General features: G+C 45.4%; 4 protein-coding genes and 1 long non-coding RNA gene across 7 annotated transcripts in view; 2 read left to right on the top strand and 3 right to left on the bottom strand.

The window, feature by feature from the left end:
• The window catches only part of TCFL5 (transcription factor like 5), a 5,098-nt gene extending 204 nt beyond the window's left edge, over positions 1–4,894 (top strand). The window contains exons 1-6 of the mRNA XM_074605011.1: positions 1–1,010; positions 1,712–1,898; positions 2,545–2,704; positions 3,342–3,588; positions 3,968–4,109; positions 4,775–4,894. The exon at positions 1–1,010 is cut by the window's left edge and continues 204 nt beyond it. Coding sequence (XP_074461112.1) covers positions 277–1,010; positions 1,712–1,898; positions 2,545–2,704; positions 3,342–3,588; positions 3,968–4,109; positions 4,775–4,894 — 1,590 coding nt within the window. The 5' untranslated portion in view covers positions 1–276. The remainder of the gene's footprint in view (positions 1,011–1,711; positions 1,899–2,544; positions 2,705–3,341; positions 3,589–3,967; positions 4,110–4,774) is intronic.
• Positions 4,895–5,921: 1,027 nt separating this feature from the next.
• On the bottom strand, positions 5,922–44,445 carry COL9A3 (collagen type IX alpha 3 chain). Of its 2 annotated transcripts, XM_074605190.1 has the most exons (32): positions 44,269–44,445; positions 42,940–43,008; positions 38,442–38,477; positions 37,753–37,824; positions 36,849–36,902; positions 32,370–32,405; positions 31,733–31,756; positions 31,164–31,217; positions 30,437–30,490; positions 29,640–29,681; positions 28,204–28,260; positions 26,466–26,519; positions 25,929–25,982; positions 25,342–25,395; positions 24,519–24,572; positions 23,326–23,379; positions 22,866–22,919; positions 22,503–22,556; positions 21,824–21,877; positions 20,836–20,880; positions 20,310–20,363; positions 19,921–19,974; positions 16,957–17,010; positions 16,197–16,268; positions 12,674–12,709; positions 11,237–11,281; positions 10,633–10,665; positions 10,121–10,267; positions 9,443–9,497; positions 8,462–8,644; positions 8,125–8,202; positions 5,922–6,950 (listed from the first exon to the last, which is right to left on the bottom strand). In XM_074605190.1, exons 1-32 carry the CDS (start codon positions 44,332–44,334, stop codon positions 6,775–6,777), a joined length of 2,028 nt encoding a protein of 675 aa, XP_074461291.1. In that variant the 5' UTR covers positions 44,335–44,445; the 3' UTR covers positions 5,922–6,774. The 2 variants fall into 2 exon arrangements, with proteins under 2 accessions (XP_074461291.1, XP_074461292.1); XM_074605191.1 differs by lacking the exons at positions 37,753–37,824; positions 38,442–38,477; positions 42,940–43,008; positions 44,269–44,445 and having other exon boundaries at positions 36,851–37,012.
• A 1,837-nt stretch (positions 44,446–46,282) lies between these two features.
• Positions 46,283–58,433, bottom strand: OGFR (opioid growth factor receptor). Its single transcript, XM_074605160.1, is given in 10 exon segments — positions 46,283–48,747; positions 48,749–49,952; positions 50,526–50,674; positions 50,988–51,054; positions 51,536–51,614; positions 52,025–52,109; positions 52,927–52,989; positions 53,698–53,742; positions 56,048–56,101; positions 58,158–58,433. Coding segments are annotated over 10 exon segments (2,250 nt in total). The 5' UTR covers positions 58,386–58,433; the 3' UTR covers positions 46,283–48,471.
• Positions 58,434–59,991: 1,558 nt separating this feature from the next.
• Positions 59,992–65,264, bottom strand: MRGBP (MRG domain binding protein). Its single transcript, XM_074604879.1, has 5 exons — positions 65,003–65,264; positions 64,316–64,437; positions 63,697–63,778; positions 62,498–62,572; positions 59,992–61,429 (listed from the first exon to the last, which is right to left on the bottom strand). The coding sequence occupies exons 1-5, from the start codon at positions 65,223–65,225 to the stop codon at positions 61,239–61,241; spliced, it is 693 nt and encodes a 230-aa protein (XP_074460980.1). The 5' UTR covers positions 65,226–65,264; the 3' UTR covers positions 59,992–61,238.
• LOC141750188 (uncharacterized) lies at positions 65,236–99,626 on the top strand. Of its 2 annotated transcripts, none has more exons than XR_012589600.1 (5): positions 65,236–65,372; positions 67,819–67,980; positions 79,913–80,022; positions 93,774–93,879; positions 98,489–99,626. It is a non-coding gene; the product is annotated as an uncharacterized LOC141750188 (long non-coding RNA). The 2 variants fall into 2 exon arrangements; XR_012589601.1 differs by lacking the exon at positions 98,489–99,626 and adding an exon at positions 94,661–94,791.
• The last annotated feature ends 18,925 nt before the right edge of the window (positions 99,627–118,551 follow it).

The following is a 118,551-nucleotide window of genomic DNA, read 5'->3' as shown; positions in this document are numbered from 1 at the left end:
CCGCCCTCCCCCGGCTGGGTGTGGGCCGGTGGAGCGCGTTTGTCGTGAGCAGCCGTGTCGGTGGGAGGCAGGGCGGGCTTCCCGGGGGGACATGGTCAGACTGTCTGGTACAGCAGCTCCTTCCTTCCTTTGCTACCTCCCGGCGGTACAGAATCGGTATTAAGTACTTTTTTTTTGCCCCCTTTTTTTTTTTTATGGATAATACTGATAGTTCTCGTAGGTTTTATGGTTCACTGTTGAGAGAGACGTTGGTAACTGATTAGGTTTACTGCAGTCATGTCAGGATCAGCCCCAGAGGAGCCTCAGACCTCCATCCGTCAAAGCACAGCTAGTGTTTCCGATCCCACTCCGGCTGCTGGTGGACCTGGAAGCTCAAGTGACAATTCCTTCGGTGAGCAAAATCTTAGCTTCACCACCACAGACGTCAGCCTGGTGGAGATGATGGAAATTGAGTATACCCAGCTGCAGCACATACTTTACTCGCACGCGGAGGCACAAGCTAGTGAAGGTGAAGTGGAAGCTAGGCTCAATTCTTTCTCCTCGCCTGGTCGTTCTGCAGACACCCCTCTGCACCAGACGTCACTGAACAGCAGTCAGGACGGGTGTTCATCACACAGCTCTGGGCACCAGTCGGTTTACCCAGTTCCCTGTCAGTCGGGGTTCCCTTCTGACAGCAGTTTGCTAACTTCAAACCCACGTTTGGGCTACGCTGACTTTCAGGAGCTCAGAATGATGTTACTTAGTGAGTCTAACCTCCCTTTGAGCCGAACAGATAAAACGTGTAACAGTAGCTCTGTAGAAGTCCCAGGATACAGTTTAGTAAAAGTTAAACATGATGAAAATTCTGATGGGTCGAATAAAGAAAACATACTTGTTGAAAATTCGGCACTGGCACCAGAGCCTAGATCTAAATCTGCAGTCAGAGTTCGGTTGGAAGACAGATTCAACAGCATCCAGACAGAAAACCCCAGATGTCAAGAACCCCAAGAATCTGGAGTAACTCTTAACAAGTGTGTTGCAATTAATTTTAGTTCATGTTGTTAGACTATGTATCATCATATAGTTCGAAACTAATTTTCTACCTGAAACCTAAGAACGGTACTTTTTATAATGCGTGGGAATGATCGATTGGGCTTTTTAACATTGTGCCAGTCAAACGTGGCTGCAACGCCACGGACTCAGATTAGGCCCCTCTGTATAGTGCATAAATGGTACAGAATGTAGTTTCAAAATTAATTACTTTTTACAACTTCATTCTTGATAACAACATGTAATGTAAATTAAGGTGAGAGAACAACGTTGCCTAGTTTTACTTGTTAAAAGCACGGTAAATTTTTGATCATCATAAAATATTAAGAGCGATTGATTAGTGTTACAATGTGGAGACCTGACTATGGGGGGGGAAACTGAGCAAAAATTTTGTTTTACAGTCTGGCCTTGTAACTGTATTAGTGTGCTGATACAACATTTTAGTGAGGCATAGAGCTGAATTGTTACGGCACAGAATAAAATACCTTCTCATCTCATTTTTTTTTTTTTTGGTCCCTGAAGTAGGCAATAGTAATGATTTCTGTTTACAGTAAATTAAAGTGGTTTCTTGCTGATAGTTACTAGAAGTATGTGTAGCTGTAAATTTTTCTGCACTCACTTTCAAGTTGTCTGGTATGTTTTCTGTGTTTTTTTTTTGTTGTGTTTTTTTTTTTTTTTGAAGTTTAGTAACATTGATTCGACAGCCATCAGAACTGATAGGTGTTCCTCTTCATCAGCAAGACAACAAGTGTGTTGCATTAGGGAAAAATAAGACAGCACCTGCCACGCCTTCTTTACAGTTCACGTACCCGTTATTTACTATGAACGCGTGTTCTGCTGCTGGAAGTGCTAATCCTGCACAGGCACAGGTAGGTGACGTGTTCAGCACTACTTGCACTCTGCTGATTTCAAATGCTCATAGCGTTAACCTCTTAGGTGCAATGTAATTCTAAAGGTTTGGGTTCAAGTGTGACTTGGTTTGAACAGGAATGATCAGAATGATCTGTAATGCAATTTATTTATTCTTATCTTTAAAACCATCAAAAGTAATTTGCTACGCAAACCAATTGTGTGGCAGTTATGTTATTTGTAATAACGTCCAGCCAGGTAATGATCAATAGGCCATTAGATTTCTTACTGGAAGGACTTTTTTTCTTGAGTTTATCAGTGCAGCTGCTTCACCTATGCGAGACGAGAAAGAGACACTTAGTACCATTTTCCATGGGTCCCTTTTTTCCTAATTGATTTTGATGAAAGAGATATTTTTTTTCCCCGAACTCCCAGTAACTTCTGAAGCGAGAATGATAGCATGGCACTCAGAAATGTCAGAGGTATCCCAAAAAAACGCAGCAGTCTGTTAAAATCCTATGGTTGTGTGCAGAAGTAATTGGGATTTATTCTGATACAACACATTGAATCATGGGGCTAAAACTTGAAGAAGTTAACATGAAGATATCAAAATAATCTCTTTTTATGCATATAGTCTTCTAAGTATGTCTGTTTTGGTTTTCACAGACCTCTGGGACATCTTGCGCTATTTTGGAAGCTGCCAAACATCAAGACCTTGGGATACCCAAGACGTTCTCGTTCTGCTATCAGGAAATTGAATCCACAAAACAGACAGTAGGTGCTATGACTAAAGCGTTGCCTGAGGAAGTTTGGATTAAAGTTGGAGGTAAACCGTTTATCTTCTTTTCACTTAGATTTCTCTTGACCTTCAAATCTACTTTTTTTTCTGAATTTTTGTGTTTTTTAGAATGGATATGATTTTAGTGAATCATAAAAGGTGTGGGTTTTATGTCTGAGATGTGCTTAGGGACTATGGGACTAGATTTCTCCAAAGAAGTTCAGCACCTATGATTTTAGCTGTACTTTCAAAATTCTTTAGCACTTCTTCTAGCTTGAAATAAGAAAACCCACGGCTGCAAAGTACCTTGGAAAAATCTGGGGCTCCAGTAAGCAACTGGTTTCTTTCTGCACTTTTGACTCCAAAGTTGGTACAGCAGATCTAGTCAGGATCAAACTGAAGAATGTTTAAAGGACTGCCTCAAATGCTTATCAAAGGCAGGCAGGATCTCATCGGGTTCTCAGAGAAAATAGAAGCTAGGAGGATTTTGAAACAGCAGGCAGTGCCTTAGGGCTTCCGAAGGACGTGCACTACTGTAAGAGTCAATCTAGGCTGGCAATAAAGCTTCAAAGATTATTCCACATAAATAAAGTGATTAAAAAAAAAATAATTCCATGATCTTAACTTTCAGTGATTCGTGGGAGGGTTATAAATACATTGTCCTTTTCCTCTTTGTTTTTCCAAGAAGACACCATATGCAAGCAAACAATAAACAGAAGAAGCTGCAGCCGAATAAGCCCATCGGATACAAACATAGATCGCAAACCCCTGAGTGAAATTCAAAATACGCGCGATGATAGCCAGAGTACTGCGTCTGCCCAGGGCCCTTGGCAGTCCGCACAGGCAAATGCCAGTGTGCAGCTGCAAAGTGGTACACAGGACGGAGTCACTCAGCGAAGAGAAAGACATAACCGCATGGAGAGAGACAGAAGGTAATTTCTGTGAGTAGTGGCAAGACAGAAGTTTTTGAAGCCTAAATACTGATACTGTAACACTGCTGTCATTATCCAGAGTAAAATGTAAATTTGACATACTTTGTTTTACCTACAAGAAAAAGCAGTGCAGGTGGCAAGGGTTTAGTGTTCCTTAGAGGAAAAAATATGTATGTTTCATTGTGGTCGTCTTTGTTTTGTTACTCTATAAAGATAAGGTAACTTGCATCTAACATGACTAGTATACAAATACAAAGCTTGTAGCAAACAAAAAGTCCCCAAAGTTCATGGCTTGTAGCGCAGGTGAGTCGTCTTCCTTTTTTTATTTTTTAACTTCCTTCTAGCCCGTGGGTTGGTGACCTTTTGTATTTGCCTGTAGGCGCAGGATCCGGATTTGCTGTGATGAGCTGAATCTCCTGGTTCCATTTTGCACTGTTGATACTGATAAGGCGACAACTTTACAATGGACGACTTCATTTCTGAAGTACATTCAGGAAAGGCATGGTGATTCTCTGAAAAAGGTTTTAAATCTAATTTCATTCTTCTTGATAAAAATGTGAAATGTTTTAAAGCTATCATAACACAGCTAAAAGTATAGGGAATGCTTCTGCTTGATGCTGTTTGTGAAGGACCTCTATATAATTGAAAAATTTTTTTTTTAATAGCTGTCCTCACAGCAGTTTCAGTTCCGTAGTGTGAAATCATAGGCTGTCCTCAGGGTTTTCTAATCAGATTTTAAAATTTATATGGTTTTTTTTTTAGTTAGCCCAGTTCCTGAGTGTGATAGCATCAGGATGGCAATGTAGAATTTAGGTCCTCTTCAAGCATTCCTCCCCGCCTTCCCCTCCTTAATTTTCTCGAGCTGGTAGTGAAGTGATGGGAATCACAGCTGAATGCCCATGCTGTCTCAGTGCGGGTGAGAGCAGTAAAGGCTTATGTGCCTTTCTAAGCAGCTCCCAAAACGACACGGGTAGTTGCAGCCCCAGAGTAAGTCTGGCTTAAGAGCGTAGATGGAGTGCGTAGAGGAAAACCTCCTTCTCCAGATGACGCTACGGCTCCTCAGCACTTCTGTTAAAGGCATATTATATCTTTTTACAAGACACTAGTGAAACAAAAAAATGTATCTCTCAAGTAAATATCTACATTAAACATAATTGTTGTTTATTTTTTGTATTTTGATTTTTAGGAATTTGAGACTCTGTTCTGTGGTAAAACAGGCAGGAGGCTAAAAATAGCAAGATCAGACTCATTTGTAACGTGTCCAGTGCAGGAAAACACGCATGGCTATGGAGACCAAGTAGCCTGAACTGACCGCCTTGGATTGTACAAGTGTGGCTAGCTAACAATGGCCCAAACTGTATTTTATTTTCTCTGTTTACATGCTGAACATGAATTGCAAACTATAACTTGTGAAAATACATAAATAGAGCTTTAAAGAAAATATTCTTTATTCAAAATGGAAATGAAAGTTAACTACCAGCAATAGCAATCAGTGCTCTGTTAAAGGGGCTTTGGGACCAGAAGCTACAAGAAAAATGTCATGACAGCTAAGTATTTTTCCCCTTTGGTTACCAAAAAATACGTTCTTTTTCTGTTTCTGGTTCTGCTTTGGGGTTTATTTTTGTTGTGTTGTGGTTTTGGGCTTTTTTTAAAGATGATCCAGTACAGTTAGGTAGAGTTGTACAACATCAGTCTGTCCTATTATTTTAATGACTAGATGCAAATGTACTCTTCAAGTGTAAAAAGAAATTAATTACCATATTATAATGCCAATTTTTTCCATTAAAAATTTAAAGGCTATATTGATTAACTAAGTGCATGGCTTCTAAACGGTGCTGGTATTATGGAGTTCATATTTGCCATACACACTTTAATATACTTGGTCCCAAAAACAATGGTGTTAGCCTTTTTTTTTTTAAATACAGTACTATTTTTGATGTCTATCACACAACTGTACAACAGCTTCTTAAATTGTTACTTTAGTCCAAGAGTGGCACATTGTAAGCAGTAGATTATTTAAATGCAGAAACTATTTTCATATTTAAAGATTAATATGACTCCTTTCTTCATAAGCTTTAGCATATAGGGCAGAAATAGCATAGTGTGTAAGCTGAGCGTGGTCTTATTAATTTTTTAAAATAGATGATGCTAGCAGGTTTTAAAGTACCAAAAGTTCTCCCAAAATAATACTGTTTTAAATCACGGATACGGACAATTTTGCAGCAATTTATTTCCAAACAATCCTAGTAAAACCAGTTCTGGCAAAACCAAATGGCATTTAGCTGAGTTAATTTGATGTGCATAATGACACTTACAACATCACAAAGAAAAAGTTAAAAAAAAATCTCCTTTTATTTTTACAACAGTTCATACAGGTGTTTTTGGCTGGACTTCAGAAGAGCATCCTTTCTTATTTGGGGTTTCATTCACAATTACTGTGCAAATAGCTTAAGTAGAGGTCGTGAAAATGCTGTTACTTAATGTCCTTTAGTATCATATGGAAATATACAAAAATCTCCCCTGTAAATTAAACTATATACATTACACCTTTCGCAGAAGTGGATTGCAAGAGGTTTACTATTTACTAGTCTTGGCAAATACTGGAGGTGCCATCTAAAAATTGGTAACTGACAGCACATACATAAGCTATGGTCTTTACTTAGGCCAGAATCTTAAGATATTAAAATAGGGGATATTTAAATGCCTGATTTCCCCTGCTGTAAGCAGCGGTGAGGTGCCTGAATACCTTAACCCCCTGTATCTTAGTGCCCAGACCTGCCTAACTGAAGGCAGTGGGAGCAGCGCAAGGAATTCAACGGACAAGGCTCAAACATTTATACAGAAAATTCAGGATCTTAAGTACAGTTAGGGGGATGAGATGGTAAAAAGGAACAACGCTTCCTCTTTGCAGGTCTCTTGAACAAAGGGAGAAAGGGAAGGTGAGGTGGTTTAGCAGTAAAAATTCTGGGAAATAAGTGGGGGGAGGAGAAAATACCCATAAAGCATCTTGTAATTAAAAGTTTTCAAATCTGATGCTTTCTTTTTCATAGAACTGTCTCAGAGTCTCCACTTAATACAATAGAAGGAACATCTGTCCATTTATCACTATGAGGATTCGGTCTGTTTTCTTACAATGCACTGTTTATTTAAATATTCAGTCACTTCTCCACTTCTTGTACTCTTGTTTTATGACTTTTTGGAAGTTGATACTCCAACAGCTCCCATGCAAGCCGACGTGTCACATATTCCTGGAGTTCCCTGAGCCCCAATAGCACCAGGAGTACCAGGATCCCCTGGAAGACCGGGTTCACCCTGAGCACCGTCCCGACCGTTTTTAGTAATTCCAGGTACACCGGGTGGTCCTAAACAAGAAAGGGAGAAAGATTACATGAATTATTTCCTTCTTTCCTTCCTTTTTTTTTTTTTTTTAAAATGTATATATGTATTACTTTTGGATTTCTTTGTGTGTCTGCACATCAGAATTGTTATGGCCTGTTGAGTCCGAGGTGTTGAATAAATTTAGGCTGAATCTGGAGTATGTGCATTGGATTTTTTTTACTGGAATTACCTCAGCGTAGTCGAAGGGAGATGTTTAGTATTGCGCTTTCCTTACTGCATGTGTCCACTCTGACTTCTGCTCACCAGTGCAGAACTGGTTTTATGAAATTATATGGATGCAACTGAATCATTGTGCAGATGTAATTGCAATTAGAAAAGCTGCTTTAATAGGTGAGCAAAATAAAGAATATTTTTCCTACTTTCTACTAGATACACATCCATTTGCATAAATTAATCTTTGAATCCTCTGATAAAGGATTCACGACTTCAGGAACCGGGACTGTAGCCAGGTACAGAGCAATAACACCACCACACTCAAAATCATTACACGAGGCAGTTCATAGTTGTTTCTGGTAAAATGAAATATTGTCCCCTTTTTCTCTTGTTTGACCTGTAAAGATGAGCTGAGGTTTGGAGGCCGCAGCTGGTGGTCCAGGCTGCAGCTTTGCACTGCGGCATTCTGCAAACAGAGCACCGAAACCACGTCCGTCAGGACACGGGCAGCAGGAGCCGGAGCTGCATGGGCGTCGCACACCTTTGCATGAGCTGATACATGCAGTAATTAACGCGATCATTAACAAGCTGTATGAAGCGCCACTGCACAGAGTAACCTGACGCTGGCAGCCACGTGGGAGCGGGTAAGAGGGTTCTGGCTTCCCGATCTATAAAAGCTCCCGACCTTTCACAGCCATTAGCGGGAGAAACCAAGAACGAGGGAGGAGCCTGGCTGTCCCGCAGCCGCTGCTCAGAAACATTCTCCAAAACCTTTAGGAGGAGACAGGAGTGGTGTGAAGAGGGGATGTGCTAACTGAGTCCTGCTGTTCAAATTGTCTGCACCTGCCGTACCCACAGGAAAACAGCCCTGCTGTAACCATCACGGGCACAAAGCGATGACAATATACTGCCAACAACATGCAGAGCTCTCCCTCTTAAGCCTTTAATTTATCATGGTTTGTTAAATTATGTGCACAGCCTTACCTTGAAGTCCTTGATCACCGTCAGGCCCATCAATACCTTGACCAACAGGTCCTTTATCTCCCTTTTCGCCAGCGTCACCTTTAATCACAAACAGACAATTTCAGCAGCGAGTTGTGTACTGCAGCCCCATCCAAGGAGGGGAAGGGGAAAGACCAAGAGGAACTCCAAGTCCTCAGCCGGGGTCTTTGCTCACACTGCACCCTAAAGACTCAAACCCGCCCTCTAGAACCGCGTCAGCTGCCCAGGGCCTGATCGGTTTTCCTCCACTTCTGGAATTAGTACAAGTTTGCCATTTATTTCATGGGTGTAAAGGAGAAGAAGGTTGGTTTGGTCTTACCTCTGGGACCAGGGTCACCAAGTTCTCCTGTTGGCCCTCTGTACCCGGGGGGACCACGAGGACCTGGATGCCCAACGCTTCCCACGGCGCCAGGAGGACCTGGGGGACCAGCCGGGCCAGGACGACCCGTCATTCCAGGAGACAAGGGCTTCCGCAGATTAGCAGCTAACTGGGCAATTTGATCTGAAAGGAACAATTAAAAACAGCACGTCTGACACTTTCACTCTTTGCTTGGCCGTTTGTCATCTGCCACCAAGTGTCCTTAATTGAGGGAGCAGCTGAAAACCCAGTGTCTGATGGCGAAGCAGGGCTGCACGCCGGGGCAGGGCACGCACTGCCACTCCTGCACCCTTACTGCTTCTGGCAGAAGGAAACTGACCATTGACTCTGTCCTCTCATCTTTTTTTTTTTTTGTTTTGTTTTTAAGTAATTTTATTATTTATTTCTTTTTACATCTCCAGAGAAGGAGATTTTGGTCAGAAACCTGCAGGTTTTTAAGGCATTGATATTTCCCGTTTCCTAAACCACTTTGAAAGATGTCTAGTATTCTAGCAAATGATACTTAAAAATAATTAAAACAGGTTTTCTGAAACAATATTTCAGAGTTTCAACTTCATCCCCAACAGTGACCATAAATGCAGAACAGTAAGTTCAAAGAAAGAGGAGGACTCTCTGGGCGGGAGCGGGAGTTCAGGACGAGCCGGGTGAGGGCAGACGCTGCCCAGCGCGTGCCACGCTTGTGTCAAAGCCGCTTTCGGCACACTTTGTAGGGCAGCAGGATGAATCATGTAAAAATACTCATTTGAGAAAAATGAAGGACATCCCAGACAACAAGGTGACCTCTGGAATAATTTCCTTACATTAAATGTCAACGTATCTTTTCTTACTGAGACAGAAAAATAACAAATCTCAGGAGCCATCTTATGTTCAGGGTCAGCTAAATACGGCAACTAAAGTCAGTTTTCTCTCAGCAATACTCACCATTTATCATTTCCCCACAGAGTTCTCTAATACGTTGTTCACTGGCCTCTTTGCCCTGCAATTAACAGAAGAATCTGTCCTTACACAAACCACGTTATCAATAACCGTCCCCCACAGAAGCTTCGGGACATGTCGCTCATTCCCAGCAGCTGGGGAGGAAGCACAGGATCCTGCAGGAAGAGCAGGGGGGTTCTCCCCATTTCAAAAGCTTCAGTTTAGCAGCTCTGTCCTACTAACGGCAGAGATTCATTTTAGTGTTAGGCCAGGTATTTAATCTGGGGCTTCCGTGGCCTTTCCTGAACGCTGGAACGCGAGCTCCGGACCAAGTCTAACATTCGAAGCAGTGAGCAGGAGTTGGATTTTTAAATGAGCAACTTCTAACTCACTCTTGTAATGAGAAGGGTGACTTACAGCCGGTTCCAGTGGACGCAGATCATCTGTCCATGTACCATTGCGAGGGAAGATTAATTCTCCCAGGCGCGCATTCTGGGGGATTTTAATTCTGAACCTCGCAAGGCGTTCATCTTTTTTGCACTGGTGAACTCCCGCACCTGCAGTCACCTCCTTCCGCCTGCCCAAAAGCAGGACCTTATTTTTTGAATACGCATCCAAAATCCACGATCCATTTATTGGCTTCAGAGACCCCCCTGACTGCGCCCAGAAGCAGGCAATACTCACAGGAGGCCCCGGTTTGCCCGTGATGCCGGGAACACCTTGCTCCCCTTGATGTCCCATGGGCCCTGGGTGTCCCGGGATCCCTGGTGCTCCAGCTGTCCCATTAGGTCCTTGCACACCTTTCGGACCAAGTTCTCCTCTTTTTCCTGGCTGTGACGAGGAAGGAAAAAAACCCAACTGCTTAAAAACAGAAAACATGGTCCATTCTTTTCTCACGGGGATTAGTTAAACCTTTCTCTGGGTTTCCTCAACTGATCTGGCTGATCATCAACGTCTCTTACATCGTATGGGTGATTTTACGTATGTATGTCATGACAACAGGAGTCCCTGCTGCAGCAAAACGATCAAACACATTCGAATGCTTTGAATGACAGAAGAAACATTGTCATAAATTTTATAGTATGACCATGAAGAAAACCTGCTTCTAGGAAATGACGCTAGAACATAGTTTACGGAGATACATCACCAAAAGATGCGATAAGCACGTTTACTCCCAAACCTTTTGGGGCACATACCTCTCCTTTTTGGCCGGGGGGACCAAAGGGACCCTGTTAGAATGAAAAGGGAAATAAGAAAGAAAGATCCATTCAGAAAATGCACATCTAAAGTCAAACCTCCCAAGCTCCGGGAAGCCGTGAGGACAAGTACATGGCATCTGACGGGCTTTTCTAGCAAAGGGGCCAGGAATGGCAACAGGCTGCTGGAGACCGGACTCAGCCCTGGCACAACAGGGAGCGGACTCTGACGCCAGGACTCGCCCCGGGTCCCGATGCTGAACGCGGGTCCAGGCAACCTGGCTACTTCTTGAGGCGGACCAAACCCCCCACCGACAGAGCAATGTCGACCCCTCTGAGGGGCAAAATGACAAATGAGCACCGATACGCCACCGTTCTGCAAAGGCCACAGGGGCTCTCCGGTGCTTCCTGACGACAAGAGGAGCTGATGCACACCCTGAACATGGTGGTGGGAAACCTCGGGTTGCCTTCTCCTTCTCGCAGCCAGCAGGGCTGGAGCTCTTGGACCGTTAATTCTCACTGACCGTATTAGTTCCTGATTTATGCTCCTCTAGACCCATCTGTTATCTGAGGAGTCAACGCTAGCGAATTCAAGGACACCTACCAGTTCTCCTTTGTCACCCGGGAGGCCATCTGCTCCAGCAATGCCCTGAAAGGGAGATACCAGAATTAACACCGCCCCTGCTGGTGCACAAAGATTGTTGGCAATAAGGCTCGGTCTGAGACATGAACAACCTCAGCTCCTAAGGGAGATGGAGGCACTTAGCAGCTTTACAGCTGTTTCAGCAAGAGGAAGTTCTCTCTTTCCAAAGCTGAGCTCTACAGTAGCTGTTCCCCAGCTGATGACGACACTCATGGTGGAAGGCAGCTGGCACGAGCACGAGGTGCCCTTTGCGACAAGCTGGTACTGGGACGAAAGGCTGAATTCATACAGATGGGGTGGCCGTGGAAGACATCCACGGGCTGGCGCTGGCACTCCTCTTACAGGGAATCCAAATGTCGGGTTCCCCAGCTCTGGGTCTCACGGAGAACGTGAGTTTGCAACGACAGCTAAAGGTTCAGTGTCCAGCGTAACGGTGTCCTCTAGGTTTCCTCAGAAGAGTTGCCTGCAGAATGGCTTCATCCTGCCCTTAAACAGAAGCGATCCACCGCTTGGTGAGGACCGTCACCCTCCCTCTCTGGGGACGCTAACGTAAAGGTGGCTAAAGCTCCGGTGACATTAATTTTACTGGCCGTGACAAAGAGCATCAATTAATCCAACAGCAGCGTGGGCCGTCCCAGCGTTGCCGGGGGCACCCTGCCGGCACCGGCCGCACGGGCAGCGCTTCCCACGCCGAACGCTCTGCTGCGGAGCTGACTTATTGCACGGCAATTAGAGCAGATAATGAACACTGTTACGATAACTTCTGCTCGACAGCCATAGATCACTGCAAGAGAAACGCGGGTTACGCTGCTCTTCCCCTTAGCGACAACACGGGGACCGCACAGACGCTGACGCTGTAAATAAAACAAGAAACGCTTGCTGGAAAAGCATGGGGCTTCTGCAAAAACCCAGTCACGCATTAAGGTATGTCACGTATTTGATGAAAAGTGGCTCAAAAGCTCATCAACTGAGACTAATCCAACCACGGAAGTTAAGCAGCAAAAAGGAAAAGATTCCATTTGTCTGTTAGGCTGCCTTTGAGGCGAGGACAAATCCTCTGCGTCGGGCAGAGAAAAGCTGCGCTTCGGAACTTAATTTGGGAGGAACATGATGCGAGGAGCTCGCGTACGGCACGGCACACCTCGCGGGTACAAAATAAACAGCCAGTCTCCAGCATTTTTATCCGTATTTTCCTGCGTCCCCATGAGAACAGACCACGTCTCTGTCACCAACGCAGGGAAAACGGGAGCAAAGAGGGTTTTGTTGGTGCCGGCTCCAGCGTGTTTGAGGGGAGGAAAGCAGGCTGGGCTGCCAGAGGCTGCACCTCGGGCAGGGTTTAAACGGCTCTGCTGACCACGACGTGGAAGTTATCCCAGGAGAAAGATCAGCTTCACTTACCTGGTTACCTTTGGGACCAGGGACACCAGTAGGACCCTGAGAATAAGTAAAAGAAAGAAGGCAAATGAGCTCAAACTGGCATTTTCCTGTGAATTCCTGGTGCGGTCAGACATTCATTCACCCAGCAAGGGGTTGGGAATTCATCTCCCAGCTGCCAAGTAGGAGGGACCAAATCTTATTCATACTTCTTCCAAACAAAAAGAGATTTTTAAGCATCCTTTTAAGCTAGTTTTGTGTTGTGGGACAGTTTCTCTTGCCTACAGCGCCGAGCAGCTGCCGGGACCTCCCAGCTCAGGCCTGGTGGTCTTCTGCCCACCGCGTCCTCATCCAACCACACCAGAGAGACCTTCCGGAGATGGTCAATGCACCGCTCCCCACCTGCCTGGCACAGGTTAGCTACACCGGCCTTTTCATACCATCCTCCTCATCTCCTAAATAAAACTAAAATTAATTCTGTGCTTTAAATCCTAGTCTTCAAAACCTGTTTTGCAAAAGTCGTCTTTCTCCTCCATCCCAGAGACAGGAACTCTCCTTTACTTCTGCCCCTCTGCTTTTCATTATTGTCATCTCGCGATCACGACCGGAACAGCAATTTAACAAAATCACAAATGAAAGGCCAAGGTCCAGGATGAGACGGGCGGGCAATTGATCTCTGCCTTTCACACCCGAAGACGTGAGGAGGAGACTGAATTTACTTACGGTATAAAATGGACGAGAACATTTATTACTGCAACGGCAAAAAGTCAGGATGGTTTTTCACGGCTTTATTAGACTGTCAGTTTTCCTGGGATTTAGAGTTAGGTGCTCCTGACTCTGAGATTCACAGAACAACACGGCCACAGGAATAAAATACATTTAGACGATGACCTGATTATCACCCAAGGGATAATTTAGGCAGCTTGAAAAATCCTTCCGAATTTAACTCTGTCTACCTGGCATCCACAGAGAGGACACGAGATGTTTTCAGCCCCATTCTGTGACTGTGGGTCCATTTAGCAGAGCCAACGAGGAGCTCAGGAGAACCCCAGGATTTTTTCTCTACTGCAAAATCTACATGGGAAATTCAAAGATTTTACCCTTCGGACAGGATTTCTACAGCACATTCATCAGTCTGGCATCTGCAAACTGATCTTTTTTTAATAAGTAGATCTGGAGATGGCTCAGCAGAACAGAATCTCCGAGGAGGCCAAACACATCCAACGAGGGCATGTCATTTTGCTCAAGTCATAAGTTAAAAAAAGGAGGGATTTCTATTAAAGAAAAAAATAACTCTGAGCAAACCAGACAATGGAATGTGGAAATGCAAGAATTGCTGTGGCTATTTATAACCCCCATTTTGTGTTTGCCGATGGCAGAGACGATATATTCTTTTCTGAACATTATCATCCAGATTTATACCTCCAACTTCACAGAGTCCCAAGGCCCCATGAAAGTTTATGGCAATAAAACACGGCTTAGTCTCCAAAGACTGTGTCCTGCAAGGAACGGTCCCTTAAAGAAAAGCTTAGCCCAGAAGATTTTGATTCAAACCCGTGTAATTCACAGCAGTAACAATTCCTAGCAGCAGGAACAAGCGACAGGACTTTAGGACCACCAGCTCCACGGCCACCAGCCATCCTCACAACTAACACATCTGCCAAGCATCTACCGGTGCCACCACGGAGCCGAGAGAGACGTTGCCCCGGACGGCTGCCAGCATCCAGAATCCCCAGGAATTTGATCTTAAAAAAAAAAATCCTTAGGAAAAATATTTACCTATTGCTACCACAGCAATAACAGCCAGATCCTTCCCTTCCCCAATATCCTGCTCCCACAAGATGGTTTATGTATCGTCTCAATCCTATTTTATATCTTACGGTCAAACGTGTTAAACCTCTTGTATTTCTCATGCAAGAAAGCACATGTACTGATATGCTGGTTTATATTCCTGGCCGCAGTCAGTCCAAGGGCTGTGCAAAAGCGTATCAGTACTTGTTAACTCAGGCTTGCAGGGATATATATAAAATTTTTTTTTTTTCTTTGCAAAGGAAAAACAAAACAAAAAAAAAGCCGGAATTGATTTCAGGAGAGCACGATGGGTGAGCCGCAGCTGGCGCGCTGTAGTTGTATCGATCCCGTGTATTTGCAGCTCTCCGCTCTGTAGGTCGGGGACGAGCGGGCTGGGCTGGCAGCGGGGCAAAGCCACGGTGGGACCTGCCGCCCTCTTTGTCCCCCCCCGGCAGACGCCGGAGGCTGTTTGTTTAGGCTACAAAGACACGATCGGAGGTTTTAGGGTCTTCCCAGCCCAAATGCCCAGTAAGGAGCGTGTAACTCGGCAGCGCTGTGCCCGCGGGGAGGAGGACTCCGGGCACACGTGGCTGTCACCGACACTGGTGGGACTGGGGGGGCAGCGGGACGTTCCCCTCAGCACCCCCTGCACACGCAGGGGCGCAAAGTCTCCAGCGTTACCCAAACCTGCTGCAGCGTGTTTTCCCGGGGAAAGCTGTTAACGAGCTAGGGCGTTAAGAAACAATCAACAATTACATCTTAGAGTAACTACACTTAACTTCAGAGCCAGAAATAAACCCTAGATTATATTTTATTTTGCTTTAAGCATAACATTTTCCTTCCCTCTGCCCGCAGCAGCTCTCTGGACGCCGGGCTGCTCCGAGCAGGGGCCTCTTCCCCTCAGAACATACATTTTTTCACCGCAACGAAGCCCCGAACGCAGTCAGGACCCTGCAGCTCCACAATGACCCTCCTGTTCTATGCTTCCAGGCCGACGGTCCCTCCAAGAGGCTCTTTTAAACCTGCCTGGAGCCGGCACAGAAGGGCCATTGTGAAACCCCCGTGGTGCCGCTGTGATTGCTTATACAGGAATTTCACCTTAAAGCTGGAGTCGAGGGAGCCGGCGAACACACGGCTCCTGTTCTCCTGCAAGCCCTGAACAAGTGTCATTCACTTTACCCCGCTGGCTTCTTTTAAATGAGAATGAATTCATTTAAATAAAAAAGCTGCATTTATTCTGAGGCGTGGGGCCCAGGTGTGTTGCTGTTCAGAAAGAAAATCACCGAGTAAACTGTAATTTTTAAAAAAAAAATAATATATATATCCAGAAATCCTAATCAAGCAGCTGAAGAACAAAGATGCGTGGATCAGCTCTCCTGTGCTCACGGGGAGCAAGGCTTTGGTGAAATCAGCACACAGAGCAGGGAAAAAGCCCCCAGTCGTCTATTCTGGCTAGAAATGGTGCCCAAAGTCTCTTTTAAACAACCCCTGCTGTCTAAAAATAGCGTGAATTCCTGAACTGAAACGGAAACAAGGACAGGAACAGCAGAGACATGATGCTCGAGTCCTGCTACCTGCTGTAGGGTCCCTCTTGGGCAGCCGCAGCGGGTGGGCTGGGACACCCAACGTACCCACCTTCTACCCAACCTGCTTGTGCTCGCGGGGGCGACACCAGCTACGGCGTGTCTGGGGGCCCCGTTACGCTCTAATTTCACTCCTCCCAAACAGGAATTGGTTATGGATGTTTTCTCCTTACCCTGTCACCTAACTCTCCACGAATTCCCGTTGGACCAGGAAGGCCAGGTTCACCACTGGCACCTTTGGGACCCTGTTAAGAAAACACAAAAGAAAGAGCGACAGCTTAAAGTTGACATCCCCAAAGTTCACCAGGCTCCACAACATGTTCACAAAGGTCATTTGTCCTTGATGTCCTCTCTCCTTTCCCCCCCAGGACCCAGGGACCGCTTGCTTTGGTCGGTAGAGCGCTCTGATTTCTGCCCCACCACGTTTCAGCCACCTGCCGAAGCGCTCCAGCCTTTGGCTGGCCCAGGCCTTTTGCTGCGACCCCTGACCAAGTGATGCTCCCAGAAGGTCGCACCCTACACTGGTTTTCAGCCGGTTTCACTGGGGAAACAGTGACACTGGTTGTGAACGCTCCCATGGAGAGGGGGGGACAAGATGTGAGAGCCCCGGTGCGGCAGAAGGGAGGAGCTGACTGAAGACACACCAGCTGGGAGCGTCCAGGTCGAGGAGGAATTCAGGCGTCTTCACATAGGTCAAACTCAAACCCTCCCTTAACAAACACTAAATATAAATTGTTCCGGCAGGCAGCTTATCCAGCCTTGTGCTTTTTCTACCGTACTGTGTTAATAAAAGTGTCAGTCTGGGTCTGGCAAGTGGAAAGACATTTCTTCCCATCGCTTGTTGCCATCACGCGCTTCTCTGGCCAGAGCTTTGCAGAGAACAGTGGCCTGACAGAACGTGACGCACCTTAAACTCCCCCTGTCGGCACCCACCTGGAAACCTCTGACACCGGGGGCTCCCATGGGGCCCTGAAGACCAAGCGGGCCCTGAAAAAGAGAAAGAAAAGCTTTGGCAAGGAGAAAATTCGGGACCAGGGAAGTTATTTGTGTGATTCAACTCATGTCTAACAGGGAGAGCAGGCGGTTCTGCACCGCAGCACGCGGTGGCATCGCTGATGGACCTGATGAGCCACCGCGAAACGGTGCTCAGTGTTTACTGAGCTTCCTTAATATTATTATTAACAGAAATGCTTATTTATAAATATTAATGCTTAATGACAGATCATACTCATAAGCAGTAAAGATCAGTGACAGCAAAAGGTGGAGGCATGACAGAGCACAGACCATATACATTAAAGGGGATCTGATAACCCAATATTACGCTTTTAATTGATCCAGTTCTGCAAGAAGCTACTGTAAAACATGTGCTGCATGCTCTTGTCCACGAAAAAAGGCAACTGTGTCCACTTTCTTGGACAAACTTTGAACTTGCAATACAGAAAAAGCATCTTATGCGGTTAGTGCAGGTGCTGTTAAGAGCCCGGCTCACTGGGCAGAACACGAACATTAGAGCATTACCATTAGGAGTCTCTATTGCTTTCTACTGAGAAAAATCACATATGCGATAAAGATCTTGGGCGAAAAAAGCCTTAAGTAATTTAGGCATCTAAATCCCATTTCGTAAAGTGTCCTCTTGAAATCGATGCCTTAGGCAAACTCCTGTTACAAGGTGGGACTTCGGCTTCGTCTCCTTTCACAGCCGCCTCTGCTGGGTGTAGAATTAGGGGACGTAAATTAACTCCCAACCGGCCGCTGCAGGCAGAGGATGGCTCCGCACGGACCGTCCGAGGAACCCGCCGCCTTCTGGATTGCAGCGCGGGGGCGCCTGTGTTAAACGGCATCTCTCTTCTTTCCTTGAGCTTTTTTCCCCTCATCGTTAGCCCTACAAGTTCTCCCTGGGATCTGAACACACCCACTGTCTCCCAACATTTTTTTTCTGGTCGTCATGAAGAGGAAATCCTCGTGCGATGCGTGACCCAACGGACGATGCCAACCGGTCGCCCTTATCCCTGCCTGGCTCGAGGCGGGCACCGCCGCCACCCTGCGCTGAACCAGGCTCTGCCCAGGGCCAGGAGCCGAACTGCTGAGATCATGCTGGAGAACCGCCGTTCTGTTTCCGCTTCTGACTTCTGCTGGTAATTCGGTGAGGAACTTTGAGAACTATAAATACAGAGCTCTAGGAAAGTTATGTTAAATTGCACCCAAAATGACCCTGCTGTGCCGGCGCCTTTAAAAGTGGTGGGACCTGATAGAACCTGACAGCCTGCGTGCGGGGAGAAACCCTTGGTTTGCTATAATAAAGAAAGCCAAATTGTTTTGAGCCAAACAGCCTTAACGCTAGACAAGCCTGCAGCTCGCAGATTAGTTTAACGCTATTTCGTATAAATTAGGACTCTAATAACACAAATCAGAAATTAGAAATCCAGGTTAGAAATAAACACGGGTTCATCCGCTGTTGCGCCCAGGCCAGAGGTCAGCACCAACGCGATTAACTCAACTGCATTTGATTTCTCTATAGTAACGTGACACCTTTTGCGGGGCCAGCTATTTTGATGAAAAATTGCCGACGTAAAAACAAATATTAATAGTCTAGCCTATTTCTAAGGCTGATTTCCCTCTCCGTGGAAGTTTAAAGAGCAGCTGCTCACGGACAATAAATCATCGTACTGTTCCATTTCTTGCAAGCGGCACAACACCAGAAATCCTGTTAGACTCGCTGCTGGATTTCAAAATGAGATTGAGAGATGGGGGGGCGGGGGGGGGGACCAAAAAAACAGAAAAGAAAAAAAGCCCAACAAAACCACTGGAAGGTCAGGTCCAACCACAACGGCAACGCTAGTTGGGGAGTGACAAAATAAACGGTATCCTAGCTTTTTTCGTAGTGTGAACAAAACCAAGTTGGTATCATCCTGATACCATTTATTATTATCACTGCTGTCGAGGAGGGACACGACAGGTAGCCATGCAGTGATTTTCAGGTTTGCACTGCCACTCCTGGTGCTTTTTATTTCTCAGGCTCCGAGATGACGCAGGGAACGCAATGAAAGTGGGAACAAGATGCCCCGCTGGGGACCTCAGCAGTTTCTAACCCCAAAGTTTCAAAAAGTCGTCAGTTCACAGAGTAAAAGTGAAAACCGCCAGAGCTGTGTGTGGGGTTTGTCTCCCAGGGGCTCACACCGACAGGGTCCCTGGTGTGAGCCCTGCCGCGGTACTGGCTGGGAGAAGGAAACGTCTGAAGAGATTCCCCACCCGGAGACTCTTCTGGCGTTGCACCCGCCGTACGGACATTTTCCAGCAGTTGGGAAAAGCACGCAACTACGTGCGAGAGAGGCAAGAGACTCCCAACGGGTCTAAAACTTTTTAACACTTTTCAAGCCCCTGTCGTTTCACCCTGACGACGTCCAGGCTTTCCCGCTTTGCTGCTTGTACGGCTTCAGGTTTTGCGGTGAACTTCTACTGCTCCAAGGAAAGCGACAGGGGAACGGGAAGGATTTCACGTTCCATAAACTGGTGGGAATGTATGTTGCAATAACTTAATGGGAGTTTTGCTTCATTAATGACTCGCGTTCAGCACAAGGTGAACCTGATTATCAGTGCCCAGTCAGGGAACTGCGGAGTGTCCGGTCTCTCCTGCCTGACTGTAGCAGCTCCACAAACCTCTCGGACAACGGCAGCTTTCTTTGCCAAACGAAACGGGAGGAACCACTTTGCATTTGCACCCAGCTGTCAGGGAGAGCGGGATCTGACCCATTTCTGGGGGAGTAATTCCTCCGCTGCCAAAACTCCCCAGGGGCAATGCCAGGAGAAAACATGGCCTTTTATTTTATCCAGAGAGTAATCCCAGGTACTGAACTCGACTTTTGTAGCTATTTGATTTCCCAGCAGTGTTGTACTTACAGTTGCTCCTCTGGGTCCCGGCAGGCCTCTCTCACCAGGAATACCAACGTCGCCCTGGCAATAACACCAAAGTCAGTCACCAAAGTCATTTAGGAGCTATGAATCCACCCTTCCCAACCCACTGCAGAGCCAGAACGTATGCCTGGATAGCCTGGATCTCAGGCTATTTTAATCCCAAACTCCCTGCCCTGCTGCCCCATCCACAAGCCCCGCTTGCGTGGGGCCGCCCGGGAGCGCCCATCGCGGCGTGTTACAGGCAGCACGGCACCTATCGCCTTCCTGAAAGCTTTATTTGTGCAGGGAAGCAGCATGCGAGCTCCAGCTTCGCAGCTCGGTTTAAAACACGCTCAGCAAATCTCACGATAAGCGTAAACGATGGGGATACGTACAGGGATGCCTGGCTCTCCAGAGGGACCCGCCGCTCCCATCTCTCCAGGACTGCCCTGCAGGGGGGAGAGCAAACACTCGGTTAGGGCACGACTGCAGAGAATGAACAGAGGAGAGAGTTAAAACCTGGATCAGGAAATAAAAGCAGCTTTAAACCTTTGCATTTTTAAGACCAAGAAGAGAAAATTCTAAAGAACGGACATTTAAAAAATGTTTCACGGACATTTAAAGACATTTCACGGACATTTAAAGAACAGATGAGCTGTACAGACGTCCTGTCCCGGGAGCAGTGAGGGCTGCCAGCCCCAGGGCAGTGCCACCGTATCCCATCTCAGACTGAGCGAGACAGGGATGCTCTTTGGGAGGGATGCTCAGGACACACCAATTTAATTCATTTTTGCATCACCTCGATGCAGGAAGAAGCGCCTTCCTGCAGCGCTCTCTCATGCATGAGGATTAACAAGAGCAATGATGCGGGTGACAAGTTTAGTAACTTCCCCACCAGAACCCACCATTAGGTTCACTTACTGGTTCACCCTTTGAGCCTTTAAGACCTGCTCTTCCAGGCAGCCCCTGAAAAAAATAAAACCCAAGCCTGAAATTAAAGCAATATCAGAAGCAGCGGAGTTATTAGATTTGTTATTCTGGTCTGATTTGACACACAAGGAGCAACACTTGCTTGAAGCAATGGAGGATTTACATTTCTGCAGCTTTCACCGTGAAAATTACGGCTTCAGTTTCCCTCTTGCTGACTGCACTAGCAGCTCTACGTACACTAATCCTTGACAATTAGAGCAAAGAGGAGGAATATACAAATAGAGCAACGGCAGCAACATTTTGCACAGCAGAAACCTCTCTCCAGGGGTGTTCAAAATGTTCTGCAAGACGGGAAGAAAGCAATACTTTACCCCTATTTAAATGGCTGGAAGGCTGGAGAGATCACAGAATCACAGGGTTGGCAGGGCCCTCTGGAGATCACCCCGGCCAACCCCCTGCCAGAGCAGGGTCACCCGGAGCAGGTGGCACAGGAACGCGTCCAGGCGGGGCTGGGATGTCTCCAGAGACGGAGACTCCCCCACCTCTCTGGGCAGCCTGTGTGCATTGCAAAATGAAACGTTTTGCCAATGAACACTGGTGAGGCGAGGACAGAGCTCAGGGTATTGTTCAATTACGGTCACTTGTATTGCAGATCTTACCTCCCCGCATAAGGGACGCAAGTCACTGGGATGTGAAAGAGAAAACCCCCCTCAAATTTAAATTTTAAACAGAGTCAGAGCGGCCAAAAGCCAGGGTATTACTGTATTAGTATCTGGTGCTACTCGGGATGTTTTCCGTTCTATCTTGTACACAGCTCCCCTGTTTGAATGGTGGGAAAAAGGCATTCCCTCTTGGTTTAAATGGGTCCCCTTGTGAGACAATAGGCAAAGCGACCCCCCCTCTCCCCAGGAAGGGTCTCTGTAGGCAGCCCGAGCTGCTGCACCGCCCCGAAGGCGACGGGTCCTGCTGCCATACTCACAGGCAGTCCGTTCGGTCCCTTCTCTCCAGGAGCACCCATGCGAGCCGCATCACCCTGTGGATATCGAGAGGTTAGGAGGGACCCTCTGGTACTGGAAAATGGTCTGACACAGGTAGGGGACACATCCCCAGACAGGCATTTGTCATCTTCTCCCTCCCCACATGTGCAAGACCAAGAACCTGTTGTGTCTACAGAAGGCGGACACCCACTGGGTGCCCAGAGCCCCCAGGTCCTTCCCTAGTCCCCTTGCAGCTCCCAGCCCTCCTTGGCACCACGTGGTCCATGTTCCAGCGGGATCCCCATTCAAAAACCAGGCAACTAGTACCTGACAGCACTTTGTCTGCAGGCAATTAAAATTAACAGATGCCTCTGTCAACAGCTGTCAAAAGGTGTCTCTGAAGGCCTAGAGTCAGCCAACAGGAACCGCTAAGCGTAGGGACACAGCTGAGTTTAGATCATATGTGCACGGCCCATACATACGTCTTTTTTCTTTAGGGAATTTCCTTGGGATTCATTAACAGAAGCAACTTCTTTCCTTCACTAGTTACGCTAATGGAAAACTCTTTAGAAGCAAAAGCTTTCCAGCCATGCTCTTTCTTGACAGGCACCAGAGCTTTGCAACACACACAGGACACCAACGGAAATCTTTCCTGCAGTGTTTAAGTAGGACTTTACAAACCTTCTCACCATCGAGTCCAGGAGCTCCATCTCGTCCATCCTTGCCAGGCATGCCCTGCAACCATGCACAACACAGGTTAAGGTCGTGAAGCAGATACTGCGGTTTGCAAAATAGGTTTTTCACACCAAAGAACCTTCTGGCAATGGGTCCAACTCCAGTTGTACTGGGGGACGGGGAGATTTTTCACCAACAGCAGTACAACTGGGTCTGGTCCAACCAGGATTATGCTGAAGGTTACACAGACCCACAGAGCAGAAGTTTGGCAGCAAAGACTGTAAAACGCAAGATTTCTCCTATCATGTTTTATCTCACCATCCACAAGCAAGACAACAGTGAGACCTGCATCCTATTTAATTGACTTACAGGTTCTCCTATGAGTCCACGAGCCCCCGGGTTTCCTTTTGGTCCAGGTCTACCCTAGAAATCATCAATAAATTCTGTGTTATTCAGGACACAACCCTTAGGAACAATTAGTCAACAAAGATAATACTCAAAGTCTGTGGGGACGTTTCATTCAGTTTGTGCTGGCTCCTGTCCTGTTCTTGTAGGTATGGCGGTTCTTTTAGGACACACCAGAAAACTGGCCCAATGCTGGGAAAATTCTTGGTCGTTTCAAGGGATGGAGATGTAAGATCTCATCCCCGTGCTCTGGAGCGTAAGAAGCACTTGGGCATCTTTAATAAGACTTAAACATCTCATTTTTGAGAGGAATACTTTCATCCCTTTCAAATAAAGGGGGGACAAGCCATAATAAACCTGTGAAACAGAATCCTTTGAATGTCACGTACAAAATTTGAGCAGATGGATGTTTTACTGCACTTACAGTATCGCCTTTGGGCCCCCGGAATCCTTGAGGTCCTTTGGTTCCTTGCTCTCCCTGTGACAGAGGAGGAAAAGTCATTAAGCATCTTCACACAGCGACAAAGACCAACGTTTCAAGGGTGTAAATGATGAAGGTTTTTTGTGCTGTTTGGTGGCATCAGCAGAGGCGTGAGCGTACACATTCCCGTAGGAGCTCGGCTGTACTTTCTCAGTTACACTCTGTAATTCCTGACACGCAGATGAATCGCAGCAGGGACTTTGCCAACAACCCCTCGGGGCAGAGACAGACCATCTTCCCCTTCGCTTAATGAAGCATTTTCTTTAACCAGACACGGGATAGGAGAAAAACTTTAATATTTACTGCCTAGATCCTGCTTGGCGTAATTAAATGTTTGGCGGACCTCATTTTATTTTGGTTCAGGTGAATTTCTTCTAGAACTGCAGAGACTGGGGAGGGGACCCCAGAGGTGGTGCTGCCCCGGGGTCAATGCACATCGTGGTGTGTTGGCTGGTGTAGGCAGGCGAAGGTGTCTGCTGTAAAGCGGACGTCATATTATCCACACTAAGGAGAGAGTGGGTGGCAGGCCAGTGGAAAATGCTCTTAGAGAGGCCATAATGCCGCAGGTGCAGCTCTGGTCTCATATTTGGGCATGGTGAGGAGGGTACAAGGCATTGCCCACGGGTAACGTGCGGTTCAGAGTTCTCCTACACTTCACCCCCGAGCTCTGCAGAAGGATGAGGGCTTTAATACACACAACCATTTCTGCTTGTAGCAGACGTCCTTGTGAGCTGCGGGCACTGAGACCAGACTCAAAGGACATCAGCTCAGGATAGCGCTTACTGATTCTTCTTCAAAACCCTCCTTCCCAAGAAGAACACAGATGCCCCTCTCAAGTGCTTGCCTACAGCTGCTGACGCTCAGGGAAGAGCAGCGAAGAACAGAGAGCGATGGAAATGTGGTGGACTTAATCTGGCACGGGGCACAACGGAGGGAAAGACATCATGAGATCTGGGTCAGGTGAAATAACATTTCTCTAACTGGAGGGAAAAAGGCAAAGGGAATAATCTGATGGAGACGGTCAGCACAGCCCTCCTGTCCCCTGGCAGCAAAGAGCGTAGTGCAGGAGGAACAAAAGCTTTAGGCTTTGGTCGTGGAAGGCAGGGCCATAGAGACGGTGAGAAGTAGATACATACGGCTTTCCCTGGAGGTCCTGGCATTCCAGGTGGCCCTCTGAAACCGATGTCACCCTGCAAAGAATAATAATACATCGTTGTAATGCTGTGGTTGGCAGAGGGTGAAGTAACAGCATCCCCACCTTATACCGCAGTCGAAGAAAAAACACAGCCCTGGCGAGACACCCCGTAGTTCTTGCTAGCCTGCAATACAGCCTTGCAAAAGATCCCCCTCTGAACAAGCAGGTTTTCACTCTGGATCTCCCCACCGTTATCTCTGTGACACACGCTATTCTGGCCTCGCTATCTTGATAGCACACTTGTTCCTAAATAAACGCATGCCTTTATCAAATTCAAAGCCGTTCACAGCCTCTAGGGCAATGGTCAAGGGACTTTGGCAAAAGTCCAAAGCCACGATGAGCTGGAGATTAACCCTGTTCTCACCGAGGAGACTCTTCACGTCCTGAAAATCTTTGTCCACCAGCGGTTCTTTGGCTTTTTCTTGTAAAGAGACCGAACAGAAAGTGAAATGTTCATGAAACATTTCTCAGTTTTTTTGCAAGATTCTTCAGCATTGCCAGTCCTGCAGGGACAGCACTTTGTCCTTCCTGAGTCCTTAAATCAACACCGAGCCTGATCCCGTCAATCCCTCATCTATGTAGACTCCTCCCGCCTTTGGAAGGTTGTTCTGCTTGGGGAGGTGCAGGAAAGAGCCTGCACTTCGCATCTTTACAAGTTCCCCAGTGGTCTCCGGTAAGGACAAATGCCACCTGGACCTTGCACGAGAAAAATAGGTGGTGGAGAGAGAAAAAAAAAAAAAATATAATCAGAAGGTTTTTCTTACTCTGTCACCAGCTGGACCCATTGGACCAGGGAGGCCTCTTAGTCCTCTTGGGCCCTAATTAAGAAAACAAATCAATTAAAACCCAATCACTGTTAAACATAAAATGGCAGAACAGCATGATGTAGCCACTCATCAACACAGAAAGCATTAAGAAACAGTGAAGAGCGGCAGGAAGCTCAGCCTTCTGATGCAGAAACAAGACATTTTCCCAGTGATGACCTCTGAGCAAGTGCCACTGGAGACACCCCATGCAGAGAGGCACTGCTGTCCCCAGCCCCCCTGCCAGGCTGCCCAGCCAGCCCAGAGCTCGGCCTCAGATCCACCCAAAACCTGCCCAGGGCTCTCCTGGAGTACCAGCAAGACCGTGGCTATCGCTGGGATGTCTCAGCCCAGGCGAGGTGCCAAAAAAGCAGGACCTGAATTAAAGCTCAGTGAAACCGGCGTGATTTGTTTTTTCACCAGCATCAACTTTGACACCTGTGATTATGCCGAGGCAAGAGCTGTTTGTGTCACACGAGATGACTGATGGCACCATTGAGTTTCACGGTAAAAAGGTCATGGCAACTGGTCTGAAGAGAAGGTGTTACCTGCAGGCCAACGCTGCCGGGGATGCCTGGAGGACCGGGAGGGCCAGGGTTGCCCTGGGAGAGGAAAAAAAAAAATTAAACAAAGGGTGAGATAGCATGAGCCTGCCAACCCAAAGCCAGGGACCTTCCCATCTTATTTCTCCTTGAACTCCATCCCACTCAGATTTCTGCTTCAGAATTGGCTTCTACTTCATAGGCAACTTCTTCTATGTGCAAGAACACTTCACCAGTCAGGAATTTACCTGCATGATTAATGCAGGACTTTTTTTCCTGAGCTGACATCCCTGATGTGAAACAACAGGTGCTAACTTATTGCACTGATCTTAACACGATGATTACTGGGAAGACGGATTTTCTTGAAGCATTAGCACACAGTCATACATGCAGAGCAATGGAAGCCAGTGCACTTCAGTCATAGTAACTTCTTGTTATTCAGTTAATTGCCTCATTTCTCCGTGTCTTATTGAAAAAAAACTATCTGTTATGCTGCTTTTAAAGAGAAAAATCCTCCCCCACCCCCTTTAAATTGAAGTTTACCTTTTCTCCTTCTTTTCCTATTTCACCAGGTTCTCCTTTGTGACCAGTGTGTCCCTAGAAGCAAGAGCTCCAATTATTCACATTCCAGTACAGTCTTGTTTCAAAATTTGAGTTTTGTGAGACAGCTGTAAGACCTAAACTCCCACAACACAAATGACTTACTGGGAAAATAATCTATAGACGTGCTGGAAACGCGTGAATGGAGGTCACTTCTGGGGTTAATTAGCTATGCATCATTCCTGCGTTAGGTACCATTGCGTCAGAATTGATCTAGTTTCAGGAAATGCCCAGATTCAGTTTTCAGGAGTGTCACGCAGTAAGACGACGCTGTGGGTCTCCACACGCAATTCTCAATTACAGGTCGGGGACCAGAACTCAGCCCCCATTACTTTTGAAAATGGGGCCGAGACACTTCTGAAAACCCCATTCCGCATCTTTAACCTCCCTTTTTGTTTAAGTCATCTTTAATGTCTGCATCATCCAGCTTGCAATGAACTCCATGTCCCATGGAAATCTTTTATATAAACTCAGATACAATTTGCTTCTTGGCTCCCTTCCTACTGTTGTGGGAGAGACCCAGAACTAATTTCAGCCGTGGCAGATGCTATTCCTCACCACGCAAGAGGTCCTGTGCATCATTTGCATCATAATTGGAGACCTTCACAGGTTTTTCCATTTCATAAGCTATGAATTTTGAATAGCTTTACCCTAAACATTGTGTATTTCTAACGATATTTATGACTCAGCTCAGAGACCAAACAGACCTGCAAAAGGTCAGATCATGAGGAACTGAGAGCGTTTCCCAGGAGATGGTCCATCCATTGCCAACTCTTGCTAAATCCTGCTAAAATAACTTGAGTAACTTATTATTTCAGTTCACTGCTGGAGTGTGACCTACTGCACAGAGTTCCTGTGAATCATAGAGGGGACAGAGAAGGAGCTGTTTGATTACTGAGCGAGGTCTCCTGAGGGTTGCAACCTAGAATTTATGTACCAGAATCAAACGACATAAACAGAGAGCTGCCTGGTGCTACACTGGGTATAAAGTGACAACTAAATTGTACTTAGTCATGGAAGTTATGTCTTGCTCCAGTAAAACGTGTATCTCTCTGTGTACCGGGTCCGTGAGCGCAATTTAAGACCCGGTGAGATTTTTACAGCTCTCTGAAGCCTGGAGAGGCAGCCCATCGCTCCCGAGGCAGCCCTGAGCCGCTGCGCTCCGCCTGCTCCTGGTCACCAGCTGCGCCTGGCAAGGCTTGCGTGCTGTTTTAATCTTTATGCTTGTCCTAGGCAAAGGGTTAAATTTCATTTGTAGGAATAAAAGGCGGCAGTTAAATCTTCCAAGACAGACTGCAGCCCTGCAAGGGATGGAGGCACAAAGCAACGGGCCCGTAAGTGCAGGCAGGGACCTGAGGATGTGAAGCTCCTTGCTGAAGGAGAAGGGAGAGCGCTCGCACGCTTTGCGGGATTGAGCTCCGTGGCAGAGCAGCTCTTGCTATGGATGTGGGAACAGCATGCAAAGAGGGCAGGATCGCGCCCTCCATCCTCCTCTCGTCTCATATTTGGCTGCGTCGGGGTTTCCCATTTTGACAGCATAAACCCAGGCAAGCGCATGGCTGGTTCGGGGGGGTGTGGAGCCAACAGATGTGCACTGTATATAAAACACCCTAATCCCAGGGGTTCATCGCGGTATTTATTTTAGGAGACAGACCCTTGTATCTGGTGGTATTTTTCTTACCTTGAACCCTGGCATCCCCGGGGGACCTGGAGGACCCGGCGGGCACAGAGCTGGGCACTGCAAGGAACAGAAACACGCTTTGGTTCATGGAGTACAGACGGCGCAGCCAGGGAGGCTGGTCTCGGGACTAGGGAGAGGTGAAAAGGTCCTGTGGGTTTTGGCTAAATTCACTAAATCTAATTCATTCATAGCATCATATATTCACTGGCATTTCCCTACGGCCGAGGGCCCTAAACAGGTCAGGCCCCCAGTAACCCACAAAAAAATGATTTATGAGTGGTTTGCTTCACTTTGAGCACGGGCTGGGAGAAATTCTGAAGGCTGGCAGTGGCCCGCAGCCCGTAACGCTGGAGAACCACAGCTCCCCGTGAAGCTGGACGGGTATCTTGTAAATTGTTAGGAACATATTTAATTCTGTGCATTCCTTGACGCGTATTGATTTCCATTAGACAACTCACCTAGCCGAAACAAGGACAAGCATTAGAGTTTATCAGAAGGGGACCTATAAAAAAATTAACCCCAATACCAGTGAGCTGGTACCTGCAGATGTCTAGGGGTGGGTGAGCCCCTGGTGGGAGCTCTGGTTTGACTGGGAACAAATCAGAACACGCACGGAAATTTAATGGGGACCTAAAAAGCCGTAGTCTAAAAATTCTAAATAGGGAACGAGATTGTCTTCTGCAGCTTTTCTTTCATTTGTTTGTTTTTTCTTTTAATAAAACCTCAGGCAACACCTCTGTAGCAGAAATTTAATTTTCTAGTATATTCCACAGGGTAACTTAAATTAAACTTGCAGAAATAGTATCATTTTCTATTAACTTCCACGTGACTTGCCAGAAGGCAGTCTAAACTGACTCTGAGCTTTTCTGGGGCACGCCAATTAGAAAAGCAAAGATGCTGTCACAACAACAGCTGCGAAATCTGGGAATGTCACTTCCATCGTTCACGGACTTAACGCTCCTTTCATTCCCCTGAAAGAAAGGAATCGAGACTTTCTCATAAGGAAGGAAATCTAAGCAAAGCATATGCCCATAGGAACCCAGTGCCACCATCCATGGAAATAAACAGTGCAACACGCACGACCTTTTCTCTTGCAAAGCAGGATTGGAAGCAGATGCGTGAAAAGCTGTTGTCATTTACCAAATGCTGAAGTTGTTTTGTAAATGAAAAAAATGTATGCAAAACCTGCATTTTGGAAAGCAAAGGCCAAGGAAGAAAATCAGCGCTAGCATCATCTACCGCCTTGAAAGAACATTTCAGTCTTGTAAAGACACACGCAACGCTGCCGCGTTCTGCGATACGGCAGTTTATACCCACGTCCGCAGGTCTGAACGGTGCACGCTAAACGGTCCGACAGTCACCCAAGTATGCCAACAAAAAGTCACATCAAGGATTAAACCAACAAATATTTTCATGCTACGCAAAGGAAAACCTACCTGAAGGTCCACACTGCCATCGGGAAAGGTGCCTGGAAGACCCTGCAATTCATGAAACACGGTCTTTTAAATGCATCAAGGCAAACACCGGGAGGAAATACAATTTCTAGAAAATGCCCTTTAGAGCCCCAGCTCGGCTGGGTCAGCACGAGGCAGATACTCAGCCCCACAGCGTACAATGCAGCCCCCCGAACCCAGAACGTTACGAGCAGCAGCGGTCCTCAAAACAGACACATCAGGGGTGGAATTATCTTCTGGAGATGCACAGAAGAGCTTGGGGAAGAGCCCTGAGCCTTAGGTGATGAAGACGGCGATTTCAGAATTTGAGCAATTTGAGCCTGGCCCTCCTTCGGGCCAGGGAAGTTCCCTGGGAAAGACCCCCGTATCCCTCCAACCCTCCAGAGATACCACAGCAAAACCAAAGCAGAGACGTGCTGGTTTCCAGCCCCCCTTGCGGGCCTTACAAGAACACATCATGATCCAAGCAACCAGATAAACCTCGAGAGACCAGAAAGCCCACCCCGTGATCTGTCTGTGCCACAAAGCCTGGATATCACTGGGTTCCTCCCCCCACACAGCACAGCCAATTAACAGGAGATAACTGACACGCCGAAGCGCAGCCAGTGAGGAGTCACTGCTCTCCTTGGGGCACAGCGTTTATGGCCTGCTGAAACAGCCTGGAAAGGGAGTCCTCAAGGCAATGGCAGCAAATAAAACGCACACGTTTGGGCAGCAAGAAGAAAATTCTGGACTCCCCACGGGAATTTTCTCACATTTATTTGCAAGTCTCAACTTACGGGAGGTCCGGGTGGTCCAGGAGGCCCTGGGAATCCTGGCAGACCAAAAGGTCCCTAAAAAGAGTGAAAAATAGTCAGAATTCCCCTTACTTAATCATTTAAATGAAAACGGAAAGTGAGAGGAAGCGTGGCTACCAAATACCATTGCATATTTGGGAATGTGGGGCAAGATATCTCTAATGGGACTAAGCTGCACCCTTCTTTCTGCAGAGGCTTCTATGAGTGCAAAGAGAACAGCAGATGCACCTGGAAGCACAGGGATTAGGACAGAAGAACATATCCCTGCACCTGCATCCCTGCTTCCACTGTCTCTGTACCCTCCAGTGGAGCTGTGGGCACCCAAAACCAATGGTATATTTCTGCAGAACGGGCTGCCTCAGATCAGACCCATTCTGTTCAGTAGCTTCTTTTGAGGATGCCGAAAGTACGTGCCAGTCGGTAGCTGACCTCTGTTCTCCTGACATTGGCTGCTCTTTTGTCCGTACTCATAGTTGGTAAAGGAAGATACGGCTGCAAGCGGTTGCACATCTTTGGCATTGCACTGGTTGACTGGGGTGACCCTACACAAGCTGATACAAGGAATAGCATTGCCCATGGGCATTTGTAGAGCTTGTAGTGTCTTGTGCGTCACACTTCCAGAATGGGGTAAGAGGCCAGAAATTAACCTCATTCTTCTGTGGTTGTGGCATGTTCAGTAAATGAGGATCAAACGGTAGGAGAAACTCACAGGAGGACCCCGAAATCCATTTCCACCTGGGAGCCCACTGGGTCCTGGAGGCCCCTGTTGAACAGAGAGAAGAGCCTTACACCCATGGTGACCTCGCACAGCTGCCAAAGCCCAGGGGCAAACAAACAGTCTGGCTGTACTCGTTTGTCTAATCCCCCTGAGGAACCCAATCCCCATCCAGACCACCGGTTTACCCATGCACACCTTCCTTTTTGCTCCACCTTCCCAGGGAGCACACTCATGTCATCATCACATGTTGCCAACACCTGCACCCCCTCTGACACCCCCTCTGAGATGCCCCAGGAACCCACCAAACAAAAGCTGTCCAATTGGTCGTTTCCAGCGATTCCAAGGCTGCCATGCCTTGAACTGACATCAGCGCCAGCTGCCCTGGGGTGAGGGTGAGCATAAAAAACCCAGAAGGCTGCTGACCTGCAGGACTCCACATCCCCCTCCCCGGCACAGGAGAGGGACTCAAGGCCTGGGGTGGGTTTGTAACACTCAGTGTATCCAGTAACATTCATATAATAATTTAAACCTCTTTTTTGAACAAGAGCCTCATTACTTACCGGAGGTCCTGGTAGTCCTTTGCCCTGGAAACAACATTTAAAACAATAAAAGATGTTAGAAACTGAACATACAGGAAGAAACGCAAACCTCAGAAAATGCTGCTTAATTATTTTTTTTCTTGTAAGTTTCCTTAGCACTCCCCTGTCCCCAATTAATGTAATTTGCAATTAGAGCAGAGCTGGAGTCTTGTGAATCCTTTTGTTGCCTCTAATAGTTTGTATTCCCTTTACGTCGCTGTTACCTATGAGACACCTCTAAGTAAAGCCACATACGGTGACGTGACAGTGGGACACAGACATTTATGAAGACGAGATTCTAGTTTATCTGCTTTTCCTTTTTTTTTTCCTTTTCATTTTTATTAAGACATTATCTAACGTCTAATAATTTTGATAGCATCTGATATGCTAGTCTTTATGCCAAACTGGCTTGCTTGGTAACATCTCAGGGACTAAGAGCAAGCCCTGTGTTAGCGGAACAGGTCATACATACACATTTGAACACTTCAAACGGTATTTTCAACTCAGTCAGGCTTTGATCCCTTTGTTTGGGGTACAAGGCTTCCTGTCTTTTCTTGGTGGTGGTTTTAGCATAATATTGCACACCATTTTTAGACATGCAGGTCTAGGAGTTACTCACAGCTGGTCCCGGTGGCCCGGCAGGTCCCAGCGCGCCCTACAGGAATAAACCAGAGCACAAATTAGCAGGGATAGACCAGAAACCTCCATATGGGTAGACACCAACGCCCGCTCTCCTTGACACCGATCTTTGTTTGAAAACCCCAGCAGTGTCATACAGTCACAGCACGCAGCGGGAGATGCTCAGCTGAATTCACAAATATAAGGGTAGAAGCTTATGGATAATGGCTCTGTCATTCCTGATTAATTACTTGACTGAAGGACATTTTCAGACAGTAGGGATGGATGTTCAGAACTGGCCCCGGCAACTTTCTTCACCGTTTGCTGAGCAAGAGAGAGCAGAGCTGCTCCCAAAAGACTAAACAGACAATTCTGCAAGTCACAGCTGGCTTCAGATCAGTCTCCATGAATATTTAAAGGTTCATAAATTGAATTTCATCCATTTTAAATATTCTCATTCATAATACTTTCATGTTGTAGATCCAATGACTAAATTATCTGAAACTATTTACAAGATTTGGACTCTTTCTAGTGAATTTTATTAATTCATACATTTTCCCTTCAAGCAACGACAAAGATTTGGCAGCCTCTGCCTCTTCGCTAGCTTCCTTGGCAAATCCCCAATCTCCTTTCCCCAATTTGCATTCTTCCTCTTAAGCTTGACTAGAGTTTGGTGATCTTATATCTTAGACCAAAATTAAGTCATTCCTGAAGTTGTTACGTTCTTGCTTAGCTAAAGATAGTACCACAGACAGGCCGACCTTCTTAATCCCCTTGTTGCATTGCAAAGATGCCAGCATTGGCTGGTAGAGTGTAAAATTAATTATAGGTGGTAACTCTGAAACACAAAAGGAATGGAAATATAAAAATGAACAAAAAAAACACCCCAGTGTGATGCATTAAGCTTGGCCAGCAGCTGCTAAGATAGCTCTAAAAGATACCGGGTGCGTGTCGCTGACTGGCGGTCTGAGACCATCCTTGGAAAATTGCTGTTGCTGCCACAGGGAAAGGAAAAGCAGTGGCAGGCAGCTGATGAGAGCAGGCCAGTTTTGTCACTCCTTTTAAAAAGAAACGGAAAAAAAGGAAAAAAAAAAAAAAAAGAGAAGAGAAGGAGAGGGAAGGAGTGGAGGGAAGGAGTGGAGGGAAGGAGTGGAGGGAAGGAGTGGAGGGAAGGAGTGGAGGTGCAGCAATGCCAGTGTAATTTGGGGCAAATGATAAATAAAATAACAGTTTGCGGTGTGTTTCCCTAAGCTGGGCTGGTGCTTGGGAGCTGCGGAGGAGCCGCGCAGCTCTCCAGGCCCTGCTGCAGACAGCTCTTCACCTGCATCTGTGATGCTCTCGGCTGGTGCTGCCAGCAGAGCCCCTGTCTCCTCGTGCAGGGCACAGAGAGCGATCACAGCACGAGGCTTCCTCAGCCTCTCGCCAGCCCAATTGCCCAAACTTGCGCTCCAAACGTTCTCAAAGTGATGCACAGAAACACCTCACGAATGGTGTCCTCAGCTGGAATTAAATGATGCCTACCCCTAGGACCACGAGCGCCAGGCAGATGGGCAGACCTGGAAAATCTCCCAGCACACCGCTGCTTATCGTGATCCCAGGGACGACTCCAGCCCTTTCCACATGTTCTGCGTACCAAACGAGATTAGAAATATTTTCCCTTGTTAAGCTTAAGGAGAAAGACACCGAGGACCCAAGGCCTCATTAGGAGCAGTCTTGTGAGGAGAGGGCTGTAATCCAATAAAAATCAACTCTGCTGCAAATGTCAGCTCATTCACTTCTCTTGCTGCAGGTTACTCTGCTTTTCTTCCAGGCGCTTTCATCTTTAGGCTGAAGTCCTCACAACTACTGATGGTTGCAAGGGACAAGCTGGGATCTCCTCCTACAACAAAACCATGGAATTCTGGGCACCTACTGACTTACACCCTAATCCTGCCCCACCGAAACCAGTTGCATTCACCCTCCTGCTTTGGCCCACATGCCAAAAGGTTGGCAGATGACCCAAAACGCCGAGCATTGGCACTTTACTCCCCTTAGTTTTGATATTCTTGAGGGTGTAAGGTGCAGCACGCAGCAGCGAACGTTCTTGGTACGGTAAAAGATCATCGAGTCCCTGAGCAAGCTGATGTGATTCCATTAATTTCAAAGGAGAGACTCTAATTTACACCTCGATTTTAATAACATTGTCTGACTCAACTCATTCTCCTGGTGACAATGTTCTTTCTCGTTTGATTAGAAAGCTATCTCACCATAATTTATCATTTTAAAATTATATACTTTATGAATATACAACTACGGAGCACAGGAAATACTCGATTAATATGACATTTGTAAATAAATATGAATAATTATGTTTTCCTCGTTGTTTACAGTGTAAAGCACCAAAGTTCAGAACGGCCTTTGAAAACTTTGCAATGAAGGACACCAGTTTCTAGCACTGAGGTCAGAACCCAGCTCGTTCTTGGCTAAAAATTAAGCAGGGTTTTAATTGAAAAAACACGTAGGCTTGATCTGATGAGTCTGTAAGCAGAACCATGAGAAAAGCTAATGGATGCTGATAACGATGGGAGTATTTAAGATAAAAATCATTTTAGTATGCTGCCTTCCCAGTACTCTGTCCCCGGTCAGACATGAATCACTGTTGGACTGATGAAGCGTGGCTTAAAGAGGAAAAGAAACGTTTAGCAATAACGTGTTACCAAAAATCGTCTTCCCTGAGCCCACTTCCATATGCTAAACACCTTCGCTCTCAGTTCAGAAAAACAAGCTTATTCGGAAAAAGTCATAGCGTTACGTGTGAATTCAGTCCCACAACAGTCAGTAGCCACCTGCTTATTTCAGTGACTCCTGAGACTGAAATACGTTCTTGAAGCTGGGCAGAAGAACGCAAGCCGGGATAACAATGCTGTCCTTTTCAGAGTGCTAGAGATTTACAAGTTTTTCTTTTTCCGGGCTTTTATTAGACCAATTAAAACAATTTTCCAGATGGACCACTGACCTTGAAAAGCTCCCATAAATGACAGCAGGTCCCAGGTTTGCCCCATGCTGACAGCTTGAGTTACAAGACATGGGAAAGCACGTTAAACCAGAGGATGTAGTTACGGTAACTGTGTTTGTGTTCTTCTACGAAACAGCTGAAGAGGAAGTTCTTGTGCCCAGAAATCATCTGCTCAATTGCCCTGCAAACTAGGAGCTTGTGTGCTAAAGTGGGCATGGGCAAACACTACCACCGAAAGGAAAACCGGGGCACAAAACTGCTCAGTCTGCTGTGTGTGGTCCCAAACTTTTCTATTTTAAAAGTCGGGGATCAGTTCCCAGAAAGCGCTGGACTCTCGCCATAGACCGAGAGCGGTCAGGATCTTGCGGCCCTGGATCTCTGGGGAGAAGGATGGGCACGAGGAAAAGCAAAGGAGATGGGTTTCAGCGCAGTGCCAATGGATGGAGACTTGGAGACACCCGGCTCCTGCCACTCAACTCTCCCAGTGGCCAAGCAAACATTGCTTTACACGTGGGAAAGAAGAGGCACGTATCAAGGATACTTGCCTCTATCACTCATCCCCTTAATTAAATGAGACAACTCACAGTGTTTTGAGCTTTGGGTACCTCCTCGAGGCAAGAAATGGATTATTGAGATATACTGGACATGTCAGAAAAGTCCACCTTTTTCAACCTCTGCACACTGATGTGTGTTCAGCCCATCACTGCAGCCCCCAGTTCAAGAGACCAGCAAACTAGCTGTGGATATCAGCCTTATCTTCCCTGGAAGACGGGAAAATAACCACGCTGGATCAAAATCTGTGCTGAATGGCTCACTAATATTTAGTTCTTAATGCCACAAGGAGGCCGAAGTGCCTCTCCAGCCCCATTGTAGGTGATGTAAAGGATATCTGTAACATCACAGGCAGACATTTCACCATCCCTGTGGTGCCCCTTAGCAGAGCTGTAATATGCAGGAAGCAAGAAAAAACCTCTCATTTCTTGCTATGCCGGCTGAGGAACTCTATGCCAAAGCAGCTAATAATGTCAGCCATATGGACAGCCCCGGAATTAACAAAAGGCAAAAGTTGGAACAGTTAATACACAGTGGCAGTAATTATAAACGTAACAGAGTTGCGTACTCAGACTGCAAATGAAGGCCAAAATAGCTTCGCTTTGATAAACTTTGTAATTAAGTCTATCGACTGTTTCAAGGAACTTTTTAGATACTTGAAATATCACCAGAGCCGTTCTCCTCTGCTACCCATTGAACTATCCAAGCCCATTCCAACCCCTGTGAGAGAAAGATGGATCTCATGCTCTTTCCTAATGAAAAGCCATCTGGGGCTTCCTTGCAAGGGTCCAAGTATTCTGCAAGGGCTTACAGGCAAATAAGCCATCATCATCAACACTCAAACGTCACCAATTTACACAGGAATGAGAAATCATCAATACAAGCAATGACAATGTTCATTTAAAGGGGCTCGGGATCTAATGTGTTACTCACACGGTCTCCTGGAGGCCCATTTGGGCCAGGTGGGCCATCAGTTCCTGTTAAACCCTGTAAAAAAAAAAAAAAAAGATAGAGAAGTGTGAAAACAGAGAAATACAATAATAAGAGCTGTAGGAAGTCCCTGTCACCAACACAAATCATCTGGATGCCACGCTCTCAGGAAAGCCTATTTTACTTCTCTCTGTGATTAATCACAAAGGCAAGGACCAGAAGCAAGTTATCAGTATGGTTCCTTCTACATCGGAAGTGTGGATGAACACCACCAAGGAGTCTCGTTACTGGTGTTTACTGAGTTGCAGCTTAGCTGTGGAAGCTGACTGAACGCTTCCTCTCGCCTGATGCAAAAGAAAATGTGCTGGCAAAAACCTCACCCACGCTCGGCTGCCACGGCAGTAAGTTGGTAAGCTGGGAAAACCTGGCTGTGTGCAGTCACCTCTCCAGAGCTGCAGGGCAAATCCCAGCCCAGTGACCAGCAAGCCTCAGCTAATTAGTGCCACTGGATTCCTGAACTGGTCTCCAGAAGTGTCAGGTGATGCCCATGTCTCTGCAGACCTGCCCAGAGCACTTCTGAAGAACTGAAACGCTTTATTGTAAGAACGCCATCCTATCAGTTATGTATCTCAAAATTGTTCTCGTACTCCTTGATTCAATCAGGAGATGCTTTCAGCTCTTAAAACTCTTACGTTTCTCATGATATGTAAGATATATATGTAGAATCAGAGAATCATAGAATCTTCATGGTTGGAAAGGACCTTTGAGATCATCGAGTCCAACCATACACACACATGTAGATCCAATACACCCTTTGTGAAAGCACCTATACCTATGTGAACTATTTAAAGATCTGAGACCTATTTACCTATTTAAAAGATCTAAGAGAAGATGACAAAGTACTTACATCCACCCCAGGCAGGCCAGGCAATCCAGCTTCACCAGCTGCTCCAGGCTTCCCTGGTGCACCTTTTGGCCCCTAAATCAGATAAAAAGGCAACTAGTTTTAACGTAACAACAAGTGAAACACAACATGTGTTGATACGGGCTACAAGACTGAAGTTTATCTGTTGATGTATTAATCTTACACCATGGAAGAATTCCTGCAGAGAAAGGAAACTTGCCATAAATCCATATCCAAATCCTAACTACATTTCAATGCTTTGGCTCAGTTCTCCACAACTCAATTAATCACTTACGCATACAGTTACCCGTAAGAGGGGTAGAAAGGGATGGGGTAAGTGGCCCAAAGCAAAGAGCTGTGCCACCTGCTACAATTTTGAGCACCCTTTGGCAGACCGAAGAGCTGAAGCAGACTGAGACCAATGCCAGAAATAACCACACATGTGTGGCTTGGTACCAGCTTTTGTTACGCGGGTGATGGGTGAGCTCTAGTTCATGCATATCCTCCCCTAGCAATGGAAGCAGGGGAACACACTTGTCCCCAGGACCAGTGCTGAGCATCTCCGCTCCTCTGTACCCCTTATGGAAATTCTGCTGCAGATCAAGAGGAAAGCCAAGCCAGTAGGCCTTAGCTCTTGCACTGTGTCCCTCTCAGAAGGATGAACAAGTCAACGTCAACCAGAAAATACTTACTGTTGGGCCTGGCAAGCCAGGAGGGCCCGGCTCTCCCTAAATGAAAGAGAAAAGACATCAGTGTTAGTTCTGAACCCCGCCTCTCTGCGGACTGTTTGCAAGAGTGGTGTTCCCAGCCGTCACAGTGCTCAAGTCTCCCTTCACGCCCACTCCACGATTTACCACCATCACCCTTATGAAGCTGATGCTCTGGATCAAGGATAAACCTTTTCCACATCTACAGTAGCAGATTTGGTGAAACCCACATCCTCGACCTCCCAGAGAGAACCTGAGCTTCTGAACGGTGCCCAACACCTGCAACTTTTTCCAGATATGCTTAGAATTTATTTGCGCTTGGGCTTGTCTGCAAGTGGGGCAGTGGATGGCTATCGAGGCTTTCAAACATCTTCCCGATGAAACAGAGGGATACAGTGATGAGCTCCAGGTATCCAGGACACAGTACGGAACTGTGGTACCACCAGGAGTTGAGAACTATCAGAAAGTGAAGAACAAACTGTCTACAATCATTTTCTTCATATGACTGAACTTTGACAGGAAAAGCAAATGAACGAAGCCCCCAACTGATTTCCACCTAATCCAATTGCACAATCTGGATTAAACCCAGTATTTATAAAATATTTCAAAAGCGCTCATTTTTTCCTATCCTAACGGAAAACAACTTTTAAGGACAGCACTAAAGGTGTTTGGGAGACGATATTTGAAAAGTCTCTGAATCAATCCTTCTAGCTCAGCCAGCTGTAACATCATTGAGGAGCTTGCGCGGACCCCAGACAACAAGATATTTATGTTTTATTGTTAGGCCCCAAAAGAGGCAATCACTTGTGAGTAGTAGGAGCTTGACTGGAGCTTGGTTTCCCATCTCATCCTGCAGAAAGTCACTTTGTGTCGCAGTTCCAGACGTCTGGATGGTACTCTCCCCTCCTGGCTTTAGGATAAGTGCTCTAAATACTGTGAGAGAGATGGGTATTGTGGGCGAGCGGAGGGGAAGGGGCACGTTGATACCCCAGAAGAGGAAAATCTATATGGAAAAAAGGATGGTTATTAACAGAGCAAGGCTAGAAATAACACCATCCCCACCGTGGGCCTCGATAATTAGGAGTTGTAAGGCAGTAAGCAAAAGCGTGGAATTTATAGCACGTTTCTATATTTACCATGTCGGCAACTGTGAAGTCTGTGGGCAAATCTCTCAAGACTGGCTGCCTTGATTTGCTCAGGAGAGGATTTATGTACTGCACCAGTGACCGATCAACGCACAGACCAGAGGGTCGTTGAACAGAGGGATCTTTGTGCTCTGGCTTGCTGAAGCATCTCCTTTGCTGTCCTTTGCCCATGAATTTTCCATAAATAGTTATCATTATCATAGGTGGGGAAAGTCCCCTGCCAAGGAAATGAAAGGAGCAGTTCTTTTGCAATGAATGGTTTGCAAAGGCAGCTAGAAACGGCAGCAGAGGTGGTCAACTCCCTCCTCCATCACTCGAGATTGCCAGCTCCTCACATTTCTTCTTGCCTGTGTGACGGCAATCCAAACAGCGAGGTCACAGCATCAGCAAAGGCTGTTTGGGACCATCCTGAACCTTGATCCTGCCATTGCGGACCCCTGCGGGACTCTGCAGGAGCACCAGAACTTCAGGCAGCTGAATCAAAAGCCTAATCAGTGTTTATACCCCTAACGCCAGATCACCGGGAATTAGAGGCAAAGGCTGTCAGCAGAAGGCAATGCTCTCCTGGTGCTACACCAGAGGGAGGGAAGTTTACTCTTTCTTAGCAAGTCAAGCCAGGAGATGGAAAGTGTGGAGGGGGAAAACGCAAGCTTGATTTTTGAAAAGTGACAATTGCTTATTAGCAATTTGGGGAATTACATCCCCAGAAATAATTCACAGGAACTTGTCGCTAATTCTTTTGATCATAACATGCTGTTTCTATTCTTGGGAGAGAGAGATTTTGCTTGTTACTGAGTATGAAACGTGAAGCATGTTAAAGGCTATAATTATAAAAGATTTCAGAGGGACTTAATGCTGCAGCTCTCACTGAAAGGCAGGAAGGAAAGCAGCAGCTTCTAGAGATCGTGCTTATGGGGTTCATCCGAGGTTTGTTCGGAGATATCCTGAATAATTCAGCTGTACGTTATGCACCGCTCACTGCTCATGGCCGACGGTGAGGGACTGCTGAACACCTTGGCAATGCTCAAAGACCGTTCAGCGACTCTTCCCACACAGTGACCATCCAAAGCCATCTGTGAAGACAGCCCAGCTGGAGCACCTTACAGAGTTCAGGAAACTTGCATAGATACGGCCCAGAAATGTTCTGATCGTGCTTTAAAAAAAACCAACAGTCTCATTGTTAAAGAAAAGAAATAAAATAATAGTTTCATTCTTTGCAGTGGTCGAATTGATGCTACCAGGCTCAGGCTCCACACCATCCTCTCCACGCGGCACTATGACAACAATGCAGAGCAGTTCTGGATTTTATACGCCGTACTTTTTTAGAGGGTACTGCCAGAAAAATGGTAGCCCTTAAACTGGGAGGCTGTATGACTGTACTCAACATTAGCCACAGCCCTCCACCTCTTCTGTGCAATTCCTTAAAGGCCTCAATGTCCTGCTGAATAGCAGAAGCCATCCCGGAGCCTGTCTCTGAACAGCCGGGCCACAAACGTGAATATGGCACCTGCCAACCCACATCCATAGGAGAGATGTAGATCAAGTCTGTCCAAATGAGAGACTATTCCTGTACAGCCGAAACCCCAGGCTCAAGCTGGGACTGCAAGACTTAGCACCTTAAATACTTTACTCTGTCATTTGATTTATTAGGACTCAGTTCTTCATATTAATTAGATGTTGCTATTTGGCCTGTCCCACAGGGAGCCCTTCTGAAGCTTTTAGCAGTGGATAAAAGGGCGTAAGTTCACGTGACCAGCATCTCCCCAGGCTCCTGTTTCCAAGAGCAATCAGAAGCGATGCTGGTGCTGTTCCAGAATTAAGGTGTGAAATATCCTCTAGAAAGCAGGAACTGAACAACACAGTGACAGGGATCTGTTTCTTTCCGACTGCCTATACACAGAAGTTGGTTACAACCTGAACTCTGAAGGGCTTCATCCCTCCCGAATTCTTCTTTTTCACTCTGTGCAGAAACGCAGCCACCCTTTGCTGAAGCCTGCTGGCCACGCTGGTGTCCTGCTGCCAGCGTCAACGCGTGTCCTTCACCCTCTTCCAGGGCGTCCCCTTAAGCCTTTTATCACATCACGAAAAACAGCGGAGAGAAAGACATGGAGGTACCAGCTCTGAACTTTTCACGCTACAAAACCAGAGCGAGATTTTCAGTGAGATGGTCTCCAGGAGTCGAAAGGACACTTTAGAGGGACTGGCTGCAAATCAATGAGGTTCTCTCTTCAGACCAGCCTCGCTCACAGAGCCACTATGAAAGCTCACCACTGCGCACAAAAAAGCTCCTTGTTCACCATGTACCAGGGAACTCATATATCTTTTTTTAACCTTATGCAAAAGAAAATGACTGCATGGAATGAATAGATTTTTTTCAAGGTTGCTTAAAGGTCCAATTCCAATAAACTTACTTGAGACGAGCTTTAAGAAAACCTGCCCTATTCCTTAAGCAACTTAGAGAGACAAGCGCTACCCCAACTGAATATCGAAATGTGAATCCGGCCTTTTGCATCTGATGTGGTCTAGTTGAAGGTCCATCTGATGCTCTCTTTATCTACTGCCAGCTACAAGACACAATTCAGGCCTTATCCAGCAGACTCACAGAAGCAAAATTTTTCATTTCTACGGAAACGTCAATTAAAAATAATAGGACAAGTTTTTCTCCACCGGTATGTAGTCTTCTACCTCTGCAGGAGGTGTACGTATACGGAACGGCATGCTGAAATTAAGGGTGCCCATTTCATTTGCCTTTTGTGCCACTACAGGCAACTCGTGTCTGGCAACACATGAGCCAGATTCTGACCTCTCACATGCCAATGTAAGTTAGGGATAGCCATACTGACAGCAATGAAATAAAACAAATATAAGTAAAAGCAGGGTCCAGCACTGCACATTTGAGTTTCTCGGAGCCTCTCTAGAAACATGGATGCTCTGGTGTGTCACATAAGTGTCTCTCTGAACCACAGAACGTGCAATGACTCTAGCACACATCATACCCACGCACTCAACCTCACGTCTTACATTCCCCTCCCTCCCTAGACACCAAAACAGAAATATTCTACTTTGCAAGCAGGGTCACAAACCCCTGTGCATTCACTAGCTTTGTCCTGAACTCTCTCTTGAGACAATGAACCCGAGGCCACCCGGCTCCTCCACTCGCTGTTCTGACGCTTGCAGAGCGAGGTCTCTTGCGAGTCGGGTGGTTCTCCAGGTCCTCTGTCTCCAAAGGATGGCCCATCAGCTGGGGCTCTGGAGAACAAGAGCAGTTTCTCTGCTCAGTTGGTTCTGCCTCTGCTCCTCCCCTCGCCCGAGCCTGCCCACTGCCGTCCGGCACTCACATCTATGCCGTCCTTGCCAGATGGTCCAGGGGGTCCTCGTGGTCCAGGAGGGCCTTGTGGTCCTACTCTCTGAAAGGATTGGGGGAAAGAGAGAGAAGAGTTTATTTTTGCATCAGAAGAAACGTACGGGCTAAATCAGAAAGCAATGGCCAAGTCCTACAGCATAACCCTACATCTGCACTAACCCTCCATCCCTCAGGCCCCCTGCCATCCTGTGTGGACTCGGAGGAGCTCAGGATCGGTGCGAGGTTCTTTGGAAAACCTTTTTGACTGAGGACATCCTCAGGGCTCCCAGCTGGTTTAACTGGTGGCTTACACCGGGAATCAGAGCTGGCCACTGGGCAGCAAATGGGTTTTGGTTGCACAGGACGTGGTTCTCACTGCCTACGGGCACGTTTCATCTGGGGCAGAGGAGGAAATGCAAAGCCCACAGAAAATAGGTCCCGAGTGTTAAAAATTAATTTATAGTCCCAGTCTGATGGGGTTATGGAAAAGCAAGACAGACACCGTTGGAGACAGAAGGAAAAAGGGAAAAATCTCCTCTCCGAGCAGGATGCCATTTGAAAATCTGGGATTTTGGAGGAGGTCTGAGGTGGGGGGAAGGAAAGAAAGGTCCAATAAATGACTTCTGTATGGAGAGGGCTCCAGAGAGCAACTTGCTGTAGCTTCGGCGAACAAAGGTTTCATTGTGGAAGTAGCTCTGCTCGCAGCAGATGAGGGCAGCTCTGAATTCCCAAGCCAGGCTGCAAAAATTCCTCACTAACACAATGAAAAACCTCACTGAGGAGCTACTTCCCCAGGCAATAACATTAACACCGTACAGGGAAGTTTAATATAGCTTCACGTCTGAAGTGAACAGGGGTTAAATATGCTACTTCATAAATGTAAAATTTGGAAATTGATTGAGGGAAGGAATAAGAAATTCTCCGATTCAGATGAAGATCCCAATCTGGAGATCGGTCTCACTGGCAATCTACCACTTCACTGTAAAAGAAAACTCTTTCTCTCGCATCAACAGGTCTCCCCTTTCCCAAGGCTTTCTCTCTCGTAACTGCAGTCCCGAAGGAGAAGACAAGACTTTTACAGAAAGTTTAAGGCAGCAGTTTCTACACACAAGGATACGATCTGAAAGCCTACCTACGCAGGTAAAAACCAGCTGTTTGCCAGGCACTCTCTGCATAACAGCACAAGCAACACACACATTTTTAACAAATTTTAGACTCTAACGATCTGCCTATTGCCATTTCATCCTGCAGGTATAACAACCGCAGTATCTTTTTCGCTTACAGACCTTTTTCTTGAGCATAAGACATAAACGAGGCTTCTTACCTGAGCTGACGTCGTGGCTAATAGCTGACATAGGAAGAGAAGCCCGAGAGCGGAGAATCCAGCCATGGTGCCCAGGCTCTGCCTCTCTCCGTTCCTCCTGGGCAGCTAAACCCTTTCGGGTCCAGCAGATCCCTCCTCCTCCTCGCCTCCAGATAAACCTGCGGCTCCAGCTGGAGGGCAGAGCTCAGGAGCAGAGGCAAAGGGGCCGAGCTGGGAGGAGAGGGGAGGTTTGGAGAAGGAGGGGGAGCAGCAGGCAGGCAGAAGAGAAGCTCATTCATGTCCCGCTGGGCAGCCCCAGCCCTGAGCAAACAGGGAGGGAGCCCACGGCAGGGCCGGACTTGCAGACGCCGCAGGAGCAAAATCCGGCTGCTCCAGCTGGGGATACAAAGACGTTCCTCAGGTCTCACCCGGGGCATTTCTCAAAGCCCGTCACCACTCCAGTGGTGCCAGATAAAAGGCAACACAGAGCGAGAGCTATCGAGCGCCTGAGGCTACCTAACTTCACTAGAGAAATTAATATACCTGTAACGAGTGCAACTGCACTTACTGCTTTGCGAGATGGTTTATTAGCTCTGGAGGTGTATTCACATCTGTTGGGTGTTTTTCAGGGAGATCTAAAGAATGCCAGCCGATTTCCAGGGAAAGTGATGAATCCTGACCAGAGAACAGATGATCGCAGAGAGAAACAAGGAGGGAGAAAAAAGGAGAAACATTCTCAGAGTGACCAAAAAAAAGGAAGAATTGCCTTTGAAATATTTGCAAGGAAGGAACAGGATGACAGTTCCCAGCTAGGTGATCCCAAATGGCAATACATTCACGAAGATGCATCTCCTGCAAATAGCTTCATGCTTCCCTTTATCGATTAAAGACAATTTCATCCAAAGCGGGGCTTGGAAGTGTAGAGGAACAGTGGAAAGATTCATGGGGACCGCGATGACACAGCTCTCATTTGGTTAGCAAGAGGAAGAAGTGGAAAAGCAAAAGTTAAAAAATGAAATACCAGGTTTCAGTTTGGCATCCTTCTGCCAGGAGGTTTCTATGAGCCCGCAGTGTGTGCCCGTCCAGCTCCCCAGCAGCCAACATCCCACCAGCCTTGACAGAGGGATAAAGGGCTCAAAGATTTACCAAGTTCCCACAAGATTTTGCGGAACAGGCAGCTGGGGGCAGAAAGGGAGCATGTGTCTGTATGTCTTTGGATGGCTTCAAAGTAAATCAAATGCTTTATTAAACACCCCAGACCTCGCCGAGGGAGAGCAGCGCAGTCGCAGGAACTGCTCGGCACAGACCTTGTGCCTCCTCCTCCGCACCGGGGACAACGGATGGCAAGAGAGAAGGCAAAGCAGATCCAGATCCTTTGGGCACACACTGCTCACAGCAAGCCAGGGCTCGGAGGGCTGCGGCAAGCTCAGCCTGCTTCTGGCCAGCAAGGGAAGGGCTCTGGAGTATTCACCTTCATGCCCACCCCACAGGACAGAGGAGGACTGGTCCTCCTCTCCTTCCATGTCCCCACGCAGGGGGGTCACAGCTGAAGGGACACAGCCACCTCCAGAACCATCGCCACAAACACACCCCTGAGCTTGTGTCCTGGAGGAAAAGGCCCACCAGACGAAAGCCCCCATATGCCAGTGAGCCCCACGAGCTGCTCAAAAGCAAAGTCCTCGTTTGCTCCACAGAGCATCTCCAGACATGCTTGGGAGGACGGCAGCACCAAGCCAAGACGGGGCAAACTGAAACACTTCAAAGCGCATCATTAAACAAGAAGCACATGGCAGGGTGCCCTTTCCCCACAAACATTCACTGGCCACATTTTACACTGGTGGCAGAAGACAGAGCATCGTCTCCACGTGGACCAAGCAGCAGATTGATCTCATGCTGAGCCCACCAGACCCCTGCCTGGGGCTGGACCGCTTGTTGGAGGTGCCCAAGCAACAGCAGATGTGTGGTGGTGGTGGGGGGCAGACAGATGGTCACGTCCTACCCTCAAAGATGGAAAAAACATAAGTAGAAACCGGTATGCATTAAAGTCATGCTTTAATAGGTGATGTTAATGGAACAGACTCTGTGATACAGCTCATTGCTGGAAAACATCCCGTGAACTTCCTGCAAGCACCCACAGCCAAACCTCTAAACCTGACCATGATGGGAAGGGTTTGGTTTGAGCTCTCCAGACCAGGGCTCACCGTGGAATCCCATTTAACACAAAACCAAACCACACATCACCATAACAAGATACAGGATCTATGCCCCAACTGAGCACGTATTCACAATGAAAACTTCATTAAATAAGAAAATTACTATAAATCTGTACAAAAGCCACAATTAACAATTTCTTATGAATCTTTTATGAAAGAATTTTCACTCAACGTCTTCAAGTATTTGTATCTAATTAAGTGTATTCTTATTGGCGACTCAACCCCATTTGTTAATAAGGAAAAAAAAAAAAGAAGTAATTTAAGAACATTAAAAGCCTTTTCCAGCATGTGTGTGACCATGAATACTAGATGTTAAGCTCGCAGACTTTTATTCCCACATACGTGGATGCGGCATGCTGAATCAGGACCTACAGTCTGGGAAGGGAAGTCACCGACCAAATTCCTTGAAAGATGAAGCTTCTTAAGAGCCGTAGCAGAGAGAGGGAAAACATGAACGTTGCACAGGCCACTGCATCTGCCCTCTGGCAAGGCAGGCGAGCCTCTAGCCATCTCCTACAACAAAACAAACAGCACCCAAAAAAAAAAACAAACCCCAAACTAAAACAAACAATCTCAGCAAACGGCAAGTCCAGACCTTCTGGCTGTTGGAAACGGTTTCCTCCGCTTCATGAAACAGGTCCTCTGTTGTAAATCTCTAGGAGCCAAAGTGCTAAATTGTTCAGTGCTCCTTCAGACTTGGTTGAATACTGTGTAAATCAGGCAGAATAGCTAACGGGGAGGTCAGCAACGTTAGGGCAGGCAAATAGCTGGCAAGGTCTGAAAGTAAATTCTTGGGGGCTGTAAATAAACGAACCAGACAAGCGTACCCCCTGCAATTAAAGTTTCAATTAACTGCCCCACAAAGCCCAGTGGTTTCCAGACATGTTGCACTCTAACATGCTCTCAGCTGTCTGACACGCTGGTCATTAATGGTAAAACAATCCTGCCCTAACTAGGAAGTGGGTTAAATGTCACATATCTAACTTCACGCCATGGGCCCGCAGAAAATCCACCGGCAAATTAACAGCAAAGTTGTGAAAACACAAGTATTCATTCTATTTTGGCAATTAAGGACAGAAGGCTTTTGAATCAGTAGTGGACGTAAGTATCTGTGGAAGACTATCAAGGGTCTCAAGGCGGTGGAAAAACCTGGGGAAAAAGAGCTCTAGACAGCTTCAGGCAAAGTTCGAGGGTTTTTCTCTTAGAAAAAACCAGACAATTCATATTTCTCAATTCTAACAAGCACTACAAAGCAACTTCTGATGGGGACAAAGGGAACAAATCACCCATCACTTTGCACCCTAGAGAACAGTATCTGTACACAAAGGTTAACCGGTCAGAGAAAGGTTTTGAGTACGTGTTTTACCCCAGTCTAAAGTCAAACCTACTTTCTTTATAGAAGGAGAGGCAACTACACTCGGACATGATGGGAAATGCATATACTCGTCTCTTTTAGGCAAATGCCACAAAAATAATGATTTATGCCCTAGGAAGCAGACACACAGCACCTTTGCCAGGAATAAGCCTCCAGGGAAGGTTCAGCCTTTCAAAATAGCAAATAGAAGGTACAAGGTCATAGAAAGGCCCGGCAAATTAGGTCATGCTGTCTTACATTAAAAATCATGTATTTAATAAATACTTGACTAGTTCAAACAAGGAAAGATCAGTTTTCCTCTTCTCTTTAAGAAGGGACATACCAGAACCAAAGCAAAGTGCGAAAATCCCTGTTACTCCAAGATAATCCCGAACATCAGATAAAAAAATAGGAACAGGACACAGCCTGTCCGAGACGATGACTAAGAGTTTTCCTCTTTAGGGTAACCAAGGGCTGGATCTCGGTGAAATTACTACAGATGATTAAAAAAGGGTGGAAGTCAGACAGGGACTAGCCAGGATCAGCCCGAAGAAAGTTTATTCTTCCATGTAGTTCTGCCATCCAAATCGCTAAAGCTGGCTCCCAGCAGGTACGGCAGCGGCATCGCCGCTTGCTCGAGTGCCTGCGGTGCCGCTCTCACTCTGCTGCTACCTGCTCTTCATCAGGTTCTGCCGCGTGCTCAGAGCTTTTGTCTTTTTGCGTTGCAACCTCGGCAGTGTCGTCTTCAGGGCAAGCGGATGCCATGCTCTGCTCAACGCTTTCTGGAACTTGTTTTTTGCCTGTGACTTCTGCTTGCTCTTTTTCACTTGCATTTTCTGCCTTTTTCTGCTGTTCTACCCCATCTACCTCACTTCTGCCTCCAAGGACTGCGCTGTTGCAGTGGTGCTGATGTGGAGATCTCTCACTGGAGAAAAGTCCAGTCAGTCTCGGAACCAACTGGGGCTCTCGTAGCCCCACCATTTGCGTCACCACCCCCCTTCTCACTTGTCGCTTCCACAGCTGCATTTTTCTCACTGACATTTTCTTTTTCAGCCTCAGCGTTTGCAACGGATGGATTTACCGTGGCATTAGAGGCAGAGGGCCCCATGTTCAGGTTTATGGCCAAGTTGAACGTTTTGCTTCTCGATGTTCTTTCATTGACTTTCCTCCGTTTTACAGCTGCATCAGCGGTCTCTGGCCCTGCCGAGTCTTTGGTGCTTGCATCCTCTTCTTTCGGTGTGTCCTGGTCCTCTTCTGCTTGTAAGAGCAGAACTGAGGAGGGGTTTTCTGCATCAATCGCACATTCTCCCAGATTACGGGAAATGTTTTCAATATCAGTAGGGCTTTTCAGCTGTCCACTCTTTTTAGCGTCTGCCATATTTGCATCCAGTTTTCTCTTCTTGCTCTCCTTTGTGCAGTCATTCTCTGCTGTAGCCTGCACTTCTTCAGTCTCACTGTTTAAATCCTTCTCCTCCAGCTGGGTAAGTGAAGCTTCTTTCTCCTCATCACCATCCCCTCCCTTTGAAACACATTCACTTAACTTCTCTTTTACATCTTCATCGTTCACTTTAGGCTGCGAGTCTGCGTCATCTCTAGCTTTCTGTTCTTCTAGAGACCAGTTCTGATCCTTTTCCACAGAATCATCACATTTTTTACCTCCCTTTGAAACATATTCACTTAACTTCTCTTTTACATCTTCATCGTTCACTTTAGGCTGCGAGTCTGCAGCATCTCCAGCACCTCCAGCTTTCTGTTCTTCTAGAGACCGATTCTGATCCTTTTCCTCAGAATCATCACATTTTTTACCAGGAGTTTCCTGTTTATCCTCAGCCTGTTGGTGCAGCTGTGACCTGGCGGAGCGGGGCCTGTACTTCAGGAGTTTGTCGTGCGGCCCCCACACGAAGCTGCCTCGAGGTTTGAAGTGTTGCCAAGCGTAGTGGACTAGTTCTCTTCTCTTCCGTTTGCTTCTGATGGTGAACAGGAAGTAATCCAAGGCACTTATCTTGACATTTGGTAATGTCTTCTTAACAAGGGTTTCTGTTAGGAAAAACTTTACCAAGTGCACTTGATAGTGTTCATACCCCATCTCTCCCAGGCACTTCAGGATTCTCGTAATCCGCAAATTGTTGTGGCTAAACCTGAAAGAAAAAGACACACAGAGCCCTTGAGTTGAAGTCTTACAAGCCTGAAGTCACAACGAACCCCCAGGGCACCTGCAAAATGTTTCCTGCATTATTGAGTGTGATCTATTAAAGGTTATTTGACAATGCAGATGGGAGTACAGGTGGGCTTACTGCTGCTCCCTGCCTTCAGCAGTACCTTCCTAGCCCTTCCTGGGGGCTGCTTAAAATACAGTTTTAAACACAAGCTCTGCTAGAGCAAATATTAACATCTCCAAGTCTGTATTTCATGCTCCAGGAGACCAGCGTGAAGAATGCCTGCTGTTCGCAGCTGCAGCAGATACAAAAGGAAACCAGGCTCAGCTGGTTTGTTTGCTTATTATACTTGCCACTTAATAAAGTGACAGAGAGTGTGGTGACCTACAGTCAGAGGCCGAGCCAAGTTAAAAACACTTTAGCTAGCTAACTTTTTATCAACAAAAGCCTCCATTCCTCAAGGGCTGAGGATTTTCTTGACTTTGACTTTTTTTTTTTCCTCTCACAGAAGCGTCTGGCTGTAGTAAATGACCAGTAACATAAACAGAGACTCACCGGTTCAAGTTTTGAAATCGTTTAGCCCAATTCTCTGCTCTCTTAAGTTCTCCAGTTTCCTCATTGATCAGATTGATTCCATAAAATCTCAGCATGAGCTGATACGCTCGTATAAACCTTTGCATAACTTCCTTGGATTTCTTGAAGGCCTGAAAACAAGACAGACCAATGAGTACAAGGTGCAACTCCCTAATTACCTGCACGAGTTTAAGTCACACCTGAATTATAAACAAGGCTTGATTATATCACTAAACATTTCATTTGCTGGTGTAGCTACTGGCAGGACACAAGACAAATGCTTAACAGTGCTGGAGTAAGCTCCGTTCACACTAGGGCCCCAAGGAAGCAATGTAAAAAAACCTAGTCTTCAGATACTTAGGTATATATACTTCAGGTATTTAGGGAAAATCCTAACATCTTTCAGATCTCACAAAAACCAAAGCAAACAAAAGCTTTCAATACCTGGATTTCTTGACACGTGAGCGGTCTGGCACGCAAGTTCATCCCGTGTTCGCGCAAAGGGAATAGCCTGAAAGGAAAGAACTTTTCAGCCCAGATGACATCCAGCCCAGGGTACCCATTTCGTTAAAACTGAAAAAGATTCCAAAAACTGTGATATCACAGGCATCTCTTGGAGACCTCACATCCTTATGGACACAGCAGTTTACTATATGACAAATAAATCCCTGCCATAAAAGCATCATCTACACCAATGATAACATACTTCGCTCATCTGGCGCTCTCTGATTGCCCTGATCCTTGGTTCCGCAGTGTGCTGTAAGACGAGGCACAACTGAGATCTACTGCCGCAGCTGACCAGAAACCCGAGTCTTCAGGATTTCCACTGCATTGTTTCCAGAAGAATACAACTCAATAAAAATAAAGTGGACGCAAGTTTTACTCAGGAGCAATTGTGGCCCTGCTGGAAAGCTGAATTCAGGAACACAGATACAACTGACTCCTAAGAGGCACAACTAAAGAGAGGCGCTGTATTCACGCAGGTACTTTACCACTGTATGTAAGAATGGTTTTCTTCCAGAACTTCATAGTTGTCCCACCAAGATTCAAGCAGAGTTTCAATATGCAAACCTGAAAAGAAAAGGAAGGAGTCAGGCAAGAAGAAATGACACCAAATGAAAATTAGAGTTGGCCAGCCACCCAACGTGGCTCCTTATCCAGAGCCAGGTGTTCGCATACAGGCGTTAGCTTCTCTAATTAGACAACCATCCTGGTAAGCCAGAAAAAAACCCCTTAGTTTTCTACCACCAAACAAAAAATTAAGGAACATACAGCAGGAACAAGGACATTCAAAAATGGAAATTCTTGGTACGTTTTTTTTTTTTATTTTGGGTTGGTTTTTTTGCTCTTCTTTATTTTTGTTTTGGTGATGGGTTTTGTTTGTTTGGTGGTTGGGTGTTTTTTAAATAACTGTCCCACATAGACCAAGCTACTCTTTCACCAGTTCAAGAGTTGCATCAAAAAGTCATCAAAGTACTTACCGTGGGGTAAAAAACAAATTTCATTTTTATAAAAGCTTAAGTTCCACATCTCTTCTTCCTCCTCGTTTTCTGATTCTATCAAACCCTGGAGATGAGAACAAGAAATCAACAAGCAGCAATCTTTTAAAAGGCAGTATTTACTTCAACATTTTTTCTTGCTTTCCCTCATGTTTCTAAACATTTCAAGCTAAATCCTTGAAGTGTGTTTTGGGAAGGAACAGCTTGTTTCTTATAATGCATATCATCCCTTCCCCCTCACTAAAGACTCCTTTAAAGGTTCTGAGCCCGTGACACGGTTTAGCCCCAGCTGGGAGCGAGGACCACTCACTCACCCCCCAGATGGAATGGGGGAGAGAAATGGAAGAGTAAGACTGAGACAAAACTTGTGGGTTGAGATAAAGACAATTTAATAGGTAGAGGAAAAGCCACACAGGCAAGCCCCAGGAAAGCAGGGCTCCATCACACATAACGGTGACTTGGGAAGGTAAACACCATCACTCCAAATGTCCCCCCCTTCATTCTTCTTCCCCCAGCTCTATATGCTGAGCGTGACACCAGACGGCACGGAATGTCCCTGTGGCCAGCTGGGGTCAGCTGTCCTGGCCGTGTCCCCTCCCAGGCCATCGCTGGCAGTTGGCACGAGGAGCAGAAAAGGCCTTGAGAGCTCAGCAGCAACAACTAAAACCACCAGCGCACTATGAACAGTACTTCTCATCCCAAACCCAAACCATAGCACTATGCCAGCTGCTAATAAAAAAAAAGTTAACTCTACCCCAACTGAAACCACATTAGCCTGTCAATGCAAAGACAAAAGGGTGCCCTCAAATCTAGAAAGTGTTCCTAAACTTAGCACGGGATGAGGAAGAGCCACGAGAGTACGTGCATCGTCGTTCAGTCCATACCGGGTAACGACGTCTGTATCGCTGCAAGTCTTTTGCCGCATTCCAGTTGCGCCTGCCTGAGAACTAGAGAAGAGACAGATCAGAGATCCACCATAAAGTTGTCTTCTGCAACAAAAAATAATCTACCGACCAAATTCAGCATCTCTCACACATCGCTCTCCTGTACCCTCCACTGCACCCCCAGCACCCCCAAAACCAGCCGGTTTGTTACTGCAGTTGTTTCTCTGCATTCCTCAAGCGAACTTTGGACTAAGGGAAATTCACACCATCCTCCTTAACCCAAACATTTATTTTTCTTTCTCATCTTATTAGTCAAGGTCTTCATGTCTCATGCTTATCTTTTATCCCAGTTGGGTTTTCCGAGAGAAACAGTCAGAACTAGCTGGAAACCCCAAACAGTAAAATATCATTTTCTTCCTTAACTTAAAGGTTTTAAAACAAGACAAACTAAGTCCTGCCTGTCTGTTTCTCTCTCTGAGTCACTAGATGTCCTAGTCAAGACACAGACCAGACTTTAAAACTGTAGAATTCGAGATGCAAAAATATCCCTTAAATTCAGGATTCTCATTGCCTGTAGACATTATCGAAATAAAGTTTCCTTCATCTTTGCTTTACGCTCGACAGCAGCCCTGCAGATTTAGCATCATGCTGAGCCAGACAGTCTGCAATATTAGGCCCACGTCAGATATTTATTTTATTGGACTTCCGTTCCAATCATCATCTTCGTTATTGCTCATCTCTCCAGGTAACCAAACTTTACATCAAGCCTACCTCAACAACCCTCCGAGACAGTGGTGACAAATTTGATCTTTGATCCTACAAATAAAAGGCATTTAGTTTCAAACATTTGGAAACCAAGCTTTACTAATAAAATAAAAATATATATATATGCCAAATAAGAATATCCCACAGCAGTGACTCATATGATGCCTATTAGTTGCCAAGTGACAGATTTACCTAGTTACAGCTGAATTCACTTGATTTTATTCATAATTCAAATTGCTGCAGAGAAAAACCTGTGGTGCCGCAGCCACCTGACAATTAGGTGTCAGGTTCTCCTCCCTACACAGATGTGCTAGATTAATTCCAAATGTAGTAGCATTTAGACAGAATTCATGAAGAACAGCTTCATTTCCTCCTCTGAGCTTCAGTAAAATAAAAGTTGCAAGTATGAATTAATTTAAAATGTATTTTAACGGAATTATATATAGATTTTTTTTTTTTTACAGCGGATGATAACAAGATTTTGATACATTTCACAAGCAACACAAACAGGGTTAGTCTTGCTGAGAGCTGAACCATCTTCTCACGAACCATTAAAATTGTTCTGAAATGTCAAGGCAGAACCACCAAAATAGGAATAAAAGGACCCCCCAGTGCAAAGCGCGGTGCAGGGAGAGCGTTCAGTGCCAGCCGATGGCAGGAGCTTTGTGAAGCAGGAATAAGATGTGCAGACTCTTGCGAAATAAGCATTTTAAGCAACTTAGAAGAAAGAAGTAGCAAATATTCTCCCAAGTTATTTTTTAACTTGATACACCTTCACCTCACTTGAACAGAGAAAAAATCAAAAATGCAAAAGCACTTTCTAGTGAACCCTGATCACTGGTTCATTAATTATTAAGGCAGGAACTGGATTAGAGTTTGTAACACCTCGCTGTAAGGAAGTCATCCATTCGGCTGCCCTGTTGATTCTTGATACTGAGAATTTATGAAGCATGCACAGCACTTGGGAGAGCAAACCTTTATCCACAGAGGGAAGTCATCGATGCAGAATTTTTAAAATTACATTTTAAATACACATTTACACACTAAGATTCCCCCACGCTTTGGTGACAAGACTTAAATAAAGCTCGAGTTGTTCTTTAAATGCAGTAACTTGTGATGACCTAAAATAACGCCTGTCAACATCGCAAGAGATTTCCATTTTATACATGGCAAGATAGACCAAAACAAGGGGCAGGGCTTGCCACAGCCACGTGGCCCATTGGGGACTGGCAATCCCAGCGCTGGAGACCGTTCCCAGAACCCACCCAGGCTGCAGAAATGCACGCACCTATAAAAAGCTTTGCTACACTGTTAACATTTGGGGAAAAAACCCACCATTATAAGTGGCTGCAAACACAAGACTAAGAAATATGTTCAGCCAGAACAGAGCAATATTATTCTTTTGTTCAAGATGTAAGCAGAGACTGGGATTCAGCACTTTGAAATTCATCGATGCTTTTGACTATAACTTTTGAACTACAGGGATAAAATTCTGATACATGTGGGAGTAACGAAAATTATGCTCCCAATTACAGAAAAAAAAAAAAATATAAATTTCCAGACATTCTTTACACTTGAGCTTCTAAAATCACAGCCTTTAACTCAGCCAGGTGGGACAGGCTAACAGCAGACTGGCTCCAATTTTGGAAAAGAACTGGTTTGCTGAAGAGTAAGTGTAGATACCGAGAGGGATGCAATGCCACGGTGCAAGGGGCTCTGAGGCTGATGCAGGAGAAGGGTGTTCTGGAGCACACGCTAGAGAGAACAAGACGGGGAAGCAAAGAGAGCAAAACTCTGCCCTCCGTCCAAGCAGGTTTTGTTCCTGGGTCTCTATAAACTTCTATTCAAGCCACACAGAAACATAACCTTCCCTTTCCTTCCAGGTTAGGAAGACAAACTGAAACGCCTAAGTCAAACCTCCCCATTTTTCACCCCACCAATAAGCAATTTAACTGGGTTTCTCCCCCCAAAGCTGCAACACGTCAATCAGAACGTGCATCGCTCTGCAAGGAGCGCGAGGAAAGCAGAGAACAAAGCCAGGAGAGAGGAACGTGAACGATACGTGGCTGAAAACTGGAAACCAGCTGCAACCGAAAGGGATGAGAGAACACGCAGATTGTGAACAAGACACAGGAATGAGAAAGTCAACAGAATCGAGTAAAGGGATCAAAACTTCTTGTTGATGGAGAGTAAGGAGAAGGTAGAACTACAGGGCTTGTTATTAACACATGAACTCCACGCGTTACAGCAGACTCAGAGGATTTGCAGAGACACGAGTGAGATACAAAGATAAAAGCCGAATTTTAGGTCGGTTTTAAAAGTGCGTAGTGAAAATAATAATAAAAAAAACTCTAACCTCAGTATTGAATAAAAACATTAGCAGCTTCAGCCATAAAGTATACCACCTAGGCTGAGGGGAGAAGAATGAGAATTAGTGTAATACCAGCAGAAGCAGGAACTAGTTTTGGAAACCGATTTATGCCTTTAGCAGGTTGTAAAGGCATAAATGGATAGCAGAATATTTACTCTTTCTTTCTGTATGCATGCTCACTGCCCTTAAAAATTTTTCAAGCACTGTCAGACAGAGGTGACCACAGAGTCCTCACTGAAGGAAGAACTCCGCTTTAAAGATGTAGAGCAATATTCCAGGGGCCATAAATCTTAGGGCCAATATCCTCCCTTGTAAGGCAAAGTTTGAAAAGTCCAGTCACTGGGGTGAAAAAATGGTCCTTGCTTTCACAGTTGTCACAATCCAGAAGTTGCTCTAAGAAAAAAAAAATATCTGAAGAACAAACACATTCAAAAAGAACAATCTGAATGTTCTGGAGGCATTATAACTTGTGAACAAAACCATAACTCCAGCCATGAACAAAAGAAAATTGACAGCGTGCCCTCAAACAATGCAAAACACTTCAAAGGAAATCCCTGCGTCTTCTTTTAAGTATTACAGCCATTCCACCTAAAACACCCGTGACCTTTCACAGATCTACGCGCACGGCGAAGGCCCAACTACATTCCCTGCAGCAAACTCTATGAAGACACAGAGACAAGCATGAGCATGTCCATCTGTTGTATTTAAACTTTGATTTTATTTGCAAAGTAGAGAGTGTGTATTTTTGTCACCAGTGTCTGGAATACTACGTTGCACAGCATTATTTTTTTTTAAAGGGAGGTTATTTTAATAACTTAATGCTTATATAAATATTTAAAGTTTAGTATTAAACTCCTTTAAAAGTATATTAATTAGAAAGCTTTATCTTCCTGTTTATATTCTAAGAATATGGACGAGTCGCTGAAATGAAACTCAAGCAAAAGATTAGTTTCCCTTTCCCTGAAAGGGGAGGAGTTAAATCAAGGGACTGTACCGTGTTTCAACTGACCCAGGAAAGACTGAAAAACAGAGACACAGTTTTGCACAGAAGAAATTACTGACGCTCCACATCAAACAGAAGAACACTGATGGTAAAGACGGGGACCTTAGATAAGAAAACAAGGTCCTTTTATTTCAAATCAACATTATTTTAAGGCACTGGAGACAAGTGTTCACATCTTGCAGCACTACCTCACTCATAACTGCCCACACACCTGCAGTTTTTAAAAACATCAGTGGATCTTTTTTGTTTTCAGACCTGCTTTATAATATGCTCCCTAGAAAAAAACATGTCAAAAAAAAAAAAAGTTACAGATTATTTTTGAAAGTGAGCAGATGTTACGTGATGGCATTTTATTGATAGCATGAAGGAGTATGAAAGGCCACCATACAAGGAAGATGATACCAACAAAACACTCATAAGCAAGGAGCTGCTGAAGAACATCGAGGTCATGTCAAATTCAGTGGCCATAGGCATGTGGTGAACAGGCAGATGCCATACAGAGAACAGAACTTGTATTTATGGGATAAAGCATCCAGATCCCATGGAATGGTGGGAAAAAAAATATTAAACCCCAGCTCTTGGCAGTGTAATAGAATTTAAGAGATCACAAAGCCACAGCACACCTCTGCCTTGGCCACCCCCAGAGCTCATTTCTGGATGGACCTCAGGCTACCTCCTCTCTTTGAAGATCTGTTTCATCAAGGCGAGGACAAAATCGTATGCTAGTGATCGCTGCCAGGACAAAAACCTTTACCTTCCTATAAGTATTTTAAGCTGCTCCAGTTCCCGACAGTAACTGGGACGCTGGAGAAGGTGCCCAGGTACAATGACAGCACAACGAACGGGTGGCCGGGGGGCAGGGGGGGGACTACGCGTGCATATCAGCCGCATCCGCCAAAGTATTCGAGCAGCCCCGAGGGCCGGGGTGACTCTCGGGGCACCGACAGAGCGGTCAGACCCATCGCGCTGCCCCTGCGACGGCGGCCGAACCGCAACCAGGGACTAGAAGGGGGAAGGGGCTTCCTCCCCCCTCGGGGGGCTGCTCTGTGCCCCGCTCACGCCCCGGGAGACCCCCGCACCACCGGCACCCACCTGGGCGTGCCGGCAGCCCTGCGCCCAGCTGGGCACCGGCTGCTCCGCTGCATCCTCCGGCTCCTCCCCGCCTGCCGCCTCTGCTCCCTCCGCCTCGCCGCCGCCATCCTCCTCCTCCTCCTCCTCCTCCTCTTCGTCGTCCTCCTCCCAGGTGGAGTCGTACCTCCATAAGCCCGTCTCGTCCTCCGCCGGGCCGCCCTCGGCCCAGCAGCCGTGCCAGGCCGCCATGGGCAAAGGGAAACCGAAAGGGGCCACGGCACAAAGCCCGGCACGTGGGGGGGGACGGGGGAGACGGAAGCGCGGACACGCCCCGCCCCCTTCCTGCGGTACCGCCCACCCCATTGGTCACCGCCCGCCCCGCCGCTCCCCCATTGGCCGCCGTGCGTCCCTCTGCGCGGTCCGTGCGCTCGCCCCGTCCCTTTCCCCGCACTCACTCGCGCCGCGGGGCCGCTCCGCCGTTCAGCTGGGTCCTTCCCTTCGGCCTGGGGAAAAAACAGGGGGAAAAGTGATTCCCGGCAGCAGCAAGGGGTCCTGGGCAGGATATGGACACCCCCGCTCCCCGGGCCGCACCAGTGGGTGCTGTTGGAAACACGGCGCCGGAGCAGCGGGAGTGTTCCTCGTCCCTCCAGGGAAGGGTTCAGCAAGACCTGGGCATCCAACTCCTTCGCGCCCACATTCCACAGAGCGGGAATTCTCCTCTTACGGGAAATTAATACAAACCAGTCCTCCCGAGAGCCAGGGAGCAGTGAAAGGGAAGGGGGGAAAGGAGAGCTGCGGCACTTGGGTCACATAAATCATTTACGTCTTCCAAAAGTCTGACCGCAGCCAGCAAATTCCTAAGAAACTTGTGTTGATAGATTGGCCGTGAAATCCCAAGTGGGGTCTCCGTGCCCCAAGGATGGTGTTGAGAGATACATTAACATTACATCAATGTTGACACATTTATACATGCTTTAAGCTCTAAAACACATTTCATTGGTTTTACAAAAAAAATAAAAATTGAATAGAATCCCTTGGATGGAAAGGACTTACCCACAAGGTGGGAGACTTCAAAAGTTACAAAATATGCACTTTATGGCCAAGACCTCTGAAGATCACTACAAAGTAAAAAGGGCTTCAATTCTTAAGGAAACAGCAAAACTTAAGAGGCCTTCATCTTTCAGCACTCCCTTCGGTGATAGATCTGTAAGTGACATATGATTACAACTCCTAGCAACTTGATCATACCAAATAAATTGAGCATTTTTTTTACACATCAAAATTAAAGCCAGGAGCTGCCTCACACAAGCTTACAGAAGTTCCATTTCCACCCATGGAGGTACCTGTAGCACCTCTCCAGCTGGGGGGCACCTCGATGGACAATTTGCACAGCTCATCGCTTGGAGCACAACACCAAAGCCATGGCATTTCATGCCTTCCCATTCGGAATTTGTTTATGCCCCACTACTTCAGATCCTAAAGTGCAGTAAGAGTGGTTATAGTGGCCATCCCGGAAAAGTTCCAGCCTCCTAGAGCTCACCAGGGCCTCCAAGAGGATGGAGAGGTGAGCTCACAACAGACTGCAACAAAAACTCCATCTTCTCAACTCAGTCCTTCACAATTGCTCATTAGAACAGAGAAAATCCTCTAGTTTGGAAGCTTACAGCAACCTGGCTATTGAGTTCAGCAGGTAAGGATTTCTCATCAAACATCTCACAGAACTAACAGGGTAGCAGTTTGCAAGATCAGGCAAAATTAGTAAAAAAAAACCAAAAGAGGTAGGCACTTCTGACCAATTTCACTAAGGGCTTAACATACCTAAATAACTTTCAAACAAGTTACACAACAATAAGCATTTAGTAAAATAAAAACAAGTCAAATTTATTCTTGGTATAAAACAATTGAAACAAATAAGGCAGACAAGAACTTGGCTACGTACCTAGAATAAAAGCAAAACCTCGCGTGTGCCTAGTTCCTCACCTTGAAGGCAATACTGACAGATTAAGAAGTAATTCTTCTTTTCATTAACTTGTAGTTAATATGGTGAAACAAATTCAGTAGCATTTCAGTCTACTTCGTTCACCATTTAACATGTGTTTTGTTGATTGTGGTCTATTTTTTCACAACAGAAAAATAGTAACTTCATCAAATCTTAACATTCCGGCATATAAAAGATAAGCATTACAATGTCAGTAAGATTCTTAAGTTGTTAAACAAAATTAACATTTTTGAACACCAACTTCATTAACATCTACTAAAACGGCTTTAAAAAAAAATAAATAATGAAGTACAAAACCCACTGTTATATACTACTATAGTGCGGATGGATGAAGCGACATCTCCAGGTACACACACAGCTCAGCTGATCCCTTACAAAACCATGTGACGTCACTGGATATTTTATTTAGGACACTAATTAATTATTATTCTAGGGGCATTATCATTTTCACTTCACTTATGGTATATAAACTTATGAAGATTGAAAAATGTTACATCACTGCGGGTGAAAGAAGTAAAGGTTCCTCCAGCAAACAGGGTGAAAGAATACTTCAACTCAGTAGTCATATGTATTTAAAAGAATTTTAGTTTTAGTGAACCAACAAATTCAGACATTTGATACAAACACTGTGTTTGCACTAAGTAAAACTGCCAACAAACATTACCCACGCAGGGTCTGTAATATTCAAAGACAGTAACAAAGGTGGAAAAAACGACCCAAAATTTATAGAAATAACCTACGCTTTTCATGAACTGAGGCTCCGTGCTTCACTGAGCACTCGTTTCACGACCTGTGCTGCCGCAGAGCGCGTTACTTGTTTGAAATGCAACCACTGGAATTGTCACATACGCGTAAACTCTTAACGCTGCCAGCTTTCTCCCAGCGCCCTGAGAAGGTGGCCATTGCCATCGGTGCTGACAAGAAAACACATCAGGAAAGACAAAGTCTTACATGTATAAAGCCAATGTGCAGATTCTTCAAATACCTGGCTCAGATACCTTTTCCTTTCTCAAAAAGCTTACGTAGCGACTATCCTGCTACTCGTTTTTACTGTTCCCTCCTCATGTTCCAGAGTTTATTCCTTCTGTCTTTCACAGCTTGCTTTATGTTCTGCGTCGTTTTGCAGCACTGGGACTGGAGGGATTGCTGTTTGCGTTTAAGACCTTTTCAGTGACTCTGTTGCGCTTCCTCTTATCAGATCCTTCTTTGGACCCAGAATCTGATGAAGTTTTCTCTTTCTCTTTGCTGCTTGGCTTTTCTGTTGTTTTTCCTAAACTTCCAGAGGGTGCAAAAACTGAAATAGGATTAAAGTAATGATTCCAGATCAGAGTTACACACATAGGCAAACAAGAAGTGATGCAAATTTCTTCATATTACATAAAACTTTTCAAACCAATCAATTCCCAGCATATTTAACCACCACTTGAGTATTACTTTCACTTTTAAAGGAAAAATCCTCTGTAAGAAAGGCACATCTTGCTTTTATTATTTGCTTTAAAGACAGGCATGTATTTTGACAGGCTAAAAATGAAATTAATTAACTGGAATCAAACAGCGCTTAAAATTAAAATACTTAATAGTAACACAGAACATAGGACCAATCTATGAAATGTATAATCTGCAATGGTCATTACATTTGGTATTATAGATAGATTTTAAAACTGAACACACAATATGTGAAATTTAATATATTTTTAAAATACATTTTTAGATCTTTTATTAGACTCAATCTTAAAGCAACACTTATTCTGTGATATAAGTATTACGAAATTATAAAGTTAACAGTTGGCTTGGTCTGTTAAGGTAAATAGCAGGATCTCTACTGTTCACATTTGACTTTGTTCCACAGCAAAGTGTTAGGAAAATAAGCCTTATATTTAAAAGAAGCAAGATAATGCAAATAAAGTAAAATAAAAAAACCACTCTGCCCACCTTCTCATTTAAGCATACAATCTTACAACCTTTTTTGATTTATAGGGACTATTTTTCCCCATGACTACAAAGATCCTAACACAGAGTATTTCGGTTCACTAAAACTGGACTCAACTTTCTTTCAGAGATCCTCAGATTACTTCAGACGCCCAGGGTTTTGTCAAGTACATATTAAAACCAAAAAACTCAAAAGCTATACAACTTTGCACATCTGAATTAGGAGCAAAGCAGAAATCTTTCAAAGTATCAGATATTGGCAACTGCTTACTCTGTGCATTCTTAAATTATTCTAGTTCTCGGCATGAGTATATGTTAAGTCTGAATACAAATCACAAAGTACACCATATTTGGGATTTACATTTTAACATTAATTTCTCAGTTACAGTTGTTTTTTAATCTCATACTACACAGTAGAGAGTTACAAATTTACCTTCTTCTGGCCCTGCATGCGTTTCCATCTCTTCTTTTATTTCCTCTTTCACTTCTTCTTCTATCATTACTTTTCCTACAGAAAGGATTGTCAGGCAATGGTTAGATGCTTTTGAAGAACCATACGTGGTTTTTCTGGATTAGTAGCCTCAGCATATGTGCATAATGCTAACAAATACTCAGTGCAACATTCAGCAGTAATTTAGAAAGGTTCCTCTGCACTGTGACAGAGAGACACAGCTAACAGTTGAGGCATACTATGAGCATAAGGTAAAGCACTGAAACAAGATGATGCCGCATGTCAAAAGGTTCCACTGAAATTACTAACAGAAAGAAACTGAAATGCTAAACAGGCAAAACATATCACAATGTCTTACCTATACTATGATTCTACACTGAATTTTTAGTTTAAAGCTTAGTGCACCTAGTAACTGAGAAGAATTGCACTGTAGTTTAAAATATCCCAAGAACTCCTTTGGCAGATGCTAGAACTTCCCAGCTCCTACCTTGGATAACAGTACTAAGTAGCACACATATAGCTAAACTTTGAAAATCCAGCTCTTGCTGCTTAACCTAAGATTTCTGTCCAAAAAATGACCTTGCTACAAAACCAACCACATTACAGCGTGCAGATCATCTGTTTTAGCAAAAGTTACGGTCTGATGTAATATTACAGCAGTCTCAACAAAGCACAACCACAATAAACTACTAATTGCCTTGCAAGGAACCATATTCTGCCTTTCACTCTGCAAACTGGTATTAATGAAGCACATGGATCTTTTGTGTATACTCAGAAGGAGAAATTGAGTCTAAATGGTATAAAGAGAACATGTTTGTGCCATATTAGCATCTCATCTACATTATATCTAAGAATAAGAGAAATACTGTGTGGAATCTGACCAAAGATCTCTCTCTCTCACTAGCCTGTTTCCTACAGTGGTCAATCACAGAGGCTGACAGTGAGAATATGAACAGCACAAGAAGCATTCCTTTCCCCAACTGTTTCCTTCAGTCATCTGATTAAAAAATTCATGAGATAAAGTTTTATGTGTTTAGCACTTCCTTTTCCTGATATACTAGTCTGAAAGAATGGCCCTGGATTGGCACATTACGCTCTTTTTCTGGGGGAGTTCTGTTAAACTACCTGTCCTGAGATGAGATTAGAGCAACCAAGAATAAGAGACTGCTGTCAGAACTTACCTTCTCTCACTTCTTGAATCATTTCATCAGGAAGAGCAAAATTCTTCTCTATGTTAGGGAACGGAAGAATTTCAGATTCGTGCTTAGAAAGAAAAGAAAGATCTCTATGAATGACTTTGTTAAAAACTTTAATTTGGATTTAGAAGTGCAATCTCAAGTTGTGTTCTACATGCAATTAGTAGCTTAATAATTCTTAACAAGATACCTCAAACATTAGAGAATGAGGAGGCTCCTGATGTCAAACTGATTAGATGGTAAAGGTGTTTGAGATCATGACTCGTGATCATTTGAGATCATTTCTGGTATCCAACCATGGCAAATTCTTACATAAACACACTATAACCTCCTTGTTTGGCACTTAAGTACAGTACCTGTGTTTGCTGGATCAGTATTTAGGCAACTTTATTAAAGTCAGAACACAGTAAGAAAAAAAAATCCAACAACAAACCACTGCAAGTTTTACTGCCTTCCACCTCATGAGGAAAAGCTTATCAACTCACTGGAACGACACGTAATTCCTAATGACGTGAAAGGCATGTCAGGCCCAGTGATTTTGGCCTGTCAAAACTCCTGAACTATAAGAAATAACAACGCACTTGCATCGATGTTTTATACTCACAAGAGCTTGCATATCATACATGGTGCTCAGATGGTCCCAAATCACTTTGGAAGAAATCTGCCGTCCAATATTCTGACTGAATTTATCTCGGATACAAATCATGTGGAAATGGCGGTTCACACCTGAGGGAAGAACTCAGGGCAATTAACAGTTCTACCTATGCCACACAATGAAAAAAACATGCCATCATTACAGGGAAACCGTACAGTCCGGGAAGGACACATGGCACCCGGTCAGCCCTGCCTGGCTGATATTCCACCCTACATTACAGGTGCTGCGCTGGAGAGGGGCTGAGGATGCCCCACTGGGCAATGCGTCCACACAGGGCCGCAGCCAGGGCTTTTAGAGAGCCTGCATGAAACACAACGGAATGGAAGCGCGACGCAGCAGGCCAGGAAAGGTGAAGACTGAGAGGGGTGAGGAGGGCTGGCTCCGTGCCCCGGCGAGGGACGGCCGAGGAGGCCGGGCGGGCACGGAGGCGCTCCCTCCCCACAGGCCCCGCCGCGCTCGGGAGAAGTCCCAGGGCCCCGGGCCGGCAGCCGCGGCGGGAGCGGGCCCAGGAGGCCGCTGGGGGCAGCACAGCGGCGCGGCCGGAACGCTCCCCCCCGCTCCGGGCCCAGCGCCTGCTTCTCCTCCCGGGCCAGCGCCGCTACTCGAGGCCGCGGCTCGGCCGCGGCCTGCTCTCACCTACGGGCTTGTGGCCCAGCATGGCGTGGAAGAGGCAAACCTCCACTTCAGGGCTCCACACCACCACCGCCTCCTCCGCCGGCACGCCGGGCTCCGGGGCGGCCGCCGCCGCCGCCGCGGCGGCTGCAACGGCGGCAGCGACGGCCGCGGCGGTCCCCGGCCCGGCCGCGGGCAACGGCGGCTTCTCCACAGCGCCCGCCGAGCCGCCCTCCGCCTCGCCCATCGCCGCGCCGCCGGCCGCAGCGGCTCCTGCCGGCCGGGAGGAGGGGGTGGCGGCCGCGAGGCGAGGCGAGGCGGGGCGCGGCGGCGGGGCGAGGCCTTGGGCGGCTTCTGTGCTGGAGCAGGAGGTTCGTGGCGGGGTTTACCTCAGGTAAATGGCGTCCGTGGGCCTGGTCGGCGTTTGGGATCCCCGGAGGGTTGGGGCGTAGGAGCGGGGCCTGTGGAAGCCTCGCTCGCCCCAGCCCTCGCCCTTCGGGCCCAAGGCGCGGCCGCGGTGGGACATTGCACTGGGGAAGGGTCCCGAGCGCCTTGGAGCCCTCGAACCGCTCGTCCCTGTCACAACATCAGCCTGAACTGATGCTTAACAAATAACTACTCCTGGCATGTTTAAAAAAAAATGCAGAACCCACCAGCTTTGCCTGTCATTTGAGGCATAAAAAACATTTTCTTTGGGAAGAGAATGTATCATTCCCTCAGTGACAGAGTTTTTTTTGCCTTGTTAGGTATTATTAGACACACAGGCATGAAACAGGACTTCTGTTGCTTAGGTGATCAGGTTTTCCTATTGCTCACTCCTCACTTGAAATCTTAATCCTTTCTGTGACATTAAAATTATTTCAATAGCAAATAACAATGACATCATATGCAAAGGACGTCTGTTCCAAGTGAATAATAAAGCAGTGGTGGCAAAAACTCCCAAGCAAAGAGACATTATTTCAATGCAAATTATCCAAAGAATAAACAGCAGGATGGGAAAGATGCAATTTTCTGAAATGAAAAACTTTCTCTACCTTTGCTACCCAAAGAATTAACTTGACTCATACCATTCTTTGGGGCTTGATGTAATGCTTATACCCCAAACAGATTAACCTAACATTAAGTAAACATCTGAAATGAGTTAAACCCAAAACCTCACGTGTGAAGCCTTGGGAAGTTTGGTGGTGCGGATCCTGGATTGGGACGCCTGGATACAAATCCTCATTTCCAGCAGGGTTCAGGCTCTCAAATGGAAAGGAGTCTCTCGCTTCAGTCCAGTTTAGATGCTGTTGAAATTTTCCAGGAATAACTGTTGCTGTGAGAGCTCCATTCGGAGTGACAGAGATCCTGCTGGAATGACTTTTCTGGGTCAAGACTACAGGAATCTCCAGAAATATTTCTTCTGCCTCCTGTCACCTCTCTACCCGTGTCCTGGTTGCGCTGGACCTGCCTTTGCACAGCTCAGGCTTCACACGACCTTCCTCATTTTGAGCCAAAATTATATATCAGCAAGATTTTGCTGATCTCAAATACAAATTTGCACGCTTTTCCAGTTAAATCCAGCCCTAAATCCAGCCCTGGCTCTCAGACCTGTTTAATCTTCCAAATGTTTATTTGCCCTGTGCTGCTACCCAGTCTGAAGCTGCTCCCGAAAGAGAGGGTTGTGATTTCCTGTGATGACTGCACAGCGGGAGCACTTGGGTTCCCGAACAACTAAATTCCTGTTTTCATACACATGTTTCTATGTGTAGAAAAATGAAGGAAGACAGAAAAGCAAATAAATTACAGAGTAGAAAAATTGCTCCCCCGTAGAATAGTTTTCAAAGTTTTGCAGGACTAATTTTTTTATATATATATTAAGTCTGTGTGAAACACTGAGCTTCAGTGCTCTCAGCTGTCACATTATGCTTCTACTTAAAGACTATCATCAAGAGGGAATAACCGTGTCAACTCAGATAGCAATTTTTATGTCATTAAGTTCTGATGACTAAAAAAAGTAGCATGTGAGACAGAATGTGAAAAAACATATGGCTACCTCTGAAAGTACAATAGCAAATGAGAATAATTTAATTCAGTAGAATAATGTTAATTCAACAGGAAGAGTATATGCATAAATCGGCTGCTAATTTGTTTCAATCGCAAATAATTACATTTTCCAGCATCTAAATGTCCTTGTCTCTTTCAGTGCCTCCAGGAGACATATGGGAGCCTGTAGTAATGCCACACGCAGCCTCTGCCTGGATTTGGACCAGAGTTCTATTTTTCTCTCTTTAAATTTTAGAGGTTTTTTCCCCCTCACTGAAAAGATTTTGCAGATCCTGAAAAATTTACCCTCGTCTTGTTCAAGTTCGAATCTTACTTTTGTTTTTCAGCAGATACCAGCCACATCAGACAAGCACAGTTTAGTTCCTCTCTTTTTCTTGCCACTCTTTAGGCTGCTTCCAGCCATAGAAACCTGGCTGCCGATGATGTCCACGAAGGGTGCTCAGCCCTTTGCTGGGTCGGGTCGTGTCCCCCTGCAGAGGCAATTTGATATTTCATAAGGCGCTGCAACAACTGAGAAATACGCCTAGCATTTGGCATTCTCTCTAGAAGCGTTGTATTTCTGGGATAAGCAATATGGTTGCAACTATTTTTGTCATTATTTTAGAACACCATGTGTTAGTGCCCTTAACAAAGTTAAAACTTCATTCCGAATCCTGGATGATTCTTGCTATGCCATGTGAACCTTGTCAATTAATATCATCTGCATACTTTTGCATTAAAACCAGTCACTTAACCTTTGCTGGGGATTTTAGTACATCTTTGATACAGAGTCTAACAGAATTTTTCTTACATAGGTGAATGAAAACTCCCGAGACCCCCGGGGGAGCGTTACCAGCTTTATTCTACAGAAGTGCTGCAGTTTGCTGGAGCCCACGGACAGGGAGCCCTGGTAAAGCTGATGGATGTGCCCAGTGGTCACTGCTGCCTGATGCTGGGTTTAATTTTTGACAAACTGGGTAATTAGCTACTGTATTATTCCATTTCATTACATATGTAGTTTTTACATGCAGAAAATTTGGGGTCTAGTCCTGCACCAAATTACTCTCAGGTCCATAAATCGTCCTACAAGAGAAGTAATCTCAGTGCTTTGGCATACTTCAGTATTTCCAAATATAATATCCTTTCTGACTGATGAAGACCCCTGAAAAGCAGAGTTCTGCTCTGATTTGTAAGCTTTAGCATTACTTTCAAAATCCGTTCTTTTGGTGTGAAATCTGTGGGAAGTTTTGCTTAACAGAGCTGCATAGGGAATTGCCCTAAAGTTGGAGCCTGATCATTTTGCATAAATAAATGACAATTGTTTGATATAGATGTGTTTTTCTCCCCATTAAACCTATCAAGGAGGAAGAACCAAAAAGATAAACCTATTTGTTGTTAGAGTCTTATCACACATCCCTGTAGAGCAGCATTGCCTCTTCCAGTGGCTGGCAAGGAGATACTTCCCAGCCCTCTCCCAGTTGCTTAAGTTCTTAGCAAAAAAGTTGTGTTCGATTATTTTAAACAAGAGCATTGAATGGGGAATTCACTCTCAGATCTGGTCTGCATGGCCAGATAGGGGTAAAAATATGGAATTTAATTCAAAATAGGGGGGTGTGGGGTGTGGGAAGCAGCTGGCAGACAGAGGACACATTCTGTTTGCTGAGACATATGTTCTTGAATGGAGCTTCTCCCTTGTGATCGGTTGTGCTCATTCTCCCAACAGAGAGAGGCTAGATATTAGATGGGCATCAGATGGCAAGCCTTTGAAAAATAGATTGAAAACAGTGCAAATAATAATCTCTAAGCACGCACAGAGGCGTTCACTACTGCTGCTGTTACACTTCAAAATATCTCAGTGCAGAGTGGGGATTGTGTAAGGAGAAGCCATCTTACTTTTTCAGTTTAATAAATCCATCATATCCCAGGCTTAGAGGGAAGCGTAAAGAAGAACCACTGGATTTAGAATGAGCTGGTTCGAGGTGAGCACAAGAATCAGTTCATGAGTGCCTGGCTACCCCAAGCCAGCATCAGAATGCCGTGGCATGTTTTACTGAAGGTCATTTTCGTTGGTAGTGCCTAAAGTTCCTGCCATTCCTGCCAAACTAAACTCACACTCACCCCACTGCCCAGCACAAATCTAGAAGGAATTCCCTTCCTTGGTAGTTTCAGTGTTGTGACTGGGATTGTTCAGATCATCATTTTCGTCTCTGGGTCATGTTTTTATATTTATTTTTCAAAACAAAAATACTACTCTTTAAAATAAAAAGGAGCCAGCATAAATACAAAGGATCTCCAGAAGGAAAGCAGCCAAGCACTGAACCCGACCGGCTGACATTCACATGACAACCACGCTCAGCCTTTCGCTGTGGCGGAGGGTGGCAGCAGATTTTCATAAAGCACGTGTACTCTTTTAAGCGCATACAAACCTGGACAGAACTGTGCAAGTCAGGGGTTTGGGACGTCGTGTTAGGGCCCTTTTTTGCATTTCAGCTTTGACTACTCCAGAGTATTCCCAAGTGCCCTTCAGCATCATCCATTAGACTGCATCATCTGTTTAAGATTGCTTCCTAGTACGGACCCTACCCATCGGCAAACAAGAGTGCGTTAGGAACAATCTGCAGCTGCAGCCAGTAGGTTAGGATGAAATTTGGCTTGCAATAATGCTAAATCAGTGGCACCATCCAGGACTAAGCCAAGTAACTTGTCAAAGAACGCCTGAGCTTTTCTGGTGTGTAGGAATACGTCTCCAGCTTCAGTGTGTCGCTGAAACAAGAGAGTCCACAAAGTGCTGGTAACAGGATCTTCTGTCCTCATTAGTCATGGAAAACAGGCCTGTCCTGTCTCCTGTTTTATTTTAAAAGCTCTTCTGTTGTGATTCCATAATGTCAAGCCTGTGTTTGATTTACGGAACCAAACCAGAGCTGTATAATTCTGGGTTTATCCTCACGTGCAAAGAATATAATTACTCACAGTAGAGAATGCTTGATAAGCCAACATATCTGATGATGGAGCCAAATTCCTCGCTGGGTATGGAGCGAAGTCCATCACATGGAGAAGAAATTGTATGTTTGCAGTGGTTCTGTTGGTAGGAGATGCTCTTAACATGGGTCAGAGTTTGCCTTCAACCAGACAGATGTAACTGTTCTCTATCAGGAGCAGCTTTGACTGCTGCTGCCTAAGTCTCTGAGTTTTACCCTTCACCATGTTCAATGAATTCTCCTCTATCTTTAATGATCTTAAAACAGACCAACTGCAAAAAAATTAGTTGTCTTATGCTTAAGTGTTAATCAAAAGGGAAAAAAATCCATTGATTTCAGTGAAGGTGGAATTTCATATCAACTGGACTCTTGTTTCTATTTATTTGGTGGTTTAGGAGACACCTGTAAGAGGAGACAGGAGACAGTTGGTTACTATATTTCAGGCCTGTGACTCTTACTTTTTTGCTTGTAATTTACACCAAATATTTCAAAGCCAGTTATTCCTTCTAAAACAGCACAAAAATGCCAAAGTGACTATATCAGTAATTGAAAGTGTTTGGATTAGATCTGAAGCAAGGAAGTGTTTCCATCTTCATAGCCAACAAAATGTCAGTTCTCACCATGTGCATGCCTACGGCATCTCAGGAGGGAAAAAACCCCTCAAATAAATAAACAGGTTTAAAGAAAGGGTGCAGACAACACTGTCATGACTGACATCACTATATAAAAATATAAATATATATATGTATATATATAAATATCTGTTCCTGTAGAAAGGAACAGATACAGCTAACAATACTACCAGGGTAATACGTGCAATTCTTTTTGTTATGGGCTGATACACTTAGCCACTTTTTGTTTTCTGATTCAGCAGGCAGAACTTCATTTCAGTGCGTTGCTGCTTGTGTACCGCAACTCAGTAATTTTATAAACTGTACAGAGATGATAAAAGTTGATCTAGAAGTCAATGATGCCAATGAGCTATTGCATGAGAAGGTTGGCAAATTATGTAGGTTACCTTCATGAGAGACTTAATTGCATAAACCTGCCCACGGGGTCAGCAGTTCTCTCCTGCACTCCAAAATTCTAATTACTGCCTTCTGCATTGCTTCCGACTAGGAGCACTCCATAATGAAACTCTGGCGTTGGGGGAATGTATAGTGGATGGATACAGGCTGACTTGGCCAATGTGCTCTACTCCTTTGTCCATCTTTAAATTGCTGGTCCTGCTTTATCCCTTATTTATTTCGCTCAGTAGCCTCTACCCGAAAGTTACTATTTCAAGCTAGCAGGAGGGAGCGTTCACTCCAAGCTCCGATTCCTGTCAGAATGCGTTCTGTGCTGGGTCAGGTCTGTAAGCAATTTTACATATATATCGTAATTCCCATCTGAACACATATGTTAGAGTATTCTGAGGCCAGCTGTGCTATACAGACCTCTTATTTAGAATAGCCTCATTTTTTTCTGGAATGGAGGTGACTGAAAATTTGCACATTTGAATGGATTTCATCTCTTTTCATTTTGGGAATAATCTTCCTCCCTTTGTATAATGGATAGCAGCCTTAGCACATCCCGTTTCTTCAACGGCCTCGGTTGCTGAGAATAAGGATCTCATTTTCACATGAATCCTATGGCAGGGCAACCTGACGGATCTAAATTCAATGAAAATTACATAAAATTGAAAGAGAGCAGATGCCATTGTAAATGACGGCAGGGCAGCACTATTACTATCGTCTACTTTGCATAACCATGTCAGCGCCAAAGCCAGTTAGCACATTTCACAGCTTTTCCCAGCAAGCTGCGACTGTAAGCTTTTTGGAAAGAGGCAGGGCTTCTCCTCTTACTCAGGATTTCTCAATTGCCTCAGCCATTCATGCTGGTTTTGCGCTCCTTGACACAATATCGGAAGTAAAGTATCAAATTTAAGCAATTTTCTAAATGGTAGGAAGGCCCCCGATTTCTTTCACAATAGTTAACTTCATTGTTTTTGTGAGAAACTTATAAAGAAAATATGTATTTGATTTTATACTGTGTGTTGAGGGGCACACTTTTAGAAGCTCGCTAACTATTTCTTTTTGGATTGGAAGAGGAAAGCGAGGTGTGAGAGACAGATACTCAGGTGCACATCATGCTTTGGCTGGCTTTGGATCCCACCTGCACGTCCTGGGGCTCCTGACTCATCCTCCAGCCCATGTCAGAGTAATCAAGTATCTCTTGCTCTTACCCATTCTGAAAACCGTCTCTGCTGATGATCTGAATTACTCCCACTTTTCTTACCCTCCCATTAGAAAAGGACCTCCACAGTCCAAAGAAAGTGCTAATACAGAATGTTCCGGTGTCTGGGGGGAGTCTTCCTCCGGGCTTCAGAAGACTTTAGGTCAGCCTTTAGGAAGCCATTAGGAGCGGGAGGTAGAGACGGAGCATTTGCTACAGATTGTCCCTTGGAGTTGGAGAAGTAATTTAAGAATATCCTAGGGAATGTCAGAGCTCTGTGATTCCACAGCCACTTTATACCTCGCTGTAAGTCTTAGGCCCTGGAGATCCTTTATCACACTAGAGATGCTACTGTGTCATCAAAAGAATTAGGGAGGATAAAAATCCTCATTTTTTCTAATCTTCCTTTGCTAGCTAGTTTTTAGATTTGCCGAGGTATCCCGAGCTGGCTGGGGTAGAGGCAAAGCTGGCCTGTTGCTCACACAGAATCTGTGCATTCGTTAACTGCTAATGTCATCCTGATTAAGGATTTGTTAACTCGCATGTCTCAAATCAGGTATCTGTGCGCTTTGGATTTTGGGGACTGTTTACCTGTGAAGGAAAATTTGATGTCTTTAATCTACATGTGCCAAACTTACTATATGTCAGAGCAAGTATTTCAGAACACAGCTCTTTTCCCAGCTCTCTTTGCTGCCATGAGATAGCAAAGCCTAAAAAAATAGAAACTTCTTTTTGCAGCAGCTTCAGAGGTACTGAATTAGGCCCTAGGTTCCCTAGCAGTCCCGAGATAAGAATCCTTCAATCACATTATATTTCCGACTTTCAAAAGTTTTTCTTTTTTTGTTCACCGTTAGAAGCAGATGAAAGTTCATTTGGAATCCTTACACACCTTACCATATAATAGACTATGGTGTACTTTATGAAAATAATAAGAATTTTAAAAAAATAATCTGATTTGCTTTAACAGTAGGAAATTTGGGGCTCAGGTGAACTATAGTGGGTCCTATTAACATTGCACACCAGAATTCTGAATTGCTCATGCAATGATAATAAATATTTACAAGATTGAACGGATGGCTTTATTCCCAGTGCTTTATTTCCCCTCCCTGGAAGCTATTACCTGAAGTGCTCTCTACTTTTGGTGATGTTAAACATAATCACCACAATTTTCCTTTTGAATGACTAAGTCTCCACTAGAAAATATTTACAATTGTGGTAAGTTTAGAAGAGACCTTGCATCTACCAATGGTTTTTTTGATGCTTTTGAAGGAAAAGTTGTGTGACCTTAGAAGAACCACCCGACCTTGGTTAGAGGGCAATATCATCCAGCTCTGTTGGGTGAAGAACCTTCCACCAAATCTACTTATAAGCTGAGTTTCTCAGAAATTCCCTTTTATGCTGGCCTTTCTCATGTTGTCGTCTTCCCCCTATACCTGGTTTCACTGTCCTCCCTTTTATTTATTAGCCTGAAGACCAAATGCTCAATAGCCAAAGAAGAGAAAGACCCAAAATGAGAGGTGGAAAAAATGTCTGTGGCAAATTTAAATGGCTGGGTCATTCACTGCCCTTGTTAAATGATCCCTTTAAACTAGTCTCATAATTGTTTTTTTTATAGGAAGGATTTTCATCGGTGAAAGTGATAGAAACACCTATGGATATAGCGTTAGCCCTGGGTCTAACACGACTGTTGTCCTTATACATCTGCCAGACTTTCATCCTTGAGGCAATGTTGATGCTGTTCTGACTGTGGAAGCTCTACTCTTGCACAGGACAAGATCGAATCTGCTACTGCCGTTCTGATGGTGTCCACCTGCAGCCGTCTGTGGTGGCTTTCAAACATGGGCACAACATGGAAAGTGGCAGTTTCTCCCCATTTTGTGTATAGCAGTTTCTAAAGCTGTTTTAAAGAGTCTTGCTACTAAATTCATTTAATTTCTCTCCATTGAAGGGGAGTCTGATTGATTCCGTCTGAGTATCCTCCATGATCAAAAGTGGGATGAAACAGGAATCTTACCACCCTTAGAAAACAGCTCCATGTAGAAGGTGTGTAGCTGTTTACGTACCCGTGTGCAAAGTGTAATTTATCTTCAGCACTGGAGGGGAAGTTAGGGAGAGCTGATGAATTTTCCTGTATATCTACAGTCTGTTCTGAAAGAGGAACCCAAGAACATGATAAGCTCCATTCACCACCTTGAATTTTTTAAGTTGTTCTTCTTGGATCAACTTAGTTGTTAAGAAAAATAATCGTATCTCATTTTCCACTTGCTCTTTTATTGCTGCAATTCATATCTGTATATTACCTTACCTGTGTGCCCTGATGGGATTGTTTCTAATTTGTTCAAATTCAGAACGGTTTCTATTTGCTCTCACTATGATCAAGGTGGGCTCATGCAAACCTGTGCTCTTCTAATCAGTTTTATTAGATAGGATTGCTGATTAGGAGTCTTTATATTTGTCTTCCAGACCGATTTATAAAATGAATTCTGACAATGGCTTTTTGAAGCTCCTCATTCTAATACAGGTAATATTCAGGTTCATAATAGGAAGTTTATTGACAAATATATTTCCAGAAAATGAAAACTGCAAACTTACTGGAACAATGAGTACACAGTGTACTCTTTAGTTATGAACAGACAGTACTTTAAACAACAGACAATTAAACATGATGATGATCTCTTGGTTTATGACGCTGGACTAAATCTACTAAGTTCAGGCACTGGAATTGCTCCTGGTTCACAGTGGTGTGAGAGAAGGAGACGCTGCGTTATAAACCAGTACAGCTCATACTGCCTCGCTACTTGCATTACGCAAGGCCTTTTTTGTTTATCCTCTATTTATTCATTACAGGCGGATCTATTTCAAACCCTCTTTTGGGCTTCGAAACTGCTCTTTTGGGCAATTTCACATCCCAGTCCAGCTCAGGTAAAGGATTGCAAACCCACGTGCAGGAGAGATGGAAACCTCCCAGTGGGCAGCACTGGGGCCAGTTTCAGTGGATTCACAACAGGGCAAGGGCTGTCCGAGAGGTTTAAATTGCCACATTCCTCAAACATCTAGGAAGACAAGACAATAAGAATATTTCTAAGCCCTGTTAAGAGGTAGTATTAATATCTATGGTATGTCATAATATAAGAAACTACTTCTGTCACCAAACCCAAACATCCCTGTCACCGAACATTTTAATTTTCAGTTTGGAACAACAATTGCTATTTACGTTGCAAAATATCACTGATCAGTGAAGAAAATGTGATTTTAGAACTTTGTGACCTGTTACAACGAGAGGGCAGCCGAAGGGAAACGCTTTTCATTATGACTATTACTGCATTGTGAATCTGAATTCTTTCCTCAATTTACTGTTCAGTTGAGTCTTCTGCCAAGAGATACTATATTAGAATTGTTTTTCTCTTTAGACGGTTAATGAAAGGTTATAATTAAGATAAGTGGGATCAAGCATCAGATCTCAAATTGATGTTGTTTGGTGGGAGCAGCTGTCTTTTTGCTGCTTTATAGGCTCTGTTGGTGTCAACAACTGGAAACCTGAATGTTCCTCAGAATCATCATTAGTTTTTTGTGCATTTGCATTCAGCCTCAGAACAAAATCTCTCTGTATCCTCGTGGCTTGACCCAGTGGTCACGTAGACTTCAGAGCTCGCATAACTTACGAATTCAGGTCATCTTAGGGAATGGGGGGCAACCAAAGATTAATGCAGGCTATTTACAGGTCTTCTTGGTACACTCTGACAGTTTCTTCCTTTCAAAATTCAGCAAAACTTTACAAGTAAATAAACATGGCTCTAATTTTGTAATGTAAAAGTGGTTTTCTTTTAAGAATGGTCAAGGAGTTAAGTGAATTAGATCCACCTTGCCTCCTGCGACACCGCTCCTCTCCTGGCTGAGGAGTTAGCACTAACACCAATTACCTGCCTTTGGATTTATTGCTACTTGGCCCTTCTGTGATATTCCTGCACACGACAGAGCAGAGGAGTAACGCTTTCCAGCCTGAATGCTTTAGTTCTCTGATCTTTTCACTCATTACCACTCTCCCACTCTGAGGACCGTCAACTGTTAAATCAACCCAGACTGAAGATTTTTTGAAGCATACCCTGTTACATGTCTTCAGTCTCCATCCACCGTGACTACCGTATGTTCAGTTAATATGTTTTTTCACTGATTTTAAGTGATGAGACTGAAGTGCAAAAGGTAATCTGGGGTACAAATTCAAATGCCTAGTTTACTGCAGTATGATCTGGAATTGTATGCTGGTTTATATTCTTGCTGGAATAGATTTTAATCAGGCAGTTTGGGCTCGGATTCAAATTTCTCTATTGTCAGAAACAATCTGATGTTAGTCTTCAGGCTTACCTCTACCTCTAGGAAGAAATACTGGCACAGAGATAACACTTACATAGCTGGAAGTGTTTGGAGTAACTGTTTTAAGTGACAAACAGCATGTTTAAAGTGCCTGATCTGTAGAAATAAACAGTTTGAAAAGTGAGCTTGCATTGGGATTTTAGCCTGTGTGCACAGTTTTCTTAAACTTCTCGTAAAGCACAAGAGCATCTTTGGCAGAAAAGAAGTGATTTTGCTGGAGGTTTAGAAGGAGCAGCAGTGACGGTGCTGGGCGAGCTTAAGATGGCAGAGTGTATTTGTCCAGCAGCCCGATGGTACCTGCAGGGCTACATCCTGAAACAGAAGCTGCGAGGGAGGTGCTAGTGCCAACCTTTCCGCACTGATGAAGTGCAGGATAAATGATGATCACACACGATGCTTCCCCACTCTAATGAAAACAATTTATCTGCGATTTTCTTCTCACCATAATACCCCAGGCCTCCAACTCCTCATGTATAACTTCTCTATAATTAATCCCACACATCCTTAAATGTACGTCTGTGACTAAGTTTGCCAGATGGTTTTTTTGCCTGAATACTCTTGTGTTTCTCTGAGCTGCCTGTGGAGGGGCACAGCAAGACCAAGAGAAGCAGCCAAGTGGTGCTGGAGGTGGGCTCCTGCCTGGTTTCTGCAGAAGGAGAACAAGCTTTTCAGGGAACCAGTTAGCGTAAATAATTCCCAGCAACCCATTGGACATCAGGCTTTATTGGGACTATCCTGTTCACTTCTACTCTGTGTCAGCAGCACAGTTGGATCCTTTAGGAAATGCCCTTATGGGCTGTAGTCATAAGTGGAAAATATTTGATTTCACAGCATTTAAGTGGAACTGCCCGTGAGTGCTGTTTTCCATGCAAAACACTTATTTTTGGTCCCCTTTGTTGCATTAGCAGCCATTTGGAAAGAGCCCCGCGAGGTGCCTTTGTTCCCGTAGCAGCAGCCTGGCCTGTCCCATGCTCCCTGCTCCAGACCCGCTCCGCACACCCCGCCCTGGCTGGTGGCCACGGCTGGGACTCGTGGGGGTTTGGAGGTGACTGTTGCCCCCTCCTTCTCCTGCGGGACCTGTGATGGACAGTGGGTGCTCTGTTCCCACCATCGCTATGCGATACCTTATTAAAAAGGGCATTGGATCTTCTTGTAACTAAGCGGTTTATCTGAGAGCTGCCAGGTTTTTGCAAGTGAATGGCCTCCAGAGGTGACCAACCTGCTTGGAGGAGACTTGTTTTAGGAGCAACTCTGCTGGGAAGAGTGGAGTCTGGATTCTGAGTTGTTATTCCAAGTTATCCCACGGCAGTGGATTGTATTCCTGGCCCTGCTGGACTGTTACTGGTAGGAAGCCTGTTCTAAAGCACCTTCTCCAAGTTGTAGAGAGCAAAGCCTCCTTAAAGGATTTAAAAATGATTTGTAATAATTAAAAAATCATAATAACAGACTAATAGTGGAGCTCCAAAGGCTTCGCAGATAAAAATGCCCCAGTCTTTCACAAATGAACTAACAGAAGAAACCCTATAACTGCCTTTTTTAATACCACGCTAAATATCAAAGTGGGGCAGGATTCAGGTATTCCCACAGCTTCGTTTTCATTCTTATCTCTCGTCCATTCCTCTGCCGAGAACACGGTGTTTCTGGTTCAGTTATAAAACCCTCCTGGACATTGATTTTGCATTCTCTGCTCCTGTAACAAACTACACGCCAGCAGCGATGTGAATCAGACAGACACAGCCCTGAGACAACAGCGGTTCGGTATGGAGAGGGAAATGACCAAACGTGCTGGATGTGGCTCTGTTGTGACAATACCAGGCTTTAATGGTTGCAACTTCACACTGGGATCAGCTCACTGGGCAGATCTGAAGCCCTGGCACGGCAGCAGCGGTTCTGCGCTTGCTGTGCCCTGGCTGGTGCTGGTGGCACCGGTGGCAGCAGGTTGGTGATGCCAGCACTGGTCTGTGACACGGGCGGGCAGCAAGAAGGGGAACAGCGAAAACGTTTCTAGTACAGGTGGCTGTAGATAAAACCAAGGAGGAGGCTTGGCTCAGGCCTGGCACCTGGGCTCTGACAGCAACAACGGCTGCAATCATCACATCCAAATCTAACTTTATTATTGCCTTAATCAAGAGCTCTGCTCATCAGGCTTAATGGGCAGTTAACATCACTGGGTTTTATTGTCTAGTGTGAGGCTGCTGGTTGTTATCTGCATTAACACTGCGGGGACAGCAGTGCCGGTGATGCTTTCTGATATTAGACAGCTACCATGGCTACGAGCATGCCAAATTCCAGAAGAAGGAGCCATGTCCAAGCTTGGGATTTAGTGACATTGGTGAAGACTTTCTGCAGATGTTTGTGGACTGTTGATCAGGCTGTTTACAAGGAAAGTGCCTGCGGATTAGGCGATTCCATTTCCAGCCAGAGGGCATCAGGTATTTTTGCATATCTTTCTGTAAGCAGGCTGAGAATGATACCTGTAAAGCCATCAACCACAAACAGCAGGGGGCTTGATTTAATCAGCAAAGCAAAAGGAGAGGGGGAATTTGAGCTTTAGAGCCTCCCACCTCAGCAGAAAGGACGGACGTCTCCTCTGTCCCATGAATGACTTGGGCGCTTCCCTTGGGGAAATCCTGCTGGTTCTGGTCCTGGTGGTTCCTGTGATGGGTGGGAGAGGTGGCACTGAGCAGGAGGAGCCCGAACGAATCTGGGCAGTGGGCAGGGGAATTTGTTTCTTGGTGATTTCCTTCTATTTTTTTTCAGGCCATGTAGGTAGAGGGGAAAACGACGTTTTGTAGATATTCGAAGTACACCGCTCCCTTGAGGCCAGAGGGTTTGAAAATAAACTGGAGGTTACCTGTTACCTGGCTGGTATTTCACCGAGCAGGCCAAGAAAACCTTAGATGGAAAGACTTCCTATTTTTAAAAATAAATTCTAACCCTATAAACATGGCAATAGCCTCCATTATATCTTCTGGGGTTGTACTTAATAATATAACCTTCAAGTCTGGATGTTTTGCAAAGCAAAGGTTTGTTAGGGTATTAGAGGCATGGGTGTGTAATTTTTTGTGTGTAATAGAGCTTGGCAAGAACTTTAATTTCAAAAGAAAAAAATCCAAGCCAACATTGCCAGTCACTGTTCATTTTCTGCTTCTCTAGTGAGTCTAATCTTATGTGTCATTACATATTCACATGGGCGCTTGAATCGTTGTATAGAGTAACCTGAATAAGAATTTAATCACACTGCCAATTAATTTGCAAATAAACTTATTGAAAATGCTGCTAAATGCAAGAAGTTTTGGAAATGTAATACAGAAGCTCACCAGGTGTCTGTTTTTTAAATCTGAAGGACTCCAATGTAATCTGAGAAGTCGATTCTGTAATGAAGTCGCCGTGCTGAATTTCAAGGCCTTCGGCAATGAAGAAAGCGCTAGTCTTTTGTTTCATGAGACCACTGAGGTAGGATATATTCGCAAAACTGAATTAAACAGACTAAAAAGCTCTATCCAAATGCTCTGGCAGGAACTAGAAAATTGGGTATTAGGTTGCGTATGTCTATATCTATAGCTCTGCTTGCCCGACAGCGGGACGGTGACTCACCGTATGGTGACACACAGGAGACGGGGCTTCGTCAGAGGCTTTAATGCTGTCTCTGTCAGCTCTCCCAAAGCTTTCAATATTGCTGTTTGTCCTAGGTCCTTCTAATGTGCTCATCCACGTTACAAGCTGTGGTTCTGGGATTCTGCTCTGGAGTACCAGCATCTTTTTCCCACCTGTGTATCGTAATGGAAACATCTTTGTTCTGTCTGCTAGGGGTGAGATTTATCCTGCCCTCAGTCCCAGCAAATGCAATCAGCTTTAGGAAACAACATGTCTATTCAATAAATCCCTTTTAATCAAGCAATATTAAATGAAGAAGAAATAGTAACATCTAAAATAAAAAATAGAAGCGCCATCAAAGCCGAGGTTTTACCCCAATGTGCAAGAAATACAAAGAATTAACTGAAGTTTACATTCAGTTTTCATGTGGGAAGTGTTCAGCTACTGTGCTGATGAGGGCTGACATAAAACGGTTGCATAAAATCAGAGAGTTTAAAGAAAAGGGTGTATAAAGCCAGTACAAAGATGTCTGACTTCTAAGGAAATTTAATTATAATTTATCTAGATAATGCTGCAGAAGGATCTTGTGTAAAGTCCAGTCACCAGGAACTGAGACTCCCAGCAAAACTTCCCTTTCTTTTCAGAAAACACCTTTGAGCAGATCGTGATCTTAAATACCGTGGGCATCCACACAGTTAATTTTTGCAAGGATGATCACTTGGGAGGAAGAGAATTAGAAAAATGCTTTAATTTCATCTGCTGTTCAGCAGCAGTAGTTTATCAGGATAGACAGATAAAAAATTCTGTGTTTCTAGGCAGGCAATAAGCCTTTGCCTTTGTCTTTTCTGTTGCTGAGGAAGCTGCTACATGTAGTTTTAAGTAGGAAGTTTTGTGAGACAAGAACTGAGATGTATCTGAGTGAGGAGAATCCTGGTGCAACAGATCTAAAGCTTCCATTCAAAGGAAAACTCAGGAATCCTGTTTCTTTTTTTTTTTTTTGCTGAAGGAGCGAAATAGCTCCTAGAAAAGCTGTCTCATGGTCATGGAAAACACAAACATTTCTATTAGGGCAGAAAACCAGCTGGAAGGATAGTAAAATACAGATAATAAGGCTGATGATGCCTTCCCGGATCTGAGGGACACTGCACTTGTGATGCTCCAGGGATTTTTTTCACCTTCTTCCATCTGGTGCTGCCAGTGTCAGAGAAGGCGAGTGCAGTAAATAGACCTCGGGGGTGATCCGACCTGGAAACGTCCACCTTTCTGAGCGATACCATGACAAAGCCAGTGCTGAGGTTTTGGGGAAAGGGCTTTGTTGGTTTCCCGCATCCCAAAGGCCAGACCGGGGTGGGTACCACACAGGTGATGCGTGGTGTGAGCTCCATGGAAACCTGTCCTCCTTGGAAAAAGTGTACAGCTGCATCCTCTATGCCACTGCCATCTCCAGCCTTTGAGGCTTTAGAATATGTCCCTCTGCTTCCCCCTCCTCTGCAGGAGACAGAAAAGATGCTTCTTCTGCATTTATTGCTCACTGTGCCAAGATCCTAAAGTGTCTGGTGTGCTAAAAACACTTAATAGCGCAGAGCGGAGCCGGCTGCTCTCCATTCTTTCAGTGTGCTGACAGCTCACTTCTCCAAGTTTTAACTGTAGAGAGGAAGCAATTTGTCTGCAATTTCTGATTATTATTTTTATTATTCCCCCTTAAAGGGGGATTCACAGTAGAAAGCGGTTCAGAGTTAGCGGCTCAGGAGGAAACAGGTATTTTCTGTGAACTTATAAAAGCATGTATGTCTTTTGTTGAGTTGGTATCGTTGCTTGGCTGACCTCACTTGGATGGCTGCTCCCAGGGGACAGGGTGGTGGCACAACAGCAATCTGTGCTCCTTGCCAGGGGGCCAGCAATGAATTTACAGTTAGCAGAGAGAACACTGGGCAAACTGCAAACAGCACGTGCCCGGGCAGAGAGGGAACCGCAGGCAGAGGCTCCCAGGGCCCCTCCGTTGAATCCGAGACCCCACGATGCTGTTTAGCAGCTGGTTGGCAGCATCCTCGCTTTTGTGGAAGCTGCATCTCCCTGTTTTCACCTGAGATCCCAGCAACACATTTAAAACTGAGTTTGTAAAAAAGAACATGCTGGTGGATATATTGCCCTTGAAAGCGGCCAGTACGGATGGCGCTGCCTGGGGGAATGCTCTTGGCAGTGGCCAGAGTGAAACAAGTGTGAGTTTAAATCTGAGGATTTTTATTTTTTGTTTCCAGATTGGTAGCTGCCCATTTTGCTGTGGTGCGGGGGGTTGAAACACCGGCCAGCTCTCCTTCCCAGAGTCCCTCCCCTGTAGAACTGCAAAGACACGTTATTTTACAATTCACTAGGAAAGACTCAGAGATCCATGTTGAAGGCTCAGGCGTAGGGAACACGGGTGCAGGGAGGATGGGGTAATCTGGGTATGGTCGTCAGTGAAGTGTCTCGTCCTCCCCAGTCTGGGGTGAACCGTGGGCTGGTCAGAGGTGACCATGTAGATAAACTCTTCATCGCCTTGTTATTCAGACCTGGAGCTCCTTGTGATTGTGGAACATTGGAAGATCAGGTCTCCAAGAGCAGATGGGTTGGTGCTGTAGCGCCGTTTGGGGTGTGCAGAGGGAGGTTGCTATTCCAGAGCACTTCCCGCAGCAGCTGCTGCAGGCTGGAGTACAGAAAGATGTATTTTTTTTGGATGCTTTCAGCCACCTTCCCCTCCTGCTCCCGCCCACCTTCCCACACAGTTGTCAGGCAGTTAGTTTGCACAGAGAGAAGTTTTTCTTCCTGCAGTTCAATTTGTCACAACAGCCATATCAGGAGGAGATTGTTTGGGGTGTTTTCGTGTTGTTTTTTTTTTTTTTTTTTTTAAACCAGGCACATTTCAAGTGTAATATTCATAGAGTCAGACCAGGGAATGGCATCTGCAAAATGAATGGAGCCTGTTCAGATGACTGGAAGCTTTTCTGAGGTGATGGTAGCCTCTTTGAGCAAGTGTTTTGCTCCTAATCAGAGTCTGTGACCCACCTGAATACTGGTTACAAAGCTGGGGGCTACAGAGTTGGTTTGTACACTGGCTCATGCCCCTGTCTGTTTGTAAACGGTCCCATCTTTGGCTTTTATTTTGTTATTTAGTGTGATTTGCAGCCTGGCAATAATCTGCCCCTCTCTTTGCTATATATTCTCGCAAACCCGAGGGGCAGTCCGCGCGCAGCAGCGGCTCAGAGTGATGCTGAGCCACGTGGCTGATGCTGGCCCGGCTGCAGTGGCAGTGGCCAGAGGGGATGGAAGTAGCTGGGAGGGCTGGTATAGCTGCTGCCCCATCCCTGCAGAGCCCAGGTTCAGATAAAATAACCCGGGCCACCTCTCCGCCATATGGCGGCTGAACTGCTCTGGTACATCAGCTCAGGGGCGTCCCCGTTGCAGCCCTGTGCGGGTCTGACCCATGGCAACAAGCCTTTCCATAGTAAGAGCCTGTAAAATGGCAGGATTAGCAAAACCCACGGCTAAACCCATGACTTCGAACCCAAGTCGTGGATTCATGCGTGGGGCTGGGAGCTGTGCTGGTGGCTGGAGCTGAATCACGACGTCAGCTAAGCTGCCAGTGCAGTCCTGCTTTCCCAGCTCCTTTCTCAGGGGCTGGACCCTCTTTTCTAGGTTTCAGACTACTGTAAACTACACGTTCTGTGGTTTTCTTTTCCTGGGGAAACAAAAGATTCTTCTTTAGCACAGTGTCTGATCCCTGGGCTTGTGAGACACCTTTTGTATTTTGTGACAAATTTGATCAGTGTGATTTTTCTACCTACTGCAGCTCTGTTTCCCCTGCCTCTGCTCCGGTGCCATTGATATTTGGGGCAGATTTTGCGGAGAGCTGAAAATACCTTCTTCCCCATATATTTTTCATCCTTCTGCTTCCACCAACACTACGAAGTGCCCTCATGATGTTTCTGCCTTCTCTTTTGCCATTAACAACTATGTTTTGTGACAAGAGCTATAGTTGCAGTCAGCATGCAAAATTTGCTGTTATTTTAAATAACCATCTGCTCTCCCCACAGTCTGGTACCTCATCCTTAATTTCTTTATTTTTTGGATGTTTATTTTGATTAGCCTTGTCACATGGTGCTGTGAGGAAATCTTGCTTCGCTTCACACGCTACTGCCATGTTGATACAGAAAACTGGCTTACAACCAAAAAGATGTTATTTTTTTCCATTCCCCCCCACCCCCACCACTTTTTTTCCAGAAAAAGTTTTATGTAACAAAGTGTTGTGTAAGGAGGAGAACAGCAGGGAGTGCATCAGGACTCATGGATTTTCTTTTCATCTCTGTCACAAACCCATTATGACACATTGGGCAAGTCACTACAGTCCAGATCTCCTTATTGGGATCAATGCAATAGCTGCTGAAGTCGCGTAAGTAGATCCATAGTCACACCTGTGTAACCAAGATAAAAACTTAACCTAGAGCAAAAAGAAAATCTTGGAAGAGCCATCTATATCAGGGAAGAGCTGTTGTGCTAAAGTAGGTCACCTCTGTTTATTTGCATTAAAATTACTGGTAGAGGCAGATCCCGACTTTCAGAGTAACATTCATATTTGCATGCTGGGTTTGTATTTTTAAGATTTATAATACATACGCTGTTTCCCCATTACACGAGGAGCAAGTCTGCGGTAACTAAACAGCCACAATTCCAGGGGAATTTGTGCATGTGATTGAAAAGTGACATACCATAAGAAATCTCTCTTTGAGGAGTAAAAAATCAGAGAGAAATTGGTACTCATTTTGCAAATGCAAAATTAACTAGTCTGAGTGGAATAAAGAAACGCAGTTTGGCTTCTTGTGAGAAACATATCCGGCGGAAATATGGTCCCACTGAGTGCTTTGCGTGCATCACAATTCTCGCGTAGCCGTGGGGAGCAAACTGAAGTGTGGTCGTATTAAAACTAGTGCTGTGCTGCATTTCAGCTCTACTGCACTTTTCATAGAGTCATAGAATGATAGAATGGTTTGGGTTGGAAGGGACCTTAAAGATCATCCAGTTCCAGCCCCCTGCCCTGGGCAGGGACACCTCCCACCAGCCCAGGTTGCTCCAAGCCCCGTCCAACCTGGCCTTGAACCCCTCCAGGGATGGGGCAGCCACAGCTTCTCTGGGCAACTTGGGCCAGGGGCTCACCAGCTTCATAATGAAGAACTTCTTCCTTATTTTTAATCTAAATCTCCCCTCTTTTAGCTTAAAACCCTCTCCCCTTGTCCCATGGCTCCCCTCCCTGCTCCAGAGTCCCTCCCCAGCTTTCCTAGAGCCCCTTTAGGCACTGGAAGGGGCTCTAAGGTCTTCCTGGAGCCTTCTCTTCTCCAGGCTGAACCCCCCCATCTCTCTCAGCCTGTCTTTTTAGGACAGGAGCTCCCGCCCTCGCAGCATCTCCATGGCCTCCACTGGACCCATTCCAACAGGTCCACGTCCTTCTTGTGCAGAGGACTCCAGAGCTGCGCGCAGTACTCCAGTTTGCCTTAAGACTTACCTTGCTGCCGGCTGTGGTGGTGTAGAACAGAGGCAGCTCTGCTGCCCTTGGCCATGCGGGTGTTGGGGCAGGGAGGTGAAGCTGGAATCAGGCCCCTGAGAGCAAGCCACAATTAGCTTAATGAGCCTTTGGAGAGTGTTAGTGCACAGCCTGGGTTTATTTATTCTCCTCGCTTTTATCAGTATAAACTGTGCGTAATTCCACCAGTCAAAACGAAAGGAGAATAAGGTCTTTTGGTTCTGTCAGGGATTTCAGAAGTTCACTTAAGGTGTAATTTTTATGTTACAAAACACAAGGGATCCCTCCAGAAGCTTTAAAAAGATTTCTTCCACTGTTTTAACACCACACGTGGCTTTCAGTGGTGTGTGTCAAGAGCAACTCTTCTGAAATCAAAACAGTTCTTAAATTTCTTCCTGAATTAATGATACACTGATCTCATTATGTATACTAAGTTTTTAGATAAATTTGAATACATTTGTCTTGGTTTTTTTTCTGGGGCTAAGCTAACTCGTATTGTTATACAATTTCTGCAAAATGAATACCAGCACGGGTAGTTAGCAGGCCTATTTCATGTGTGTCTGAGCCCAAAATTATTGTGTTACCAATGAAAACAGGAGTGTCCTCGGGTTGGCTTTTCCTTTATCCTTCCCTTTACTGGCCTAAAACTATTCCGTATTGGCTTCTGCCAAGATTTATTCTGCCTACCCGCTATTAGGGTCTTCTGGGAAAAACCTCCACAAACCAACAAACAAATCCAACCAACAAGAAACCTCCAAAACCCCCCAAACCAGAAGAAAACCCAACAATCCAAACCAGAGCTGCTGCAGTGGTGTGCTAACACTTATTGATATTGGCCTGCAGAAAAGAAAATCTTCATTATTGTTGACAGCCAACTAAGCAATACTTATCTACACGGTGCAGCCATGGATTCAACACAAGAAATGTCCCTTTTCATGTCATAGCCCTTTCTCTGGGCTGCTGTTGAGTACCCTTGACTCCCAATGGGAATTCGTTGAGTTTATCTGGTGAATTAACACCATGAAGGAGTAAGAAGTCCATTATTTCTTACAGCACAAGGATACAGGCTGCTGCTGCTCACATTACTTGGTGAAAAGCAGTGATGGATGATCAAAAGAGGTTCACCTGTCCAAGGGAAGTGAAAGCCACATCAATCTTGTTAATGCGGAGTCACAGACAAGGAAGCTGAAAACACTTGTCTGCAAAGGATGGATTGAGAGATGTCCTGGGGTAAGTTTCCTGAGCTCATTTGCAGAATGCTCTATTCCGATTATTGTTAACCTGAGGCAATACCAGGCAATTCTCAAACACCCAGAAAAAGAGAAACTATCCAAGATCTCTAAGTGATCTTACTTTTTAAAGGGGAAGAGGAGTAGCAAAGAAAGTGTTTATTAATTTAAAAAGGAAAAGGTCATAAGTACTAATTCTGTTTTGCACCAGCTACACTCAAAATGATTTTAGCTTTATCCTGTGACTGAAAAGGCGTGAATTTTTGTTCGATTTCCGGGTATTTTTCTTCTTCATGTGACTGTGATACTAGCCAGTAATTCCAGTAAGAGTCCTTTTGCATCAGGCATTTGTAGATGTGTCTTATAAAAACAGACTCTGTTCCCAAGTGCTTATGGTCTCCAGCTGTTGAAAGCAATGGGGTGGGTAAAGGCAGGAATTACAGCAAGCCACAGCTGCCCTACTTGAAACCCTTAGGTGTCTCAAAAAGTAAGAAAGAAAGGCTGACATCCAGTGGACCAGAGATATTTCACATCTTTCAGCTTCTAACTCGTTTTCCATAGGCATTCTTGTGTAAACAGACTCAGAGTTTGTGTCCCAAATGCTCAGTTTTGGTTTCATTTCATATGATAGGAAGAGTTCCTGAAGAAATTAATGTCTGAAAAACCTCGTAGCAGAAGGTAGCCTGGCAAGGAGGATGGATGTTGTTAGCGTTCATGTTGGGGGAATGGTAGCAGACACCAGAGAAAACACAGGAAAGAGTCATTATGAATATTGCAATCTTTAGGGAAGACTTCGGACAAAAAAGTACGCCTTAATAAATACTAGCGAATCCAGCCATGAAACACCAGTTTGTAGGCTACAGGTTTCATTGCTCCCAGAACAAGGTGCTTACAAATGTCCTGGGAGCATCCAGTTTTCTCCTCCCCAGCTGTTATCCCGTGCCTTCTCCTGTCACTGCTTTGATTTTAAGTGAGCTCCTCAGGGCAGAGACGTTGCATGGTGGAAGCAGAAAGCAGGCACAATTAGACAACATTTCTGTCTAAGTACAGGCTTCCCAGCTGACCTTGGAAGGCAAACCGTGCCCTTCTGCTTCTTCATAGACTGCTATAAAATCCACTGTGCAGTGGTTTTTGCTATGAAAGCCTTTAATTATGAAGCAGGTACCCTACTGAACATCAGAACATGGCACATCTTTGTCGTCTGCATCTCGCTGGCTGTGGTTATTCTGCCTGATGAACAGCAGGAGAAACTTTCCATTTCTCCCTGCTACTCCAGGATCCTCTGCAGGGCTCTCTAACCTCGGAGCATCCCCCCAGCCGTAATCCATGGCCCTAATTTCCAACCTTTTCCTAGAACTGGCATCTTTCAGGCTTGGGATGGCTGGGCAGAGCCATATTACAAACCTCCCAGCATCACTCCTGAGTCAGCCAAGGGGAAGGCTATTAAACGATGTTAATTAACCCCTTTAGCGCCTTCGGTTAGTGCTGGGCACACGTCCCTGAATCTCTTGCCCCAGAGAGCAGAGCACAGGAACCATCAATCAAGGCAAAGCCGCGCGCAGAGCAGCGTGGGCGACTCTCCAAAGAGAGAGCACGGCAATTACAAGAAGGCTATGGCAAATTGCAAAGGCTGGGGCAATGCTATTTAGTTCAGTGCTTCATCTCCTTTTCCGAGACAGCACCTACCAACCAGGATTTGCCTCCAGAACCCGTGAATTTAGTCAGCTACAGCAGAACTGGCAAGACTTGAAAGGTAAAGGCTGGATGAACTGGAGTATGAAATTTCAGTGCACTGCAGAGATGAATGCACAACGGAGAGCAAACGGCAAGTGTGAAGGAGAGATTAGAGCACTGACTGACGTGAACCGCCCTCTTCTTATACAGAATGGGTTTAACTCATACCTGGGTTTAAATCATACTCACCAGCTGGCATCTTTTCCTAATTATGCCTAATTATATTTAGACTATGAAAATTGCCAGGTCATACGGTTCTACCCAGATTACCTTTTAACTGGCTAAATCAGGAGTAATTGGAGGCATTGCCCCAATATCTAATTTACTTGACAGGTGCAATGCATACTGAATTTCCACAGGGGGTTTTCCAGCCCCCATTGAGTTCTGTAGCGCTCATGGTACTTGCCTGGTTTAAAGCCACCTCAAGCCTATTTACAGCCACAGCCACGAATGGGACCTACCCTCAGTGGTAAGTGCAACAGCTCAGCTCCATCCATCCTTCCATCCATCCATCCATCCATCCATCCTTCCATCCATCCATCCATCCTTCCATCCATCCGCCCCCAGATGGATCTACCTTTTCTGATAGATTGCTTGAGGAATGAGGAATTCTGATCCTGATTGAGAAATTCTGTAATTCTCATTAATTAGAATACCCACAGGTGACTAAGTGCTACTTGGGGCTACAGCTGCAGGGAGGTTTTTGGTGGTGGCACTCAGAACTTCCACTTAGAGTTTAATCAAACTCCTACCAAGCTTACAACATCCCAGTGCTTGTCGGAAAGTTGGCAGCACCAATTTTTTGCCGGAACAATGGCATGAAATTCTTATTGGTGTCTAATCAGTGATTGCATTTAATGAGATAGCAATGAAGGCACCTGTGATAGAGAAGAATTTGAGAAATATTTTTAGAGGCAAAAAAGGCAGTTCTCTTCTGATAAACTAGTGAGGGGTGGCCAAACCTCCTGCTCTAGTGGTCACACAGCAAAAGGTGCGAAGGGCTGAGAGTCACAAGCCTGAAGCGACACGGCTATGAGAACCAAAAGCAGCAGTCCTGGTTTGCGTCGCAGGGGTGACAATAGCCCTGAAGGGCCCCCATTGCCTTAAGTGACCACGCTGGTTGTGCTGGGTGTGTTCCTGATGGACATCCTCCTGCAGATGTGGGCTGCCTGGTGGTCCCCAGCGCGCAGCCCAAGCTGGGTCACCAGCATGACCTCTGAGTAGGTCACTCATGGACAGGAAGACGGTGAGGTGAGAGAGTTTCCAGCTAGAATTGCAACCCATATGGGCAATAAAATATGCTAAAAGGTCTTTGGGAGGTCTGCTGGTGTGGCTGAGCTGCCACCAGCAGAGGATGCAGAGATGGAGAAGGACAGCAGCCTTAATGCCACTAGAATGTGTTTCCATAGGTGGCTTTGCCCGTGGCCTTACGGATGTTCTGGCACTGGATGTCCGTGGGTGCTGGGTGCCATATAGTCTGCCCTGGCTCTGGGCGAATATTCTGGCACACAGAAGATGAGTTACGTCTGCTCGTGTTTTACTCTGTTCAGGGCGCAGTTTGCTAAACCATACTTGAGCATTCAGCCTATTATTTCTTGTCAGCAGCTTCAATTTTTGGTTGTTGTGCTCCTCTCCCGTTTGGAGATCCTTTAGCTCTGCTTGGAGAATATTTAAAAAAAAGGCCCATCTGATTTAGCTGGAACAGCTTTCTTTCCCTAACAGCTTGATACATTATCTGCTGCCGTCATTTCTGATTACGTAATTTTAGCATTTCATAACCTTAATCCTAAACTGGGGCCAGACTTGATCACAACGTAAGAAGTTTATACACACTCTGATTTGAGGTCTGTCTCAAATCCCCGCTGGTTTCCAGCCACACGCTTCTCTGGGGTGAAAATTTTCATTCAGCACAGAATTTCTTCCCAGGTTTAGGCGACTTTTGATTTCTGCTGAAACAGATCCCAATACTGTTTTTTTTTGTACAAGTAAAGAATGAGGCTGTAAGATCCAACAGATTAAAAATATTTCCGAATCCAACTCTTTGTTTTTTAAAAATGTGTTTACATGGCTCAGTAGGTAAATGGATATCTTGACTTCAATAGTTGTAATTTTCTTCTGCTTCTATTATATAGTGAATATATAGTGAATACAGAAAAACTGTAGGAAAATAAAAGATAACCTATAGTCAGATATTTAAATCTGGCCATTTTCTTACACACTGTAAGAGAGATTTCTGCAGGTTCTGCCAAACTCAGTTATCCACCTAAAATAGTATTTAATCTCTATGTGGCCTGCATTTCTCACTCTGTGTGAAAATAGTGGAGTTGTACCTCGTTTCCACTTATTTCTTTTTGGTGAAGGTATAGCAAAACAGCTGTCAAATATTTCAACATTTTTCCATTTCAGCTATAATTTGCTCTTCTTTGGCAGTAAGTAACTGTATTTGGAAGTAACACTTTGGCAGTAAGTAACTCTGTGCTTGATTATGCCATATGGCTAGTGCTCTTCATGATAAAGAATGGAATAATATTTTCAAATAGTTAAATGCAAGAGTGAAAAATTTATAACTGAAGTCTATGGGAACCAACACCTGATGCTTCTGAAAATTTTTCCTAATACTTTATGCTCATATATATATGAAAAGTATGGTGTATATGTATAAAGTATACTTTATTATTTCTCCAAATAATAATTTCTCGGTAATATTCAGGAAAACAGCAGTGCATTAATGATTTAATAAGGCAGTGCCTCTCTGATGGCAACGTTATGTCCTTTTGTCTGCACATCAGTCCCTGATACTGCTGAAGGAGATCGGAAACGGTGGGGATGTGGCCTGGGGATGACGGCGCTTTGCCTTTTACAGGCTGCAGAGACGTGGGGGTACATTCACTTTGGGCATCTGCAAACAGGTCTTCAGGTGGAAACCTGAACTTCAGTCCCCATGTACTCAGCTGAGGGAAATGGAGAGGTTTTTCCATAGGGTAACTGTTTAACGGTTGGATACGATGATCTCAAAGGTCTTTTCCAACCTAAAAGATTCTATGATTCTAACTTAGGTTAGACTTGTCCTCTGGGGAGGTTTGGCTCTTCCCTCGTGGCCGTTTGCTCATCTTCTGGGTGGGTGGTATGCTGCAGTGAGGAAGTCTCTGCAGAGTTGTTACAGTATATTGCACTCAAGGAACATAAATTACACTACTGCGGAGGTTATTATTGAGAGCAAAATTTTGAGCTCATTTTCCTGATTTCCTATTTAAAAAAATGCAACCCTAAACAGGCTTCCCGCAGGAGGAGTTTGAAGGTGCACAGCAAAATTAAAGAAGGCTCAGAGCTCTTGCCCTGCATTACCTACTGGTGAACTATTTTGTTGTTACCTCATTTGTTTTGTGCTGTTTAGTGGGATGCTGACCAAGCTGTACAGGGAAACTGTCATTAATTATTAAGAAATTGTCTAATCCATCAGGACATCAGTACTGTTATAATGTTTCCCCTGAGGAGACAAACAGAGCCTTGAGTAAGGAGTTGGAGGTGTTCCAGGGAGGACATGCAGCCCCAAAAAACAGTCTTACTTCTTAAGTTTGTTAAATGAAATTTCCAGATGTTTCCTTCCTTCTCGGCATCGTGCACCAAAAAGGTACAGCAGCCAGTTTTTAGAAACTGAAATTTGTTTTCCAGAAAAGAGCTATTACTGGAGGGACTAAGAGGCAGGATCCCGAGGGACTGAATTCCTCTGTCAAGACAAATCCCCCATGTCCTTTGGGCATCCCAGTGGTATTACATGAAATAATGCAAAAGCTCTGACCAAGGACGACTTTATCGTCATGGTACTGCAGCACAACACTATTGAGCTTAAAGCCGGACATTAAACCCCGTAGTTTTACTTCCAGGTACATCACAGACATGAATTTTCACCCATTTACCTTGCTTTTGACCTATTTATGTTTGACTGATACACGGTGAGGAAGACGCCCAGTGTTGATCTGAAGTTAACAAGATCGTATTTACTCTATTGCGATATCTGGCTTCATCTTTTAGGTGCTGGGTCTTGTTGTGCCTCTGGGACAGCCTAGAACCAAGTATGCGTCAGGTATCGGCGATGGCAGAGGACAGCCCACCATGCTCACCCTCCAAGAGGGCTTTGGGCAGCCCTTTTTGGGCTCTCCACTTTTTCTCTGCCGGTAATTCCCTATTGTGTGGCAAGAGAAGACAAAAAAAAGTGCAGCACAGGAGGTTCTGTAGCTGGGTGTGAACAAGCACTTCATCTGTGTCTCCTGGTTCCCTGTCTTTGCGTTCTGGGAGAAAGCATCTGATACTGCCCACTGGCATTTTACTTGACAGGTGGAAGCAGGAAAATACCTTGATAAAATGTTATCCATGAATCACTGGAATTTAAGACAGGATCCTCATTTTATCTCGTTTCCAACCTTTCTTCTCCCCTCTTCTATTAAAACCCCAAATTAGGAATGAAAGGCTCGTGAGCTGCTCTCCGGAGTAATAAGGATGCCTTCTGTCTGCTGACGAAGCTTCGTTTCTACCCGTGAGAGCTGCAAGCCTGCGGCAGGGCTCTTTGGGCTGAAATCTGGGAGTTTCTCTCTCCCTCTTTGCCGGGTGCAGGTGGCCGTGAGTCATCTTTGAACGCTCCGATAGCCGGGGCGTTGCAGGGTGCTCCGCATCTGGCCGACAGATAGAGCCAATACTGCGCATCTCCTCCCTCCTTTAAATATGTCTGGGACATGAGTGTGAGCAGGAGCTGGTCAGAAACATTTTTGGTGGAAAAAAGCAGGTCCTTTGGAAAGGAGTCCTTCACAGGAGCAGAAAAAAACAGTTTGTATAAAGCTGTTGTCGGAGCTTTAGTGTTGGTTCTAGTGTTCTGTGAAATTAAATTTCTGGTTGAAATGAAAGAGCATTTAAGTAAACCTCACTGTCCCTTCGTGATCTTCAGAACAGCCTGGGATGATATTAGTCTCCCTCAGGCTTTAATTTCTATCCCAGACTTTCAGGAAAATACTGCTTCTGTTCATCGTGGCATCAGCATTTGTTGAATAAGTTTGCAAATAATACAGTAATCCTTGTCTACATTAAAGACTTTGCTAATCCAGGGTGAGAAGTTTGAACATGGCAAATACTGTCCTGACACAAGGAAACAGCTTTCCGAGGAAAAATGGTTCCTGAAGGGGTTTTGACTGCTCTGTGCTTCAGTATCTGGTAAGTTTACCAATAATTAAATACACTGCCATTTAACTAATTGTTTGATTAGGCGCAATTCTCCAGACATTACAATGTGTCAGTTTTTCAGTGTCAGAGCTGACAGATTAATCTCATATTTTTCGTTCTCTATAAATCACAGACTCTGACTTGCAAACCTGAAGTATGGAAATGAGATACAATGAAATGCACAACCGCACAGAGACACCGGTGTTTACAGTTTATTCTAAGCAATAAATCAAAGGAAAATAGCTAAGGCATACAGAGTCTGTGTGTGCAAATGGATCCCTTGCAAGCAGAATCAAGCCTTGCGCAGTTATGTTGAGGCACAATTATATAGAAACATAGAAATTTACATTTTTTTATATGTGTTCAGTCAAAACACAGTTTGCTATGTCAAGAGTTCATGATAAGAAAGTGATAGCAAAAGGAGTGAAGGTAAAAGCAGTTATATATGAGGGTGAAAGAAATGGATGTGAACAGAACAGCTATAACATTCTAGAAGGAATGGGCCTGAATTTCCCACATTTCTAGCATGCGAATGTCGAGGGTCTCTCATGCAGAACAGAGGTTCATACACACGGAAATGGCTGCTACTGTTTTATTGAGTATTTTTTATCAAGCCATAAGCCATGTCAGTGGAAGCTGATGGTCATTGTGTTGTTTGGTAAGGTACCATTCAACTTTCCATGACTCTGAGAAATGGTCTGGGAATTTTTATTTTTTTTTGGAAAATACCATAAATTATTTTCAAAAATTTTAAGCTGAAGTTTTCCATCAGGGCAATCGATAACCAATGGAGACAACTCCAGCCAGCTTCTGCGAGATCCTCAGCGAGGGAGCAGAGGGAACGGATGATTTCTTGGCAGTTTCAAACAAATCCTTCCGCGCCACGCAGATGGGCTGAAGCACAGCCCCGCGATGTGATTGATGCTTGCCTGATGCACAAAGCTGTGCTGATTTAACTAACCGTGTGATTTAAACGTGGCTCGGTGAAAGCGGGGCACGAATGGACATCCACGCCAAGCTTTCTGTGGGTGTAGTTAATGCCTCTAATTTTCTGTGAAGAGCAAAACTCACTGCAAACGATTAAAGACTGTACGGGCCTCTGCATTCCGAGCTCTTTTAGCAAAACTAGTTTCAAAAGGGACTGGGATAGCCCAGCTTGACCTGTGCATGGACATTGCACACACGGTCCCCAAACTCCAGGCCACGCCATCGCAGCCTGGATTCAGATTTCTCTTGTGGCTTCCAGCCGCAAACACTGGCTGCAAAGCATGGATGGCTCTTTGGTAAAGAACACGGTCCCTGCTCGGCGCTCCCTGCTCCCCCCCCAGCAAACCGACAGTGACACAGAGCCTTCAGCAAGGGACAGGAGAATCACAGAATTGTTGGGTTGGAAGGGACCATTAAAGGCCATCTAGTCCAACCCCGCTGCAGTAACTTTCACTAGATCAGGTTGCTCAGAGCCTCATCCAGCCTGGCCTTGAATGTCTCCAGGGATGGGGCCTCCACCCCCTCTCTGGACAACCTGGGCCAGTGTCTCACCACCCTCGTTGTAACGAGCTTCTTCCTAATGTCTAACCTAAACGTGCCCTGCTCTAGTTTAAAACCATTGACCCTCATCTTATCTCTACAAAAGAAAGATGGGGGGAATTCACGGCTCACCCATGTCAGGGCAAGGGTGCCCCCTCCCTCACCTGTGGGTGTGAAGGAGGCAGTGGGGTTCCCCGCTAGGAGACAGGAGAGAAGAGGTGCATCTTTCAGTCCCTTTGTCAGGAGATTGCTCCTGGTAAGAGTTTGGGTCTCTTGTTTCAGGTAGATCATTGTCACTGCTTTTGTGAGCACTGCTACATAATCTGGCTTTAAAAAATGCAAAGGTTTTTGCTAGTAAAAAAACCTCTTTCAAGGGCTGTTCCCATTTTCTACAGGAAATCTGACACCGTCTTTGTCTAAGACCCTGGCCTGTTTTGCGTTTCCATCAATCAGCCCTCTTTCTCCATGAAAGCCTGTCCTGTAGCTCCAGATCCATTTCTTTTCATGGACCTCAATGCATTTGCCGGTGCCTTGATGGCTTTCAGTTCTTGGAATTTCACTGTTTTCTTTTGTCCTTGCATCTGAAGCAGTTTAGATGCAGATCTACTCTTTAAAGAGAACTGGAGCATCAGTCAAGTGGATTACAGCGAAGCCGTATGAAAAATACACTCCTTTTTGGCAGGCAAATTGTCCCTTGAAAAGGGAGTTCCATCAAAGCTGAACTTGCCTGGATCTGAGTTTCAGATCATTTGTGGAAAAGATACATGCTTCATTTTCCCCACAACATGGACACCTCTGATGGAAAGAAGTTATTTCTCTTTACCATTCTTTAATGTCCCATAGATTAGGAAAGAGCACCAAATAAAACAAATGTCCATTATCACTTATTATTCCATAACCTTTCCATTCAGACAGAGTCTTTGAAAAACTAATTAAGGAACTAGTGGTGGCTAATGCGTGCACTCAGAATAATGCACATTCATCCTCTATTTTCAGCAAGAGCAGCTGAGGTTCATTAACATTATACACTAGCAAATGAATTCAGTTTGGGATAATGCCATCCGATTAAACTTTCCACAGCCCACTTAACTGAAGCTTTGGTGTGTGTTTGACAGACACTTTAAACTCCCTGGAGACCCTCTGCTTTCCCATTTTCATTCCGTCCCCTTCTACAGGCCTGATTCTGTCTATTTTCAAGTTGATGAGTGACTTGCTCTTTCCACAGAGTTCCCGGGGTTTAAGTGAGATGAATTGCAGAGCTAAATTGCAGACCTGGACAGGTTGGAGAGTTGGGCAGAGAGGAACCTTATGAAGTTCAACAAGGGCAAGTGTAGGGTGCTGCACCTGGGAAGGAACAACCCCATGCACCAGTACAGGTTGGGGGCTGACCTGCTGGAGAGCAGCTCAGCTGAAAGAGACCTGGGAGTCCTGGTGGACAACAGGATGACCATGAGTCAGCAATGTGCCCTTGTGGCCAAGAAGGCCAATGGCATCCTGGGGTGCATCAAGAAGAGTGTGGCCAGCAGGTCGAGGGAGGTCATCCTCCCCCTCTACTCTGCCTTGGTGAGGCCGCACCTGGAGTACTGTGTCCAGTTCTGGGCTCCCCGGTTCAAGAGGGACAGGGAACTGCTGGAAAGGGTCCAGCAGAGGGCTACAAAGATGATTGGGGGACTGGAACACCTCTCTTATGAGGAAAGGCTGAGGGATTTGGGTCTCTTCAGTCTGGAAAAAAGACGGCTGAGGGGTGACCTTATCAACGCTTATAAATACTTAAAGGGTGGGTGTCAGGAGGATGGGGCCAGGCTCTTTTCAGTGGTGCCCGGGGACAGGACAAGAGGCAATGGGCACAAACTTGAACATAGGAAGTTCCACCTAAACATGAGGAGGAACTTCTTTACCCTGAGGGTGACAGAGCACTGGAACAGGCTGCCCAGAGAGGTGGTGGAGTCTCCAACTCTGGAGACATTCAAAACCCGCCTGGACATGTTCCTGTGTAACCTGCTCTAGGTGACCCTGCTCTGGCACGGGGGGTTGGACTAGATGATCTCCAGAGGTCCCTTCCAACCCTATGATTCTATGATTCTATAAAAAATTTAAAAAAAAAAAAAAAAAAAAAAAAAATGTTGTCCCGTCTGGGGAAGGGTAACAGAATGGAATCCAAAACGATGAAGTTAATGAAAAGGGAGTTTTTCAGTTATCCCTTCACAACCACAGCTCAGAAAATGGGTTTCAGGCAAGACCCCGGGCTGGGATTCAAGAAACGGGTTAACCTTACCCTTAATTCTTAAACTTGAGTGAGATTCTAGACCCTGTTTCTCTACCTCAGTTGTCCACTCGCAAAATTTAGATAATGGCCTTTCCTAGATACAATCTCCCTTTAGCTGTAACGTGTTTTCAGCAGGTCCTGCCTCTCACAAAAAGTCTGTGCAGGGACGGTTACCGTGGGACTCGTACGGGGAACGCAGGAAAGGGGCAAATTGGCTGAGTTGTACAAATTTGTGCTGTGAGAAGCAGAAGAACAGACATCCTGGTCTTGGAGCCTCAGAGAGATGGGGATGGCAGGATGGGACCATCCTCATCTCGCAGGGATGACAAGTTATAAAAACCCAATCAAAGAGCCAAGGATCCTGCAGATGAAGCTGTTGCAACCACTGGTAGGTGTTTAGAAGTGGAACCAGCTCCACCGGCTGCCAGAAACCCATTTTCAGCAGCGTGGGTCCCCTCTGCACATCTTGAGGGTTTTATTGAAATGAGATTCAAACAGGGACTTTATTTCTCATAGGTGGCAGCTCTGTGCAAATTAAAAAGTGTCAGTAAACACACACTTTGGGATTGCCTCTATCGTGCATTTTGATTTTTATCTTAGTGTTTTGCTGTGTTTCCTCAGAAAAGTGAAGAAACAAATTCTATGTTAATAATTAATGTGTTGGCTAATTGAATTGCTGCCCTTTTCACTTGTGTGATTAGCCAATATTCACAGCTTTTTAGAGTTCTTTCCATTAGGATGAGAAGTGGTTGATGTCTGTACCTTCTTTGATAACCTAATTTATGAAAAATACACACAAATTCCCAGTGAACATCGCAGAAACACAGCGGGCAGTTCCCTTGAGGAGAAAATCCTTGTCTGGACCTCCTGTGGCTGCTCTCTCCGGTGAGATCTGCTTTTCCGCGTCCTATTGAGAAATCAGAGAAACCCAAGGAGCCCGAGAGAGCCCTGCTTCCAACAGTGACCCTGTCCGATATGAAAACAAGGTGTGACGTGGCAGCAGCAAGAGGTTTTTTGAGATATGGTTTGCTAAACTGGGCTTTGTAACAAGCACAGGGTGCTGCTTCTGGAAAAACATTATCATGTTTAAAAGCAGAGAAGGCCCTAGAGCCTCTCAGACTCTCTGAATTGCCGCGTTCTCTAGGTAATCGCTTTGTTACCCGCAGCCATCTGAGCTATCGGAAAGGTCTCGATTGCACCATTCATGAAGCCCCGTGGTACAGGAGCACAGAGTCCCTCCCTATCCTTCATGGTCATGCAGAAAATCACTAGAAACCATCAACAGCTCCAAATGTAGTATAAAAAAAGTGCCTTGAGTAAAGCAAAAGGCATTTGGCTCAATAGGGAAAATGTTTTCTACTACTCTATTTTTTTCTTTGAAATATGTATGCTGTACAGTGTTTCCTCATAATCCAATCAACTTTAATGTAGTGCTCTGTTTTCTGCTTAGGTTGTCTGGATGGATGTTCACCAACACACACACAAACACCTACGTACGTGCGTGTGTGTCTTTGTGTGTCAATTTATATACATATGGATGTGCATAAACAAAATTGCATAAAATTCTTTCACTTTTCAGTGCCCACAGCTGGACAGGACTGGAACCACACTTTCATTTTGGAGGTGTGTGATAGGGTCACCTGGGTTTTGAGGTGTCCTCTCACCCATCAGTTACCGTGTGCTTCCTGGCACGGAGATAATGTCCCCACTGTCCCGAGCTGGGCGTGCGTGTATGTGGCAGTGAATTAATTTGGCCTGAGACAGCTCAGATGGCAAAAATCCTTGACTTATCTGCCAAGAAAACTGAAAATGTGCTTCAGCTGAGATCTGTCAACATGAGAGGAGCAGAGGGTTGCCCAGTCAGCCAGAAGATGAATTTGTACTTGTTCTGTCAACTGCTGGAGACTGGAATGTCAATATAGAGCCTAATAAACTTCTAGTTGCTAAAGAATTAGTTGTTCTGAGATCATGTTTAATAACAATCTGGTCTACCTGAGGTCACGCAGCCATCTGCAGCATTGTCTCCAGGCTGGTAGCGTTGCCAATACTCTGGCTTATCATCGGGTCTGCTTAGGTGCATGATCCACCCAAATTAAATTTTGGGCCCTGGCGGCTTCACTTCTCAAGTGCAAAGCAAAGAAGGTAATTAAAAGTAAAAGCTAGGGACTAGAGACAGAGAGATTAATATCTTTCGTTAGATTGCTTCAGAGGAACTGAAGCAGAGGTTGGGTACTGAATGCAGATATCCTCAGAAGAAGGGTATGACACCCCAAATTTGATGGAGCTCAGCCTTTACCAAAGGGCTGATAAAATCTTTGTGACTAATCAGGCTTTTAAAAGACTAGAACCTGAAAGTCTGAGATCCGTGGAAAGGCAAGAATACACCTTCTGTGGTGCAGGCAACCGCTTCGCATCTCAGCGCGACTTGCAAGGCGCTTGGAGGGGAGGTGCAGGGCGTGCAGATGGGTGGCTGGGGACCGAAATGCCTTATTGCACCACCTTCTCCAGAGCACTTTTCAGTGGGATGCACAATGTGCAAAGAAAATATTGAATGCGGAGATTCCTTTCCTTTGTTTTTGGCTTGGCTGGATTAATTAAAGATGTCATCGATCCTGACAGGACTGCCTTGGGGTAATATGGCTGATGCTGTGCTTGCTACAAATAGCTGGTGATGAAGCTAGACACAGTGATCTTTTTGTGCTGTATTATTCCATTCGAGTCCACTTGAGTTCCTTTTGAACAACGTTTCTCTCTGGAACTATTATTCTCCCTCTATTTATTGATAATATATGGTAACTTATTCCATGACACTGGAAATGAAATTGGTTGTTGGTGACTGCAGGGGTTTCATTTGAATAGTCTTTAAAAGCAAAGTGATAATTTAGGTAGAGTTAAAGAGAAGATGGGAGGCACTTTCCACCTTGCTACGCTGTTATCTGAGCACTGTTGAATTAGAATATTGCTCATCTTGCAGCTATCACAAACCACTTCCCTAAATATTTCTCGTCAAAGCTGAGATTCAGTTGTCAAACGCTGGCAGACTGGAGCTTGCAAAGATGGGGAAGGATGGAATAAATGCATTTGTGGGCAGAGGGCAGGTGCTGGGGTCAGAAGCGCAGGACAGATCCATCTTTCCCACAGCCCTGCAATTTGTCGTGTGACTGTCACTTCCATTTATAGGGTATGGGTTGAGTTGGTGACCCATCGGTGAGTGATGGGCCAAAGCACGAAGCGTCTGTCTTGGTTCTAATAAGGCTGTAGTAATGCCATTCCTTGGGTGCCTTGGAGGCATGAATGCATTTATCACTGTAGTGCCCTTCGGAGGCTGGGCAGCAATATTAAGATTTTTCTGATTTTATTTATTTTGGAGACAGCAGGAGAATAAATGAGACGTTAAAGGTCACAGGGAGCATTTCTTGCAGAGCCAGGAAGTAAAGCATAGTCTTCTAACTCGCACTCTAATATCTTGACCACAAAACTCAGGTGTCAGGTGTCATCCTAAAAACCTGTTCTATTTAATCTCTTCCTCCTGGGTCTTCTGAATATATACATGTTGAAAATATATCTGCAGAAGTTATAGTTTTACAAGTTTTTCACTGCTTCTCCAAGAGTGAGATCACTTTAAATTCAGCTGTGTCCTGTTTTCGGTATTATAAATTATTATCTCTGACAGAAAAATATCAATTGTCCATTGGTTTTTACTCCATGTCCATTTATGCTTGATGCCTCTCTAAATCAGTGATGGCTAAATTACAGGTGACTCACAGACAGCGATCCAGTGCTAAATCAAGTTTCGTTCCTTTGATGAGAAGCCTGGAAGACAGAAATAAGGTGGCTGAAACTTTAGATCTTTCCCAAGAAATACCTTGTTCTTCCTATAAACCCAGTAAACGCTTGTCTGTTATCAGGGACAGAGCTTCTGAATGAGGCTATTTCCAAAGAGCATCGCCATGAATAGTTATTTACTTGGTGGCATGGAATTTCAAAAAAAAAAAAAAAAAGAAAAAGGTAGAATCCTTTGTAATTTAAAAGGAAGAAAAGTTGTCCGTCTGGTCTCAGCTTCTGTGGCAATACTTCTTTTTTCCCCCCATTCTAAATTCCCTTAATTGCTCCTCTCTTGCCATGCTCAGGCTGTGCATGGCGCTCCCCGAGCCCCAGTCCTCCTCTAACAAGAGCTAGGAAACGTAATTATTTCCACTCCCTCTGTTTTCATTATGTCTGTATTAATAGTCTTCCTTTTCCGAACAACCTTTGCTGACAGCAAACCATTATCATATGATGCACACGCACTGAGCACAAATTCAAGTTAATACACCGTGATGCTGTGTAATACCCCGTCCTGCTGCTGCGCTTAATCTAATACTATGTGATGGAGGAGGCACCATGACACAACTCGGTATTTTATACCGGGATGCATTATCTTGCAAAATTTTGCAGAGAGCTTATTTAAAAGCTCTTGTTCTCCACCAAAATCTCCCAAGGTATAGAGGCCGTCTATTGCCTGCAGGTGTGATACAGGCACCTGCTGCGTCCGTGCCACCCTGTCCTCTCTTCACCATCTCCGAGAAGAGCAGCGAGGGAGGAAGGGCTGTCAGAAGGGAATCCCCAAAATGCCACCAATCCAGCCCCCTGCCACACAGCTCAAGCTTTACTTTTTACAGCTTTTCTGTGAAAGTGGGCTGTCTGGGTCAGAGAGAGCAGAGGGCACAGGGATGCCAGCAGAGGAGAGGGGGAAAGGGTGATGGTGCGGCCGTACGCAACCACCCAAAAAAGATTAAATTAGAGGTGTGAACACAGTGGCTTCGTGGATCCTGCCAAGAAGTTTAATTAAAGTCACTTGCTGTAGCAGAGTGACCCACTTTCCCTCCCAGTTATCACATCAGATGTGATGTTTTAGGAGATGGGCTACAACAGCATTTCTGTCTTTCTGTCTTTTTTTTCTTTTTTCTTTCCTAAGCAGAAGAAACGACAAACTTGCCTTGCAGGCAAGGAGAGGAAGATGAACTTTTAATGTTCCGTTTGTGGTAGAAAACACTGACACATGACGTAGCTCTTCTGGATCCCAAGTTCTGTCGATGATTCTTTCAATCCCATATTCCCTTTTTCTCTAGAGATAAAGTTTAGGTGGGGGGAGAACTCTACCTGGAAAATTTGAGTGCTACATTGGCCTTGCCTCTGTCTTTCATCCCCACACATCCCACAGAATTTACAGTTACAGAGTCCGGATTGCTCATCCATTTGCAGTCCCCACAGGGTGCTCATGGTGAAAGATCCCCAGGTTTTGGCAACTTTCTGCTCCCCATCTTGCAGGTCATTACTACTATGGCACCATCACATCCCTCTACGATGGGGGAATTTCCCCCATCTGCCTTGGACCTGCTGACAGAGAAACCAGTACAAAACGATGCGCTGTGTCTGGGAATTTGTTCCAAGCGTTCTCCTAGAGCCATACAGACTGTCATCTTTCACCCTGTTCTTTCGCCTAAGAAAAAGGCCATACCACGAGCCAGAAGAAACAGCAAGATGGAAATAATTTGTCTGGTTATTTTCTGATTCTAATAGAGGATTTGTATCCTCTCGCCAATGCAGTTACAGCTGTTTAATTCATTGGCCCTCAGTGTAACTCCATTTGGCATACTGTGCGGTGGTCTGAGACCCAGGTCTACCATCTGCAAATCAGCAGCAAACTCCACTTTTCTTTCCACAGAGAGACAGATTTATGACAGCTGCTGCCATCTCTTCATTTTTATAGCAGACTGTTAATTTAGACTTTTCATTCAATTCCAATCCACAGAAAATATCAGTCCACAGCAGCACTGACAATCATTCCTTTTCTAGAAATAATAACAATGACTAAACAATAGAATCTTTATTGTGAAGACTCAATAGAAGCTGTGCTGGCACTTGAGAAAAAAAAAATGACTTATCTTCAGACCACAGAAGGAGAAAACTCACCTGTCTGCCATAGCAATGAGCCCAAAATGAAAATTTTGACCTGATGCTCCTGGACCTCTAGATCTTGGGGACAATGAAACCCAGATGTAGGCAAGGGACTGTCCAAATTAGAGCAACGTCAAACCTAGAGGCACTCTGGCTTTGCTGTTGTCTCTAGGTGCTATAGTAAACTAAATAACACTTATGAGGAATAGCTTCCACCAGCGGGCAGATGTCCATAGCATCAACGTTTTCCCCAGCTTTTCTTATTAAGTGGGTGTGCCAGGATAGAGACATCATATGTCCATGGCTCATACGCATTTCATGTCTCCACAGACATTGGTTTTATGCTGAACAGAGCCAAGGAGAGGCTGAGGGAGCTGGGCATGTTTAGCTTGGAGAAGAGGAGGCTGAGGGGAGACCTCATTGCCCTCTACAACTCCCTGAAAGGAGGGTGTAGAGCGGTGGGTGTTGGCCTCTTCTCCCAAGTGAATAATGACAGGACCAGAGGAAATGGTCTGAAGTTGCATCAGGGGAGGTTTAGATTAGATATAAGGAAGAATTACTTTACTGAAAGAGTGGTCAGGCACTGAACAGCCTGCCCAGGGAGGTGGCTGAGTCGCCATCCCTAGAGGTATTTAAGAAACGTCTAGATTTGCCACTTCAGGGCATGCTCCAGTGACAGAGATTGTAGGGGGTTTTTTGTGTATGTGTGTGGTTGGACTCGATGATCTCAAAGGTCCCTTCCAACCCTGAAGATTCTATGATTCTATGATTCTAAGTTATGAACCAATACCAACCCCAGAAAACAGCCCACTGCTGGAAAAACCACCCTCTGAAGGAGCGGGGCAGGAGAAACAGTGACAGCAGACCTGGCCATTTAGCCAAAAAAGATTCAAGCAAAGAAATATGCTGAGAAAAGATACAACAGCTCAGAGAGATTTCATTTCTCCCAAAGAATGCTTTGGCTTGACCTCTTTTCCCATTTATGTAATTTCACACATTTCTGCCCTTAGCTGTATATCAAACATCCTGTCATTGTTGAAAAGAGAGGCTGAAAAGACAGCAGAACAACAAAAAAAAACCCCCAGAAATACCCCAATTCACCCTTACCCTCCAGTTCTCCTTCCAAAAGAGAGCAATAACAAGTAGCCTCATTCAAGAAATCGCCCCTTCCAGCTGCCTCCACACAGCTGCTTGAGATTAAATGGTTTCATCTTGGGAGTGGGTCGATTGCTAATCGCTTCCCTGCCCTCCACCCTCCCCCAGGGTTGCCCAGTGCATCCAATTCACGTCAGGAGAAGCAAATGGATGGCAGAAAGCTCAAGGGTTCCGCGGCTCCCGCTGTGGATGTCGCTACAAATCCGGGAGAGGCAAGAACCCGGGGAGACAAGCCGGAGAGGTGACAGAAATTGCAAAGGGCAGCCCGTCGCCCTAACACAGTCTGGGCACTCTGGGCCAACCTGCGTCTTTGTAATTACATCCAGGGACCTTCCTGAGATGAAAGGAAGAGCCTTTCACTGTGCTCTGCAGTCGATTAACTCCTTTTGTTTCGCACCTGTGTTGTTTAATAATCAATATAATTAAAGGTGAAATAGTTACTGGTGCCTTTGATATAGTAATAGTTGGTAATCACATATCTAACATTGGTATGTATGATTTGCAGTAAGTCTCTACGCATGTGAACATGGACTTGACGTTTTGCTCTCATATTTGTAGCCTGGTCTATGGGACAGATGCAATGGGAGAACCGCTTCCAAAGGCTCTCAGTACGGGCTTTGGTGAGTCTGAGGGCTCACATGGTTCCGCATGAGATATTAATAACACTAAGAGAGGTTTTAAGACAGTCGGATTATCAACAAGACATGACAGAAACTATTTGGGTCATTGAGAATGAAGAGGCTGTGAAAGCCAAAGACATACATGAAACGGAGCAAATACCAGGGACTGCCTTTTCTAAGGAGGATCCAGAGAATTTAACACATGAAATTCCTTGCACGATATTCTTGGCCAAAACCAGATCCTCTGTATTGAGTGCCAGGGGTTTTATGCACACATTTATTTCTGTGCAGGATCATGCCAGCATGAAAAGGGGCAAGTGTGGATTAGCGAGACACAAACTGTAGCCTCTTGGCAGGTGAGGGCTTGATCCCTCCTGTACCAACACTGGGCCGTTTTGTTCCTAGTGAAACAGCAGCAGCTGAGGAGCTGTTTGGATGTCCAATGTGCAGAAGAACTGCAATAACCAGCCCCTGAAGCTGGCAGAGCCGGATGGACGAGCAGCGTCAGGAGGGGCTCGTCAAGATCCTTTCAACCTGTCGGAATCTCCGATTATCAAGTCAGCCAAGGCCACGTGTGTTGCAGCACAGTTGACAACCTGCTCTCGCCTGGCCGAGACGAACAGCTCATCTGTGAGTCAGTTTTCCAAGGGTTGAGCAGAAACCAGATTTCAATTGAACAAACAAATCTCCGACAGGACACTTCTGTAAATAAAAGAAGGGCTAATTTCACATTGGGGTGATCCGTTCCCACCTACCTAAGCTTGCTTTGGAACAGCTTTTATTTCTTCCTTCACCAGATAATTACTCTGACAGAATACAAGTTATGTCATTTTCTGTTATTTTCTACTTCTTTTTCCTTTTTTTTTCACCTTAAAAAAAGGGTGATGTTACTGTGTCCTTTTCCTGTATAACACATGGCTTTATCTCTATATAAATCAATGCACTTAATAGAAAATATACTTCCTGAAGGACTTTAAAGAAGTAGAAAGACTCATCATGAAACGTGCACAGAGCATCTATAATAGAATTATATCATGTGAGTCTATTTGAAAGCAATTTGTCATCTTGGGACAAAGCTATAGCCAGGAAGGAATATTACACGAGAGCTTTCTCATTGCGCAAGCTTATTGCCGCTGGCCTGACTGGAAACACAACTTCAGAAGCCTTTTCCTTTATTTAAGTGCCAGATGCCTGATTTAAGGCAAATTGGGCCTGATCCCAAAGCCTATCAGAGATGATAGGAAATCATCCCTTGAATTCAGTTGGCTCTGACCCAGAATTACAAGCTGGCCTCTCACAGTTCCGTTCGTACCACATTCAGTGTCACTGACCACGAGTATTTGTTGCAAATTCTCTCCTCACACTCTGGATTCGAGGTTTAGGCTGTGTTAGGCTGTTTAGGGCTGCTGACGTTTACCCGAACTCATAAATAAAGACTCCTCCTGTATTTGGCCCCAGTTTTCAGTGTGAACTTGTGGCACAAGTGCTATTTTGAGGCTTCCGCTTCTGAATGAATATCCTTGAAATGGTGGGGGAAAAAGCAGCTCATTCTGAAATTTCGCGTTACGAAATCACGTTGTCAGTAGAGTGGTCCCAGCCTGTGGTGGGAAATTCAGGAAGTGGGTTGTAAGGGCACAGAGAGAGAAAAAAAACCCACAAATATTGGATAGTGTATAGGCAGCAAGACTAAGGAAACACGTAATGGAGCCGAGTGAGAAATAAGCAAAGAAAAAGCAGATCCGTAGGCAAAACTGGCTGAATAAAATAGGTGATCATTTCCCCAGGCTGACTTTTTCAGTCACAGATCCTTTCCTCATGGTTTTAAATCCTCACTGCACTACACCCTAACGTGGGGACTTGCTCCTCTTCCAGCCACGTCAACATTTATTTAATGTGGCTACAACGTGGCGGTTTTCTAACAAAAACATCCAGCTCCATTTCAGCTGCCCTCTGGCAGCCCAGGAGCCACTGATGCTGCCCTGAAAAGTGGTGCTTCAGTATTTCAGGGACAGCTGAAAGAGCGGGGGAAGACTAACGTGAGTTCTTACGTGTGCATCTGGAGTCTGACGAAGAGAACGAAAGAGCTGATAAAGGATGCTCACAATTAAATCCAGGCCACGTAATAAAATCGGGTGAAGAACAGACCTTTGCCCTGAAGCCTGGATTCTTATTGGCAAAGAACAGAGTGTGTTAATGCAGTTTCATGTACTGCTGCCTTGACTCACTTCTCTTCTTCACCAACAAATACACTTGTGGATTTGCGCACGTCAGGGTTAAGGTTCTGGCAAAATTCAAAATACCAGTTTGCCTTCTGCATAAATGCTAACTTTGGAAGCCTGGCTTTACATCTGAGCTGAGGGACGGTCTCGTCAGCCGGTTGTTATGGCAGTATCTACATCTCAGAGAAATTCTAGCACAACCGAGAGAAGGGGGAAATAGGCAAGATCCCATCAAAGTTAATTTTTCAGAGTGAGAGCTGGGAGGGGGGCAGACCTCTTCCACTGGGGATGCAAAACGAAGCTGCTCAGGTTTTCTGCCATCAGTTCGTTAGACACCATGTTGCTGTGTGTCTTCAATGTCACCATCACCCAGTGGTGGCGGCTGCGGGTTGGGCTGCTTCTAGGGGTATGACAATAGACTCTGGGATATGTTTGCTAACCAGTATTTATGCCCATGATGGCAGAAGTTAATGTATTATTGCCCTTGATTGCACAGTACACATCATCTCATCAGCCACCTTCCTAGAGCTTGGCCACCCCAACCCCTCCATCAGCGAGTGCTCGCTGGATTATTCCTCCTCTGCTCCTGCTGCTGCCGGTAGTTTCTGCATCGGTTTGTGGCTGCGGTGTGTTCGAGTTAATGCTATCGCTTCTCCTGTTTCTCCTTCTGCTTCTGCCAAGGTATCTTTCTGGTGAAAGACACCGCAGTACACCTGAAAAATGAGTATGAGAATAGGAATCACTCCAGCACGGGAACATGAACTTCTACTAATCCAAACCAGGATCGGGTGCCCAAACAGTCGGATTAACACAGCTCCGCTGCGCGTGGCATTTAGCGGAGAATTAATCAGACGTATTCTCTATCCAAAGGTGTAGTCTTCGATGTACTTCTGTTGCTTTGACAGAAGGCCATCGGCATCTCCTCCTCCTGGTTTTAAAATGCTGCCAAGGAGGTAGGACTTGCATAGACGTGAGCGAGGCTGCAGCCCTGCTTCATGAAGTGCAGGCGGGGGTAATTTTGGCTGTTGAGGGTCTACAGGGGGAGGCAGAAACGGTCTGTTTCTGTTGACTGCCACTAGAAATGCATATTGTAGCACAGGAGGGTTTTTTTTCCCCTGTACAAATTGCCTCAGTTCCACTTCCCTAAGTAAACAACCAGCTACAGAATTAGCTACAGTGCTAAATGGAAAAAGGAGTTGAAAGAGAGTAATGTAGAATAATTGAACAGGAAGAAAGGAAATACGCATGTAGCAGACCTGAAAAAGAGACAGAGAGCTAATTAAATGTAGCACAATTAATTTCACACAATGTCCTTCACACGCGGCATCATAAAATGTTTTGCTGAATGAGTGCACCCAAAATCAGCTGCGCTTTCAGGAACTTTTTGCATCCCCTGTGCTCTGCCTCATTGGTGTCAGCTTGATGCAGAGAGTGCTGTTGTGAGGGGAAAGCATCGCCGCTCACCAGCCCTGGCTGAGGTCGAGGGGAAATTCCCCCATCTCAAGCAAAGAACGGCAAAGCGGGCAACGCGAAGAGACCGAGGCTCTGGCGTGGGTGGCAAGTCAGAAAGCCAGTCTGCCGCCTCCACTTGGAAGAATCCATGCGTATTTTTTATGTATGCGTATACAACACGGGGCGTGTTCCAGTGTGCGCACCTGTGGCAGCGTCTGACGGTCTCCTTGGAGCTTAGTGCCATCACAAATGCAATCCTTCCGTTGTCCCATGTCCTCCCGTTGTCCCCCAGAATCTGAGGACTGGCTGCGGGACACGTAATCATTTCTTGCTTTCCGATGACAGCGGCACGCTCCCTGCTATTTAGAATGTGCAGCAAATGAATGATAATGAAAATAGGCTAAACTTCGTTATTGTTGGAGGAAAAATATTACGAGTGGAGCAAACCAAGAGTCACTGCCGAATGATGGGGCTGAAAGGAAGAAATGAAGTATGTGAGCATTCTTTTAGGATACTGATAGCTCTGCACCGGTGGTTTTGTGCCAAAATCAGAACTTGGGAGTGATATTGCTTCCTGCTCTGGCTCTAATCTTCACCGAACTGCCTGATTTTCCTCTAGCAAAACGCGCAGCCCTTCTTTTCTGTGCTTGCGGCAGGAATTGCAGACACTCCTGGGAGCCGCTGTGCAGCCAAGCACCTGGTCAACACTTGCAACTGGACACACAACTCAAGCACGTGTGGAACCCATTCCTCTGATCTCCAGCCTGGCGTGTTCCAACCGTCTACATCTCCTGTCCCTTTGACACATGGGGAGTGACGCCCACCTCAGAGGGGCAGACGTTGTAGGCACAAGTCTTCCCTTTGGCTGTGGGTAACTTTCCAGCAACTGATTACTTTAAGTCTCACAAATGAAGGCCCTTTCTGGCCTTAACCAATAGTTAGCGCCCCATCTCGGGGAATAAATCAGAATAACAAGGTAGAGCAAGCCATTTTGTTCATATTCCATCTTAGTATGATGTCCCTCAGAAGGGAGATGCACTCCAGTATGTTTCTACTCCTGCCCTAATTTCTCCTTTGTTGTCCATAAGGAGGCAAATTGAATCATAAGATGCTTTGGACATCGGTGCGAACCTCCTGGGCCATCCTCTTTATGTGGGATATAATGAGGGTAAGTAGAGCTCTAGATGCTTACATTATAGCCTGTGACTTGGCAAGGCATCCCTTTGCTCATCAGCGAGCTGGAGGTTGCTAAGTTATATAGTCTTCATGATGGAAAAAAAAGTGCAATTATTATAAAGCACCGTTATCTCCTGTCACATTCAATAAAATCAGTTTGGCTTTCTGAAAGTCCTATGAGGAAGGCATGGGGATGAAAATTCATGAGTGCAGACTAAAAGACATTGGTGAATAAGACCTTCTGTCAGTCATTACTCCACAGATCCTTTTTTTAGGGAGGGAACGTGTACGCTGGGGCTAGGGGACCTTGCTGTGTGATTTGCCAAGTATTTCAAAATGTCAGCCCTTCGCGTAATGGCCGGTGATGAATGCAAGTTGTATTAATGAGCTTTGCACCGCAGCAAGTTGGGTTATAACAGCAGTGCAGCTCTGCCTGATGAGGGATGTTGGCTTCGATCACCAGGCCGCGGTGGCTCCTTGCAGAGAAGTGGCGGCTCTCGTCAAGGGGGAAACCTTTTGAAAGGCTTCGTAGCGTAAGATCTCTCATGGATTCACGTGTGAGCAAGGATGAGTGGGCAGCATCCTCAGAGGCCCTGGTGAGCATCCCCGAACAAGCACTAAGTAAAAAAGAACCTCGGACAAGACCATTGGATGGATAGAAACGGTGTCCTTTGCTCGAGTTGAGACTTCTTCGCTGAGGTGAGATCTCCGTTGTGGGCCAAGGAAAGCCACGGCTTCTTTCTGTTGTTGCTGTCAGCAGGGCCTCCATAGCTCACGTCAATACTTTCCTAAGGGGGAACAACTCACAGTGTCATTGCTGCTGTCACACCCGTAAGTACGATCATCCTTCGTGTCCTAAAGTTGGGAGAAATTAAAATAGTGACTCGGTTTCTCCTGCCGTCAAAGGAAGCGTTTGGCTGAGCAGAGATTTGGGTCCGTGAGAAACCAAACCCTTTGGCACCCACGTGGCCAGCTGACGGTGTTTGCTGATGTTAGCCAGCTGCTGCTTGTCAGGCTTTACCCCGCTTGTGAGAAGAGTCCCTGGGAAAGGCACGAGTGGTTGTTGCATCGCCGTGTGCAGCCTGTCCTGGGAGCAGCACAGGAATCCAGCATAACCAGAGCGCCAGCGGTGATACGCCTCCCAAAGCTGCAGGGCTGGAGGGGAGCTGAGACTCTTGGTGTCTGCTCTGCACGGGGAAGATAAACCCAGACTGCTTCTACCTGGGTCTGCAGGTTCAGATCTCACGGGACATTTTTTTTTTTTTTTTTTTTTTGAAGCGCAAGTGACAAAAACCAAGTTGCTTTTCTGGAAAAGCTTTCCTGTCTCGGAAAAAACTTCATCCTACAAAGCATTAGCAGCTCTGCGCCCTTACCAGCTTCAGGGCGCAGGGGGAAAATTGCTTAGTATCTTGCAGAGCAAAGCTCATCAGGGAATTTTAAAACATTAAGGTCCCTGTCATTCATAGACGCTGCAGCAGTAGTTTAATGCACGTTTATTTTGCATGGGGATTTTGTAAATGTAGCTGAATAATAACATCGTTTGCCCATCTTGCTCTTTGTGTTATGAGCTGTTTAGGATCTTTGATGCAGATTCCCAGGAATGCGTGTTTAAATTCAAACTTGACCCTGTGAGAGGAAAAACCCGTCTTCTGCTCTTGTTTCAAGCCTGTCTGATGATGAATTGGCAGGACCTGCCTTTCTGACTTAGATATTTTCACGGAGATCCTGTTTGTTATGTGATAGAAAATGAAATTTTGAAGCCAAATGACCCATCTTAATAGGCTGGTCCTTGTCCGTGCTCTGCTAATCATCAAACCGAAACAGCTTATGTGTCTCTGAGTCACTTTGTTGGCATCCCATGGGAAAAACGGGAGCAAAAGACTCCAACCGACCTTTCTGCAGCGGTGTTCCCAACGGTGCGGGCAGCAGAGCGGTTGATGCTTTGTCCCACGAGGTGCAAACGGAGGGACTGTGGCCACGTTACCCCGTCAGCTGACAAAGCCCCCAGCACAGTCCCTGTTTAAGAGAGCCCTGACGCCAGGGGACAGGGCCGCCTGGGCTCGCTTGCCCCGAGTCAGCACCCAACGGCTGCTACAAAGGAGCGGGGAGAACGGAGGAGCTTCTCCAAAGAAGCTGGGCACCCGTGAGTTTTTTTTTTTTTTAATTGGATTTTCTTTTTTTTTAATTGGATTCCACCTGTCAGACTTGTCAGTGGTGAAACTGGCTGTTTGCACAGAGAACAAAATCCTTCCCCCTCACCCACGCCCACACCTCCTCCCTTCCCGCTGGCCCCTCGCCGGGCTCCACGGTGACATCTGAGCAAGTTTATTTCGGCATCCGCTGTCAGCGGGAGTGGAGGAGTTTGTGAGAAGAGGCATCCCACGGCTCTGGTCCTTAGCGGATATTTTGTGTCTGATCGGCGTTTGGGAATCATTTCCTTTGGGCGCTGTTGAGAACCTGTTGTGATCCGTGCCCCAGCCTCTCGGCTCAAGGAGCTTCTGAGATGTGCCAGTGCGTTAACAACGGGTCTGCACGGGCAGGGTGAGGTGATGGGGATGATCTGTCCATCTTCAGAAAGTCCCAGGTACCACGATATTGGTCTGTGAGGGATAGTCATCAGCTAGAAATGAGGACCAGCCAAGGTGCTTCCTGCAATAATGAATACCCATTGTGTGTATACGTATTTTTTGCTTTTTATCCATTTCATCCAATGACATGATAATGAATTCAGCTAGGGGCAACAAGGGGAAATGAGAAATCTGATGCAATAACCGAAGCTGCTCCCAGCAGTGAAGATCATGAGGCAGAAGTTGTAGCACACAGCGTTTGCCCTCTCCTCGGGACCCCAGAAGAGAGTGTATGCTCATCTCTACTTGTGAGTAGGATTACCAAGCAAAGGTTTCAAGACAAAGGTGTGAAAGTAAAAAGGATTCTCTCTTCCCTATCTGTTTTCCTTCATTGAAAGGAACATGCGTTTAAAAAAGCCTGTAGCGCTAATGGGTCTGTTCAGCCCAAAAAGAAAAGAGAAGATACTGAGATGGATCCATAAAGATGAATAAGGCAAAGGAGTTGTTTTCTGAAGACACCCAGCGATTGATAAGACGCAGCATTTGTTACCTCATTCAGCCTGGAGAAGAGGAGAAGACCTTATTGTGGCCTTTCAGTACTTAAAGGGGGATTATAAGAGAGATGCGGACAAACTTTTTAGCAGGGCCTGTTGCGATAGGACAAGGGGTAATGGCTTTAAACTAAAGTGGGAAGATTTAGACTAGATATAGGGAAGAAATTTTTTACCCTGAGGGTGGTGAGCCCCTGGCCCAGGTTGCCCAGAGAGGTGGGAGATGCCCCATCCCTGGAAACATTCCAGGCCAGGCTGGACGGGGCTCTGAGCAACCTGGTCTAGGTGAAGATGTCCCTGCTGATGGCAGGGGCTTGGACTAGGTGGCCTTTAAAAGTCCCTTCCCACCCAAACCATTCTATGACTCTATGATTCTATGACCTCCAGCCTTCCCTCAGAGACCCATCTTGTCAGCTCCAAGTGTTTGAACGAGGCCCCTAGAGCAATGCTGCGTTTCTAGAGGAGGCCGAAGGTGACACCATGACAATCTCAGCGAGTTCAACACTGCATCCTGCAGCAGCTGTGTTAACAATCATCCCTTTTCACTGCAGATCTCTCTCTGGTGGAAGGATATAGCAGACAAGAGGGAAACTTTTCATGGCAGGGTAAAATCAAATCAAATCACAGGAGGACACAGGAAAGGAGGAGCTGAGCCTCCCTCTCCCTGAGGGATCATATCTTCAAGGTCATGCAGGCTCCAGGAAAGTTCTTCTTGTACTTTCTGGACCACAAAAGCATGGAGCACAGGTGGCTGTGGTTGGACTGCAGCTTACGTACAAGGGGACCACCTGGCAGGGGCTGTGTGGGAGTATTTGGAAACTTAAACCGGGACTGCTCAAAGAAGAGGGTTCCTGGCACAAGCCTTGCATCTTCTCATGGGAAGGCACAAATGGAAAACATGTGTGAGTGGGGATTTGGGGATTTTGCCATTTAAGTGTCAGGGCTAATTAGGGGAGAAAGGAAAGAGTTCTCTCCTGCTGACAGCAGAAGAGAGAGGCAGAGGAGTGAACAACCCAGCCACAGCCACGTTGTCTAACCGTACTCAGAAGTCCACTCTGCAGATGACTTCCCCGCTCATATTTCTTCCCTTACTGGAGCTATTCTATAAGAAAGACTTAGGTAGTGAAACCAAAGTGAGAGGACCACAACTATAAGTGACGGGGAAAGTGATTTTGTTAAAAAAAAAAAAAAAAAAAAAAGAAAAAGAAAAAGGAAAGAAATTCCCCTTGTCCCCTTGTACACACCTGTCACCCAAGAGATCTGAGATCTCTGCTTCCACAAAATTCACAAAATTGCCTGAACTAGTGAGAGAGAATGTATCGGTCCAGCGCCGTGCCAACAGACAACTGAGATGACAATGTTATTAGTGTTCTCAGGTCAAACCTGTCATGTTGAATTAACAATCGATAAGGCACAAGAAGTACTGTTCCCCCATGTGAATCAGAACGGAGACATCACCTGCACAAATAATTGTATTAGTTTTGAATCGGCAATGAAAACAAAGGATAAACAATTATCTACTTAAGTTCTTCATCCTTTTTCGTAACATCGTTGTGCGGAGTAATTGAATTACCTTTGTCTTGCCATTTGTCGTGGGGTTTTATAAGACACCCTTTCTTCCTTTCCCCCCTCCCCGTTGTGCGCACGAACACTCTTAGCAAACAGCCTAATGTGCCTCTGTCTCTGCTTCTAAGGATGGGAGCGTTGGTTGGAGACGTCTCGGTCCCCAGCTGCCTGCCTCCTGGGGATGCCAAACTGTGAACTCCTGCTGCGGTTGTAAAGGGACAGTGAGCTGCCAGCCAAGGGGATACGAGCAGAGAGGAGAAAGTACAAGGTTGCTGCACCAGGGTCCTAGACCACCTCTTGAAGTTTGATGAGACTGAGACGCAGAGCTGGACTTGGCCCCGTCCAGTTATTTTTCCATCACTCGTGCCCCACACAGTCAGGGGTGGCACTCCTGCTTGGCACCACCCTCAGACAGTGTTAAGTGAGCACGGATGGCCCAGGGATGCCACCGTGCTGCCCTCGGCCACGGATGTTCAACACAGGCAGTAACAGCTCTTGGAGAAGAGAAGGCTCCGGGGAGACCTTATTGTGGCCTTTCAGTACTTAAAGGGGGATTATAAGAAAGATGGGGACAAACTTTTTAGCAGGGCCTGTTGTGATAGGACAAGGGGTAATGGCTTTAAACTAAAGAGGGAAGATTTAGACTAGATATAAGGAGGAAATTTTTTATGCTGAGGGTGGTGAAACCCTGGCCAAGGTTGCCCAGAGAGGTGATGGCTGCCCCATCCCTGGAAACATTCAAGGTCAGGTTGGACGGGGCTCTGAGTGACCTGGTCTAGGTGAAGATGTCCCTGCCGATGGCAGGGGGGTTGAACTAGATGGCCTTTAAGGGTCCCTTCCCACCCAAACCGTTCTGTGATTCTCCATTTCTACGGTTTCTAGTGATGGAGGTCTGGTTCAGCTGAAGAACCTGGCTGTTGGCAACTTAATCCCCTTTTCTGCAAAGGAGCTGGTGGTAAACATAGTGTTTGCAAGGTTGGCCCTTGAGGAGGTGTACGTTTGTCGACAGTGCTGAAACTCTTTTGGCACAGTACATCTGGACTGCTGACATAGAGGTGTGAGAACATTAACTTTCAGCTTCTCTTTTGCTTATCAGAAATGTCTGATGCGTCTTCCCTTGCTTTTTATGGGTGTTACGTTCTCTGTTACCATTATCTTTGAGGAGGAGGTTGTGACATTTCTGAAACTAAGTGGGGTCTGCCAGAGTCAGCTCTTGGCCGAGAAACCAGGATTAGAGGCCGTTGAGGGTGTTCGAGACGGCAACCTTTTCACCTGAAACGTGAGCTCCTCTTTCGAAATAATGCTTAAAAAGAAACTGATCTCTACCTACAGAAGTGCGGTCCTTCAGATGAGCTGCCAAAGTGAGATCCGCACCACGTGGCTGCTCATGATCCCCCTGATGGGGCTGGAATATGTGTCTGCGATATCTCGGTGTCTTCACCTCATCCTGGTTGTGCAACCCCAGTTTTGCCGGTCTTGGACTTGCTTTCTGTGTATCTATGCAAATGTCACTCTCAGCGTATAGCATTGCTCCCACCACACTTCGTGATTTATTCGAGATGAAATCCACTTCTCTGCATCGCAGCTTTTCTGGGTACATCTGGTTATGATGAGGTCTCAGTGTTTGACTTTTGAAACACTACGTTTTCTAGTAGCACAGAACAGTTTAAGGAAAAATAAGGACTTTTAACTACCAATATTTATGGTTAGAGTTGAATTGTATTTTATATTGCAATTCATTATTGCTGGTAGAATAGTGGATAGAAGCTAACATTCAATTTAATTGAAATATTTTCTCTTTTGTGCCTTGACCAGGGAGCAAATTTATCTGAAATTTGTATACTGTAAGTCTCAGTATTTAAATCTTATTAAAGTAACAGTCTTATTAAAGAAAACAAAGCTAGGAATAAATCTGTCCACGATGCCAATAAGCCAGAAATATTTCTTCTCACAAACAGTAAAAATGTAGAATTGACTCAAACCATTTTATAGACCAGATAATTTGATACGAACAGAAAGGCAAATTATCCTGAAACGTCCTTAAACATTCACAACTGCTCAAACGAAACTTCTACTCGTTAATCCTAAATAAAAGGAGCTGGTTGGAAAGATGTGAGCATTTGCGGTGGAGATGAAACAAATCAAGCCAAACACACACTCGTTTTAAGGGTCTGGGGGTGACCATTTTTTCCCAATGTGGAGGATAGGGATGGCTGTGAAAACATCCGTGATCGAAAAGGTGGATGTGGGAAGAGGGGTGCTGGCGAAGCTGCAGCTTGACGTGCTCTGGAGGTGTATTTGGCAGCAGATAATCCTGCAAACCTGCCCAGATTTGAATGTTTAGCTCCTTCCTTGCTGTCGCCCTCTCTTTCTCCTGTAAGCCGGGTGAGTGCCCCATTCCTCAGCCTTTGCAGCATCAGCTCAGATCCTCTTTTTCCCCTTCAGCTTCTCTTCTCCCACCGACTGTCCACGTGTTTTAGCAGCTCTCCCTGTATTTGGGTATGTACAGATTAGAAACTAAAGAAAGGAGATGCCTTTAGGTGGTCCGAGGAGCTATTACCAAACTGAATAGACGTGAATTTCATCTCAGCAGAAGGGAAAATGTCCTCAGTTGCACTTTGGAATAATTGCTCTAAGAGAGGGTTGAGAACAGTTGAAAAATACAGAACTCTGGCCAAAAAGAGACAGCACTGTGGGAACAGGCATTTGCTGGGAGACGTGAGCGAACTTAACTCTTCGCTTCTCTGCTTTACTGTGGTGCTCGGCGAGGGGATGCGCTGCCGAGCAGGTTAGTGGGGTTGTGCCCAAGCCCTTCCTTCATCCCACCGCCTCGGGTGCAGTGTCTGACCAGCACTCTTTCCCCTCCAGTTCGTTTCGACCGTGGTCCTGTTCTCTGTTTCTGCACAATTAAACAGCTTCCTGGGAAACTCCATTTGCTGCCTCACAAGAAGTAGGCTCAATGTCAAATAAATGTGCAATATCCTCAGCTTTATCAATTGTCGCCCCAACAAAACATCTTTCCCATCCTGTCATCTGATTCACTATCTCATTTCAGTCCTATAGCTCTTAATTCTCCATTTCTCCGGTGCCAACCGCTAAGGAAGTCTATTGGGCTCGTCAAAGTCTTGCTGTGACTCACAGCCCCTTCTTACATAAAACAGCCTTTTCACGTTGATCAAGACAACCAATCTTCAAACCCTATGGTGCCTCCTGGAGAGACGGATTTGAAAAATAGGCAGACCCTGAGCCCCGGAGGCACTCTGCATGGAAAATGAATAGCACAGGGGGATGAATTGCCGTAAACAAGTGGAAGGGAGATTTTGGTTGAAGAGAAAAGCTTTTGACTGATTTGTGACGATGCGAAAATCAGACAGGAGCAGAAGGTTTTCTTTTTTTTTCTTTTTCCAGTGTTTTTTGTTACATGCTGATGTTGCTAACACAACTGTCTTCTCTCTGGAAAAAGCCTGCAAATCCTTTTGATGCCATGGTGTATATAGAAAGACAGAAAGCAAATAGAATTATCATTGTGCACTTATTTCTCCCACACTTTCTGGACATACTTGGAGTCCTATGTACCTAAAGCTTAAGCTGGTATGGAACAATCCTCCTCAACGCTGAGCACTG

Source organism: Larus michahellis, chromosome 12 (genome assembly GCF_964199755.1).
Source record: "Larus michahellis chromosome 12, bLarMic1.1, whole genome shotgun sequence".
NCBI lineage: Eukaryota > Metazoa > Chordata > Aves > Charadriiformes > Laridae > Larus > Larus michahellis.
The sequence above is the reverse complement of the archived record's forward strand: the minus strand, read 5'-3'. Positions and strand labels throughout refer to the sequence as shown.

Coding starts and splice junctions, on each gene's coding strand:
- COL9A3 (XM_074605190.1), bottom strand. CDS start 44,334: ATGGCTGGATTCTCCGCTCTCGGGCTTCTCTTCCTATGTCAGCTATTA. Junction 32,406..36,848: donor ATGGGCCTCCAGGAGACCGT/GTGAGTAACACA, acceptor TTATTCCTGTAG/GGCGCGCTGGGACCTGCCGG. Junction 31,218..31,732: donor AAGGACTACCAGGACCTCCG/GTAAGTAATGAG, acceptor TCTGTTCAACAG/GGGCCTCCAGGACCCAGTGG.
- MRGBP (XM_074604879.1), bottom strand. CDS start 65,225: ATGGGCGAGGCGGAGGGCGGCTCGGCGGGCGCTGTGGAGAAGCCGCCG. Junction 62,573..63,696: donor GATTCAAGAAGTGAGAGAAG/GTAAGTTCTGAC, acceptor TCCTTTCTGTAG/GAAAAGTAATGATAGAAGAA. Junction 61,430..62,497: donor GCATGCAGGGCCAGAAGAAG/GTAAATTTGTAA, acceptor ATCCTATTTCAG/TTTTTGCACCCTCTGGAAGT.